The following is a 140914-nucleotide window of genomic DNA, read 5'->3' on the forward strand; positions in this document are numbered from 1 at the left end:
GATTCGTTGATTTTCGTTGTTTAAGTTTGTTTTTAACTTTTGTTATTTGTTGCTTTTGCGTTGCCTCTTGTTATTCTTTAAACCGTTGCTTTAAGTGTTTGCGTTTGCTTTAGATTAGTTGTTGTTCGTTGCTTTCTGCGTTGCATCTTGGTATTTTTAAATGTTGCTTTGTTATAGTCGCTTTTAACTGTTTTTTTTAAGAGTTGTTGTTGCGTTTGTTTTAAATTTGTTTTAGTTATTTTCTGTTGTTTTAAATTTGTTTGTTTTATGTTCAGTCTAATGTAATAATTCTGGAGTTGTTTGGATTTTGTTTATTTCGAAACACTGCAACAAAGTGAAGTAATAAAGACACCTTTTTTTTGTAATGGAAACACAGAAAAAAAAATCATCTTTGAGCATTCCTTCTTTTCCCAGTCCTTATTAAATAGAACCAGGTGATTGATTTTGTCTAATTGAGTCTGAGCTATTGTAGGTCAATACTGACTGGACGTGTCCAGCCGCAACGCAACACTGTCTAATTAGTCGTCAAGATGGCCTCTCCCATTCCACCGAGTAATGTGAGAACTCCAGCAGACGATCCCCGCAGCATGCCGAGAGCGACGTCGACGCCGGACCATGACTTCAGCTACGTGGCAGTACCCAAGGCCAGCTGTGACCCCGCTTCAGATGGCAGGATTTGACCCCGTTCCTGAGCCGACACAGAGACAGGACCAGTTCATTACGCCGAGGCTCGTGGTGTCTCATCAAGTCAAGGGTGTCAATGTCTTCACATCAGGTAAGGGGGGAGTAAAAGTAGAGGATTGGGTGCGTGATATGAAGTATTTCATAGAATCTAAGGGCCCAATGCCACCACAAATGCAGTTCAATGAAATTGTTAGGCACACAGGGGGAAGAGCGCGGGACCTCATTCTGAACTTGGAGCTCCGTGGTGACGAGGAGATGACGCCTGCGCTGGCTTTCCGAGAGCTTCTCGACGAGTACGGGGACCGCGACTGGACGACGTCGCCCATGGCAAGCTTCTATGCCCGAACTCAGCAGGCCAGCGAAACTCCATCCGAGTACGCCGTCGCACTGGAGGCAAAGCTGAGGATCGCACGAGATAAGGGGGACCAAGCGGCGATGGTTGAAAAGCCCGTGCGGGACGCTATGCTTACTACGCAATTCATGTTCGGTTTGAGGGACCAGAAGGTCAAGGCTCGTCTAGCCCCGATGAGGCCGAGAGAGATGACATTTCGAGAACTTAGATGGGAGTTGCACGTAATCGAATCAGAGGAGCGTCTGACCTCGGCCCAGGTATACAGGCAAGATGTGAAGGAGGCGTCGAAGGATGCACAGACGATAGAGCAACTCACTAGGAGTATTCAAGAGCTGGCCGCCACACAGCATCAGCATATGGATCTGTTCCATAGGGTAGTTGAAGACCAGCAGAGGAGGATTGCTGAATTCGAGAGTAAGTTGCAGCAACAATGGATTCCCCGAGGTGGCAGTCGGAGAGGGAGAGGAAGAGGTGGTGGGCAATCACAACATAGCAATGCTTGCTATACCTGTGGACAGCCTGGCCACTATTCACGGACTTGTCCCAATCGACAAAACTCGCAAGGCTTCAGTGGACCTCAGCATCCTTTAAACTAGTTCGACCTGCAGACGAGGCCGTGGGGCAGTCTGTGGGTGCATTCAACAAACGTAGCCCTGGAAGAACTGGATCAAGCTACCAGACGCAGGTAACAACGGGGAATAACACTGGTGAGGAGGAGCTTGTGGTGTCCTAGACCCCTTCCTCAGATGTGAAACAAGCATTAGACATGCCAGTCGATACAGCAGCAGAGCAGACGAAGGATGACTCACCCTTGCATCAGGCGGCAGCCAGCCACAACGTTAATGTTACACCTGCAGAGCAACATGATGATGGCTCATCTACTTTGTTGGCAGGCGTAGATGTGGAAGGGCTTGTACAGCTGCAGGGAGAGGACGTCATTGTCAGCCGAGTCGTCGAGCTCCTTCAAGCCGGAGAGAGACCAGCCTCACGTCAGTTGCGAAAGGAAGCAATCGTTGCTCGCTTGCTGCTTCGACAGTGGGATAGACTGCACGTGTGCGAGAATGGCGTACTGTGGTATAGTAGAAGAGATCGTAGACTACTCGTTCTGCCTAAAGGTCTGAGGAAGCTGGCTCTCCGTAGGGCACATGTTGAAATGGGACATCTTGGGCTTGACAAGACTTTGGCACTCATGCAGGACAGATTCTACTTACCTGGCATGAAGACAATAGTCCAGCAGTACATCCAGAGGTGTCGAAGGTGCACTGTCCGGAAGACGACGGAAGCAAAGTCCAAAGCCCCACTTCAACCCATCAAGTCAAGCAGACCACTTGAACTGGTATGTATCGATTTCCTTAGTTTGGAGACATCACGGGGAGGCATAGAGAATGTCCTGGTGGTCACGGACCACTTTACTCGTCACGCCCAAGCTTTTCCTACTAGAGACCAGTCTGCTCAAACAGTGGCTAGGACTTTGTGGAGCAGGTACATAGTTCACTATGGCATACCTGAACGCATCCATAGTGATCAAGGCAGGTGTTTTGAGGCAGCTCTAGTACGCGAGTTATGTGAACTACTTCACATACAAAAGAGCAGGACAACGCCGTATCACCCACAGGGGAATGGAATGACCGAACGTTTCAATGGTACACTCCTTAATATGCTAGGAACACTGGAGCCATCGCAGAAGCCGAACTGGAAGGAGCACGTTGAGTCTCTCACCCACGCATATAACTGCACCAAACACGCATCAACAGGGTTTTCCCCGTTCTTTTTGATGTTTGGAAGAGAGCCACGTATCCCCCTTGACCTCATCGGCACACCTCCGGAAGATGACGACAAACCCATCCTGAACTATGTCGACGAGCTTCGCCACACTCTCCAAGAGGCTTATCGAAATGCCCACGAAAATGCCGAAAGTGCTCGCGCCAAGCAGAAAGGCACGTATGACAGGAAAGCCAAGGATGCTCCCTTTGAACATGAAGATAAGGTACTCGTAGCACATAGGGCACTGATCGGTCGTCAAAAGCTGGCTGACAAATGGGGTGAGTCTCCTTACACTGTGATACGCAGGCTGCCAGACCAGGATGTCTACACTGTCAGAGAGGACAGTACAGGCAGAGAGCGGACTCTTCACAGGAATATATATGCTGACTGCGTGCACATTTTTGCCGGGTAGCAGTGAAAGTGAAGACGATGCTGATGAAGACAGTACAGATGTATCGAGTGAAGAGGATGGCAGTATTGCTCGTGTGGACCCAAGTTCGAGTCATCCTCCAGGGAAGAAGTGCAGTGAAGTCGATTCAAATCGTCAGCGGCGCTCATCGAGAACACGACGATCTCCCCAAAGATATGGAGGCCCAACCTCTTCCCTCAGGGTGCAACAAATACGACCTCGACTAAATTCAATTTAAATGTTGTTGTTTTCTTATCTACATTGTTGAGGACAACAATGGTTTTAAACGGTGGCGAATGTGAGGGTCACAGTAATATCAGCACTCACCCCTCCCCTTTCCTGTGATGATTACACTCGCTCATTATATTATGTAGTAATGTATGTTTATCTATTTGATTCTCTATCCACACATGTAGGTGCATGATATATCACAGTACTCTAGTTGTATAGTAGAGGTACATACACGGTGGTGTAAGGTCAGGAGGTAATTTACATAATCATGGGAAACACCCCCCCCCCCCATAAGTGGAATCTCCCTGTGAGGGGTAAAGCGTGTCCTAAAGTTATTCAGAAGGGGCACCTCCTTTGATCATTCTTGAGAAGGCGTCCAAGCAGGCAACGTCACTTTAATCAACCTGCTCCTGTGGCTGTAGCATAGTCCCGTCCCTCATCCTTTGTACAAAGAAGACACCAAGACTTTCGTCAAGTGGATGGACCCCAGCGCACTGCACATGCTGTAATGCCAGAGCTTCTGTGGGAAAGGGACACGGACTTGCTGTATTCTGCGTCGGACAGTGTTGCGTTGTTGTAAAGTTGATTTTTAGTTTTATGTTTGCTTTAGATTCGTTGATTTTCGTTGTTTAAGTTTGTTTTTAACTTTTGTTATTTGTTGCTTTTGCGTTGCCTCTTGTTATTCTTTAACCGTTGCTTTAAGTGTTTGCGTTTGCTTTAGATTAGTTGTTGTTCGTTGCTTTCTGCGTTGCATCTTGGTATTTTTAAATGTTGCTTTGTTATAGTCGCTTTTAACTGTTTTTTAAAGAGTTGTTGTTGCGTTTGTTTTAAATTTGTTTTAGTTATTTTCTGTTGTTTTAAATTTGTTTGTTTTATGTTCAGTCTAATGTAATAATTCTGGAGTTGTTTGGATTTTGTTTATTTCGAAACACTGCAACAAAGTGAAGTAATAAAGACACCTTTTTTTTTTTGTAATGGAAACACAGAAAAAAATCATCTTTGAGCAGTCCTTCTTTTCCCAGTCCTTATTAAATAGAACCAGGTGATTGATTTTGTCTAATTGAGTCTGAGATATTGTAGGTCAATACTGACTGGACGTGTCCAGCCGGTCACATAATATATATATATATATATATATATATATATATATATATATATATATATTTATCATTAGTATTATCAATATTATCGATATTATTATTATAATTTTTGCCGTTGTTGTTATCATTATGATCATCATCAATGTATTCATGAAGAGGTGACCGCAAAGCAGGTGAATAAATGCCACTTCTGAACATTTCAAAGCATCTATATAAATCCATCATCAGATGACTTAATATAAAACCTTCAAAGCAAAGCTCACTTGTTACATAACAAGGAACATTCTTGAAGTCTGATTAAAAATATCCAGTATTTTCTTATTTTCTTTGTGTGTAGCAGCTTTTATTGCAAACATATAAAATTGACTAGAAGTTAGTCTACTCGTTTAGCCATTAAACTTTATATATACTGTTCTCTCAGTATCAACACTTGAGAAAGAGCGAATCACTCGAAAATCTGTGTGCACAAAAAAAAAAATGTTGGTGAATACAGCATGAACTTTGTTCCAGTTTTGCTTTCTTATCTTATTAGCACGCCAACACATGGAAAACCTACTCAATATATATATAGAGCAATAGATATACATTGTATAATCATAATCATATATATATGTATATATAAAATCATATATATATATATATATATACTACATAATCATAAACATGTTGAGAATTCACAAATTGGCTCCACAAAGAAACGAAGAAATAAACTGGTAATGCATTTTATTCAATAAAGAATGAGTTTATTCGACTCAAATTGTCACTGTCAAGACTCCTGAAGAAGGCGGAGGCCGCTGAAAATTTGAGTCGAATAAACTCATTCTTTATTGGCTAAAATATATAATCATATACATATACATATATATATATATATATACACATACATTTACATATATACAGACAAGACATTATAAGAAGTACATTGTATATGAATACAACATCTCTACGTGCTGTGTTCAGGGATTAATTAACTCCTTGAATTAAAACCTGCAAAGTGTAATCAGCAACAAGTATTGAGCAATAAGTACTAGTAATGAAAGCAAAGACACATCTTTCCCTTTCAGATATAATTTAAATAAAGAGTTTATTTTGTCTATGCACACAATAATCTGTACACAAATGCATCACATTGCATATGAAATCATTATTTACAGTAATAGCAAAGGTTGCAAGTTCAAAATTCTCTGACGAGTTGAGCAACGGCAGGAAATTTCCAGAATGCTGTAGTGAGCATATTTTTTTTTTCTTTTTCATAATCACACACTTATTTATTCATGAAGCTGAACACACACAAAAAAAAAATAGATATGTATTGCCAGAAAGTACATGTACACTCTAGTCTATTTATCTATTTATTCATTTATTTATTTCTCTATCTATCTATCCATTTATTTATCACTTTTATGTCCAGGTTGCTCCCAGTCCTTCAAAGCCTGTGAGAATACTTGGTACAAGGTGTAGTGCAGTTTTTACCATTACTACACTTGCATCTTTGCTTTACCCATTATTACATGTGGATGTACCAGTGGTTTTAGGGTTGAGATAATGCTGTTCAAACCATTTCTTCTTTGCCAATGTGCTTTACGCAGAGCCAATCAGATGGCTCAAATGAAATCAATAAACCCACTGCAATGATATAAGTGTTGCCATGACACTGATGTGTGATGAACAGATGGAAAACAAAATGCTGAAAGCCAGAGTTGTGCTCTTCAAATTACAGCGACTGTTAAAGACATTAAATTGTCTTCACATAATTACAATGTACATGTATGTTTTGATACAATATCAGTGTGATAAAATGAATATAGATACTTAGTATGACTGCTGATAAGCATAATTTTGCAGAGGGTGAATGGCCAGAGAGGCAGGAAGCCAGTGCATAAGGAAGTACATTGTTCACAAAACACAGTCAATTGTCTAGAAACAAGTGGCCAACAATCGTGACAGCCTTGAGCCATCACACAAGATGGATTGAAAAGATCATGCTTAGACTATTGTTTAGACCACTCCAGCACCTTACCAATCCCCATCCCCTCATGTTTAAAGTTTGCATGTCTGCTCCCTCAGGACAAATGATGAAAAAGTTGTACCCCAGTGCGATTGCGATATTTGCGACATTGCGATAGATACATCAGATGCCTTGCACAACATCACAAAGTGTGTTATATAAAATCCTATTTGTACGATGGAAAGTACAGAAAAAACTCCCCCAGCTGCACAATAATTGCTATGATTTGCATCATCACGGCTGCATTATCACATGACACTATGACCATGCCCCCATTGCATTCATATAAAAGCATACCCCACCATGCCACAAATGGTCAATTGATTTTTCTCATCATTGACTTCAGACAAAAGGGGAGAGATGTTGTAAGCTATTGTGTATCAGAGACTTATGTATGACCAAAAAAACAACATATCATGTATTAAATATAATGCAATTTATTACCAAAGTTACAAGTACTGCAGTGCACTCCCATTGCACTGAAATTTTCATTTAACAATGAAGTAAAAATTCAGAATCCCCAAATTATTTGCATATCTGTGCATACTTAACTGTTAAAAGGCCATACCCTAATTGCGATGTAACACAAGACAACTGCTGGTCCCGAGGACTTTGATATAAGCTGAGGCTGACTCAGGCTACAGCATCTTTCAATTCAAGCACAAAATAACAGAAATAATGGATTTAAATGTTTTTTCTTCATTCTTTTCCTTTTTACTTTGAACAGCAAATCTTCTACTTTGCTATAAATCCGAACTGCAAAATTCCATAACACCAGACAAGAATGCTAGAAACTTCTTTTAAAGTCAAAGATGTATGACCAATAAAAAACACACATTTTCAAGTACTGTGGAGTAATCTCTTAATTAGAAGGCTTTTGAATATCATTTGTAATAATTTCATTCAAAACAGCTTACGACTGTAAATGTTAAATTATGTGAATAAGGTTGAATTCCAAGCTTTGGTTCCAAACTTTCCAATTTGTAGGCAAGACCTTTGATGTACATAATATCATACGCTTAACTGTACAGCAGTCAGGTGGGACATTGCTTCATTCAACAACAACAACAACAAAGTCCCTAAAGAGTAAATGTTTCATCTAATAGAGGGGATTACGTTTTCTAGTGAGTACATGTATTAGGCTGCTCTCAAATACAAACTTAATAACTTAAAGTGACAGAATTATTATCATTTTTTTTTTTTTGTGGAAGCACAGAAACTGAAGCAGTAAGCCTGAGACAAGAAAGAAAGTGCATAATGTTTCAAAAGTTCAAAGGTTAAGGCAGTGCCTGGCATTGTTATCAGCCTGATGGTGTGAGAGGAATGACAAGCTGATGTCACTCTTATCCCACTTAAACACTGTGACCTCCTCACGAACAATGCATTTTAATCCTGAGTTGTGGTGGTATATGAACATATTTTACCATATTCTTAAACCAGACTTTCTTAAAAGTACACATTATTCTGGCTCTTTGTACAAGAACTGGACACCATCATACATGTATGGTGTACACTTGTAATAGGAAAATTCAAAATAAAAATAACCATTTCAAATGCCAGTCTTATAAAGTGCACAATTGTAACAATTCTTTGCTTGTTTTTTCGTTTCTTCGGGGCTTCCTTATCAGTTGCAAATAAAACACCAAGATATCATGTTTAAAAAAAATATCCAGATGAGGTATCATGTAAGTTGTGCATGCAGCAACTGCTCAAAAAACTTTGTTTCAGTTGGAGAGAGCACCGTTCCAAGCAAAATAACTACATTTTAATTGGTGTTTTGCTCTACTAACTTTACCCTGATCCCTTTTAAGAGTCAGAAGACCCTATAGACTTTGTACAGGTACCATTTGGTTTTAAGTACTAGGTATTGGTATAATCAAGGGTTCAGTTTATACACACAAGTAAGATGTCAAGAAGCATAACACAATTGTATGTAACAATATTAGGGGTGGTCCACTTCTGTGAAAGACCACACCCTTCAGTAATACAATGTACCAGCATTTGGAATACTAGTACAAAGGTGTATGAGAAGCACGTACGCTAAATGGCACAGACAGTGGTAGTGACGGCATGGGAAGTTTCTATAAGAGGATCATTCTTATCATTGTTTGTGCGTGGTGACGATTGTTCTAGTAGTGGTAGAACCGGCTGGGCCAATATTCAGTCTTGCTCACTAAAGAGTAGGCACTCCCCTTGTCCTGGTATCATCACTTCCTGGATTACCTTGGTAACCGCCTTCGAGCTGGAAGATGCCTTCACCACCAGTGCCACACCTGTCACATCGAAGACCTCGTCGGCTCTTAGCGACAGCATCCCGTGAGGGGCACAGGTGTACGTCACGGCAATTCGCATGGCAACCAAGACGCTCTTGCTCGATATCTTTCCTTCGATCCGACTGTCAACCTCAATCTGGTGTTGGCTTGCTGCTACGACTGTCGCACGTCCGAAGGGGCGGCGACTCGGATGGCAGAGCACGAATTGCTCCCCGGGTTGAACGGCACTGATGATGAACGCGTAACCATTCGGATGGGTGTCTGACCAGAAGTAGTTTGGGTTGATGTTAGCCAGCGTGCTCTCGAAGGTGAGCCGTTTGCCGTAACCTTGGCCTATGCGGGTCAAAGAGAGGGCTTGACCCCCAAATTGGAAGCGGTCCAGTCGCTTTTGGCTGCGGATTCGGACGCGGTATCTGAAACCTGGCAGTATTCTCTCATCGATTTGTGTTCCTGCAATAAAGATGGTATATGCAATAAAATGAGAATATAATTAATCAATGCTTCACTTCAAATCTCTACTGCTGGAACATGATATGGGAGCTGTTCTACAAATAAATTCATGAATCAATCATGTTGAGGTGCAATAGATATCACACTAGATAATTACTAGCTGTTCTACACATAATGAAAGTGATCTAGTTTTCACATTACAATCATTAATATATTAAGGAAACTTTTGTCTGTCAAGTGGTAAACTTTTTATCACACAATTATTGTACATCATTAAAATATATTTGTAGATCAACATAGAGAATTCTTCAGTGTTAGATGACTTAATGTTGCATGTATGGTACACTGTATATTGGTAGCAAAGATCGACTACGTACTTTACCTGTTTGTTAAATATTATAACAGAATATAACGTTAGAGTCCACACTCTCCTTGATTCACCAACACTATTCAACAGCATTCATACATAATATGTTTCAAGTCAATCGGTGTTGAAATTATTCACCATGTTCACAATTCTTAAAAGAAACAACTTTTTTTTTGTTTTTGGTGATAGGTCTCCTTTCTATATCTCTTCTCCTCACTCTCTCAACTAAATAAACATTAGTGTTTGAACTTATGAAGACTGTTATTGTAATAATTCAAGATTGTGTAGATTCCAACATGTTAGATAGGTGACACCAAAGCTCTTTCTAACGACATTGACGTCTTAATTACTCATCCTTACCAATAACAAGCATTTCGTGAGGCCCAAGATCACTGTCAGCTTGGTTCTCGATCTCAGCTCGATGATGGCTAGGTTTCTGCCTCTTGATAGCTGCATACTTCCGTAAAACCATGTGGGTAAGATCACTCAGCAGACGGTTTTCCCAAGTTGACGAATTGCAGTTCGAGCACCCGTTGTCGAGGAGAAGGTACTTTTCACATCGCCCACCGGGCCGGGCTGCATCGCCAGTGGCGCGGGGTACTGGGAACGCCCTTGCGGAGCTGGTCGTTTGCTGCAGATGTAGCACAGTCTCGAGATTCTGAACATCACTGTCGGAGAGATGAAAGTCAACTGGCGCTGCTTCAAAAACGGTAGAGTTGGCCATGTTTAATAAAGTGAGACGTCAGACTTGCTTTCTGAGAATAATTCTTGTCAACTTCACCCCAAAAAGAGATCCTTTTAACGTTAGATTCTCGGCTTCTTCAGTTGTATGTTAGAGCCTAGACTCTATCAAAATTCACGACTACAAACAAGGCCCCAGAAATGGGGAAGAGAGCAGATGAATGTGAGCGTTACAAAGTATATAATCACAGTATTAGCGGTATGTAGCTCCTCAGTGACCGATAAATGGGAGTAGATTTCCAGATTTGTTTGAAACCCTTAGATTCTAAATCAACTGGCACAAAAGATTAAAAGATGAAAGAAGGACGACGGTTTGATGCGATACGGTGTGAGTGAACAGTGATGCAGACGAGATCCCAGGATCGTTGAATGAAAATTGGCTTGTGTACAAAATTTCTCTCTACTACTCCCGCGCGCATGCACTGCCTAGATGACAAAGTCACCTTCTGGAACGTGGACCCGTACGTAGAGCGGCGATGTTTACCTAGAGTAGGCAAACAGACCCTATTTTGCAGAAGATTAGTCATAGAAAATTACTCACTAATCAGGTTAGATTTCTTCTCTACAAATCTTGATTAACTTCAAACAAAATATTACAACAATCAGAAATACATGTGTAATGGAAAGGAATATGCAAAGAACTTCGAACACAACGTCAATATAGGGGGATGACGACGCACTAGAAAGGATTGAAGCTAAGACTATTTTTGTTTTCCCGCCGTCCTTTTTATGCCGCTGCGCTCACCGTGCACCGTGATATAAACACTCTGAGTAGTGTAATAAAAAATGTACTTGTCATGGTTCGCGGTGGCTTGTTTGTTTACTGAAATAAAGATTCAATCATTTTCATCATCGGTTCTGACCATTGTTTATCATAAAACTACTCCTCGACTTATCGTTTCTTAGATATTTGTGTCCGACCATCTCCATCTCCCGACTTTGTAGTCACTGGAAGTCCAGACTAAGAACAGAATATATCATTTATCTAAAATGTATCATCTCCTCCAAAATACATACGATTGATGTGACGGAGTAGGTGTGGGATAGAGAACTTTCCCACCTCCCTGCACTTTGATGTAAGCGAGCAGGACACCGACGTTAACCTATTGGAAAAAGTTACATAACTTGCATTGTCCAGCGTCACCTCAGGATCCTTGGTACAAACAAGCACGTTCTGAGAGTAGATTAAAGGAATCACGCGTGGAGGGCATGATTGATTATGTATAAACCGGATCTATTCTCTCGCTTGCTCGTTGTGAGTTGCCGATAATGACAAACGAATCTACCATACGGTGTATTAATAATTGTACAAGCTCACAGAATATCCGGGTGGAATAAGTATTTAGCTAACACCTAAATATATACGCTTCTAATCTTTCAACAGAAAGTTTAGTAATTCCCGTAGAGATATTAAATCTCTTTGATTTTTCGTATGATACATGTAGCCTACCTATCTCTACGGCTAGAATAAGGTACAGCACCACATTATATGGGAAATGAGCCTCTCAGAGAATCGGCGTACTAATTCACGTGTAGGTAATGGTCCTACATCTTTGAAGTATCTTTGGTCAATTCAACTTAATAGACAACCAGCAAGTCGTCGATAACATAGTTAATCCATACTAAGTGCAAAAGGGTTAGTGCATATATTCAACAGCAAATACAAAAACAAATACTTATGTAGGATATTGATAAATAGGTGCAAAAGTGGGAAGTAACATTCAAAAGTAGGAACGACAAAGCACTGAAAAATATGCCCTATTCTTTTTCTGTCCCAGTGTAGACGTCATCCTATCATCTTAAATTGATATTGTTTTTCCATTCTATATATAATTTTAGGACAGCGAGCATGGACGAACTCAAGCGCACTTTAATATTTTTGTGTGTGTGTGTGTGTGTGTGTGTGTGAGCAAATCCTGCCAAGATAACCTGGTAACTGAACCATCGCCTCGAACCTGACAGAAATTTTCCCTCCATGCACTCTCCGAAGAGAGAAACAAGGAGAAAGTCCTGAATGACAACAGAGAACCGGCTCGAGAGAGCACCCAATCTCTTTCACGTGTTTTTGTTCGCACGTGGGGAGAACTTCCTTGGAGCATGGTCGTTTTCCTTACGTAGTAAAATCAGTCGCAATGATTGGTTAAAGTAGGACAGAGGGATAGGCCTTATATGGCGGTGGTATAACCTAATATGGAATCCACTGCTTTCCTAGTTATCGCTGATTGGCCAAACCGTGAAGACCATTCTACAGCTGCGTGATACCGGCCTGAACTGAATGAACCTCAATGTTTTGATCGTCGATTCGTTCCCACAGTTAGTCTTTACTACACAAACTTAAGTGAAGATAAAAGACACGTTTTGGGGCCTACAATCAACTCTCTGCTTTATAATGTGCTGATGCATATGGTCTATTAACATTATTCACGATCAAATATATCATTTTGATTACATATGAGACGATTATCGGCAAAATGTTCATGCTTTGCCTCGAAAACTAAGGTAGGTCCCTATTTGATAACATTAACTTTGTTGTCATATTTTCATTGATGAAATTGATTAGTTTTCACGTAGAGTCAATCGACTAAAAAAGAAGAATTTACATATCATAGGCTTATCAACCTGATGATCGCTGTGTACGAATCGAAGGTGTTTTCTCATACTAACGGCTGCAAAGGTGGGTTTGAGATGCAGACTATGCCAACACGTGGGAGCATTTGGCGTTGTTGTTGGTATCTTCTTCCTTTTTCTAACTCTAAAAATAAAGCGAGCCTTTCATCCCAGTACGTGTGTGTGTGTGTGTGTGTGTGTGATATACGCATCGTCAGCGCGCGAGCGAGCTCTGTAGACAGCTAGCTAGCTAGTCTGTAGCTGTCCGTCCGTCCATGATTCACGCTCGATCCTTGTCGTAGTTGTTGTGCCTCGTGTGAATTCGCTCGCCGACGATCGAAGATCGCCAAGTTGCCGACAAGTCGGTTTCGTCGGCCACTGATGTGCATGTGTACTTTTGCTGTACGTGCTACGTGTTATCATCTTCATCATCATCATCATCACCGGGTTTGCCAGCAGTGATTGGAGAGTAAATTCTCACCGCCATATGCCTGCCATCTTTTTTACTTGAGTCTGAGTCTTTCTTGAATCTGTCCAGTTGTCCATCAAGGCCTCACGGGCCGTATTCCAAGCTAAAACAAAAAGGTGAGTCTCATCAGTGCAACATCCCGGGTGAAACTCGTCTCCTGAAGAAGAATCTCGCTTTTGACCATGCATTATTATCATCGTCCAAAATGACCAAATCGATGCCAAACGATCGATGGGCTATAGAGTCTAGGTCTACTCACTCTCAATGTTGAGAAGAGAAAGTGTGGTAGTTCTAGAGTTTCTCTAGTGGTGGTAGTGTGAGCAGGGAGGTGGAAAATGGTTGCAAGTACTTTGTAGCTAGCCTATCACTAATAAAGTAATATTGTCAGCATTTCGACTTGTGTTTATGGTGAAAATACAGCGACAGGGCTGTGTAACCTGAGCTGTGTAGCAAGTGTCTATTAACAATAACATAAACTAATCTATAAGATTCTAACGACAAACGTGAAACCCCGTGATTCAAGAAGAAGAGGATTCAATGTCAATTCAGGTAGTAGTTTGACCGAAAGATCGGTCTGTATCTGTCCGTCGGGGAATGTTCCGCGGAGACTGCGTCTGGCTTCACGGATCCCCTCCGTATACAGACCGAAGTCAATGATTGCGGCTCCTGTGTGGAGCAGTCGCGCACAGATCAAACGTTACGATAAACCAAATTTCTGACAGCTTTTTTACATTCAAACAAGTTTGACATGACATGACACATTATGCAGCAATATTTGGGATAAATTTCTCAATTGTGCAATCGAAATACTCACATAAACTCGGTTATAACGCAGACATTTTATCGATATCGCAACATCGCCGTTCGCAAGCTGTAAGTCGCCATCTTGAATCTGTAAGCCAATCACATGCGAGGTACGTGTTTTAGTAAAACAAACACATAGAAACTACCTCGCATGTGATTGGCTAAGTGATTCATAGTGTATGTTTCTGCAGTTTGAACGTAACGACGCGACAGCCTGTGTTTTACGTTGAAAATTCTACTAAAATTTTGGATTATTCATTGATCTGGTGAGTTTAATGTATTCTTAAAAAGCTAATTTCACTATACAAGCTTAAATTTGCCGATCTAGGGCCGTGAATTAGACGCAATCGAGAAGGGTGAGGTACCTCACCCAATTTTCCATAGAGACAGTGGTTAAGAACATCCACACAGCAATGGGTACTGCAACCTTCCGTCTGTCTACGGAGGACAGCGTTAATGGCAAAATATAAAAAGAGTCCTCCGGACAGACGGATCTTTCTGTCTAGGTAGTAGTAAACACCTCAGGGTCAGCTCAGGAACTGGATGTGGATTTTGTTTGTTTGTTTGTTTTTCTATTGACACTAACACGTTAGATCTAGGCCTACAACATGATTTGAGGCGGGTGCAGGGTGGGGGAGGAGGGTGAGCACAAGGGCAATACCAAGGTTTGCATGTATGCAGGGGCAGATCCAGATCCATGAATTGTGTAAAGCCAAGGCAAGGGGAGGGGGGTGCCTTTGCAAAATTTCTTATTATTTCTTTTGTTTTAAATAACAAAAGAGTAAAGGGTGCATGCATGGTGTGTTTGTTTTTGTTTCTGTTTGTTTGCTGTTTGTTTTTTCTTTTTTTGGGGGGGGGGAGGGGGAGGAGAGATTTAAAAGTGTGTGTGTCTGCATGTACCCTAGGGGTAAAGTTCGAGCGTTCTGAACTTCTAAAGCGAACCAAAGCGAACTGAACTACATTGTAAAGCGTACCATATCATGCCAGTTTTTGAGCGTTCGAGTGCTCTGTTGAGTTAAAGCTTACCTCATGAATTTTTTTTAGAAAAGGTCACACGTAGCAAGAATGTCATCCACCTGGCACTTGAACTACTCACAGCTGTCCCGAACAAAGAGAATGATGTCTTTGCATTGTGATGTATGTGCATGATACGCGCATGCCCTACAGCGAACTTTTGGAATGCTTTTGGTATGGTTTTGGAACACATCGGGAAGCGGGTGGTCCACTTTTGGCTCGGTACAGGACAGTACGGTACATTTTAGGAGCGTTCGAGTGCTCCTCTGGCACGGGTGCGGTTCGCATTTATAGGAGAGCGTTGAATGCACCCAAAGACACAGAGATCAATGTTAACCCTAACTCTAACCCTAACCCTACAATTTGTATTCCTAAACTGAGCAAACCCAATCCTAATCCCATAGCCACCTGGAAATTAATCATGTTACTTAAAGGACAAGTTCACCTTCATAAACATAAGGATTGAGAAAATGCAGCATTATTAGTAGAACACATCAGTGAAAGTTTGAAGAAAATTGGACAATCGATGCAAAAGTTATGAATTTTTAAAATTTTTGTGTTGGAACTGCTGGACAAGGAGACTACTACAGCTTGTGATGTCATATGAGTACAACAGTATAAAGAAAATGTAAAGAAAATTCAACATATTTTCATTTTTTTCGCATAATAAAAGAGCATTTGACTTGCCTCTTTCTAAAGGTAGGGGGAATAATATTACCCATGACATATGTCGGTAACGAGTCAAGGGAATGTGTACTTTTTTCAAAAGATGAAATTTTGTGAAATTCTCTTTATATTTTTCTTATATTGTTGTACGCATGTGACATCGTACACTGCAGTAGTCTTCTCATCCAGCGGCTACTGCACAAAAACTTCAAAAATTCATAACTTTTGAACGGATTGTCCGATTTTCCTCAAACTTTCAATGATGTGTTCTAAAATATTGCTACATTTTCTCAATCCTTATGTTAATGAAGGTGAACTTGTCCTTTAATAACGCATAGCGAGGGGTACCGGTACATACAAATGTACAGCGCATATGGAACTCTTGCCTTTTATCTTGTGAAATACTAGCTAATCCCCTCTACCTCCTGTTTTGCAGGAGTGCCCTCAGCATGCCTTCAAGCCTTCCCGAGTTGGACGTGCAAACTGGGTTGCCCCCTCCCCAGGGGCTGTACAACCCAGACAACGAGAAAGATGCCTGCGGCGTTGGATTCATCGTGAACATCGAGGGCAGGCAGTCACACAAGGTAATGCGAAACATCTTAAAGTATCAGTGTCAGTGTTGGGATAGTTGGAGGCGGCTTCTCAAAGCTCTCGCTTGAATGATAATTCCAAGCCCAGCATTGGTTGATCAACATGTTTTACATGCAGGCAGGGCCTGATACTTAAGGAAGTTGGCTGATTCTCCCTTATTCTGTCGGAAGGTCCCTTCTCTCTATGTCCTGACTTTAATAGAAAAAAAAAAAACTTCCAAAACTGTTGTAAACAAAACAAAACGCAATCCTACCTGGACATTTGATTTACATAGGTTTGTGATGTTCTCCAAATCTTTGCATTTTATAATTTTATAGCCTTGGTACTTGTAACTCGTGGCAAGACTTTGTAGACATTTGGACAGGTGAGAAAGGGGTCTGCGGAGACTACCTACAGACTGTAGCCTTGATATTATGCTGCAGATAATCAAATACATGCTGAGTGTAGCTGGAATGGGATAACTCAAAATCCTTTTCTCATTCCATCAGGGATTGAACGTTTTGACCAAACTTTGACGTATTTCCAATTTCAGAGGATTGTGTACTATATCACAGCATTACAACAAATATCTACACAAAGAAGGCTTGCCCAAGTGGGCATTTATTGGACAAGTGTTCCAATCAAGCACTTTGACAGGTAAATACCCATCCATCTATTATGTACGGGTACTCGACAAGCTATGAGTTTTAGATGCCCACGGATGTGGGCATGGGGATTTGTAGAACCCTGACATAATGTAACTGATTGACAAATTGCCATATCGATGAAAATAAACACTGATTATTCAGCATTTTGTAATAACATCCATGATAAAAATTGTAGGCACACATACTTGGGTGGAATTCAAACCGAAAACCTCCTGATTGCCAGACAGGCATCATATCAACTAGACTACGGAGCTCCAGCCCAATGACGGTGAACTTTTAAATCCCGTAATATGGCAGCGAGTCCTGCTTAGAATTCAAATTTGATGATTCTTAAATTGGGCTGTTTTTGTTTGATGATTCTTAAATTGAGCTGTTTTTATTTGATGATTCTTAAATTGAGCTGTTTTTATTTGATGATTCTTAAATTGAGCTGTTTTTGTTGTGACTGATTGACAAATTGCCCTTCATTGGTATAGATAAACACTGATTATTCAATGTAAAAAAAAAAATTGAATAATTGGTGTTTATTTAGATGATGATGAAGGGCAATTTGTCAATCAGTTGCATAAATATAAAAGTGACTCGACACATGAATTCCACGGTTAGTGTTTCAAAGATTCATTATCATCCTCCCATTAAAAAAAAAAGAATGCATTGAGTTTCTCTCATTCAAGACTTTCCAGAAAAATTATTTCATTTTTCAGGGAATTATTTTCCTGGTATTGCATAGCAATTTGCTATGCATTTTGTTATGACTGCTATACAAAATGTCATTTGCATAGCAGTTTTATTACATAGACATATGTACCATTTTGTTGAAAATGTATGTCCGTCAACAGTAATTGCTATTTAATTTCGAGGTGGAAAATTGTTCCCTGTTTTTGTTGAAATTCTTTCATTTGAAGTACACTCAATTGAAGGTCTGAACCGCACAATGTAATGAGTCGTATTATCTTGGTACTTTCTTCTTCTTCTTTTTTTCAATGATTCCAAGCCAGTTAACTGGATTTTTTTTTTTTTTTTTTTGGGGGGGGGGATGCCATTTCTTTTACTGTTTCTTGACAAATGCTGAACTTCCTGAGTTCAGTGTATACAAGATAAGAAACTTGTCTGGAGCGAGCTCTTTGCTTTGTGCTTTGTCATTGTTCGACTCAAAGTCACCTCAAGAATAACAAACATAATGAAGAACTTACCATGCAGGTAAATATCTTATGTTTTATATGGTGCACTTGCAGTGACCTCTTGTGGGGTTAAAGCAGGTCACACAGCTCTGTACTCTTGTTAGGATAGAAAAACTGATCAATGTCCAATATAGAAAGTCTTCCCTTTAATATTGTATGAACCATATATGATAATAATGTGTTACAGTACATACATTTCATGACCATATAAAAGTCACATGATGGGGGGGGGGGATGGCTGAGTGACACATGATCAATACATGGAAATGCCTCTGATATTCTTCCTTGGCTATTCCATTGTTATGTGATTAAAATTTGGTATAGGCTACATCATATTCACGACCTTGATTGACCTCTCTCTGTTTACCATGGCGCAGAAATGAACCCAAGGTTCAGCAGCTGACTTGAATTCCTTTCTTTTATTTCTTCTTCACCAACAAACAAGTGTCCGATCCTACACTGTAACTCCCACCCTCTATGTTTCTGGCCAATCACAAACTTAAGAGTAGTGCATCTGATCATGCGCTGCACTCATGGACATCTCTTGATCAGCAAAACGGGTGTTTAGCATTGTGTTTTCCTCTTTCTCCTTCTCCCCACATAATTCCGATATCAATCGCTATCTATGCCTGACTATCTAGATAAAAATGTCAATCTAGATAATGTTTTGTTCTCTCTGCTCTGTCTCCCATTAAAAGATACATAAGTAGGTACAATGTACTTATAGTCATAAACTGTAATGGGATGTCAATGCAAAGTATTAAGACAGAAGCACAATTTTGTGGAGAGAGAATTAATGCATAGTTTTATCTCAAGTGTGGTGTCTAGAAGACAACAACATTTTGTTTATTTGGGTTTTGTGTTTTGTTTTGTTTTTTGTTTTTTTGTTTTGTTTTTGTCACTAGAGGACAAACTGTCATATAGAAGTGATCACTATAATCCTATTAGACAATTCTTGGCACAGTTTTACTAATTTTGTTGTTGTTCAGTAGGATCATCCCAAGCTGTTTCATTTATATGCCCACAAAGATATGTTCTCTTTAGCACCCTATACTCTATGCAACATGTGTGGATGGATTATGGATCTGGTGTAGAAAAGGAAAAATGGCTTTGGTAAAAGTAGTCTTTTACCTTTCTGTATTTGCTGCTAGATCACTTTACACACCTTTTCTACCACCCCTCCCCTTCTTGACATGCTTTTCATTGTAGTCTAGCTTTATTATTTCAGTCTGAGTCACATATTTTGTTGTTAAGTTTTGAAATGTGGAAAGTGAAATAACATGTTTATTGGAGATAATACATTGCATAAATGAGGATGCATAGTATGGACATTGGTGCACATACAATTTGTAACCATGGACCTACACAACTCTAGGTCCATGATAAACAAACTGAGGGACTCCTCTTCCCCTGCCCCACCCCCACACACCATATGACCCACACATCAATTCATGGGATGCACAGACCAGTGTATTAAAAGTAAGGGAATACTTTAAAAGAAATTGTGTTGCTCTTGATTTTCAAATACTGGTACACGTAGATGGTTTTCCTGGAAGGATTTTAAACACAAGGTCATGTCAGAGATTCATTTCTTGCAAGCTATATCCCATGACGTACTGTAGTAAAGTCTCTTGACAGGGATTATTAATTGTTCCACGTGTGGTTCTGCTCCCTTGAATTGTTTAGTTTACAACTTCTTTATTGACATGCATGCATGCACACACTTTATTAAAACAAACACACTCATGTGATGTGATCTGCAGACTGTGATCTTTCATTGACTTCTTTGGTCTGCATGCTTTCATGCTCAATGACCCAGTACAGCCTTTGTCTACATCATGTAAACAGATTTTTTCAAGAACAATATTGTGAGATTTTTGCTTTATAAAGGTTGAGTGATAACAGCAACTCCCATTTCACATTCCTAATCGTAATACTGGACTTCCAAAATCATAACAATGTTACAGTTTAAAGTTTGTATTAGAGCTACATATCCAGAATAGGTAGCTAATTCTGAAAAGCATTATGTGGTTGTGTATGAAGAGAATTGCGAAAATGATCATATAAATGATAATCATCCTAATGGATGATGATGAATATCAGTAGTATGTATAAGTGTCAAAGTTTTGACATATTTTAAGCAATGTCATGTTTGAACTTTGATTCAAACACATATTTTCTTTAACCCATTAAAGTCCAATAGTAATTTTGAGCCAGATATTAATTTCTTGTCCTTGATCAAATTGACAGCTGTAGTTCACTCTGTATGCTATGTTCAAGAACAATTTATATGGTCATGGTGGAAACTTATTAAATTTGTAAGAATTATACCACCCCCCCCCCCCCCGAGAAACAAGATCTTTAATCTTCATCAATGAAATGTCAATTTAAGAATTGATTTATTAAAAGATGGATATACAGCTGTACAGAGAGGAATTACAAGGCTTTCAATAGTTCTGCACCCAGTACAAACAAAAGATGCACAACACAGGGTGCACAACAAAGGGTGCAAATGAAAGAGATCAGATGTTTTGGTTTTTTCTGGGAAGAGATTCATTAACAAATCAGTTTGATGCTCTCAATGTACATTTGGCTTTCAGTAAATCCTGATTCATTACAGAGTCAACAAAATTCCATAATTGACTACGTGCAAAATGCCATGCTTGCTTTCAGTGTTAGTATAACCTGATAAAGTGGACCTTTTATCTCCATAATACAAGTTGTAGCTGGAAGATGCCAGGTATGAATTGCAGGCATTCAAGTATGATTCACTAGTATACAAATGATGCACAGGATAGAGTGCGTTAGTGTAGGCGTAGTGCACTCGAGGGTATTTACAATTGTGAAACATGCACGAGGCGAAGCCGAGTGCATGTTGCACTACATTGTAAATACCCGAGAGTGAGCTACGCCTACACTAACGCCACGAAATAATCCTGTGCATCATTTGTTTTATAAAATGGGTCGAAAATTCGAAAACTAACATCATTTTTCAGCGTTTTTCACGTACCTTTGTGGGTCAAGACGTCCGAAGATGTTCGTCCCAAACTTTTACGCACGTCGCACTCGCGGAAGTCCCGCACATACAGTATAAGTATAATGGGGGGTTGGGTTTCCGGACACCCGCATGAAAACTTACTTATTTTACATAGAATATGCACCCTTTACCTTAAAGACTTGATATAGACTCCTCATATAGGCCTACTAGACAACATACTCTGAAAACGGCGTGAGAATTAACCTGCTAAATCGTTGGATTTGCTCTTCAAAGTGACTCCATGTACGCGTCCGGTCCCATAACGCTTGGTCTACTGTACTGTACAAAGTGTACGTATAGTACAGTATACGTACGTACGCCACATATGTTATGCACAAGGGAAGACAGGCCGGCCGGCCGGCAGCCCGAACTAGAAGTTGTTTACAGGATTGACAGCGCGTACGCGTATGCATGCAATTCATCAAAGGAGCCGCCGCGCGCACAGACGATCGGCAATCTACCATAGGATTACAGGCAGTGCAGTTGTACTGAAGTAAAGGAAGGAGGTGTGTCTCATTTCAGCGCTTCCTATTGGCTACATTCTTGAACCCATTTTATAAATAATAATTACCATTATCTGCTTGCCGATGGTTTTTGCTCTTTGATTCACTTGAAATTTAAGCTGAAATGTGACATTTGCTTACTAGGGCTACCAAATGCTGTGACTGAAAGTTGGCATTTTATATGTGAAATTGAGAGAAAGAACTTTCATCATTCTAATGGATTAGGATTGAGCGGTATTAAATGTATGACAGGAACAAATCTAGGACAAAGTGATATGTTGTGGACTGGCTTTTGCATATTTTAATTTCATGCGAGTTGCCTACATTGTATGTGGCATGGAAGCCTTCGGTATTTGACCACTTACAACATATCTTCCACATTCTTTGCACTGATACAAACTGTTTTTTATTATTATCATAAATTGTGTTATTCAAGAGCAGTGTCTGCTACATACAGTGAAAGAAAAGGGGGGTTGCATTGCTCTGTGAGTTCGAGCACCATTTTCAATGAATTTGCTTCATTTCTTGTGAAAATGATTCTTCTGAAATCAAACAAGATGGGAGCAATAAGTACAATGAAAAGTTGAGTACACTATGTGGTCATCGAGTTTCATCATTGCAAAGCCTTTACATAAAATCAGATACCTGCTTGGTTATTCAATGATATGTATTTTTGATCAGCGAAAGCATCAGCACTTGATAACAATTGTAATTAGAATTGACTGTATAATTTATCTGATAAAAAGGAAAAATATTGATTGCTGAAAGTCAAGATGAAACAATGACTTATAATTTCTATCATTTTTCTTTCATCCTTGTCATGATTTCCTGAAGTTGTGGCATTGCATCTACGTTTGAATGTCGTGACTTTAATACCACAGAGTGAATAGCTTTCAGTCTTCTTGTGGTTTTTGTGTACGTTAGATTGTGCAAGATGCGAGGACCATATTGTGCCGAATGAAGCACCGAGGTGCCACAGGATGCGACGACGACACTGGAGACGGGGCTGGCATCATGACCGGCATTCCTCACAAACTATTCCAGCGAGTCCTCCGGTAGGTGCCCTGATACGTTATCACCCACTGCAAGAGGATAGATGAGAGAGTATCATGATTCGTGATGAGTAGGAGAGGGTCATCTCAAGTTCAAAGTTTAAAACCCGAGCAGTGCGGATAATTATAAAGAAGAAATGAAAGCCTTAGAAGCAATAAGAAAATTGTAAAAGGCTGTAAATTGGTAATTATGGATGTATAACTTCTTAAGATCTTGGGTCAGCCTTGAATTTCAGTCAGTCTACGTCATCAGGTTATTTTGACAAAATTATCATATAATCAAATGTTTGATAGCCACCGGTCCCTCATTTTCTTTTCTGTTGTATGAGTTTGGTTCTATCAAATGCCAGAATATTCACAGACATAGTTTATTTAAAGCTCCTTTATTTCCTGAGCTATATCAATAGGGTCCTATATCTACCATCAGAAGTAAAGGTTGCCCATTTTTAGCTCACCTGAGCCAAAGGCTCAAGTGAGCTATTGCGATCGCCCTTCGTCCGGCGTCCGTCGTGCGTCGTGCGTCGTCCGTCGTGCATCGTGCGTCGTCCGTCGTGCGTCGTGCGTCGTCCGTCGTGCGTCGTGCGTCGTGCGTAAACTTTTTACATTTTCATCTTCTTGAAAACCCCAAGACCGATTTTCATCAAACTTGGCAGGTAGCATCCCTAGGGGGTTAGGAACTCAATTTGTTAAAATGGGCACCATGCCCTACCCAGGGGGCCCCCAGGGGGGCCCAAACCCACCAAAATTAAGGAATCTGTAAAAATCTTCTTCTCTAGAACCAGAAGTGACAGAGCTAAGTTAATACTATGAGTTAGTACATTGATGACTGTAGTTTCAAGTTTGTTCATGGCAGAATCAGGGGTGCCCCCCTTGGGACCCAGGGGAGGGGGGTGGGGAGGGGTTCTAATGGGGCCTAAATTGTACATTTTCATCTTCTTCTTAAGAATCCCATGACCCATTTTCACCAAACTTGGCAGCTAGCATCCCTAGGGGGTTAGGAACCCAATTTGTTAAAATGGGCACCATGCCCCACCCAGGGGGCCCCAGGGGGCCCAAACCCCCCAAAATTAAGGAATCTGTAAAAATCTTCTTCTCTAGAACCATAAGTGATAGAGCTAAGTTAATACTATGAGTTTGTACATTAATGACTGTAGTTTCAAGTTTGTTCATGGCAGAATCAGGGGTGCCCCCCTTGGGACCCAGGGGAGGGGGGTGAGGAGGGATCCTAATGGGGCCTAAATTGTACATTTTTATCTTCTTGAGAACCCCATGACCCATTTTCACCAAACTTGGCAGGTAGCATCCCTAAGGGGTTAGGATCTCAATTTGTTAAAATGGGCACCATGCCCCACCCAGGGGGCCCCCGGGGGGCCCACACCCCCAAAATGAAGGAATCTTTTAAAATCTTCTCTAGTATCAGAAGTTATAGAGCTAAGATAATACTATGAGTGAGTACATTAATGACTGTAGTTTCAAGTTTGTTCATAGGAGATCCAGGGGTGCCCCTCGGGAGGGGGGGGGGGGGGGGGTGGTTGGGAAGGTCCAAATGGGGGCCTAAATTGTACATTTTCATATTCTTCCTGAAAACCTCATGATGGATTTTCGTCAAACTTGGCAAGTAGCATCCCTAGGGAATCAGGATCACAATTTATCAAAATGAGCACCATGCCCCACCCAGAGGGCCCCAGGGGGCCCCAATCCCCCCAAATTAAGAAATCTTTAAAAAAATGGGACCTTATTGTACATTTTCATCTTCTACTTGAGAGTGCCTGGTCAAATTTTGGTAGAGCTGTGAATAATTTAGATTAGTGACTGCGTGAAAGGTGAACTTGCGATACTCAGGTGAGCGCTAGACCCGCGGGTCTCTTGTTTTTTTCCTCACTTTGTTGGCTGTAGTGTCAGAAGACAGCAGACATCCAGGTCATTTCTAAAAGAGATTGTGGTGAATTGATCCAGGTTTTCTATTACACCATAAATTCACAAACTCTGCAGCGGTCAAGAATGTAGTGCGCTGTTCTGAAGGACAGTTTCTATTGAAGGACACTCAGGTTCACTTCAGGACAATGAAAACAGAGACATACGTACTAGGACAGTGTACTAATGTACATGGGGCAAGTTAAAGTGTTACAGAAGGAAGGTGGAATGATGCATTGTGCTTGGAGTGTTGCCGTGTGTACAGCTGAAATACAAATGTCCAAGTTGTCTGGTTTCGATCGATCCATCTGTGTGTTTAATATTGAGGTCAAGTGGAAGAGGCCAGTAGTTAAACCACCAAATAAAGCCCTTCAAAGCCCTGTGGCCTATTAGGCATAGGAGTGTGCGCTGCTGGACTGGGATGGAGAAGGGGGCGAGGTCTGGGATAGGGAAGGGAGGAGGGCTGTGGGCAAGCTGGCCAGGGCAGAGGTGACCTGAATGCTTGACCCTCTTAATGGTGACCTATTTCACCAGGTTCCCTGCTGGCATTCCTTTTGTCTGTGTTGCTGTTGTTGTTTCTTAGAATTGACCTACAGTTGTATAATATGGTAGAGTTGGAGCTGTGATGTCCTTGTGAGGTAATATTGATTTTGAGATTAGCGCAATACTGGGTAGACAGGATGAGAATCTGGTGATATAACAGCAAAGCATTGTTCTGTTTTCCTTTATGCAATGTTGGTACTAATACTAATCAGTCACTATGCAAGTGATACATAGGCCTGCCTTATTGTATGTAGGCATGTACAAGGGTGTAGGATATTTATTGGGCCGTAAAAAGGATAACGAGAAATTTGCTGATACATTATAGAAACAGAAAAAAAAAACCCTTGGCATTTATAGAGGCCTACGTTGTATGTTCTTGTTTGTCTGCTTACCATAGGATGTGGGAGCAGGTGTTTTACGGCTGAATGATTTTGAGACTTGAAATTCTGTGAGGTACGTGGTTTTCAAGTCTGTATGATGCATTATGTTTATAGAACGGGGGGGGGGGGGGGGTAGACTATGATGGCATAGCCCAAACCAAATCACATAACAAAGACTGAAAGAAGGCTAAACTCAAGCAGTTGACATGCATCCAAAATGCATGTCGACCAAAAATATTTGGTCTACTGCTCATTTGTGAAAGATTATTTTTAGCTAGAGAAAGTTTGAGATAGTAGCTTGACAATTTTAGCATTCTGTCAGCATCCGTTTGTTTGTTTGGATTGTTTGTTTTTTTTCTTTTTTTTCTCATTGGATGGAGACCATGATATTTAATCATCATCACATGTTGTCCTAGGATTTCAAACTGTTGGTCCTTGTACATGTTGTACTTAAGAATGCTTCTCAGCATTTTATTTCTTCTTTAAGTAGTGTCCATATGGAGAAATCCAAGCATACATTGTACTCCTTTTTTTTCTTCATTGCAAGACGTCTGTGTTGTGATATTAGGAAAATGACTAGAAAAAAGTAAGATGAACGGTGGATAGTTAAGTAGTAAATAGGTGTTTTTTTGTTGTTGTTAGAATTGGCAGTATTAAGTAGCAAATATGAAAAGTTTTACTTCAGAATGTGTATTGAGTACTAAGAAATAGGAGAAAGGGTAATTACAGATTATGAGACGATGGTTTGTGTGTTGCAGCAGTCATCTATTCTGACTTTTTTTCATTGTCCTTTTTCCATTGTACTTTTTCATTGTCCTGTGTTGCTTATAAAATGCCCATATTATGTAATACAGTATGGAATTGGAACAAAAGGACTGGGAATACACCGTCCTTTCAACCCTGGGCAACAAATCAGAGCCATGTGATTTGTGTCACATGATTACCCAGGTATGGCTGAATTCTTTGGCTTAGGGTTTGTTTAAAACCTGTTGAAGTTTAGTGTGCTTCCAGGGCAGGTGTCTATGAGAAATGCATGCTATATAAAGCAATTATATATCAGTTTGTCCTCAGTTGGTTAGAAAGAAATCAAGAATCAAAGTATTTCACTACCGGTACTTGAGTTCTGCTGACATCCTGTTTAAAAAAGAAAGTCCTGAATTTGATAAAAAGAAACAGACAGAACAATACCAATTGTCAAATCATAGATTGAGCTACAGTAAATTTGCTATGTGAACACTGTGGCATATATGCACTATATAGTGCATAAAGACTTATATGACTTTTCAATCTGAGGGGTCCCAAGTATTAGAATCCAATCAAGTGCTTGCGTCCTTGAACGATGATGATTTTTAAAACCATGGAGCTACAACGTTGTAGCTCCATGATTTTCACCACTATATCCCTCAAATGGGTACAGGTCTGGCAACACACTGGTAGGTGGTAGGTTCCAATGGTACTTGGTAGAGCAGTGGCAACACTACAGAGGCTACTCTGGATGAAGAAGACCATATAATTATCAGTATCATTACTATTGGTCCCGACAGTGAGGAACACCAGACAGAACTCCCAGGCCCCGGGCACTACGCCACCGGTCTTCTCTTCCTGGACCCCGCCTCGGCCGGTCAGTGTGAGGCCAAGTTTGAGGAACTGGCCTCTGAATGTCAGCTCAAGGTCAGTGTTGTAAAAAAATAATGCACTTCACATCAATAGTGATCAAATTACACTACAGTGTATTTACAGATTCACTTTTTTTCTTGTTTACTTTTTGTTGTTGCTTCCTTTCTTTTCCTGTAATTGAAGCTGCTAGTTCAAGGTTGTATGTGGAAATGCAATGATGCACTAAGTTACCTTATCTGTAAAGGTCCCAAGCTGAAAGTAGGCAGTAGAAAATAGAGTATGGCTTCTGAGTAATAAATGGGATATTGATACGATATTATTTACTAATAATTTAAGTTCGTCACATGTTGAGAATGACTCCATGTACACATATGTGATTGATATATCATACACACGTGCTAGTCATTCTTGTTGTTAAAGAATATAATATTTCCTTTTCCAGGTAAACTTTGCCTCTCAAATTTGATCAGCAGCATTGATCAATGGGAAAATACTCTACTATACAGTCCTGTGCAAAAAAAACCCTGCTATACATGAGGAATTTTGTGTAGCAATCATATAAAAATGCATAGCAAATTGCGATGCGATACCAGGAAAATTATTCCCCGCTTTTCTGCTTGTTTGTTTTTTTCTTTATGAAACACAAGCTATTGCTGCTTAATATGTTTAAAGGTACAGGTGTACGTCCCGGACAAAGTGTGTGTACAAATGTGAGTTCCAAGGGACAATTTCATTTATTGATGCATTTTACTCCATGACACCATCACCCATTCTGTCCATTGCGTATCCATAGGTACTGGCATGGCGCACTGTGCCCTGCAACAACGAGGTGCTTGGGATCATAGCGAGGGCGAGGGAGCCCCTCATCAGACAGGTGTTCGTCACCGGAGGAGAGGACAAAGAATCCTTCCAACAAAGGGTAAGTTTTGACCCCTCTCCACCCCCTCCACCTCGTGGCTGTGTTTGGTTTTGTTTTCGTCTAGCTATTTTTTCATGTTTCATGTAGGAGGGAGGGGTGAGGGTTTGATGATCCACAATTGAGGGAGGGGGAGGGGTAGAAAGGGAGAAAAGGGGGAAATGGAGGAAGAATTCCCCAAAGCATGGAGGGATGAATGAGAAGGGGAAAGGGTTATGGGGAGGGGGGAAGTAGGAAAGGGGATGGGGAGGAATCGGACAACGAGACAGAAAGAGGAAACAGATTTGTAAATGGGAAAGGGAAGGGGATCGAAGAAGGGGAAGAGGGGGAGGGGATGATTCAGAAAGGGAAGAATTCAGAGGAAGGGAACACAGGTGAATGGGTTGCGGAATGGGAAGGGAGAAGGGAAATTGGTAAAGGGAGCAGGAGGGGTTGAAAGAGTGGAGAGGGGAAGAAGAGAAAATAGAAAGGTGAATGGGAAAGGCATGTGAAAGGATGAAAGGGAAAATGGGGGAGGAGGATGAAAGGGAAGAAAAATGAGGAAGAGAAAATAGATGAATGGAAAGGGAACTACTAGGGGGAAGTGAAGGGGAATGAGGGAGGTGGAGTAAGAGGAGAGGGAATAGAAGGGAGGAAGGGAACATGGAAAGGTGAATGGGAAGGGGTAGTGAAGGGGAGGAAGGGAAAAGGGGGGCAGGGTCGTTAAGTCAATAGTGATCATTCTCAATAATTCTCCAGGCATTAGCATATCCTGTTCGTTGACACAGGAAAGGCTTCCTTCCACGTGGTACTTGGAATTTCTTTGCCTGTTATGGTAACACTGTTCAGTATGGTAACTTTTTGGAAAACAACAACAACAACAAAACGTTGAATCGGTATTTAAAGATTATTTGAGGAGCAAAGGCAGATGAAGTAAAAGCTTTCTTTTGATCAATTGCCGGTCCATGGGATTGTAGTGTACCAAGAGATAGTGGTTTATAACTTATCCAAAGTGCATGTGCAGGTGCATGATGACATTATTGTTTTATGAGTTGTTCACATGATGGAAAGTCTTGAAATTGTTTAAAGATATAGAAAAAGAAAGAATATTGTCCCTTCCCTACTCCTTGCTCAAAACCTTCCAATAAGCAGAGGAAAAGAAGAATGAATAACCCCTTGCCTACCACTTTTATCATGGCTCCCAAAAGAAGCAGAGAAAAATCAAGAATGAACAAATGAATGTATAAAATGAATGGATAGATTGATGGATGTCATGCCTGTAATGGATGAATGGATGGATGGATGGATGAATGGATGGATGGATGGATGGATGGATGGATGGATGGATGAACTAATGAATGCATGATTAGATGTATGAATAAATAGATGAATGGATAAAGAATGAGTGATTAAATGGATGAGTGAAAAAGTAATTAGGGGATGGATGGTTGAATGATATATGAATGGAAGGATATAGGTGGATGAATGGATAGATGGATGGATGGATGAATGGCTTACTGGCTGGATGCCTTAACGGATGATTGGGTGAATGGATGAATGAATAGTAATTGAAAATGTAGTGGAAAAAAGACAACCGGCAATCAATGCAAGCCTTGATGACGTGGTAGATACATAAGTACCTATTACGTGGTACTTTGTGCAGGTGGTTGGTCTGTACTCTGCCCCGAGGTTAGGATGGATATGTTGTAGTTTGTACTCGCACTGCACGAACTTATCACGTGTTTGCCCGTCGTGCACTCAGTGAACTCTGCACGTGCAGCGCAACCAATTAGTGCAATGCAGCAGCAGATAACCCTGGGAGTGTGCAGCCGGTTCGTGTATGGTCATTGATAACCCACTACCTGTTATAGACAGCCTGTATCCTATCTGTTCCGTCTTTGTTTTAGTTGGGATTTTTTTAGTTTGGGATTAATCGTGATACCTTGAGTACAATCAGTCTCTCATAATAGTGGGGAAGGTTCCCTGAATGCTCTCTGGCATTTACTACTAAATAAATATTTGATGTTACACAAGGCACAAGGAAGTTTAGATTGCATAACATCAGCTTAGTCTGAAGTTTGCTATGTGCACAGATTTGAGTTGTGGACTTGTAGTCTGAGTCACAAATTGCAGTGTAGTGGAGGGGGAAATTTGAATGTTAAATAAGTAATGTTCAGATGTGTAGAAGTCATTTCTTTTCCCTCATTTACTTCAAAGATGCTTAAGATTTCCAGGGTGGAGGGAGTGTTAATCTTTTAACAATGTTGGTAAGATTGACAAAATCATAATTGTGAGGAGTAAACAGAGAATCTCTCACTATTTTTACAGTCCTATCCATTATTAAACAATGATGTGCGCTCATGATGTAGATTGGAGGTGGATACCTTCAGCATTTTGTAGCCCCAAATGAAATGCTACTTACTATAGCTTTGAAACAATAAAAGGACTAGCAGTTATCACAAATTTCATGTGTACAGTCTGTGCTGAATAAGGTAGGTGCAAGGTACAGTGAACATCCTGGTCCTAATACATTTTTGTCTCTCACAAAGTGTTACTGAAAAGGCATATATTATGTTTTGTGTGATGTACACGTACTCTCTTTTTTATTAGGATGCCTTCTAAATAGCAGTGTGTGAAGTTTTGTGAGGAAATATTTCTAACTCGCAATTATACATAGTGTTTGTGAGATAACAAGTTATGGGTACAGAATGTTGTTTGCATATTAAATATGTACAATATACATGTCTGACTTTGCCCTTATTTGTTCAAACGCAGAGCTCTACATGTACATGTTGAATTTTATGTGCAGGGAGATTTTCATAGCTGCGAATAAAATTACTACCGGTATTCCTATCTTTTTTAAACAACTTCATAAACTTGCTAGAGAAACCAGTAGCAAACATAATTATGAAAGCTTATCTTATGACCAGATTTTATGGTTCATTGCCTTGGACATACCACGCTATTCAATGCATTAGCTGAAATGTGATTAAAGGCTCAATGGCCATGAATGCTTTCTGCAGTTTTGCAAAGCAAAATTTCTGAAACAGCAAAATGTACTCTCAAAAAATCTGTGTCACCTGTAAAATACACAGTGAGACATTCAAGACATGTAATCCCAGCACAAAACAGAGAAATTCCACAATTCCACCTTGACAAAAGTCCAGTGTTCATGTACAGTAAGCATGCATCAATGTCATGACTGATGATCCCCCCCCCCCAAGGAAAAAACAAAGATGTACAAGGTTAACTTCTCAATGCGAACGCACACAAAGCACAAAGTCATTTTCTAAGCATACTGGATACTGGTGTATACTATCTAGTGACAGTTCCCATTATGTGCATTAGGCGAGGTCATGATGTTTGCACTGCTTATAAGTTTCCCCTAAAAAAATAAACTGTTCCAGTGGAAATTCCCCCCCCCCCCCCCCCCCCCCCCCGCAATTGGCTGGGTAAGGTGGATTTCATGTATTCTTAATTCTGCAGAGCCAGATGAGCAAATAGTGTTACTTACATACAAATTGTAACATGCAAAAAATGATAGATACATATCATGTGCTTGTATTTTTGAACTAGTATCTTGTCATGCAAAATGTGTGAAAAATTCCACTATTCCAGTAATAGTCAGTTTTCATAAATCATTTGTTAACTGTTGTTATCACTGTCAAAAAAAAAGAAAGTGCTAAATCTTGGATTTGGAGTGATTTTGTATATCCTGAGGACGTAATGTCTACTCGTAATCTAAAAGTAATGAAAATAATTAGCAGTATACATAGTACATGTAGATTTTTGAGTACAGTGTATTCTACATCGTGTATGCTGTATGCATATATATTTTACCAGGATGTCATAGAAATGGAAATGTAATTGGACGTGTACCGTGCTGTACGTGTGTATAAATGGAATTAACACATTGTTCATGTGCATTTCTTATTGATCATTATTCTATGTTTGACCTTTGCCTTTCCAGTGTCATTTTGAGTTGAGTTTATTTTATTTATACACGGAAATAAAAGCCTGCTTTCAGCTGGACAGCTGTTTTTCAGCAAGGCCGTGTTTCACATCGAATAACAAAGTATACATACACACGGCAAAAATGCAAACATATGCAATGATATACAATAAATAACAAACACTGAACAAGTTACAAAGAAGATCAATGAGAAAAAAAGAAGAAAAGATTCAGATATTAAAAACAAAAGAGAAAATCGATATACTTCTATGGACACATTAAGGGATTTCCGCTAACTTCATGATCTCTCTCGAGAAACTTTTGATGTCACTAATTCTTCTTAAATGAACAGGAAGGTTATTGAAAGTTTTACATGCAACATATAATGGGCTATTTCGGACAAAATTAGATCGAGGTTTTGGCATCACAATTTGAGTATTTGAGTTTCGTAGAGTGTAATTTTCAAATGATCTGAGTTGAACACTAGCGGACAAAGTTGTTGGAGCAAGGTTATGCAACAGTTTGAATATAAAGATTAAGGCTTGCTTTCCTCTTCTTTCTTTGAGTCGGTCGACCTGAAGAGAAGAATAAAGAGTTTCCCTATTGTAACGGGTGCCAACACCTTGCACCATTCTTAGGCATCTGTTCTGAATAACTTGCAATCGATGTAGTTGACCCGAGTGACCAGTCCTCCAGATTACACTACAGTAGTCCAAATGGACTACTGTAGTTGATTCATACACACCTCCTAAAATAAAACACCTAAGAATATATGTTCATAACATTTGTACACATTAATATCCTTTCGTCAAGGTGTCTCTTCAGGAACTGTTAGCATAAATCTATGTGTGTGTGTGTGTGTGTATATATAACATTCACATTAATGTACCCTTCGCATGAGTAGAATACCAATTCATAATCATACTACTGAAAAGGAGTACATGTCAGTGCTTAAGTGACTTATCATATTATAGTTTTCTACTTTTCTATAATAAAATTTAATTTTCTGTTTTGTTTATGTTTCAGGTGTTTGCTCTAAGGAAGCGAGCCACCCATTGTATCCCTAGGAAGGAATGGCGTTTCTACATCTGCACTTTGTCCACCAAGTCCATTGTGTACAAGGTAGGACAAAGAAAGCAAACTTTGATTCATACGCCATTACCGACTTGCCTATCTTGATATTATTATTGGCAAATCATTGCCCCAAAATCAATATGATTTAAAGGTGCATAGTCCCAGTTGTGTAGAGGGCGCTAATGATGATACTGCCGATCACCGTTAGCATTGATACGAAGATTACCGAAGTTGAGCTGTCATCAAGAGTAAAGTGCGTAGGTGTTGCTAAATAATGTTGCCTTCGTTGTCTTCTCTGCGCATCGCGCAGTCTGTAGTAATGCCAGGGTGAGTGCATATGTGGTTCTTATTATGACATCACAAAAGAAGTTTGCTAAAGCTGTCATCCCCCTCAGCCGAATCACGAGCCGAACTGTGATCGGACTACTAACTACAGTGAATCGGACTTCTTCAGAGTCGGGGAAGTGGGCCACAGCGTAAGCACTAAAGAGGAGACGATAGCGTAGGTCTCTATAGGAAACTTGCGCCGTGCGCCCGCGTACACATTTGACTAAAACACCGGGACCATGCACCTTTAAAGCCAATCAAACTTTTCTTTTGTAATTGATTGTATTTGAGGTTATTTGCTAAACTTTAGTGAAGGGAAGAAGGAAAATGAAAGAAGATGAAGAGGATAAAGGACAGAAAAAGAGCATGGATGTAACCCTAGAAATAGGAGGCACAGTATGTATACAGAGTGATTTCAAACGAAGTGATTTGAGAGGAGACTATTGAAGAGCAATTCTGTAACCAGCTGGTCCTATGACATGGAATTATGATGATAATATTGTGGTTCCTTATGAAAACCAGCTCTACTGATCAGGGTGTTTTACCCCGTGATTGTGGAAATAAAAATTAAAGGGATCGTATAGTTTTGGTTGAGACCTAATTTCAGGTTTCTAACATTTTTTGGTGAGATAATGAGAAACCTCTTATGAAATATGAAAGAGCATGTAATTCTATGAGAAATTCAACGTTTATTTGATGAAAATTGGTTTTGAAATGGCTGAGATATCCAAAAAAGAGCGATTCTGATAATATGTGGGACCCACACTTTATTACGATCGCTTTGTTTTACTTTGCTTTTGGATGTTTCAGTCATTCTAAACCCGATTTTCATCAAATAAACTTTGAATTCCTCTTAAAATGGTATGCTCTGTACTATATCATATTAAAGTGTTCTCTTGGTATCTCACAAAAAGTTAGAAGCCCAATTCTCATCTCCACCAATACTGTACCATCCCTTTAAACTCATTTCAATTATTCAATTTTTTTTTGACAGCTAATAGAGATTAGAGGAAGCAAAGTGCATTTTACAGTCAAATATATCATATCTGATATGGATATCATGTGATTTGAATGCTTACGAGCTCTCAGATGCAGCAATGAAATTATTCCAACAGGATTATGATTGAGGGGTAAATTTGAAGAATAGAAGAGCAAGGAGAGAGAGAGAGAGAGTAAAAGTATTCACTGAATAGTGTAAAGACATCAATGGTGTGAATGGTTCAATGTACTGTATACAAATGGGTTCATGAATAGAATTTTGTCACAGATTCAGCCAAGAGAAAATGCATGAATTTTAATAATGGAAACATACACAGGAAATGAAACGCATCAGTGAAATTGGAATGACATGGTCTGCAAAAGTGTAGAGAAAAAAAGTCGTTCTTAGACTTTGCCCATGAAATCCTACTTCTTCATTAAAAAACGAATGGCAGCTTGTATATCAAGTGTTATTAAAAGTACAGCATCATTAGACAAGAATTTGATGAAAATGAAAGGGTAATAGACACAGTCTGGCTTACTCTGAGTGAAATAGGCACGATTATGGGTCTACAAAATAATATATATTTTTTTCTGTTGGCACTGAACAATAATCCCCAGGCACTGAGCAAGAGCATTGTGTTCAGGAAATGATCATTGAAAGAAATAAAGGGCGAGGAAGGAAAGGGTCATGGAAGAGCAACTGTGTCAATAAGAAGACTCAATCAATTCTTCTGCGCACAAGCTATTTTGGAAGAGCACCTTGTGAGAGTCGACTACTTTGCATGGTCTGCTCTTGACGTCACGGGACGTGGACCCGTCGTGCCCGTGACATCACATGCCTGCTGGGTGGTAATCGAAGCTGGAAATATGCACAAAAAGGGGATTACTCACGTGCTTACGATTTACATGGATGCAGCTGAATAATCCTCACCTCACGTCCTTCGTGTCTCGTGATGCGGAATACATTTGATTTGAGAGGGGTAGCACACATTGCCTAGCAGAACTTTTCAGTAATAATACCATCCAGCGTGTCCCTTCCATCTCCTAGAAATTTTTGAGGACTTCGTGGCAAAATTTGCTGAAATAATTTCTGATTTCATGTCACAATGCTTTTATTTTGACATAAATTGATTGTCTCTAGTGTTGTGTGTGTCCATTTGATATAATACACTGAAGGAACATTGGTGTAAACTCAGTTTTCACTATGCTGAAGGGAAACACGCTACATCTCACCAGTGAAGTTTACATAACCACTGTCTGCACACCAACATGTTTCTTTATTTGTAATATACATTGTAGGTACCGGTACTGTATGTCATGAAACATTACAAAAAGAACAAACCAATTTTTTAACAGCTACTTGAACTGTGAATGAATATGAATGACTTATAGTGCCTTATCAGAAACACAGTAAACAAACTGCTGCAATAAATCATTTTAAAATATGAGTACATGAACCGAACCTGGGATCTTTTTGTTTTCAGTCATAGAAGTGGAGATACAATTTGTACATCATTAATTGGATAGTGCTTTTTTTAAGAGCTTGTAGTCACAATGAATACAAAGTTCAAATCAACTCCCTCCTGACATGACTGAACTCTATACCATCTGGCTGTTGATCTGTTCCAGGAAAGCTTATCTCGTTATGATCATTGTGAACATACGTCAAATGTACTTTAAGTCAGGAGCTCATGTGATTTATCAATTTCCATTCATGCCACCACCAGGCAGTGGTGTGTTGGGTGCACAGTTTTCATCTTGGCTGTTTAAGTGCATTTCTCCAGGCACTCTCATTTGTCACTCAACCACAGTGACTGAGGGACTTATGGTATTTCTGTTCATCTTTGTGCAGTGTTTTGTTTCTTTTATTTTTTTCTAAACCAAAAATACTGCAGGTTTCATAAAAATACTGTTTTTTACCAATCGTATTACTTTATATGTTTTTATAGGAAAGTTAAAAGTACTGGCTTTATTTTTTTTCTTTCTTTTTAAAACCAAAACTCAATCAAGAATGATATGATAACATTCATTTTCTTCCCCTACATGCACAAGACACGACATGTGTATGGTATAAGTTAAGATAATTAAAGCTCATTCGTGAGTGAGAGTCCAGAATAGAAAGTTCTTGTAAAACTGCATTACTTTTAGGTCATATGTAAACTGTGACAAATGAAATTAACTGCTATACTTTTACAAAGCAGATTTATTTCACTGTCTGTGCAAGTAACAGACTAGAGGAAATTGGATTTTATGGTGTATTTTAGAGCAACAATCATATACATGTATGGGCAATATTTTGTGCTGGCTAGAATGATTTGAATGATACTTAAGTTATTTTTTTTTTAGGTGCCTACAATGTGTGTATCTTATGATGTACAGTTCTGTATGTGTAGGGCCTCTGAGAAAAACAGTGACAGAGCTACCCTACTAAAACAAAATAAATAAATGAAATAAAGAATACAAGTTCTACATGTATTTCCAAGGAGATGCTTGAAGGCGTGCATAGCAGCTGAAACTGACCTCAAATGCTAAAACTATCCACGTACACATCTGCAGTTCCTATCTATCATGTGTCCATTAACTTGCTTGATTCACTTGTAGCCATTTCATATTTAAAAAGAAACAAAAAATCTTTTTAAGTGACAATGTCCAATGCATTCTATAGTTAATTCTGATTCTGTGCCATTGAATTATAGCTACAACTTGAGCAATTTATATGTTCTCTCGGGAATTGTACACTAGTGTATCAAATACATGTATAGACAGATTATCAAATAGAGGGTTGGAGATTTTGTGTAGCCTCCTAAAACCACATCCTCCACAGATCCTTGGAGCTGTGTGCCCCTTCATTTGTCATTGTTGACTTTGCACGTCAATTTACTGCTCTGGCGGGGCCAGCAAACTCCCTCTAACTCGATTTCGTTTCATTAAGACTGGATTTACGTCTGGTTCTACGCCCACAAAATACATTATGCATCTAGGTGCTCATTCCCTTAATGGAAAGATGATTGATTGTATACAGTTTGTACATGCAGGTGGGTGGAATAGAGTGCAATAGTGCCTCACACACCACACAAACCATTATTGCTGAAACAAGTACAGCATGTATTTTAGTATTATCTAACTCAGATATGAAAACATTCCTCTATTTTGATTGTTTGAACTAACATCTTCTTTTGATTATGTGACAACAGAGATTTAAAATGTTTGAATTTATTCTCATGTCATCACAAAACCATTCATCCCCCTTTTTTCATTCACTCCGCGAACATTTTAGCAGTGAATGAGCAGTGAATAAGCAAGCAATGCTTTTCCCTAAATATCGCCAACTTTGAAAAATGTACATTTGCATGCATAGACGTTTTTAAAGATTCTATTCTCAGCGGTATCAAAACAGAAAATTGTGCACAAAATCATTCAAAAGTGATTAAGTCATTGAAAATGGTATCATTGGAGAGAGGACAGTGTACAATTGTGGACTACCAAGTACACGACATGTTGCGTTTGGAAACGGCGCCTAGCAGAGCTGCCCATAAATTGTATCAGAAAACCATGCGACCAGGGTAAGCTATAAAAGGACTCAACAATTGATAGGCACTTTAGGGAAACCTGTTGGCAGTAAAGAGGTCCTTCTCATTGCTCATAGCTGACTTCAGCATTTTTTTGAGAGAGAGAGATTATGGTGAAATTGCAATGATTAGTAAATTATGAGGGTTATGGAAGTTCATTTTAGCAAGGGTAAAGGCCAGGTACAGGTGTATTGTATCTTTGCAGGGCTTTTTTTTTTTTAATTACCATGCAAGCCCTCTGATTGTGTTCTCAAAACTGTTTTATATCTCTTGTCCTAAAAATGAACCCAGTTTTTCAGTATGTAAAATGACCCATTATATAGTTCCTAGTTTCTTATCGGTCTAATTGTTCACCTCGTCACAATTAGTGAAAGCATAAAATACATGTAAATCGAAGTTGTATCCAAACCACATGGAGTTCAAATGACTGCAAAAGCATTCTTGTGTATCGTTGCATTTTTAGGTTTTTGACTACATTTTGCTGATGTTGTCTTGCGTGATAATGTACCAGTATACTGTACAATTTGTATGTATGATGAGTCATATTTTAATATAGGACCATGCACCTCCAGTGCAGAAATTCACGGCATTAATTTTACCATGTGATAGCTAGCTATCCTACCCAAAGCCTTCAATAAGGTGGAAAGGGTCATCTCTCGTTAATAAGAGCTGAGCCTCTTGTGGCCCCTGAGGGGTTCTTTTACTTTCGAGAGATTGTAATTGAGAATTTATGACAAAGGGTCTGAGCCCTTTATTTTGTACAGGTACTGCTGAGATCATGTGACGAGTGCGTGCTCTCAATGTTGACACACGATCGCTCGGTGTCACTTCCTGTCTGATAATACTGTACAGTATCACTGGCCGGTCTCCTGAGGGCAGCCTTTTGGAGCTGGTGGCTGATGATGGCTGGAAAATAATCTCTGTGATATTATGTAGAGCATGGATAATAAGATGCCATCTCCAAATTTCTAAATTGCATTACAGTAGTGTTTAGATTGTAAGAGTTGATGCTGGTGGAGCATACGATCATCTTTGACTTGCGCATACAATTTAAATTACTAGCACATCACATCAAATACAGACACATCCAAACCTATCTTTGTAGCATCCACCTGTCTGTAATGGCCACCTTTATCATCTCCCTTGTGTGGCTGCTATAGAGAGGTGTGACTGTATGAATACCTGACTATCGATGCATATGTTTGTCATTTGCCAGAATTTTTAAACAAATCGCCCAATTTGGCATTTTCCTCAAAAATGTCACAAGAAAATATGTAATCAAAGACATTTACAGCTGTATATGGTTTTTAGTGAATGCTTTTGTAACACAGGAAAAGTTATCTCCTCAAACAGCCCCATGAAGAGTCATGTCTGTTAAATAAGATTTTCTATGCAAGGGATGTCAAAGGCAAATGAAGTGTAAAATGACACATTGATGAATATCCAGTTATTTTCAGTGTAGCTTTATCTCGCTCTACAGTGGTCTATTTAAAAAAAAAATGCAATACATCTACAATATTCTTGAGATATAGCAAATTATGTTAATATCTAGATGTCATTTATCTCTGTGGCTGCCAAAAGTCACAAATTAATGTAGATTTGTTGGGTGTGGTCTTATAATACTGTATGTAGTCGTGCTTGAAAATTTGTCTCTCATCATGTTCAACTCTTTCTCTCTGATTCTCTACCATTTTCTTGTTCTATCCTTTCTTGACCTTTCACCTCCAGGGCCTTCTGACCCCCAGCCAACTGTGGAAATATTTCCTTGACCTCAGCGATCCAGACTATGAGAGCCACTTTGCCGTGGTCCACAGTCGCTTTTCCACCAACACGTTCCCAAGCTGGGAGAGGGCACACCCTCACAGGTAAGTGATTGGTACTAAGGTGTGTTGAGTGTATAGTGTGAGTGTTTTCATGTGTTCATATGGTGTAGAGTGTAAGGATGTAGGGTATATGTTTTCATGTGCTCATAAACTGTAGAGTATACAAGGGTGTAGGGTGTATGTTTTATTTGACGTGTTCAAAGACTACAGAGTATAAGGTTATAGGAAGTAATTTGTTTGTTCATAGACTGCAGAGTGTCAGGGTGTAGGGTGTATGTTTTCGTGTGTTGAAAGATTGCACAGTGTAAAGGTGTAAGGTGTATGACCCCTATATTCCTACAACATAGAATGAGAGGGAGTAGGGCGATGGCTTTTAGATGTGGTGTAAGGTGTATGCTTTTGCATGTCTATGTGTAGCAGAGTCTAGGCCCTTAAATCTGTTACAGAATGTTAGATTTTAGGCATACACCCTTGCACCAGTAATCTTCAGTTAGATACAAGCAATATAAAGTGCTTATATTTTACCCCAGTATAGACTGCTGTTCAATTGGTGTAGTACATGTATGTGTCTGTGTAGACTAATTTTTTTTTTTCTGATTTGGTTGAGTGCTGTCTTTGAAAATACTTTGGCCCTTTGTTTTCTTCGATGTCATGATATCCTAGAGAGGAAGCATAATAATACGTGTATACTCGTACACACAATTTTAGAATGGTGTCAAATACATTGAAATTATGCTACAGTGTATTTTGTTGTGCATTTGATTTGTAATATAATGCTACAGATTAATGGTCGGTAGACTTCAAACTGTGTGCTTCACAATAAAATCATGGGCATCACACATTTGTTAATTGCATATCTTAATATCATTCCCATAACAGTTCAATGTCTGTTTTAAGTGAATTTTGTTTTATTGAGATGTTTCTTAAGTGATGGCTTGAGGTTAGTCACCTTGTGAAGATAAAAAACAAATATCACTCGAGATTCAAACTTTGTACTTCACAATAAAGTTATGGGCATCACATATATATGTATTGCATATATCTTGATATCATTCCCCTAACAGTTCAATGTCTGTTACATGCGATGAACTTATTTTATTGAAATGTCTCATGTGATAGCTTGAGGTTTGTCACCTTGTGAAGATATAAGATAAATATCACTCTTAATTTGTTTAATTTTCTGACTCATGTTTGATCGCATCTTTATATGAAACAGGGTCCAGATGTATGTTTGGTGACCTGGTTGAGCACTGTTTTTATTACAGTCATTGATGCCAAGATATCTTACAGAGAGGGAAAGCATAAGATTCAGTGTTAGAATATTAAACTTATCCATAAAATTTTGTGCTTCTCTGTTATGTCCAGTGTAAAAGATTAATGGTCTGTAGAATTCACATTGTGAATCCATATTTCACAATTTTTATGGGCATCACACATTTATTTGATAGGTACCGTAGCTTGATTTTATTTCTCTAACAGTTCAATGTCTGTTAAGCGATGAACTTATCTTATTGAGATGTTTGATAAGTGAGTGATAGCTCGAGGTTAGCGACCTTGTGAAATGGGGTTATAAAATAAATATCTGTCTTGTACAGGTACCTGGCCCACAATGGCGAAATCAACACCATCCGTGGCAACGAGAACCTGATGCGGGCCCGGGAGGGGGTGATGAGGAGCGCCAAATATGGGGAGGAGCTGAAGCAGCTCTACCCGGTGGTGGAGGAGGGGCTGCCAGACTCTGGTCGGGTGGACAACGTCCTCGAATTCCTCATCATGGCTGGTGGCAGATCCCTGCCTGAGGTGCGGGAATCATACTACTCTAATATCAAATTAACTAATGCTTAAAAAATAAATAAACAAACAAACAAAACAGTGCAGAGCATGTTTTAGTTGTAGTTGTTGTTTTGTTGTTGTGGGGGTGGGGGGGGGGGCGCTGCCTCCACCCACTGCACCTCTCTGCTTGAGGTAATATTATATTCAAGCAATCTTTCCTCTATAAATGTCACCAAATGGAAAGGAGCAAAATGAGCAATGTTTGACGGGCTTGTGTTTTGCTGTTTTTGTATGGAACAATTCATGCTAGGATCTGTATAGTAGAATTGTTTGTAAGTGTAAATGTTTCGCCAGACCAGTGAGGAACTTACACAAGCTATTTGCTAACTCTCTTAATTCTAGCCAGTCTGGCATCATTTTCGTGTTATTTTTGGTTTTGATGCCTCATTCCTCATTAACAAAACTTTGAATCACCTTTTCAGAGTGTGCTAATGAAATCAAGAATGTTCTAATGGAATTGTAAGCAGTGTGTGCAGGAGTGATTACTTCATAAATTTGAATTGATCTTTATTATCATTATATTTTTCCCCCATCTATTCATGTTATAACTAAGAGTGAGAAAATAAAGATATGTACCTCTAGGTAAATTTTGAGAATGTCAAAAAGAAGAAGAAGAAGAGAGAAAAAAAAAAACCCAGCATGGGTTGGACACCCGAGTACCATATTATTTGTAGCGTAATTGGGCACTGAAAATAGGTATGTCTGGATTGCCCAAGGTGATAAATGAATGCTTGCTGAAAACATGCCATTTTGCCTGAGATGAGATGATGCTAAAAGAAACTAAATAGTTTGATGCCACCTCCCCTCCTTGCAGGCCGTGATGACAATGGTTCCCGAGGCATGGCACAAGGACCCGCTGATGAGTGATGAGAAGAGGGACTTCTACCGGTGGGCGTCCTTTGCCATGGAGGCCTGGGATGGACCAGGTACCCACAGACCCCTGTGTATTCTCATTTCCTCATGTCCCTCATTAACCTGTTGCTTGTCAAAAAAAAAATCACACTATGTTTCCTCATCTTCTGACATCTGTTAAAACCCCTTTACCTCCATCATGTGGCACTAATAGATCCATGCCATGCCCCAAGAGTTATCACTCTCTGCTTCCCCGTTTAATGACATCCATTATAAACTCACTGCATCTCGGCTCAGTATCTCCAATTTCCCATCCTTTGACCCTAAGTACTCTCATGTATATCAAGCAAATATCACTCTGTATTTTCTCATCTTATGACCTTTTTGTTAGAGTCCCTTTTCCTTATCTTGTGGCACTCATAACTCCGTGCCAAGCCATGGAGCTATGACTTTGTGCTTCCCCTGTTAAATGACCTCCATTCTGCATCTCAGCTGTAAATTTCCTTGTATTTTTCATCTCTTCATACTCATTAGTCCATTATTCCATTCCATTACTGCATTGTGTGTCAAGTAAATATCACTCCATAATCCCCTTCTAATGATGTGCATCAGACCTCACCACATCCCAGATGAATACCACTTTCCATTTTCCATCTTGTCAAACTGAAATGCATCCTCAAATCTGTACACAAGATGAAAGAATACACTGAGAACTGCTTTTATTTGACAAAAACAATGTGTACTCACTGAACCAAAACTAACTGTGATTTTGTTGTTGGCCCAGCTTTGTGAGGCAACACAACAGTTTCTTATGTCTCAGTCCAAGGATATGTCTGTGGAGTTTATGACACTTGAATAAGATTTCTTTACAGATCTGTTTTTCTCTTTCCTCTACAGCTCTGTTCACCTTCTCTGACGGTCGGTACGTGGGCGCCATTTTGGATCGGAACGGTCTGAGGCCGTCGCGCTACTACATCACCAAGTCAGGCTTCATGATCATGGCCAGCGAAGTCGGGGTTTGGGACCTGGAACCTGCTGACATCCAGCAGAAGGTAAGGAACAGACTTTTGCCAAGATTTATGTATTGGCAGAGTAAACAGTCTTCATATATTGCAGATTAAATAGTCTTCATATATTGCAGAGTAAATAATCTTCACATATTGCAGAACAAGTCTCAGCCAAATTCTATTCTGTTGGCCTTCAATCTGTATTGGCACTTTTGTTGTTTTGGTTCTGCTCATATGCAACATTATATGTCAGTAAAAAAAAAAAGTGAAGTTAGCACACCATAAAGCATGTCAAGTATGCAAAGAGAGCACATTACAGGTTAATTTAACCCTTTGCAGGACCATGACATCAAAGTGGCAGAAACAATCTCAACAATGAGATTACATATGGAACTAACAGAGTTAACCCGTTGAGGACGGGCTGATTTTGCTAGAACACGCATTTCCCATAGACCCCTTTCCGAGTATACTTGTGACTCATTCTCAACGGGTTAAATGAGGATCCGCGGTTTTGAAGACGACATTTTAATCAAGACATTTTTTATCATTGCATTGCCATTAAGGACCTTGGGGTGAAAATCATTTAGAATGTTTAAGAATGAATATTTCATCAGATAAAGCCTTTGCCTCACCAGATATCGATTACAAAGACAGGCTGTCTATTCAATTCTTCATAATTATAGAATATGACAAAGACAAAGTTGCTTCTACCTTTTCCTCATCAGAAAATACAAATTTTGTTTATGATGTGTGTCACAGAGTCGACTAAAGCCGGGCAGGATGCTGCTCGTCGACACCGAGGTTGGAGCCGTGATCAAAGACGAAGATCTCAAGCACCAGGTTGCCACCCTGAGACCAGTCAAGCAGTGGCTGGAGACACAGGTATCCCACATCTTTACTTGGTTCCATCCACAGAGTATTTTTAGGGTGTGAGAGGGGTTACCATGGCAATGGCTTACTGATGCAGGCAGTGTCTCTTGATCACACAAGATGCTGTCTGCATTTGTTTGCTCAGCTGCTCATTCTTGTATGAAGTTTCATCTATGCAGATGGGTGATGGCGCTAATACTACAAACTGCACATTGACTTGCTTCCTAGCTTTACAGTAACAACACACATAGAAGTAAACTTCTAACAAAAAAGTAGCTCTTCTGGGAGACTAAAAAATTGACTGATTTCTCCTGTTTGTGATTTCATGGAAATGTTCATTACACATCAGTCAGCTTGCAAAAGCGACATAGTCACTTTTCTGACAAAATGAACAAAGCAGAGGATGCTACGATGATAGAAAATTGGTATACACAGAGTCACCAACATTAGTCTTTGCTGTTGTTTGTCATTTGTGTCCCTCATCGGTGGTATACTAGAAACAGCATTGAGTATCAGTGTAAATGTACTGTCAATAGAGTTGAAGATCTGTCAGTTTTGTGTTTTCCTTTTATTATGCCTCTGCCATGAAGTGGTGCTGGAGGCATTATTTTTCTTTTAATACTGTGTAAGCTTCGCTTTAAACTATCAAATTTGGCAGAAATTTATATATTTATTCTTGATGGCTTGATGTAAGGCTGTTAGGACTTGTAACGATAAGTGTGCTGGTGTAGCTGTGACGATGATGGTTTCCTTAATGTTGATGATTGATGATAATGGTGAGTGTCTGTTTTGTCGTGATAATGATGGGAAACAGTATTTGTGATAATGAGGCAGATTGTGAATATGTTGATGGTACAGCTTATGATTGTCATTATAGATATAACCTTCAGTATTCTATTTTCGAAGAACTTAGAATTGAGCCTAACGTGAAGTGAAGAAAATGTGCATGCATTTCAGTAGTTTAGTTCAAGAGGAAAAGCTTACTAGCAATGATATTGCTATTGATTTGCGCTAGGCAGTTTCATTCATTCTGCAAGTTATTCTTTGGTTTGTGCAAGAAAATGCATGTATACTCTCTTTCCTATGTTTTTGCTTTTGTTTTTCTCTATTTCCTTTCCACTTTCTCTTTTCAGCATGAAATCTGTAATTAACGGCACTGTTCATGTTCCCTCCCCATTTCGCAGGCCATTACTTTAGAGGACCTACACAAGGCCCATCAGCCAGGCAGCACGGAGAGTGCCCCCGCCCCTCTCACTCCCATCCAGGCCGACAGTCGCCTGCCAATGTTCGGCTATAGCGTGGAGCATATCAACATGCTCCTCGTTCCGCTTGTGAAGAACAAGTAAGCTTGTGTGAAGACCCCCCCTTCCAAGTTCTGCCTACCAGATACGAATCCTTGGAAGACCCAGATGATGAAAACAAAATCTGGATTTTGCAAGAAAATACAAGAGGGCATACAGTCGTGATTCTTTTTTCTTTTTTTTTTAAAGATGTTTTTGTTTTGCCTTGCTTCTGCTTGGTATGGAAGAGTTTCAAGTGTGCTGTGTATGCCATTTGTATCAAAGCGTGATTGGTGCTTGATTTACAAGTAGAGGCCATTGACAGACAAGGAAATCAAATGGTATGACCTTGGATAGTAGTGCTTTCTTGCATAATATGGCTCATCTGTTCATCACACAGTAAAATACAGTCTTATGTGAGAGTGTTCTGAAAAAGTCAATTAAATGTCAGTACCACTCAGTGGTTCAAGACAGACCACTGGCTTTTTATTGAGGGAGAAGGAGAGAAACGTATTGGGTTTTACCTGTTTGCTTTGCTTGTTCTGCACTTGGCCTTAATGTTTGGATGTGTTCCGACCGTGCCCGAGTGTCTTCGGTGTGATTGCAGACAGTGTAGAGATGCTATGGATGGTGCTTGATGATGGCATTCCTTTCCCCTTTCGTTCCTGCTCCTTGTCTTGAGAATGACGTCCTGTCTTACACCAAAGACCAGTCCGCCTTGTGGGCGTAAAGAGACAGGGACCTTAGGCAGAGACAAGAGCCGGTGTCTGGTTGCCGGAGATGACCACTTCAAAGATGAGGCACGGCAGTGTCACGAAAGCCGACACCCTAGATCCTCAAGTGTGTCCTCTTCTGGCATAGACTCACGTACATCGTCCAAGAACAGGGTCACAGGAATGCCTGGAGAAGGTGCACTAACCAAATCAGTTTCTCTCTCAGTTATACTTGTTAGTAATCTCCTCGTCTCTGGTTTGCTACCCTCTGATTTTTGCCCCCAGGAAAGAATCTCTAGGCTCGATGGGTAACGACGCACCCCTGGCCTGCCTGTCTCAGCGCAACCCGCTGGTGTTTGAATACTTCAAGCAGCTCTTCGCTCAAGTGACAAACCCTCCCATCGATCCTATCAGAGAGAGCATTGTCATGTCCCTGGTGAGTTTCCCTGCAAGCAGTCCAGGGCAGAGCTGACAAATCTCTCTGACTTTCCAAGAGGCTCCCTGAAAACTTGAATATTTGTTTCATGAACCGACAGTAGAATACAGAGCCTCTGTGATTTAGGAATTATTTTTATGTCTCTGCCACGAAGTGGTGCTGGAGGCATTATGTTTTCGGGTTGTCCGTCCGTCCGTCCTTCCGTCTGTCCTTCTGTCCGTCCGTAATGAATTTTGTGGACAGGGTAACTATCAAAACCTTTTGAGGTATCCTCATGAAACTTGGCATGTATGTGTATTAGGGGGTGAAGTTATGCCTATCAACTTTTGGGTGCACATGCTCAAGGTCAAAGGTCAAAAGGTCGAGGTCAAATGTTTAAAATTTCACTATTTCCCCCATATCTATGCAATGCCTGAAGATATTTTCTTGAAACTTAGTGTATACATGTATTACCCAATTAAGATTCTCTGGCAAAAGTTTGGGGTCATGAGGTCAAAAGGTCAAAGGTCAAAAGGTCAAGTAAAATGTTAAAATTTCACTTTTTTCTCTCTATCTTGGAAATTGTTCAAGGTATCTTTATGGAACAAAGTATATATGCATGTACTGACTGGCAGTGGTTATCTAGGGAATTTGGGGTTTGTGGGGTCAAAGGTCAGGGTCAAAGGTCAAGGGCAATACTTCAAAATTTTACTATCTTCCTTATATTTATGCAATGCCAGCAGGATTATTTTTTTAAAACTTGATGTATGCATGTATAACCCACTAGATATTCTCTGGGATTTTTTTTTCTTTTGCCAAGAAGGTCAAAGGTCCAAAGGTCAAAGATCAAGTGAAAGTGCTGAACTTACTTCTTTCTCCATATCTCTGAAGTGGCTCAAGTTATCTTTAAACTCAGTACATATTTATGTATGTTCTGCCTGACAGTGATTCTCTTATGAATCAAAGGCCAGATGAAAATGATAACAATTTACTGTTCAATACAGAAATTGCACTTTTACTCCATACCTTGAAAATTACTCAAGTGTGTAAACTTATGAAAGGGTCAAAGTCGAAGTTAAAGTTCTTAAATCCCCAAATACATGCTCTCCTATTCATCCAATTAAACATAGGTCAAGGAAGGTGAATATTCGATACATTTGTGACAAACATGTCATTTTAATATTTTGCCAATTTTGTGAAAATGTAATCACACATTGTCCACATGTACTATAGACCTATTAGGAGAATCATGCATTATGGCGGAGGCATACCAGTCGCCATAGCGACATTTCTAGTTGCTTACTTAGATGCAAATAGCATCAGCATTTTCCTGATTCTTATTGAAAATATCCAGATTTCAAGGTTTGCTTGTTGGTAGTCTTTGCCACAGTTGCTTACAGTATGTCATTCCAAATATTTCTGAAGTTATATTATATAAGGAGAAAATTATCCCTCACACACTATAATCTTGGATGATAGTGAAACAAAGGTAGGGGATGTACTGAGTAGAGTTTGACAAGATATAATGGACTGACAATTTAAATGTTGATATGATGATCTAATTTAGCATTGATCCCATCATACAAATTGTAGCTTTGCTACAAACGGCCTGTGATGTCCAAAGAAGAAAGTTTCTTTATGATAGACATGAAAAGTCTTCCTTTCTCCTCCTCTTAAGAAAAAGCCAAACAACAACAATAACAACACAAGACGATATTGCAAGTATTTTTTTTTTTTCAACATCTCAGATGTTGTGTAGGGGATGGAAAACTTTGGTGAGGCTTTATATCATGAGGCATTGTTAACCACCTCCACCTATTTCTGCCCCATTCTCCTTAGGCGTGCCCCATAGGACCAGAAGACAACATCCTGGAGCCCAGTGAGCGCCAGTGTAGCCGCCTCTTCCTGGACTCACCCATCTTGACCCTCCACGACCTGGAGGTCATCAAGGCCACTTCCTTCAGGAATTGGAGGGTCAGTTTTGTTTTTCCTTTTTTGAGAGATGTCAGGCAGTTTTCTGTCCGCTCCAGTTATCGCCTTGTGATGGAATAAATACATACCCATTTTAGAAGCATTGCAACCATACTGTAAAAGTTGAAATTATCATGCATTTTGCATGACATTGAAAAGAAACTGGCACAAAAAATAAAAGCGCACAATGTTCTTTTTTTTTTGCTTGCTATATGTACCACTATGTTATATATTTTGATTCCATAGAATTAGAAACATGAGAAATTCATCTTTCCCCGACAAGTGTAAAAAAAGACTTGGCAAAAGTTTCTGCTTTTACAGCAGTACTTTCGTAGGACATTAATGGAAATGTGATGATTCAAGCAAAAATGCTAACATCTATGAACTAGCAAACTTTAATGGTGGGGGGGGGGGGGGGGGGGGTGCACCTCTTTTTTAAAGTTGATCTTGATTAGTTGATGGTGAAATGTAATGAGACAACAGTGCCAGGTGAGATGGGCCAGAGTCCATCAACAAACACTGTTTCATCACGTCAGGAAAGGAAAGTTTGTAAGCAAACAAATGCAGTGAAAGGATGCAGGGAGTGATAAATTTGTGACAAAATATGTTGCCTTCGTACCGCATTCATGACTACATTATATACTGTGCACAATCTTTTATGGTCTTAGTCTTTTATGGTCTTTAATGTGTGTCACGAATCAAGTGCTGAGGAGAATTCACATTGGCACAAAACAACCATATTTCTTTTTTTCCCTCTACGCTTCATTTAATTTGTATTTTAACATTTTTATTTGATTTATCTGTTTATCCATGTTTAGTCCAAGACGATAGACACCACCTTTCCTGTCACGGATGGATGTAGTGGACTGGTGCCAGCCATTGAGCGTATCTGTGCAGAGTGTTCTGAGGCAGTGGACGAGGGCTATCCCCTCCTGGTCTTGTCTGATAGGGCAGCTGGCCCAGATCGGATCCCTGTCAGGTAAGCTAAAATATATATTTGTTCCACCTTTTGTTTGGATATAATACTGTTGTGAATGATGGAAGTGGCCTCCCTTGTCGAGGAATATACTCAGTGGTATATTTTGCCTCTGTACCTACTGATATGAATTTGGGGTCAGTTTGGATCAATTTGTGTCAAAATCTTCAATACCTAATACAGTTACGTGTATGCATCTTTACCTCTGCCAAGGGAGGAGGTTATGTTTCTTCGGCCTTTGTTTTTTGGTTTGTTTGTTTGTGTGCAAAATAACTGATAACAGATTTGGATGAAACTTACAGGAAAGGTTGAGAATGAAATGAGAATGAAATTTTGGTAGTGATCCAGCAATTAATGATTAAATTTTGGTAGTGATCCAGCAATTACGGATTTTATGAAAGATTTTCGATATTTTGGCAGCTAGGGTCAATGAACCTGGGAGTTCAAGCTGCGCGTATTTGAGGTTTTCATGTGTGCACTAGAGTGCGTGCTCTAGTTTCTTCTAAGGGAAGGCGTGCCGCACAGCTGGAAGTTGATGACGCAACAAAAGACTTCTATATTGGGAAATCGGGCCACTTTCAGCACGCACACTATGGATGGAAATCACTGATCATTATGGAAGAACATGATCAGTGGTGGCACTGAGCGCTGCTTGGCAAAGGTCTGTGCCCTCAGTGCTTCTCTAGTTCATTTTTAAAACAGATAGTTCTTACAGGCTGTATGAGTAAAAGACAAGGTAGAGTGTTTTAGCAGTTGTGTTGATGATGTGTGCTGCCAAGCAACTGTATGTGTGTGGAATATCGTCCTGGTTGTTGGTGGAGTGTGCCCGTGTGTTAATGCATGTGCATCCAATCTTTTGTCTGCTGTTTCATAGTTCGCTCCTTGCGCTCGGCGCTGTGCACCACCATCTCATCAAGACCAGGCAGCGGCTGCTGGTGGGTCTCATCGTAGAGACGGGCGAGGCTCGTGAGATGCACCATCTGTGCGTGCTGCTGGGGTACGGGGCCGACGCCATCTGTCCCTACCTCGTCTATGAGAGCCTGATCAGCCTCCGAGAGCAGAACCTGTTGGGTGTGGACATCGGGCCCGAGGAGATCCAGAGGCGGGTCCTGGCGGCCACCGAGAAGGGCATCTCCAAGGTGATGGCCAAGATGGGCATCTCTCTCCTCCAGAGCTACAAGGTTTGTTCATATGAATGACATACATTAAAGTCCATCTTGCCTTCCTCTCATCCAATACTTCATGTGTTTAATCCATCCTCCTTTCCTTCATCTTTAATTCTTTTCCCCTCTTATCGCTCTGCCATTATCTCCATCCACCATCAGGCCAATCTCACTTGCCCTCTGATAGCACTTTTTCTGTACTACTGTAAATGTCAATGTTTTTGTGCTGAGTGTCTCAAAAACATACTCGCGACCAGTTCTTGATTTTACACTGCACAATAGTCAAAACCCTTTCAAAATATGCAGAGAAAATAGTAACGATATTTTCTTGGGATTTAGAATTCACACTAGCCAAAAGTAGTGCAAAAAATCCACAAAAATTAATGACCACAGAAACTTCCGCGTTTACACTGTAGATGAAAAAAACTTTGATGGATCGCATACAAACGACAAGATTCATGGTAGAGTGTCCTATGCCTTGAATGTTATCTTGGCAAAGCACATTTTTATACAATGGCATTCTATTTTCAATATCATCAACAGCAAAGCTACTGTAAAACATGATATATTCGTGGCACGAAATTTTCACGAATTGGAGCTGACGGCCTTTTTCGTGGCAATAAATTTTCGCTAATCGCCACTTGCATTCAATGCATATAATGTAGATAAGAAATTTCTCGTGCATTTTAATTTCACGAATCTTGGCGCTCGCGAAATTGCGAAATAAAAATGCATGCGAACATTCCTCGTTTTACAGTATATCATGTTTGGCTACTATGATGCTATCTAGACCAATCATTGAACAGGATTTTATTACTGAGGGATGTAATGGTTATTATCCCGCATATGCTTAAGTCGCCACATACAATCGGCATCCATGTAACCAATATTACTTCTTGTATAAGAAATGACTATACCCTGTGTCGTGGCTAGTGATTCTGACGAGATTCCTCTCTTTCCTTGTTCCCAGGGTGCTCAGATCTTTGAGGCAGTGGGTCTTGCTCAGGAGGTCATCGACCGCTGCTTCGTAGGCACGGCGTCAAGGCTGGAGGGAGCAACATTTGACATCTTGGCTGAAGAGGTAAATCACTTTGACAGAGACTCCAACCCTCAAACATCTCTTAAACTGGAGATTCTCCTCCCTAGACCCTGAGGATCTACGATCCAAGGCACCCACTTTGGAGTTATAGATGCTCTCTGGTGCTGTTGTAGCCCTATTTTTGAACACTGTAAATAAAGTTGGGTGGGAGAAGACTAAAATCTATATGGGATAAGATGTATCTTGAGTGGGAAACAAGCATCGAGAGTGGGAGAAGTTCAAACTCAAGCACAAGAGTGGGCGATTTTTATGCCTCCGCAACGAAGTGGCCGGAGGCATTATGTTTTCGGGTCGTCCGTCCGTCCGTCCGTCCGTCCGTCCGTCCGTCCGTCCGTCCGTACGTCCGTCCGTCCCGTTTTGTTTTTGTCGATATCTCAAGAACCGTGTGGTGGTTTTACATTAAACTTGGTATGAGGGTATATCCTTGGGGGATGATACTTTGTGTGGATGCATAAACTTATAAAAGGGTCAAAAGTCAAGTAAAAATCATCAGTTCCCCAAATACCTGCACTCTGACATTTTAATCATTCATCCAATTGAACCTAGTTCTAGGAAAGTGAACATTCAGCACATTTGTGTCAAACCTGTCATTTTAATATTTTGCCAATTGTGTGAAACTGTCATCACACATTGTCAAGACATTGTACTATACACCTATTAGGAGAACCATGCATTATGGTGGAGGCATATCAGTCGCCGTAGCGATATATCTAGTTTAGAAATAGCCTCTAAGTGGGAGATCTTCTGCTGAAAGTTGGAAAATAAGAGTCTCTGCTTTTACAATATCTAGCCTTTTATTTTACTGTGTTGTGACAGGCAGATCATCTGATATTTCATGTGTGCTTAGTCTTTGCCTGAGCTCAGGGCGAGATAGTGAGCATGATTCTTTTGATGAAGCGTCATTGACATTGAGTCACTGAAATAATTGATTATTCAGACATTCTTAGAATCAGCTGTATCCAACGATCAATGTATTTCTCAAACAGTGAATTCAACACCCATGTGCAAACCCATACTGGTACCTTACAGCGTCTAAAAAAAGTACATATGTTTTGAGGGAGAAAAGATTGGAGACTTTTACCCAGTATTCCAAAGGCTTTGATCATGTAACGCAGCTATCGAGCTTAAAAATGAGCCATTAACAGGGGTCTTTGAAAAGATCAGCAGAGTACAGCTGTCATCTCATCTTGTTCAGGTTTTCCATCAAAATGTCTTTTGGGGATTTGCGAGACAATTGTACACTGGAAGTTCTTTGTGGACTGTGTGGTGCCCTTCTGATTCAAAGTGACATCAAAGCCTCTAGTTCTGAGTTGTAGCCTTTTATAACCTGCACCCACCTTTCGCAATACCAAGGATCAAGGATTAGATGCATTCAAGCTTCTTGATGGCCCCAGACATCTTTTGAAGAATTTTTAAAAAAGTCTTTACAAATGAGAGATGTTCTTGACTGGTTAATCTTGTGGGAAGATTGTCTCTGAAATGGCCAGCAGTTACCCCATATCAAATCTTCAAAGTACACCCTATTGGTCGAGCCTTTGTCTGGTTGTGCTCACTGAAACTTGCATGAGGTCATCGCTGATGAGGATTAGAGTGAGGATTAGTAGTAAAGCAAACTAGCAGTAGACTAATTAAACCCTTGCAACACACTTCACTGATCAGCACCCCCACTGGTGTGCTTTGTTTAGTGGCTTGAATTCAATGGGCTCTGTCAGTGAAAAGGGATTATTGTAATCTCTGTTGTAGCTCATTTGGCCCAGTTGGCATTGTTGCTTGAGAATGGGGATACCCACCTTTTCTTGTGGTCAGGTCTGAAGATAGTTTTGGGTATTTACAAGAATCCAGTAATGGCCTTACAAACTGTATAGCTAGGTTAGTGTACACTGTCTATGCACAGGCACATGAAGGATAGGAGAAGAGCGATGTAAAGCCGTTGAGGACAAGTCCCAAGTACATGAAAACTCGGGCAAGGGTCTATGAGAAATGCATGTTGTGGCAAAATCAGTCCATCTTCAATGGGTTAAGATGTATGATGATAATGGTAATCCACACCATTTGTATCTAGCGCCATATATCTTTTGTAGAAACATTCAAAGGTGCAGACTCCTCCGAGAGAGTTAGCAATTGAATGCCTGGTGAAAAGTGTGAGTCCTGAGTGAGGCTTTGAAGATATATAAGATAAGAGATATGAGAGTGTGAATATTTAATCTCCAATACAAGAGATGGGGCAACTGTGAAGTTCTCCATAAACTCAATCACATCCTCCCCCAAATGATTTGTATGTTGTTTGTTCCTTTTTTATTCTTACTCTTCATTATTTATGTTTCATACGGTAGATTTTTAAAGAGCAAAAATAAAAAATAATTAAAATTTTTGAAGCCATTTGGTGTTTATGGATGATTTTATGTCATGGTTTAGAGAATTTTCAGAAGCCTTCTGATTGCTAGACTTATGACTGTATCTTAAATTTGGAACTTTTTTGTTTCTTTTCTCAAAGTGGCAATTTTTAAAAAATCTGTTTCACAAGTAACTTTCTGAAAAGTTTGCAGCCAGACTACCTCAGTCAGACTCCCCAAAGTATGCCAAGCAAAATAACGGGCAGCAAAACTGCACGTGGTTTCCCATTGTATGACCGTGGCTAATATATTTCCATATTCTTGTATTGTTATTTTTTTTCCAAAAATATTTTGACTTTTTTCCCAGGCTTTTACAAGGCATGCCATGGCCTTCACCAGTCAACAAGGTGATATGTCAAACAACCTGGAAAGTGGACTGTACCACTGGCGTGACGGGGGTGAGAAGCATGTGAACGACCCAGTTAGCATTGCCAACCTACAGGACGCTGCCAAGAACAAGAACCAGACGGCCTACCAGAAGTATTCTGAATCTCAGCGGGAATCGGTTAGAAAGCATGATACTCACTAATACCTACATGTCTTACTGCTTTCATGGTTGTCATCAATTGATACAACCTTTTTGTTGCCATCTTTTGATTTGAATAAACAATTGTTAAGTTTACTACTTTCAATCATTTGATTTTAATTTATACCTCACGTTTATGTTTGTAGTTTTTGCATGTATACTTAACTATCACTATGTGTACTTTGAAATGTGTTAAACACCTTTTCACTCTCCAATTGCTAATCCCTCGTATGAGTAACACACTCTTTCTTCCTTCGTTTATCTGTTCTCAAAATATGAAGATTGAGAAAAAGTTCTTTTATAAATTGTGACATCATCATCAAAGCCGTATAATGTTCAGAATTTTCTCTTTTTTTTAATCTTTGGTAGATATGAATTCATCAGATGCTAATCTTTAGATTGATATCTAATTTGCCCTACAGCTTAACAAGGAAAGTATTTCTAAAAAGAGTTACAAGTTAGAACACTATAAGTATTATACTGCCAAGGTTGGCTTTACACATATATTTCTTCCTTTTATGATCTCCAACTTTATACGGGTAATGTGACAATGCCCCGCAAGTGTACTTTTCCACCATGTCATGATGCTCAAAGCACCATACAGCATACCACTGTCCCTGCCTCGAAAGCCTCTTGCTTAGGGCAGGGGGCAAGCAAAATTAAGAGAAATGTGAATGAAGGCAGGCAATCAAGATGTGTATTATTGAAATTTTGAGCCACATGTTACAGATGCCAGCACTTCATTGAGGGGGTGTAGTTGAGATGGTTACAAAAGCTCTGGTGGTTAAACTAAACCCTCCTTTGAACCCCGGACAGGTTCGGATGTGCACCCTGAGAGGTCAGCTGGAGGTACGGAAGAGCCCCGACCCCGTGGACATCTCGCTGGTGGAGGAGGCGGCTTCCATTGTCAAACGATTCAACACAGGCGCCATGAGCTTTGGCAGCCTCTCCATCGAGGCTCACACCACCCTGGCCAAGGCCATGAACAGGTGGGGGTTAATTGTGGCACTGTGTTCAATCTCTGTCTCACATAATTCTGTTATGAATGTTGCTCACATATGGCATCAATGCTAGTTCATTTGAACATTGATGGTATATATTTTGTATTGTATTTCTATTCAGAAGTACCTGATGTTTTGTGCTGCCTTGAAAACAAGGTATACGGAAACCTTGCACTTGCTTGAGAAGTACACTGTACCTGGTATAAACAGTGGTGTGAAAATTGTGTGTTTCTTCAATATCAATAATGAGAAGAGCTCTACTGGAAAAATATGTAAAATTTCGGTCAGGTTTGATCTTGCTCACTTTTTGATACAGAAATCCCCTCCTCTGCGGTGAGTCAGAGAAATTATTTCCATATATTTTCATCTGGCATACATATATAGATCCGTTCTATCAAAATGTTGCTACTTTGTTGCAGTTCTTGTGGTTATTGAAAACAAGTCCCAGAATCAAATAGTGTGGAGAGGAAGTATTTGTCGTTTTGGTAATCTCCAAAAATGGGCAACAAGTGCCGATTCAAAGATTTGAAGTTCAGTTTGACAAGCAATACTGCAAGACTGCCAGAATCATTCATGCTTTTTTCGGGATGGGGTTGTATTTCCAGGATCGGAGCCAAAAGTAACACAGGAGAAGGAGGAGAGAATGAAGACAGGTACCTCAGTTCGGACCCGATGAACAACACACGCTCCTCCATCAAACAGGTGGCTTCGGGCAGGTTTGGGGTCACCAGCTCCTACCTGGCTCACTCCGATGACCTCCAGATCAAGATGGCTCAGGGGGCCAAACCAGGGGAGGGGGGTGAGCTACCCGGATACAAGGTGAGTTTTTTTTTTTTTTCTATGTAGCGCGATACTCTCAGAGCTGTTGTAATGTCATGCATCATTTAAAGACCTTTTATTTATTGCTTTATTGCTTATTCAGTAAGTCCTGCCCAGTGACATAAATACAGACCTCCCAACCATACTGGATTTGGAGGAAAGAATCTGAATTTTGACCATTCCCAGCTCTTGTTTCAACAGAAGTTCCCTGTTTTTTCTGGATAATTTTACTATACACTCCTGTGGGAACTGCTCTTTCTTTCCTACTTTTGAGCCAAATCATCCCTTTTTTCAGTCAGAAAAGTTGGGAGGTCTGTATCATGTGTAAATTTGGCTATAAGATGCTTTCTTTTGTAACTTCAATTGACAAGTGTGCCAATATTCTTATGATTTAGATTGAGTTTGAGTAGGGTAATGATACACCTTGTATGCTGATATTGGATAGATATATAGGTAGTATCAAGGTATCTTTATGCATGTAACTCTAATACCAACTTTACTACTACATTCTATAACCTTTCACAAATTACGAGATAAACTTGCTTTCGTAATACCTAAAATTCAGGTGACCGAGCACATAGCCATGACGCGCTACTCCATCCCTGGGGTGGGGCTGGTGTCCCCTCCCCCTCACCACGACATCTACTCCATTGAGGATCTGGCGGAGCTCATCTACAACCTGAAGTGTGCCAACCCCGAGGCCCGGATCAGCGTCAAACTGGTGTCAGAGGTCGGAGTTGGTGTCGTCGCGGCGGGAGTGGCTAAGGTAAGATGTGTGTGGTTTGTGTTTGATCCAACCAAGGTGGGAGTGGCTAAGGTAAGATATGTGTGGTGAGTGGTTAAACCAACCAAGGTAGATGTGGCTAAGATAAGATTTTGAAGTGTCTTTTAATTGCTGAGTAATTGTAAACATACTTTCTTTGCTGGTTGGAAGTCAAGCAAATATTCTGGAACACCTAAAAGCTCCCCCCCCCCAAAAAAAAAAGGACAAAAATGGATATCGATCGAGCATGGTTTCACTTTCATTTAACAGTTATATGGTAAGGGAGCCAAATAATGCAACTAGGATCTGATTTGAAACCGAAAATTGCATTAGGGTTACAACTCAGACAATCAAGTCAGTGACATAGATGCATTTCTTTTACAGAGTTGCCGAGCCCCTCTCATTCTGCAGGAGGCGCTTCCTGAAAACTTTCAATATCTCCTCATGTCTAGGTATTACAAGAGAATATAAAAATCTCCCTGATTAAGGAACATTTTTTTTGCTGATTAAGATTGATGCGACAAACAAGTATTTCCCTAAATGCTGTTTGGAATCGCCCTGAATTTGGCCTGTGAATGTTGGCAGCCCCACTATTCTTTATTCAACTGACCGTGTCGAATAACTCACACCTGTGCAGGGCAAGGCTGAACACATCACCATCTCAGGTCACGACGGGGGCACGGGGGCCAGCACGTGGACCGGGATCAAACACGCCGGGTTGCCGTGGGAACTGGGCCTGGCGGAGACTCACCAGACCCTGGTCCTAAACAACCTGAGGTCAAGGGTTGTCCTGCAGACAGATGGTCAGCTCAGGACAGGTCAGCCATTATTGGTCGGTTGGATTTTGCGTGCATCTGTTTGGACCTCTTGAACAATACCTTCTTAAGCAAATCATCGCAGCTTTCTTTTAGTGCATCTTTATTTTTCTAGTCAGAATATGCATAATACTGCAGATGTGGTGCCACTTTCAAATAGATGTTACAACTTTGTGCAGTAGACACATATATTTTATACATTGTAGTACACACTTTCTATAAAAATGAAGATTTAGCTGAGCCACATGAGGAATGGGATCTAATGGACAATGTGCATGAATTATCTATTTTAGGAAATACCGCTTGTGTTTTTGCTGGCACAACTCAGTTGTGTGTGTTGTTTTACCTTAATATCCATGCTCCATATTTCCCTACACTAGATTTTGTATTAGAGCCTACAACTTAAAAACGTGCTTTAATGAAGGTCCCATCATAATTTTCCTTCTTTGAAACATTATAATCACCAATATGACTGTAAATTTGCCATTACATTTATTGTCTTATCTAGATAGTGTTACACAGTCAGGTGAATATTTCTTCTGATTTGTATTTTTTAACTTTTGTATTTGTAGAAATATATTCATTGTCTGTATGTTATTCTCTGGACAAAAATTGGAATTGGAAGTGAGTATTAAAGTAATCATCTTGATGTGAAGACATACAAACTGGATGTTGAATGAGAGCAAAAGGTTAACCCTTGGTTTTTGTGCTGCTCTACTGCAGGCCACGACGTGGTGACAGCTGCCCTGCTGGGGGCGGACGAGTTTGCCTTCTCCACAGCTCCCCTCATTGCTATGGGCTGTACCATGATGAGGAAGTGTCATCTCAACACTTGTCCTGTCGGTATCGCCACCCAGGTCAGTCTTCTTCCAGTCCCTGACGGACATCAAGCCCAAGTCAGAGTACAACATTCTCAGAATTAAAACAGGAGTGCTTTGCATAGCACCTTTCCAGCAATTTGTGGTGTTCAAAGCACTTTACAGCTCATCACAACCTTGATGCTATAAGCTGCTTTTTACCCCACCTTCATCGTAAAAAATGTGGTTCGTACAGTTTCTCTTAAAAGTGGATGAGTAAGTTGGCAACGGATCTTAACTCCTCTCGCTACAGAATTCTGAATAAACAAATGATGAATAAATAACCTTATTCATTGAAACCGAGGTATGATAGTAATGGCCTAATTGGAAGTCTTTAGGTATATATTTTGCACCTTAGCAAATGTGTATGCATGTATACATGTAGCCTTAAATATTTACTCATGGATGTATGTGAATCCAAACTGTAGATGAATCAATTGACTCATACCTGACAGAATTTATTTTTTGAATTCATTACTCTATACTGTAAAGTTGAACAATTTCCTCCATTTCTCTTAATTGTGTAGGATCCCGAATTGCGGAAGAAGTTTGAGGGGCAGCCTGAGCATGTGGTCAACTTCTTCTTCATGCTGGCCGAGGAGATTCGGTCCCTGATGGCCCAAATGGGATTCAGGACTTTCCAGGTACCCCAGTTGGTGTCTCTCTCTCTCTCTCTCTCTCTCTCTCTCCCTCTCCCTCTCATTTTCTCTCTGTGATTACATATCCCTGATAGAAACACCCTCTGTTGTCACACTCACAGAACTTCTTGTATATTCCTGGTGGACAAACATTGCTTGTAGATATCTTGGCATTTTGCTTTTTTCCTAATCCTATGACTACAAAATTTGACAATTACCAAGTGAATACAGTTGATATACATGTAAGGAACACCGCTTCCTGTGTGCAAAGGCTTTGATTCAAGACTTCAATTCTTGTGTGGTATTATAACAAAGACAAGCTAGAACTTAAATAAAAGTGTTAATTTTTACAGATGCCAGGTGTGTCACTTTCAAATTTTTTGAAACATAAAGCAAGATAGACAAGATTTCTATTCTTTAAGCATGCTGCCAATGATTACAATGCTGTGGAAATGGTGCCATCTCTTGAAACCTTTTGCCTCTGACCTGATTCTGATGTACGCACACAGGAGATGATTGGAAGGTGCGACATGCTTCAGCCGGTGCAGGATTGCACCAACAGCAAGAGCAAGCTGCTGAACTTTGACCTGGTCCTGACCCGGGCCAGCGACCTACGACCCGACGCCCAACTGGTTGGCGGCACCACCAAGCAGTACTTTGCCCTGGAGAAGCGGCAGGACGTGGGTCTCATCGAGGCCGCACGGGACGTTCTGAACGGCGCCACCACGTATGTCAAGATCGACATGCCCATCACCAACGAGTGCAGAGCCTTCGGCACAACCCTCAGCTTCTACATATCGAGGTACGGGAAGTTCCCACATAATTGATATCTCAGATAGTCATGTATATTTTCTAATTCACTGAAAATCTTCCTGATTCTGCTTGAATATGACTTTATCAGTTTCATGCCTTAGCAGCAAGAATGCCAGATATATTTTACTGCTTTCATTAATTTGAAAGATTTGATGTGAAAGGTAAAGTCTCCTACTGCATGGTGACTTCAGCATAATCTCCTACCCAACTTCACACAAGTGTTGCAAACGAGTGACACATTAACAGCGAGGAGTAATGAGAATAGTGATAGTGTGACGTATGAATTTTTGTTGTGATTATGATACATCAAATTCTGTATAATCTCATGCAATATCTCTTGGATGGTAATATGTTAAAGTTGATACATTTTCATGTATTTTACTTTTATGATGGTATCTTGAATCTGATGTATTTTGCTTCTCATGTATTACTGGTATGATATGTATAAAGCTCTTATATTTGTACCTCATTCATTTTTGTTTTGCCAAATCCATAATGTTTATATGCAATACTCTTGTGTTATGACATATCAAATCTTATGTTTTCATGCAATTTTTGTGTTTTGATGCAAACTCTGCTATATTCTCGTGTGATTCTCTTAAACTTTGATATTCTAAATCTCATTTATTCTCATGTTTTGTGATATATTGCATCTGTCATATTTTTGTGCAACTCTCCTATAATATATGTTGTTTGAAGGTTTGCATGGTGAAGTAAATCAGGAAGAAAGATTTGCGGTGACACCATGTGTATGTAGTCCTTAACCGGATCGTTGTTTGGCAGAAGAGCCTAGAAAGAGGAGAAACGAAGAGGGAAGCGACATATGGGGGTTGTGAGGAGGGCAAAAAGTGAAGAGTGGGAGACAGTAATGGGCTAGAGGTTGAAGTTGCACTAGTGGAGACGGTAGAGAAAGGAACACAGAGAGTGGTAAGGAAGAATAGTGTGAGAATCAAGTAGGATGTTCGGACATCGTTAGAAGGGGAAAGATGAAATGGAAGGGAAGAGGAAGAGGAAGGAGTTGAATGTTGGAGAATCATGGAGATAGGGGAGAGCAGTAAAGATTCATGAAACCAATATAACCAATAATCTCCTATAATATGGTGATATATTGACTCCATCATATCTTCATGCCTTTTTCTTATAGGAAGTATCGTGAGACAGGTCTCCCAGAGAAGTCCATTGAGGTCAGTCTGAAGGGGTCAGCTGGTCAGAGCTTCTGCGCCTTCTTGGCCAAGGGTGTACACGTGGAGCTGGAGGGAGACTCCAACGACTACGTGGGCAAGGTGAGGATGGGGTGTTTACTGTATACGCCACATATTTTGTGAGTCCAAATTTTTGCGAATCGGGAATTCCCGATGATATCGTGAGTGGTAGAATTCGTGGTCGTGGAGTCCTGTACTGAAGGGAGAAGTGTACACGCGTACGTCACATTCACAGCGGGATCAGCATCAATATTTTCGCGTGTCTTTTTGTTCCTCTAGTGCCAATTGGCATAGCCTCTTAGACACTGTCATATGTCCCTGAACGCTTACAAAGTGCAGCAATATACACCTAAGTAATTAATTGATTTTTACTTACCACTTGTTGTTCAGAGTTGTAAAGCTAAGCTTATGAAGGGGCTGGATGTTTCTTTTATACAGTGGTGTCTTGTTACCAACAAGCTAAAAATTATTCATTGTTTATCCTTTGCTGTTTTCCTTCAGGGCCTCTCTGGTGGCACGGTCATCGTCTTCCCGCCACGGGATGCATCGGAAGACTTTGAGTCCGACATGAACATCATCGTGGGCAATGTGTGCCTCTACGGCGCCACGAGCGGCACAGCGTATTTCAGGGGGCAGGCGGCCGAACGCTTCTGTGTCCGAAACTCTGGTGCCATTGCTGTGTGCGAGGTAATACTCTTTAATTTGCCATTATAACACCATTACTACACACTTACTCAGTCATCTTACCGAGTCATTCAAATTCAAAAGAAATTGTTGCCAGTATGTGCCGTATTCTTGGCATTGTTAAGTTTTTGACATTTCGAGTTTGAGATGTTGGCTCAGTTTAACACAAATTGGAAAATGCTTTCAATTCTTGACAGATCTTTTAAAGTGCTTGTAATTTAGCATGTTTTGCAGTGCATTTGAATAGTTTGGGTTTTAGTGCAGACAACAAGAGGACAGCAGGATGAGCACAAATAAATGACAAAATTCATAAAATTCTTACATTAATCAAACATTTTTAGCTACATGCATTGTATGCACTTGTATGCTGAGTCAAATGTTGAAGTGATATGTTGTACATACTAGCCATTTGATGGACTTTGGGGTAGACGCTTCTCTCAAGTGCCATTTATTCTATGCCATTGACAGGGTGTCGGTGACCATGGATGTGAGTACATGACTGGAGGTCGAGCCATCGTCCTCGGCGCGACGGGTCGAAACTTTGCCGCTGGAATGTCTGGAGGCGTTGCCTACGTCTACAATGTGTAAGGAATCCCTGCCTTTAGTCTCCAGCGTTCTCCTACTTTCTTTGACTGATGCATACAGTTGATTGGTCCATATGAGGTCAGAGGTCAATTAAAATTGGCTGTAGTCGGTCCCGGCAAGCTTGATAGCCATTTTTTCCAAAGTTTGTGGAAGGGTCACGTTTTAAAGTTTTCCTTGATATGCCTCAAGTATGATCTGCTTGCCTCCCCTTAACTTACTGTTCATTATTTATATGTACTTTTTTCCACTTTTTAATTTTATCTTCTCTTTTGTTTTGTTAATTTTTGTATTGAAATGGCACAAACACTGTGTGTGTATGGCATGGACTTCTAAATCCAAAAGATATCTTTTAACACTTACATTCTGAAATGTGTTATTTACTGTAGAAATTGTTATCAACTGGTCATTTGAGTTTACAAACAGTTTTCTGTGCTTTGTACAGTAATATACTTTCAATTTCTCAGTTTTCTGTATTTTGTGAATGCCATATAATATAAATTTCAATGTAAAATGAAATGAATACCCTTGATGTAATTTTGAAATTAGTACAGAGAAAGGTAAAAAAAAGTCAGGCTTTCATTCCTAGCTGAACTGTAACCCAGTATTGATAGTTTACTCAATTTAAGTATTTTTGTAATGTAATTAACCCTATGTAGTACAACCATAGATTTGAGGAAGTTTTCTTTTTGCGTTTGGATTTATCGTGTTTACTTTGCATATGTGTTGTCTGTAGTCGAGGGGACTTTGACATGAAGTGCAACCAGGAATCCGTTGCCCTGGAGCCGGTCGTCAAGGCGATCGACGTCGACTTCATCAAGGAGCAACTGGGACAGTTTGTCTCCTACACGGGGTCAAAGGTCGCAGCGTTCGTCCTCGAGAACTGGGAGACGGAGAGGCAGAGGTTCCTGAAGGTGAGCAAAGGTCGAGGCAGCTGTTTGTGGGGTCAAAGGTGATCCGCAACAGAGATGATGAGGGATACAGCAGTATGGTGATACAGTCAAACCTGTCTATAGCGGCCACCGAAGGGATGGAAAAAGTGGCCATTGTAGACAGATGGCTGCTATAGACAGGGTCTTTTACATGGCTTTTCTCTCAGGGGAATTTCAAGAGTAGTTGAATTAACAATCAAGAACCATAGTGACAAAATAAAATTGGTTTATGTTGACACGTTGACATGTGGCCTTCTCTGTGATTGCAAGAGCATCTTATGTGGAATTCTAATGGAATAAAAGGGGCCTGTTTCATAAAGATTTATGAGTGATCCTATGCTCGATTTATTGAGCATAACTCAGCAAAACGAGCATAAAATCAATACTGATCATAAGTCTGTTTCATGCAGATACTTATGCTTGATTTAGAGCACAGGTGTAATAGCAGCTAGAGCATAACATTTTTGAATGGCATCATAAGATCAATCTTATGAACAATCTTTATGAAACAGGCCCCAGGTATTACAAGTTAACCCGTTGAAGACTAGTCCAGAGAAAACTTGGGCAGGTGTCTATGGGAAATGTGTGTTGTAGCAAAATCAGCCCGTCCTCAACGGGTTAATACTGTAGGCGCTCTGTCACTCGATAGTTTTGTGAAATGAGTGGAATCTCTCTTGATGAGTGACAAATTGATGCTTTGCTTCTCCAATAGGTCTTCCCCCATGAGTACAGGAGGGCCCTGCGGGATTCCAAAGCTAAGGCAGAGGCCTTGGAGAAGGCCAAGAAAGAGGCGGAGCTTGTCAATGGACTGCCCAATGGGGTGAATGGCCATGCCCAGAATGGCGAACTGATCAATGGCATAAATGGATGCGGGGATGGAGTGCACGTCACCAAGGAGCCCAAAGTGATTGACATCGAGTCCACTATCCCCGATGTGGAGATACAGCAGAGAACAGTTGAAAGAGTCTTGGACAAGACTAGGTACAAGTTACACTATGTTTTTTTTTTCCCAGGTGCATCCAGTGTAGTATGATTGTGCCTAGCATTTCTTACTGTATGAAGTTAAGCCTGAAAGGAGTGAATTTCATATTTTATTGCCTCTGGAGCATGCAAATTCTTTTGCCCCCATGAAATTCCGGTATCTTTTTTTTTCTCTTTTATTAAGTCTTGAAATAGATCTAAATTTCAATTCTTTTCTTCCTTGAAATGAAACCGTTTTGTAACATGTTATGAATGTAAATGTATGTTGTGGAAGATAGCACACTTTGAAATTAGGAATTATCTTTTCTGTAATGATCATGCTGAGTCAGAGGTGCTTGTACGCAAACAAAACTAAAAAGAGCATATTTTCTTGAATATGTTTGCAACTTAGAAATTATGACTTTGGCTCTGAATTGCCTGTAAGAGTGTTTTGGAATAAGTTAAATGTACTTAGTACAACATTTCTCAGCTATTGATTTCATCTTTGTGTGGTCTTTGTGTTGTGCTTTTGTCTGTGACAGGGGCTTTGTGAAGTATGGACGGAACAACGACCAGTATCGCAATGTGGGGGTGAGGATGAAGGACTGGGGTGAGATCTACAACCACAAGGGGGTGAAGAAACAGCTCAAGACTCAAGCTGCCAGGTAACAGTGGTCTCATTGGTAGCATGGGTGGTAATGGGAAGTGGAAATGAAGACAGTAGTATTGGGGGAAGTGGTAATGGGTGATGGTAACAAGGCTAATGGTTACAAGAGGCGGTTACAAGGTCAATGGTAACGAGAGACAGTTACAGGGAGGCGGTAATGGGGGAGATTGTAACGGGGAGGTGGTAATGGGGGAGATTGTAATGGGGAGGTGATAATGGGGGAGATTGTAACGGGGAGGTGATAATGGGGAGATTGTAACAGGAAGGTGATAATGGGGAGATTGTAACGGGGAGGTGGAAATGGGGGAGATTGTAACGGGTAGGTGATTATGGGGGAGATTGTAACGGGGAGGTGGTAATGGGGGAGATTGTAACGGGGAGGTGGTAATGGGGGGCATGGTAATGGGGATGTGGTAATAGGGGGTGATGGTAATAGGGTAATGGTATGAGCTAGGGCAAGTGGTAACAAAGCCATTGCTTACATGGCAATGGTAACAGGAGGGCATGGTATTTGGAGATGCTTATAGGGATGTGGTAACCGTGGGCATGGCGGAAACAGAAGAGGTCAGTGGTAACACTTTTGGTGGTAATAGGGTGTGATGGCAATGGGGTTGATTGCAGCAGGGGAGGTGATAACAAAGACAGAAGGAAGAGGGATAATGGTGACAGGGGAACATGGTAACAGATGGTGGTAACGGGGAGGTGGTAACAGGAGAGGTGGTAATGGAAGAGGTTTTAATGGGGTGTGATGGTTACAGGGGAGATGGTAAGAAAGACAGTACTAACAGGAGCAATTTATAGTAACAGATGGTGGTAACTGGACAGTAGTAATTGGGAGGTACTACACAGAGAATGGTTGCACCAGGGGTGGTGGTAACTGGGCCAGTGGTTGGGGAAGTGGTAGGTGGTACAAGGGGGAAAAGTTACAGGGGTGATAATTCAAGAGTGGTGATATGTATTTTCCCAAAATATTTGCCTGTTTTTATTTCATTGTATTTTTATATGCAGGTCTTCAATCTATCACAGTATACATGAGAAAGATTCCATCTTTGAAATATTCCATTTGTGCATTGTGTACTGCCTGAATGTTAATGAAAGTTCTCTCTGACTCCACCCATCATCCCCCATCCCTTCCCCCTCACTCTCCCCTCACACAGGTGCATGGACTGTGGCACGCCCTTCTGTCAGGGTCACACAGGCTGCCCCCTCGGCAACATCATCCCGTCTTGGAACGATCTCATCTTCCGCGACAGGTGGCAGGAGGCCCTCGAGCGGCTGTTGGTCACAAACAACTTCCCAGAATTCACCGGCCGCTGCTGCCCGGCTCCGTGTGAGGTGTGGTAGAATTGAGCAACAGCTTTCTTCACACACTTTGTCTGAAAGAAGTTCATGAAATATGCAAAAAAACAACAACAAACAAACAGTAGTGTCAGTCGAAAGTTCATCAAACAAGCAAAAACATAAACAAACAAAAACAATGATAAAGAAACAAGAGATGTGTGAAGTGCAGTTTGTGTGTGTGCACTGTCACTCAATTGTCAAACCTATTTGCAACTGCATACACCTATTATACCACCAGGAGAGCCACTTTTATGATAAGATTCACCTTAAAGTCCTGTGTATGACTATAAAGTATCATACTGACCAATTTAAACATGACAAAAATCATTCAAATGGAAATAATTGTGATCTAGAACATAAGACAAATTCATTTCTCTCTTCATCTCCCAGGGAGCATGTGTCCTTGGTATTAACGCCCCCGCCGTCACCATCAAGAACATTGAGTGTGCCATCATTGACCATGCCTTCGAGCAGGGCTGGATCCAGGCCCAGCCTCCGGCACGTCGGACGGGGAAGAAGGTGGCTGTGGTAGGGAGCGGGCCCTCTGGCCTGGCTGCAGCCGCCCAGCTGAATAAGGCTGGCCACCTGGTGACCGTCTACGAGAGGAATGACCGCTGCGGGGGTCTGCTCATGTACGGCATTCCAACGATGAAAATGGACAAGCATGTAAGAGTTCTTTCCTTTTTCTGCCACTATGCTTATACCACTCTCTAGCTTTAAACATTCACAGGTAGTTTAAAGTACTCACTGCAATACTCTCTTTGGCATTTTATGACAATTATGAAGTTTCACCAATTTTGCCACATAATTCTTGATGAGCTGATATGGATATGCATACATGTACATTGTATACATGATATATATGCAGTTTGTGCTTATTGTGTACCAAACACGGATAAAAATTAAGTTTTTCTGCTATCAAAGTGTAAAACATGTTATTCCCGGCTGAATAACTTTTAAATAAAGATTAGTCAGATATATAAGGATTTGAGACTGGAGCATAATTGCATTCAAACAAAGAAACAGGAATGTTCAAGATTTGGTCACAGACTATGACACATTGCAAATTGCAAGGCGATGACATCATCAACTCACTCATTTGCATAGTTTACATGTCAATCGTTCCAAAGCTATTTGGCAAATATTGGCAGAATTTTGCAATTTGACAATTTACCTACTTTGAATCCAATTTTATTACCTGAATTACCTGAATTACCCACGATGACTCACAGTAAGTTGAAAACTTGTAGAAGGCCATTCAAAGGATTCAATCCTGAGCCTGAGGAGATCCATGTGATGTATCCACAGGATTATCAGTTTGATCAATTTTTTACTCTTGCATTTTGGGTTTTTTTTTTAAAAACTAACTTTTAGCTGGTCTGGAACCTCCCTTTAAATATGTGAGGGGATTACATTTGACTTGAACCATTGGTCTTTTTTTTTTGTCAAGCTCTGTCACATTTTGTACTGTAAATATTCAGTTGTTATGATTACCAGTAAACTGAATTTAATTGAATTGAGAAGATTACTATATTGATGACTATAATATGGATGAAGAGTGAATTGTTTTTCTCTCCCCTTGTCAGGCCGTGGAGCGTCGCTTGAGGTTGATGGAGGAAGAAGGGGTGACGTTTGTTACCAATGCCGCCGTCGGGAAGAATATCAATGGATGGGACCTCCTCAATAACAATGATGCAGTCGTTCTGTGTATGGGATCCACCAGGCCAAGGGACCTGCCCATACCAGGTGTGTGTGTATGTCTGTGTGTGTCTGCGGATGTGTTACTGTGTGTAGTGTTCTCTATTTTGTATGTGTGTTTGTATGTTGTGTGTCACAAAAGTGTGTGTATGTGGAATTGTTTTATTGTGTTATCTATATATCACTGTAAGTGTGTGCGTGTTTGTGTGTGAACGAGAAGATAACAGTCTTGTGGTCTTCCCATGTTTTGAAGGTTTTCTTAACATACAATTGTACCTTCAAAGCAGTATTCACACTGTTTGTGATACCACTCTGTAGAACCCCTCCTTATTTGAGTATCCAAATACAGAGCTAGCAACTAGCATGTTTTCACATTTTTTTAAATGTCTTTCTATTTTGGAAGAGTAAAAAAAAGGAATATTTCTTCAATGAAAAATACACACTTTTTTTGTGATATTTCGTTTAGCATTGGAGACGCATTGTTGTGGAAATTAAATAGTGCCACTGCCATTTGAATTTTTACTGTCATATGCGATAGGGAGAATTCCCTGTAGCTTACTGTGTTTCTTCACCTTCTCCTGTTTCACAATGTGCCTTGGAATACTTTTGCTACAATGTATGAGATCAGCAGCCCAGCAAGTACACTTCTACACCCACAATGAGCTTGAAATTATTTTTAACTGTTGTTGTGATAATTCTGAAGCACCAGCTTCCAATATAGCATATCCAGTACCAGGGGAAATTTGTGAATTAATGAAGTAATATTCAATTGAAATTGTCAAATAATGAGTAATACTTTCTGGATTTGCTGCTTCCATCAGGTCGAAACCTGAATGGAATCAAGTACGCCATGCAGTTCCTGGAACCCTGGCAGAAGAGGCAGATGGGGAACCAGTCTGATTACGTCGACGCCAAGGGCAAGGACATCATCATCATTGGCGGAGGTGACACCGGGGTGGACTGCATCGGGACATCGCTTAGGATGGTGAGCCGTGGCAAAATTGATCTTGAGTCCAAAACAGGATGTGATTTGATGGACTTGGATATAAACTTATTCCCTTTGATGTGTGTGATTCTGTATTTTGTATTTTTTTTTAAATACATTCATGTGGGTTGTTCAAGATGTCAGTTAAAGAAAATGTGAGATGCAGAAGTTGTGGAATGTGTAGAACAAACAAGTTGCCATACATTGTGTGCAACCATTCTCTTTTTTTTTTCTACACCATTTTAAGGAGCAGATTAGTGATACAACCTTCCATCTTTTCTCTCTCTATATCTATCTATCTACAACTAGTGTATCTATCTATCTATCTATCTATCTATCTATCTATCTATCTATCTATCTATCTCTATCTATCTATCTATCTATCTATCTATCTATCTACTGTATCTGTCTCTTTCTATCTATCTATTTATCTATCTATCTATCTATCTATCTATCTTTCTACTGTATCTGTCTCTTTCTATCTATCTATCTGTCTATCTAATATATCTATCTATCTATCTATCTTTCTATCAAATATACATATATACATATCTATCTATCTATCTATCTATCAATCTATCTATCTATCTATCTATCTATCTCTATCTAAATCTATCTAAATCTATCTGTTGCTGTTATTCGCATGTTATCATATTCTGACTTGAAGATGTGTTGACTTCTGTTTGAAGGAAATGTATTGCTGAAGAAGATGGAAAACTGACACATGACTCTCTTCAAGAGAACTATTACAAGAAGTATTGCAATATGGCATACTGTCAGAGAATGTCTGTATTTCTCTATGTGAACGTTTTATTAATTTGTCTTAGTTGTATTTAGGGTGCTCAGAGTGTCAATCAAACATTAGAGCAGAGACTCCAACCCCAAGCACCTTCTGATCTGGAGATTCTTCCGCCTGAAACCCCTAGCAAACGGGAGACTCCAACTTGCGCACATCCACGAGCGCAAAGTCCTTTGCGGTCTAGGGTTCTAGATGCTCTCTCGTGCTATTTAAGGCTTATTTTTCAACATACAATGAAATTAAGTAAGAAATCATTTCAAGCGGGAGGAATTTAATCTCAAGCGGGATAATGGGAGATTCTGCAAAAATGGGCTTTCGGCGGGAGATCTCCCATCGAAAGCGGGAGAGTTGGAGTCTCTGTTAGAGTTTGACTAAAACCTGTGATTGTGTGGTATTGATCACATTTAGGGAATATCAATACAACTTGTACTTCTCAGACTCTCCCTCATAATGTTTTGTTTTGTTTCTGTGTTATTCTTATAAAGGATGCTAAGAGCATTACAACATTTGAGATTCTGACAGCACCACCACCAAGCAGAGCCGGCAACAACCCCTGGCCCACGTGGCCTCGCATCATGAGGGTGGACTACGGCCACGCTGAGGTCAAGCTCAAACACGGAAATGACCCTAGGCACTTTGAGATACTCAGTGAGGTAAGACAATCCTGTTTACTCCTGTTGTATTTTTTGGTTATGTCAGAGCTACATTGTATACCTTTCTGTTGCAATTGAATGACAAATTTCCCTCCATTGATAGAAATAAGCATGAATCATTCAGTGTTTTTTTTAGGAGCCATGCTAAAAAAAAAATCATACTCTGGTTTTGCAAAACTGAGTATATATGCCCATGATTTTGCTATGGCTACTACTAAAACACTGAATAATTGATACTTAATTACATGTATGTCGATGAAGGGCAATTTGTCACATCTGTTGCAATAAAAACAACTTGAAGCAAGAATTCATTAATTTGACCTATACTCTTACGTAATATTAACTGTTCAGCTTCAGACGCTTCACGTACATACATTCTCCATCCTCATGGTAGGGTTACACCTTCCTAGATTAAATCTTTGTATGGTGCACGCATTACGCAATGGCATTCACACGCCATGACCGTGTGCATGTAACAGGAGCGGTGGCGAATCCACACATTTACAAATCACGTTTTCATTGTGGTTGATTTGTCTTTATCATTGGTGACCCTTTTGAAGGCAGAAAATTGCTAGTGCTGGCAAGGGTCACGCTTCCTGTTTGTTTTGCTTTTACAAGACATGCATATGTTGCTTTGTTCGATGGTGCTAATTAAATTAAAACAAATAAACAAACAAACACGACTCGTTAGTTTGGTGTGAACTTGACGTGTAGTACATGTACACCATATGTGTAATTATCGTATTCGCCATCTTGAAAGACGTACTGGTAAACAAACCCGAGCGAAACGCATTGTTTTTCGGCTCCATATGCTGAGCTCCGAGGAAGGTGCCCGGGAAATTTGACTCTCTCAGTGAGCCAATAAGAAGGCGATGTGGTTGCTAGAGGCGGAGCTTAACATCAATTGGCACCATCGTACGGATGGGTGATTCTCCCCTCGCATCGCCGCTCGGACATTGTCTTTGAAAAAGAGGTGAAACTTCCAAGCCTGTTTTCTCGCAATTTTTTCAGGCTAACAACTTAAAAAGTGTATTTTATTTCTCTTTCTATGCCCACTTATGATGCAGAAGAATACAAGTGTTTTATATCAATGCATAGCTTAGGAAATGGGCAATGTGATTCAGTGAAAAAATGAATTTTCAAAATTCCCGACTTTTGCCTGAAACTGTTGTCGCCGGTCACAATTGAGTGGTAATTAACGGGGGTTACTATTGCTGGAATTTGTTCATATTGTGCTGTGCAGGAGTTCTTGGACGATGGAGCTGGCAATGTGACTGGAATCCGAACTGTGGAGATCAAGTGGACCAAGGACGCCACGGGACGATTCAAGATGGACAAGATCCCAGGCACAGAGAAGACTTTCAAGGCAGACCTGGTCCTATTGGCCATGGGCTTCCTTGGGCCAGAGCAGGACCTGATAGATGAACTTGGTCTAGACCAGGACCCAAGGTCCAACATTCAGACACCAAGTGGGAAGTACCAGACCAGCCTGAAGAAGGTGTACGCAGCAGGAGGTCAGTGTTTTTGTTTGTTTGTGCATTTGTTATTTCGGTGATGTCTATGATGGTGATGGTGATGATGTGATGATGGTGATGGTGATGGTGATGGTGATGGTGATGGTGATGGTGATGGTGATGGTGATGGTGATGGTGATGGTCATCATGAAGATGATAATGAAGATGATGATATGAGTGATATTAGTACTGATAATGCTGATATTGGTCTTAGTGACACTTTGCATTGTTATCAGTAATGTGATGATGGCGATGAATGTTTTTGATGTAACGATGTCCAGTAACTTTGCAGTAATGATTATAATGATAATGGAAAAGAACTGACAGTGGTGCTGACAAACATAGATAGCTCAGTACTTTTGACAAAAGTGATAATGTTGATGAAGATGAGTTTGAGGCTTCCTATTGGTCTTATTGTGTTACCATGATAACATATCAAAAGATGTTGCTCACCAGAGTTGCAGCAAAGTATGTTCGTTGATTTGATACTTTAAATTAATGTTTGCAGGATCATCAAGGGACATCTCTCTAATCTTTAAATCTCTTTCTCTCCCAATCTTGCTTTATCTTTCTCTTTGGTTTTTATCTCTTCTACTCTTCCTCTTCAGACTGTCGCCGTGGCCAGTCTCTCGTGGTCCACGCCATCAACGAGGGTCGCCAGGCGGCCAGGCAGGTGGATCTTGACCTCATGGGCAGCACCAGCCTAGCCGGCCCCGGAGGCGTGGTGCACACCCCCGGAAACAAGGTGTACAACCCCACGGACAAGCTGTATAAGCCCATCATCGAGGCAATGGCATGAGACTGTTCCACTCTTCCAGGGGGGTGAATTAAATGCACGGAAGGTGGCTGTCACCCTCGGATGTCACTCATTAGTGCTGCAGCTTGAGGAATGAGGTGCGGTCTAATTATTGATACCCCCTTCTACCATCCCTTGGGGGAGAACACATATCCTCCTTTCCATACAGGTGCTGAATTGTTTCAAATAGAGTGAAGTGGATGGTCGCACTTTCGGAGCTACTACATTGTATGTCTACCTGATTCTGCAAGAAGCTACCCCGAAAGTGTGAGCATCGCTTCATGTGTCCTTCACCGACAAGAGAATATTGAAAGCATCCATGATTTTGGTATTCATATCTTTCTGCTGATTTCAATGTGCATAACATGCAAACATCTCCCTATTGACTCTTTGGAACCGCCACTATATTGGACATGGGATCGTTGGAAGTCCTGCGTTTGATACAATGAGGTTGAGTCAACTCGGCTGAGGCTCTACCTACACACAACCAGATGGCAAACAAGGGGGGACTTGATGGTCTGGAAAAATCTTTTACACCCAGTCATTGGTTTGTGTGTGGTCTTGAGACACTGCTTGTTTTCCTTATACATGTGAGGTCATGTATGGTTGTCATGGTAGGAACATTTATTATATGCTCATTCTATGCTGTGAGGTGCTCACTGTGTAAGATTTCTTCTTCACCTTTTGATTCTGGGTTCACAATTACAGGAATTGTGTAAATTTATTTTCATTCTATGCTGTGAGGTGCTCACTGTATAAGATTTCTTCTTTGCCTTTTTTTTTTAATGTTCTGGGTGCACATTGGCAGAAATTGCCATGGACAGTGCAAGTATATAATGAGTTTTTACATTTGTGCAGTTTGTTCTTTGACATTCTAGTTTTATCGGAGTTCAGATAGTAAGGCTTTATTTGCTATTACACTACCAACATTATTTGGTGAGTGTTGGTCACATTAGACACAACAATCACCAAAATCATTTTCATAAATGCTGTTTGCAAGCAATTCTGACATCATTAATCATGTTCTTGCCGAGCCAGTAAACTTCTGGTAATTAGAAAAGTGTATTCTGGAAAAATAAAAAATGGACATTTTGATTTAGATATTGCTTTCTCCTTCATTCAATAACTCTGAATGGATTTGCTTTTCAAAGCATTTTATATCTTAAAAGATCTATGTGAATGTTTGTAAGATTTACAGAATACTTTTGAAAGAAAGATTTGTTCTGTGTCAAGTACTTTTTTGGGTTTTTTTTCATAAGAGATTATGAAGGGTATATATATATATATATATATATATATCCGTGCTCACCTATGAGTTTTGTACATTTTGTATATTCTTTTAATTGCGAGTGTAGAGTGTTAACACAGTGTAAGTCTTTTATTATGCTTCTCAAGATGTATTTCCATGCGATCCATATGACCACTCGGTAGTTGCATATGATGGATGTACGGGTCACAAGGACCAATTTATGAGATTACCTATCAGTGGCTATGTTTGTTGAGTCAAGAGTGCTACAGGGTGGAAAGATTTTGGAATGAGGTTTGCGGGGATGATTGCAAGCAGGGTCAATATGCAGGACGAATTTTCTGCCGTACACTGGACATTTTTCTCATTGCTGGATGGTGAGTCTTTGGTTCTGGCAATTAACACAGGCAGCGTCTTCACAGCAGGCGGTTAAGCACACAGACCCATGAGAGATTCGGGAGAGTTGGTTCAAAAAGCGCAAGAAGACGTATTTAATTTCAATTGTCTCACATTGTAAATACTGGATTGTATATTCATGCTTAAATGTTGTAAAGGTCAAGACAAATACGTGTATGGGCAAGTATGTCTGAAAAATACCCAGCAGCAAGATATAGGTTGGTCTGGATATTGGAATATAATTTGTAATATGTCATGAAGATGACAGCACTGGTTACTGAAATCCTGATATTTCAGAGGAAGGGATTTTTCTTCATCAAGTTACAAAGAAGTTTGTAAAGACTTCAAGGAAACGATGTGTTTTAAAACAAAAGGAAAAAAAGACAAATAAATGTAACTAGTTAAATTGTGTAAAGTGATGTACATTTTGTAAATGTCTTTTATGTGCCTGTTGTGCATGCATAAATCAAGTCCAGTATTTCATGATATTCTTTTTGTGTCAAAATTGATAGGATATTAGAGCCAGATACATGGACATGTGTGTGCCCATCACAGCAATACTGCACAAAGCCAAATGAGGAGTTTTGGATGTCTATTATGCACTTTCTGCAAGTGATGAAGTGTAATGAGTTTACCCAGTCTAATTGCATTTTGTGTAAAAGGCAGTAAATTTTTGCAGGGAACAGAACTCTGTGATTCATCAAAACTGGCAATAATCCATAATTACTGTTGTCGCAGTATTATGTTTCGTCTATTGAGAAGTACAATGCATTAAGTCCATATTCTACATAAAACATAACAGCATTAAATTTACAGTATTGCTTGTGAAAGTGCTCAGGTCTTGACTGGTTTGACTGTAAACTTACAAGGAAAAAAAAGTGTCAGTGTCAAGTAGCCCAGGGTTCTGGCATATATTGGAATACTTTGATGACCACTTATTTTATGACCGTCTGCTGCTGAGAGGAGGATGATGACTTGCATCCCTTTGCGGATTCCTCCTTTACAATGTATGTGCTTTCATGATATGTATCCATGGTAGGGTTGATGTCAGGAGTCAAGCCCATGTGATTACATGTACTGTTGACAAATACTGACAGTTGAAGATGAACGAAGAACTGAATTTTAGGCATTGTTTCAGTAAAGAGTAATTGAAACAATGAATAGCTATTTGTATACTTCGAAACATGCACATGAGTCATCATTTTTTTTTTGGGGGGGGTCCTTTTTTGTGATGTCCATGAAAGTAATTTTTCTGAAAGGTACTAGTAAATCTATAGATAATCAAAATGTTGTAAAGAAGCGATCTTTTCAGTGAAATTTCCATAAAAACAGTGAATAGCTATGTTTTGAAACTTTCTCATACGAGCCATCATTATCAGCACTTGTTATGCCTCCGTCCCCATAATGGTGCCAGCAGCACCACTTGGTGCGATGTTAATGATGCAACATTTGTGAGAACTGTGGCAGCATGTCATCTGTGCCTTGTCCATAAGTTATTTTCAAGCCTTATTTCAGCGAAGCAGCCATCAAATGGTGAAATGCTCACTTGTTTTGGAGCATGCTGGTGTTGGAGACATTATATTAAATGATGTTTAAATCAGTTAATGTTTGTTAGAGCTATGGAGGATCATCATTATCTTATAAAGTCACATGACTTACAAATTTTGTTCCATTATGTATTGAATTCAGTGGTAATTTGCATTTTTAAGAGCGTGCAAAGAGTAAGCTTTTTGACTGTACAAAATGTATGCATCAGGGTCTCTTAACCCTTCACAGCACCAACTGAGAACTACACTGTAAGACATTTCTTCTGGAGCTGTATGAAGGGATTTTGTCTTCAGATCTGTCAATCAAAATGAAGGAATGTCTAAATGATAGCATCAGAGGAGTGTCAGGGTTGCCCCTTCAAACAGTTTGTTGTGGGAGTCGCTGCTATCTTCATTCACAGGTTGTAGAGTTCAATGTTACAAATTGACACGACTGATGATGGGACTGCAGTGCTTTGAGGCTGGGAGGATGCACGAACAAGCAAACGTAAACTTGAGTGGAATGAGAAAAATGTGGATGATGAATTAGAGTGGTGCAAAAGTGGCAGTTATAAAATGATATTTGTGCTTTGATATGCAGCATTAAAATTCATAATAAGGAAGCATTTTTTTTAATGATAACTTTTCCGCATTCTTTTTGTTGTGAAATCCTATCCATGGTAATGATTTAACAAGTTCAGCGTCATGTCTTTTATGTCCCAACAAATGCGCATTTTCTGACTTACTACATATTGATTGATATTTCTGTATGCCTTGGTGTCTTCTGTGTACAGTTCATTTTATTAATCTATTGAGAATCTTTGTTCATGCATGTCCACCAGAGGTTAACAGAAATGGCAGCCCTGAGATTTTAAACTCAGTTGGTGGTAAGGAATACTTTGAAATGAATTCAGAAACATGCTTGTCTTGTTTTTTTTTTTCTTCCATGGTTACTTTTCAGACATTCTTTTCATTTTTGTAAAAAATCTTCCCATGGTTGTGATATTCTTAAACATTTCCTAATTGTCCTTTACAGTTCTTCTGCTTTTCATTTCCTTGACTGATGAAGTATTAAATCGTCTCCTAATCATCATCTTAAATTGCACAGTATGCATGGAAAGGTACCTTATTATTTTTAGTGTCTCAGTACCTACATTGTACACATGATGGCATGTCTGTAAGTTTAGAATATGAATTGTTGTTTAAAAGTAGCACGAAGTGTGGATATTATTATGCAGCTTTTTTTTAATTTTCTCAGCTGCAAGTTGTGTTGACCATCAAAACTTAATTGCCCTCTGTGATAGGATGAGAATGTCTACACTGTACAATAAACACAAGTTTTGTGTTCAGCTTATGGTATGAATTCAATCATTCAGTTGTAAATGGTGATGTTTGTAAAACGCATCCAAGGGTCTGTCGGTTTGAAGATGTTTTATGAAATGATATACTTGTGTCATGTGACAGTATACATGTATATTTATCTGTGGGTCAGTTGCAGTTGTACCCCAGTTCAAAATCCTGCCCTATTTATCGAATGTACTCCAAACAGTGAAGTGTACACCGGTACGATCATACCCTACACCCCACCTTGAATATGCTACAATTGTACCTTCTAGCAATGTCATTATCCATACGGTGCTACATGTATGGTGGTGTCTACTTGTATTTTTTTAGTACACTAACTTTGCTGGGTTAGTCAGATCACCGTAGCTGATGGATTCAGATCACTCCTTTCCCCTTGTGAGGTGCATTTTGTCACATTTTGTCTCAGTGCTAGAACTGAACATAAAGTTGTGAAACATTTTGAAGTTTGTGAAAAGAGTATTATTTAACCATTCATAATACATGTATATCTGCCATTGTATTATCTTGTGCTTACCTGTATGTGTTTGGTAACTAGATGAAAATTTGAGCTATTTAAGGGATGGGGAAGGGATGGGGAAGGGGTGGGGAAGGGGTGGGGAAGGGGTGGGGAAGGGGTGGGGAAGTGGTGAGGAAAGAATGTTTGGGTGCTAATGTAGAAATGCAGTATCTTTGGTCAGTTATTTTTTTTTTCTAATGTCAGATTAAAAGGTCAAAACAGAGTCATGAAAGTCACTTGGTGCCAGTATTACCACTTTTCTATTTTCATTTTTTGTTTGTGAGTATTTTGAAATAAGTGCAGCAGTTATCATTTGAAGCATTGATATCTAGAAACTGTTGTGATAGGGATAATAATATGTTGCAAAGAATAAAGGAAATCATTGGTTTTTATTGCTGCAACAAATATAGATCATCATTTAGAGACAAAAGGAAAGTCAACTACATATCTGTTGGGAGTGTTGGTCCTACTTTAACTTCTTCATGCATGTGGAATTCCTACAAAGATTCATCTCCGAAGAATCACCATGTAAGGCTGTCTTTTTCAGGAAAATGGTGGGTTTTTGCTGGATTTGTTGCGGAATATTGAATAGCATTTTGAATTATATTTGACAAAGGCTGTCTTGAAATAGATGTCTTGGTTTTATCATGTTTTGAATGTACTCATTTCCCTATCTGTAATACATTTTAAATTGTTTACTCCCTGTGTAGTCACTATTGATAACATTCTTCTTTTTCTTTTTTTAATTCAAATTTTACGTGATATTTCACCTTGCATTGGTCATAAAAAGTATCATTTATGTATTGTGTGTTGAATTAATTGTGTGGGTAAAGTAACACTGTGCAGGTACCTACAAAATGATTGCAATAAATCATGCATTGTGCTGTTTATTCATCATAGATGTGACTTCAAGATGAATTTCTAATTTATCAGTGTGTGTCCAATGTTGGCAAGTGTTTGACAGGATATTGTAGACTGTTGCATGAGGATTAACTTACTGTATATGTCATTCATTTTGCGGGATCTGGTGCTGTTTGTGTATTTCAAACATGTGAAAATATCAACTCCGATCTGGACATGAATGACGCATGCACACATACAATGTACACTTCTCTGTCTATTCTTTACTCCATGATTGCGAATGTAAAGGACAAATTCACCTTCATATACATGTTGATTGAGTGAATGCAGCAATACACTATGTCAGTAGATCACACATCAGTAGAAGTTTGAGGAAAGTGAGACAATCTGTTCAAAAGTTATAAATTTTTTTAAGTTTCAGTGTCACCATCAATTGGATGAAAAGACTAGGACCCTACAATTTGTACTACAGTTTCTGATTTCAGATGCATAGAACAATGTAAAGAAAGCAATAACACAATTAAAAGAAAATGTATCTTATTTTTTCACTTTTCTTGCATAGTAAAGTAGCGCTGGACCTGCCTGTTTCAGAAGGCAGAGGTAAAAATATTATCCTTACCATATGTCATGGTAATAAGTCGAGGGAATGTGTTGTACTTTGTACTTTTCAAAAAATGGAAATGTTGTTCAATTTTCTTATTTTCTTTATCATTTCACACATGTGACATCACAAACTGTAGCAGTCTTCTCATCCAGCAATGGTGCCACTGAAACTTCACAAATTCATAACTTTTGAACAGATTGCCTGATTTTCCTCAAACTTCCATGGATGTCTGCTACTGATATTGTTGCATTTACTCAATTCACATGTATATGAAGGTGAGAAGGTGAACTTTATGTCCTTTAATTACTCACAAAATTGTTAGGAAGTCCCCATTTCGAAAAAAAAAAAAAGAATCAATACTCCCTAAATATATTAGTACACAGTACTCAATGCTCTGTTTAGCACTAAGCTAAAAAAAGGCTACATTGCATGGTGTAGCAACTGTATGATGTTTTCTGCATTGCAAACCCTGCTTGTTGAGTGTTATGTGGGTTACCAGTATATATTTCATTTTGTTGTGGTCTTTTTGTGATTTTGAGTGTTTGGCTCGTCAAGTGATAACAGATCACAGGGAAATCCCGTTACGAGGAGCTTGCTTACAAGGTACCCGTTGAGGATGAGTCCCGAATATACTCGGGCAGGAGTCTTTGATGGGAAATGCATGTTGTAGCAAAATCAGTCCGTCCTCAATGGGATAACAAGGTGAATTCAGTGGTCCTAATTTTCTATCGCTCCGTTTAGCTAGTCTCTTATTAAGTATGTGCATGAGGGACTGGTTAAAATGAGGTAACATCGGTGGGTCCGGCAACCTCGTTTAAACAGGGTTTCCCTGTGTAGAATTGCAATCAGTCATTCCTCAAATATGACACTGACAAATATGCTCCAATCTATGTAAGAAAGTTCACACAGTGAGTGCTGTGTATTATACTAGAATCAACTCGGCACTTTATTTACACTTTCATACATTCACATTGCATAGAAGTGCATCCTGAAAATAAATACAGTTGACTCAAAAGCTTCCAAACAGGATAGAAAATGGGATTTAATTCTCTATCAAGCCAAGTGAATTAAGGTGAAATTCTCATCTTCTTCATTGCTTAAAACAATGACCTGTATTCTGTCTTGTCCCTGAATACACAGGTATAACTTCTAATATCAATCACCCGTTTGACATGTATTGTCAATAAGTCCTGCACAGTAATTCTGGCTTCACTCAACAGTCTAAGGGAAATTTGTCATCATGCTACAAAAAATCCATGAATACTGCTATAGTTTCTTGATTCCTGTATTGGTCCTGGTTTACAGGAATCGGCGTGCATCTAGCTCGGTTTTGTTTTGTTTTTTTCCTTGAGCAATGTGTTGCCAAACCCTTTAAAGAAGATAACTTTAGGAAGGCACGGATGAATAAAGCAACTAATATGATTTCACATACATTGTAATATCCACATATTACCATCTTTGGAAAGAGATAAATTGATGACACCGCATTTGCTGCTGGACGGAAATTGATATCTACTAGTAAGAACATGAAACTCTATCTCTTTACACTCGACACCAAACTGTACAGAGTCCTGCATCATTGCTCTATGCACAGAGGATCAAATTTTTAAAAAAGAATACAGAATATTTACAATATATACGTATTTTATGTACTGCACATAGGTTAGATACAATAAGCTGTAGATATGTACATCAGTTTTTGTCACAGCAAAGTTGCATCAGCTGATGGGAGAATCTTTGGAGCAGAAGAAAAAGGGTCTGATCATACATCAAGCATCCTACATGCAGGGAAAAGTAGATTGGGACCAAAAGTAATTCTCCTTGCACTCTAGCCCTCCTTCTCCCAACTTCATCACCATGAGTCATGTGACAAGGTCATGCGGCGAGTCATGTGATGTTATTTGGGCATCGCGATTGGTCCGCTCTCGTCACTGGGCCAGCGTGTCGTCAATGCTGTGTTGCATCTCTGAAACAAGTGAAACGAGAGCAAGAGAGAGAAAATATCTAATTCCAAATTATACTACAGATTGGTGCAAACTTTGGTTTGCATGCATCTTGCATCTATTTGCATCTATTTTCAGTGACCCATTACCTTTAGTTCAAGTGTAGCATCAACAAGGGCAGAGTTTTTAATGCATATACCGCCGCCAGGGAAAGTCTGTTTTTGCCAGTGTTGGTTGGCTTGTCAGTTTGTTTGTTTGTCTGTCTTGTTTGCTAAATAACTTAACAAGTTATGGATGTATTTGGATGAAATTTTCTACGGAGAGTTGATAATGACACAAGGAATAGATGATTAAAGTTTGGTAGTGGTCTGGACCACTGCCTGGATCCAGGAATTATTGTTTTTATTTTGTTTTTGTTTTTTTTTAAATCAAGATATGGGTGGAGATGAGCTGCTTGGAAGAGGTCTGTGCTCTCTGAGTGCTATTCTAGTTCACAGAATGTTCTACCTTGCGAGATTATTTCTGAATGATACTGAATTAACTAATCAGTAGTTTTCTTCTACTCCTCCTCCTCCTCTCCTTCTCTCCTTCTTCTCTCCTCCTCCATCTCTTTCATCCTTTTGGTTTTGTAAACTAAACAAGGTTTCATACAATTTTACATCTTTGGAGGCTTTTAGTGGACAAGAAATATTTCTGGCAAAGAATCTAAGCCAAATGATACTAGCAAAGCCATAAATAAGAAACAAACAAACAGATATATCATAGGCAATGAGTGTGCTTAGAAACATCCGTATTAAGCGCCTTATAAATGTATTGTACTATTATTATTATTGTATTATCATCATTATTATTATAATGACATAACACCATCCTCACCTTGGGGGATTTCCCTGCGGGGGCGAAGGATGCCCTCTCTTGACGGTGGCCTGGTAGCAATCAGCCGCACCCCTGCTGCCGACTTCGGCTGGAAGCCAGCATGGGTCTTGTCATCGTACTCCGTCGCTGTCAGGATATGTGCACAGGGAGTTAAGGGATAAAACCATGGGTCTTGTCTTCCAAGGTTAGCACGGGGAAGAACAGTGACAGTTGGAGATTTGCAGAGAGAGAATTTCACTGTAAATTCCCCAAATGATGGTTATGCGATGTAGCAAAGACCAGATACATTGTACTAGTATCATATTTCCTTTCATTTCATGCTTTAACACAGACACCTACTCAACATTTCACTCCTTATATGTGACCCGCTACAACAAAAAGGTCCTAAAGTCGCGCACGGTCAAAGCCGTGAAAATCGAGTTTGAAGTCAGAGCATCAAAATCGGTCAAAACTTACGATTTTCTGAATTTGACATATTATTAGAGTCTGACATGTCAACTATCATCTGTCGAAATTTTGAAGCAAAATGATGAAAGGAAAGACCAAAAAATAGCGTTTTTCTGGGACATGTTTTTTGGCGTTTCAACGAAGCAGAAACTGGTTCGAACATTTGGATTGAGCGCCACAGATAGGCTCCGCCCCTAACAACGACCAGAGTGATCTCATTGGTCAGTTTGCTGCTTGCCGCTAACCGAAGCGTGAAGCTCGCACACTCCCCAGTCGACTGGTGGGTGCTGGCGGGGTGCGCTATGCCCAGCCGCTTCTCCTGGCATCCTGGTCACTGATTGGTCGGTGAGGAGACCGCCGACACTGTGTTTGAATGAGCATTGCGGGGTTGCTAGGGCTTACCTTCTATTGTCCGGAGGTGAATACTGATTTGCGTGTCCCTTGATCGTGATTGCATCGCAAGGAGAACTTTTAGGGCGCTTTTCTCGAAACAGTGATTTCCCAGACGTCTCGACATGCTCTCTTTTAAACATCGATATCTCCGCAGCCGATTATTTTTATAAGATGTGTTATATATCAATTTAAAGCAGAAAGATAAGGGAATTGTGTCATGCAATTTTCAAATAATCGACCTCGCCCGACTTTAGGATCATTTTGATGTGGCGGGTCACATATGATCATAATTTTTTATGGTAGGACTAGCCTGGAGATGTTTTAATATCTTTCTGACTGGAAGTTTTCTTTAGGGTTCTATTTTGTCAGCTATGCCTGTGGAATGGTCAAAGAATTAGTTGCAGATTCACCATCCTTCAAACAACTCGATTTGGCTTCCCTCCCCACCCCCTTGGGGGAAAAAAAATGTAACAACTGTGTAAAGTCAGTCTAAGTCCCATAAATGTAATTCAACCACTAAAAGGACTCCAATAATCATAACACTATGCTTGAAAGTAGCTGTCTTCTCCAAATTTTATATCATTTTTATATGGATTTTCAATGTACAAACCACTAACTGAAATAGACTAAGCATATAACATGAGAAATAAGAACGGTTGACTAGAAACTTTTTGATAGAGTAACTGCTTGAAAGTACTGTACGAGCTGAAATTTTCGCGTACAGATATTTTCGCGAATTGCTACAAGGAGGACATTTTCGCGTGTTGTAATTTCGCAGTTGGGAGGGTCTAACTGAACTGAAGATTCGCGCGTTGTTATTTTCGCGGTTCAAAGGCGATTCGCAAAATTCGCGAAAATAAAACCACCGCGAAAATTTCAGCTCGTACAGTAACACAAATTGAATTTATCACTTTTCTTGGTTTATTACTGCATTATCATTATGATCATGCTTTACTGAGTAGCCAGTTACACACGATTCCTTGTAGATGTTGTTGTTTTATTTTTGAAAGGATATCAGCCGAGACAGGAAGATAGAGGACCTCCATCTCCGTGGTGATCTCCAGGTGGTGGTCGATGGTGCCCCGCCCGCTTTCTCCCTCCACGCCCACGGCGATGGCATAGAGAACCAGCTCCAGCTTGGCTTTCATGCCCGCTGCCACCTAGAGACAAGAAACAAGTTTTGCAGATTCATTGCTGTCATTTGTGACATGGTGGTCCTGAGACTTTCTTTGAATTTTAGTAATTTGTTTTCTTATACTTTCTGTAGCTGACACAGTGTTACATTTTTGTGAGAGAACTGACAACACAGTAGTTGACATCCTGTAATATCAGAAACGTTTGCGGCCCGAAACCTTCGTGATTTGGAGCCGTTGGCCTTTTCTGCGGCATGAAACTTTTGCGAATTGCAGACCATGAAAAATTACCATCATACTACTTGTACTGGTAATACAGGGAGTTGTTGAAACACACACTGCTGGTCATTATAAAACACACAACAAAACTGAATGTGCACTATCAAACATGTGCAGTTTGAAGGGGGAAAAAATATGAATGTGCACTCCAAGTACGAGTTCAAGTACTTGAATGGCGTACAGCATTGTACTGACATTGAATGCACTGTGTAGACGTAAACTTTTGTGCGCATTTTTCTTTTGCGAATCTTGGCTCCTCGCAAAATTCATGAAAGTTTTGCGCACATGAAAAATTATGTTTTTTACAGTATATTTTTTAGCACACTCTTTTACGATATAACGAGCATCTGATACTTAGTCATGCACTCTTATATAAAACCTTAAACTGCAGGAATGAAGCAGAATTCATCTAGTCCCTGTTACTCACTGGTCCCGGAGTGTAGACCACCTGTAGTCCCGTTCCCGGGGGCGGCTGCTTGATCTTGTAGCGACAGCTGTCGACACCGACGTTCTTGAGGTGGACCTGGAAGGCATATGTGCACCCTTCCCGCAGCGTGCCAAAGTTGACCTCCCCCGGCACGAGTTCGAAGCCTCTCATGCGCGACAGGTCGGCCGTCCCCTTGACCTTTGCCCCAGCGATGGAAGAGGTGAAGACTTTCCGGCGCACAGGGTCTTCCAGCTCATCAAACTACAAGAGAGAGAAAAGAGGACAAAAATAGAAAGCAATGTCATACTTTAAAATTATCTTACCATCTTTTTACCTGTAAGACATAACAATTTGTTCTAATGAGATGGTTGAGCTGACATGAAATAATTAGTAAAACAGACAATTTTTGGTCACAGCCATCCTGCCCTGCATTCAAATTTAACAACTGGAAATCAGGACATTCTTTTACTGTATACGCTGTTATTTTCGCGAATGAGGAGGTCATAGACATTTTTGCAAGATGTTGTTTTCGCGAACTGACGCCAACGCTAACGTAAATGAGCTATTACCCTAGCGCATGGAGACATTTTCGCTCACTGTTAAATTCGCGATCCAACTGAGATTCATGAAATTTGCGAAAATTAAACCCTCGCGAAAATAACAGCTTATACAGTAGGGCAAAGCGACTACTCAGTGCTCAAGTGGCAGCACCCTCTAAACATTCAGCATGACATTAATATGAAGAAACAAAGGGAGACCAAGCTTTGTAAAATGTGGAAAAATGTGAACTGTAAGACTTAAACAAAGTGATTGGATCGGTACTAGAATTGTAGAGAAAAATATCATTCATGTCATATCTCTTCCCCCCAGGTTTGGGAGCTTACTGTAAAACAAGGAATGTTTGCTTGTATTTGGATTTTGAGAATTTCGCGAGAGCCAAGATTCGCAAAAATTCTTGTCTACAATACACTGAATGTTACAAACAACTCACGAAAATTTCATGCTGTGATAAAGGCCAGCGGCTCCAATTTGCGAAAATTTTATGCCACAAAAATATCTCGTTTTACAGTACTGCTCTGTTCCATTATCAAAATCTCATCAAATTATAATGAGAGAGTGGACGTAGCTGACCACACAATTCGCTCTCTTCACTCACCCTGTCATTGGGCAGCGCTCCAGGTTTCTGGCCCAGTATGGCCGCGGGCAGCCTGACCGTGTCCTGGCGCGGCTCACCGTTCACATCCACCACGAGACTCTTGGTCAGAACGATCTCGCTGCCGGCCGACGGGATGATGTTCGGCCGGGACTCCATGGGCACCTCACTGAAGCGGGCCTGGGTGGTAGGTTTGGCCACGCCCGGTGTGATGCTTCCTGTGGGAGGGGGAAAGGCACCACAATATGCATCATGAGCTGTTTGCTGCCTTGCAAACCTTGAGTGCTTGTTTTGTTAATATCTCCTGAGCTCTGTCCCTTACAGATTCATATTCCCACAAATCCAATCTGTTGCTGTTGTTGTTGTTGTTGTTGTTGTTGTTGTTGTTGTTGTTGTTGTTGCTGTTGCTGCTGCTGCTGCTGCTGCTGTTGTTGTTGTTGTTGTTGTTGTTGACGACTGAGTACACTTAACCCTGTCGATCACAAAAATGCCACCAGCATCATCACTTCTAGTCTGGTGTAAATGATAGCCAGTGTATCATGAAAATTCAAATCTTAAATGAACCAATTAGATGATATACCACTAACACCAACTGGATGTTATGTTCTTAAAAGAGCATTTTTAGCTTTGTGTAACAACTTCTGCATACCAAGTTACAATGTATCTATAAAAAAAAGTGCATACAATATTCTAGTGTACATGACACCCTGTTGTAAAGAATTTGTGATAGCTCACTTGAGCCCGCGAGCATGGTATGGATGCCATTTCAAACAGAAAACACTGTTATATAGCATAAAAACTACAGGTTGTATGATACCCAAGACATGGAGAAATGAGGCAATTCAATACACTTTATTGTAACCAACTGGAATACACCACACAATGCATTGGTTGGCTCTTTCACCACACTGTGTACAGTGTATATTCTGATCTAATTCAGAGCTAAATGTGATGGCCACCTTTTTTGGCTTGATAAGCCCACTCACCAATGAAGTCGGATCTTCCCGTTGGGGGCCCCTCCTCCACCTGTTCTGGGATGGTGGAGGGGTGCATGGGGAAGGAGGTGTGGCTGGATGGGGTCTCACTGGGGAGGTTGGGGTGGGCGTGGCTGCCCTGGTCTGAGGCCCCTTGGGGAGTTGGGTTAACTGAGGTGTTTAGAGAACAATGCAACAATGAACATGAACACAGGTAAGAAAAAAAACAAAACATATTAGTGAAATGAATATTAACTTATACTAAATATATTCATGCAAGCATTAGTAATGGGATTATTCATGTGCAAGGTAATTGGCACATACATTTGACATACATTAAACCATAGAATTTTTAATAGTGAACAATTACAAAAGCAACTTTTAAGTCATTTTTCAAGGAATAACTTCCATTTAACACGAGATCTAACAATAGATTCAACAAGAACTATAATTTTTGAAATCATGCAGCATAATTCCAGCAAATTGCTTGCTAAATCATTGAAAAAACAAAACAAAACAAAAATATTCAAAACGAACTTTTCAACAGAACCAACATTCTTTATTAGATCAAAGAAGTTATGGAACTTCGAAACAACATGAGAATATAAAACAACGTAGAAAAAAAAAGCACACACACACTGTTGGGTGGAAAAAAAAGGAAGTTAAAGTTCATGAATATTAACTTATACTAAATACATTCATAGGACTCTTACCTGGTCTTGTGGGTCCATGTGGCTGAGAGGCGTGGGCTGGAGTGGGGTTGGTGGGTCTCAGTGGGGTCGGTGTCCCCTGCCCTGTGGCATGCCCTGGGGTAGGGTTGGTGGGTCTGATGTCAGATGGACTAGCAGATGCCATTCCCCCTGATCCAATGAAATAGATAGGTAAGCCTTTAGCAATCTTTTGGTCATAGATTTCCACAAGAATTGCTATAAAAGAGATTGAACAATGTTCAACTGAATTGGGTGCTAAATACATGTAGATGAAAATCTAAGTGTTGAAATGGATAAGTGTACATTTAACTTCAGGTTTGACTCTTATTTTTCAAATACCCGTAAAACATCAGATACCATACGTACGTAGTGAAAGTCACGATCTATGATCATTCATTGATTTCAGAGAAGCCTATCAGATTACGCATCCCACAGGCAAGTACAGTGCAAATATAAAAGTGGTAAAATGATAAAATTGCAATATACCAGTAGTCTTATGATGATGGCTCATATTGGATGCAGCTCTAAAGGACAGCTCACTGTAATCTTTGACAATAAATACACCTCCCTTACAAAGTAAAAAAGACTTATATACTTTTGAAACACACTGTATTTTTAAATTTTCGTGGATATCTTGATTACAAGTTATGATTTAAAAAAAATGAAATAACATTGCAAACATTGCTCTTTCAATACCATCTGTAACTGGGTCAATCATTACAGAATCCTTATCTATAAAACATGAGAGTAAATGAAAACAACATCATTGCCACACCCACCCTGATGAGCGGGAGTGGTGGATAGGTCCCTGGGAGCATTGGGTCCGGTCACTGCCTTCATGGGCGACACACTCTCGGACGGATCGCTTGGCTGGGAAGACGAGGCTGTTTGACCTGAAATTGATGGACACACCCAAGACACTCATTATTTGCAGCCTATAACTTGGGAATGTAACAGGGAAGGTAGTGCATGTAAAAACACAGAACAAGGACAACTGAACTTAGTTCTGTCCCTTGTTTGAAGGGGAGACGGATTGTCTTACTTCTACCTTGCAAATATTTATGTGGATATCTTGAGGGTAAAAATTCATAAAACAAGACTGATTTTCAGTCATACAAGTTTCCTGTCTCTGGTGGTTATAATTGATTGATTACTATTTGATTGATGATTGATTGCATACTCTGGAAGGAAGTGATGCTGCGCTGTACTGTGTGTAAATGTTGGAGTGTAAGCTGTACATGCTATGTGTTGTACATTGTAAAACCAGAAATATTCGTAACATGAAACTTTCGCAAATTGGGGCCGACAGCCTTTTTCGCAGCATGAAACTTTCGCGAGTTGTCACTGGCATTCAATGCATGGTGTAGACAAAACCTTAGCATGCATTCTACTTTCCCAAATCGTGGCTCCCTCACTGAATTTGCGATAGCTTCATGCTTGCAAAATTTCTGGTTTTACAGTATCATATTCAAATCAAATACACGGGGGATTAATTACAAAAATGATATAAGTAAAGCTGAGCCTGGTGCCTACCTGGCTGGGCGGACGGGGCGGCCGGAGAGTCCGAAGGGGTGCTGGGCAGACTCATGGCGGTGTTGACCCCCGGACGGGCAGTGGTGGTTGGGGGCAGGTCTTTGGTCAGTGCGTCCATGTCCGGGGCTGGCTCCCCACTGGCCGCGGCCTCCTCGGCCCGGAGGAAGGCCCTCCCCCAGTCGCTGCTGAAGTAGGGCGGGACGGTGCGGTTGATCAGCGCCTGGCGACAGGCTTCCTCCTCCCTCTTTTCTCTCCTACAGTGGTGAATGGAAGCATGGAAGATAGACTGGACTCAATTCTCAAGAATCACCGATGGAAAAAGACATACATATCATTACTGAGGCTTCCACATGCGAAGAAGTGAGCAAGCATCCTCAGAGACCAGGACGACAAGCACAAACATGCAATATGCTGGGAACAGTGTATATTGACAGTATAAACATGGTACAGCAAGTGCAAAGACCAAGAGAGTCCAGTCTGATTCTGTGACTATCATCAACAGATTTCATTGTTCCAAATATTGGGTAAAATAGCACCCTTGTGATTTTGATTTTAAACATTTTACTGAAAATGAAAATAATGTAGAATTAACCCTAACTAGGCCGGGCTATTTAGGTAGTTGATAGAGCCGGGGGGGGGGGGCCTCCCAGGCCCCCCCTCCAGATCTCGGCCGTCGACCGCACGATCGCGACGAAAATTGAAATTGAAATTGAAAAAAAATTGTGATATCAGAAAAAATTCTTAAGTATTTTATTGTTTTTTTAAATTTCTTATGTATTTCCTTGTTTTTTCGACTTTATGTTTTTCATTGTTTTTTCAATGAAATTTGTCCGCGACATCGCTCCAAACAAGAAAATATGTTATTCATTGATTTTAATCCATAAAACACCAAAATAATCATGCTTTTAAAGAAATTTGCCAGTAAGCACAGTTTGCATTGAAATTGTACACGAATTTACGTTTTTGAGCAATTTTTGGTCTGACATGCATGTACATATTTATGCGTAACTTCGGAACCGCGCGCCCAGGCATCGCAAATTTGGTGTCAAAAGATGCGGGAGACTTGAAAGAAAAAAGTCATGAAACGTCGCGGCGATAGCTTTTTGCGATTGCGATACATCGCGCGGAACGTCGAGGGGGGGGCCTCGGAGGCCCCCCCCCCCCGGCCTAGTTAGGGTTAACATCACAATGTAGAGGAGATGGAGCTCTTCAATGTGATACCAATATTTCAATACCCCTCCCCCCCAAAAAAAAAAAAAAAAAAAAGGAAAAAGAAAAATTGCAATAACGCCCTTCTGGTTCTCAGCCGATAATTTGTCTCAGGGTACACACCTGACCCTCTCCCAGTCCTCTTGGGAGTACTTGTTCTTGGGTCTCATGGTGGGAGGTAACGGGGGCGGGGCTGTGGAGGTCTCGTAGAGCTCCTTGGCATTCCCCGCTGCCTGGATGTCCACTGGTTTGACGGGCTCCAGGGTGGCTGCTATGCCGGCGGATGGGGCTCCATCAGCAGCGGCAGTTGTGGTCTGCTCGCCGCCTTTGGACCGAGAGCTATCTTCATCAACCTGCCAATATCAACACCAATGTACACGGCTTAGGTAAAGACATTGATCATCCCGGACCAGATTTGGATCAAATTAAAAGCAGAGCAGAGCACAAAGTAAACAGACCTTATGAACATAAACACACATGTTGAAAAAACAAAGAAATAGCAAATCAAAACAAAAAGGACCACAATGAAATATTATTGCAACATGTTAATAAACATGGGTATTCAGATCCTATGGAACACACACATACACATATGAATTCATGAATCTCAGTTTTGTAATTTGAGCTTAGAAATATATGTGATCAAATGTCTGAGGGCAAAAGTGAGTCCAGACAAGAAAATACAAGGAAGACAAGAACTAGAGCAGAAATGCATTGCAGGACTACGAGAGAACATGACATTATAAAACACAAGGCTTACTGACAGATTGACAGATATGAAATGAAAATGCAGTTTGATATTGTATAAGCTGTTAAATTTGCGAGGGTTTGATTTTTGCAAATTTCACTTCTCACTGTTGGACTGCCAAATTTAGCAACACGTGGAAATATCTCCAACTGACAGGCATAAGTGCACTTTTGATAGCCTCAATGTCAAAATCGCGGAAACAACGTCTTGCAAAAATTTCCGTGGCCTCCTCATTCTCTAACATATCCGTACGTGAAAATAACAGTTCATGCAGTAGCAAAGATTGGAAAGGGGAGTCAGACCTATTATTGGTAATTAAAGCATGAGTGGTAAAGATATCCAATCTCACCTGAGCCAGGATGTGAGCCAAGAGGTCGCCAGATTTGACCCTCTCCTGGTGGTGCCGTGGCTCCTTGATGGCCTTCTCTCTCAGCTCTCTCTCCTTCTCCTTCATCTCCTTGGCGTAGGCCTCCAGCCCCTCCCTCATCTTGGTCCGCAGCTCCCGGTCCGTGGGCTTGTACTCCACGAACTGCCTCAGCTGGAGCTGCTTCGGGCACTTCGGCACCGGTCCCCTCTGGGGCGGCTGCGGCGCCGATTTCACCGCGACGCCCCGGCCGACTTTGGTCCCGAATCGGGGGCCCGGCGTCTTCTGCTCAACGGCGGGGATCTTGGCGAAGTCCCGCGATCGGAGGTTGCGAGGGATGATGTTGGCCTCCTCGAACGGCATCAGCCACCTGTCACTGATGGTGGAGGAATAGGGCTGCATGACGGTGACTCCGTGGATCTCCGGGTGGTCTGGGATCGCGTCACGGAGGACGGCCACATTGGGGTCCAGCCCCGCCTGGTGGATGAATGGGAAGATGTCACGCTGGCGGAGCAGCTCGGTACCACTTCCGTCCGGATGGAGGATGAAGAAGCGAGGCATGAAAGCCATATTGGGAGGTTTCTCCTCTTCCTCCTCTTCTCCTACTCCTCCTCCAACAAATTTCTCCGCATCATTGGGAACTATGGAAGCGTCGACGTCACCATTCCACTTCACGCAGAACTGGTTCCCATCGATGTCGCACGTCTCCACGGCGATTCGCTCCCGGTGTTTCATTGTGTAGGCCCCCACCACGCTCGGCTCCCCGCTCTCGCCCTCTTTGGGGGTGTAGCGCGCCGTCCCGTCCACGCCCACGGCGAGCCTGGATCCTTCGCAGTGCAGAATCTCATAGGAGCCATCGGGGATGGCGACGATCTCCGAGCCATTTCCGAAGATGGTGGTGGCGATGCTATCCTCGCAGTTGAAGATGATGGTGGCGTAGCCAGCACACTCCACCTTCACATGCTTCACCTCTCGCGTGCCCGCAACTGGGGATTCTCCTGATGATCAAAAGAGTCACAAGTTACTTTTTTATAACACAGAGGAAAAGTAAATCCTAACCACAGTGATTACATGCAGTGAGACCATGCAATAAGAGTTTTCCACTGGATCTTTGCAGGCTTTCAAACTCACTGTCTTTAGCAATGAAAGGAATTCAGATGGCAATTAATTATCTGTTGGACCATTGGGGCTTCTAACACATTCTCTGGGCCTGCATTGTACGAAAATACTAAATTCAAACCGACTTGAAATTATTGAAACTACCAGAAAATCAGTTCTTATCTTCTCAGATATTTACATAAATTTGGACGGAATTTCAATTGCTTGAAATAAATGTGACAGTAAACAGCTCAATTTCGTATACTGTAAAACATGATATTTTCATAGCATGAAATTTTCGCGAATTGGAGCCGACAGCCTTCTTTGTGGCATGAAATTTTTGCGAGTTGCCTTTGGCATTCAATGCGTATAGTGTAGACAAGAACTTTCATGTGCATTTTAATTTCACGAATCTTGGCTCTCGCGAAATTTGTGAAAATTAAAATACATAAGGACATTCCTCATTTTACAGTATATAATGCAAAGAGTTTGGTGGTTGATCTCTCACCATAAGGCGCTCTATCACAAAATGTTGAAATCTGGTACAAGAATTTTACCTACTGCACATCAAATTCTAACTTCTAGACATATCAACAGCATGCAGTTGTATATTTAGTTTTGTTTTCTCACGATGTCATGAATTTCTAAGCCTTGAAGAATTACTTTCCAGTCTATGTCATCTGCATCACTTGCAACATCATTTATTTTGTGAACTGAATACAGGAACTACAGCTGTAAACAAACCAGTGACTCTTGATATTAAAGTGTATACCGCCCTCAATAAAGGAGAGTCGACATCCAAGCTCACCCGTTTCATTTGCCTCATCACAGCCCTGCCTGAAGAGAACCTTCTTGTAGTAGGTGGTGATGCGGGTGCCCTCGCTGTGGTCCACGACACGCACGCCGTTCGGCCGCTCCACGGTGATGGTGCGGTCTTCTCGCGTGGTCAGAACCTGGCGTGGGGAGGAGAATTTTTAAGAGAGGATAACATACTCCAATATCCATCATTTTTTATGCTAGCATCAGAAATAGCATTTGAAATGAATTTGATCGATCGATCGATTGATCAATCTATCTGTCTATCTACATGTATCTATCAATCTGTATATCAGATCTAAACAAGTGGCTAGGCAGACTGATGAAAAGGGTGGAAGATTAATACTAACAGTGTGTGAATTAGAAAGTGTGAGACAGATAGAGAATAAATATCTCACCTCTTCAGAGACAGGGTCAGTGGCGCTGTACAACATGCACTCTTTAGGCTGGAAGGTGGAGCCGTCGGGCCTGGTGCCAATCTTCTGGCCACTGGGCGTGGTCGTGACCCACTCCTGGCTGGGGAACGAGGAGGACGAAGTCAGTTCTGGAATGGCCTGGTCCTGGTCGAGCGGCTCAAGCAGCTTGCTGCCGGGTCCTTTGGATGCACCTTGTGGGAGAGGGCAAAGAGCTTGCTAGTTTTAACTCTCACAGAATGTTTTTAACCCTTACTGTGTTTTGTTCGCCGATTGATGCATACAGTGGATTGCTTTCATCAACACTTGGCACAGATATCTGGAAACTAGTTGTCAACAAACGGAAATTATATGATACCCCTAACCCCTCTTGTGTCATCATTACTTTCCTGTTAGACTGGAGCAAATTGCTACACCCGATTAGGTGTGCCAATCTACAACTAGGTCAACTTTGGATGGATTACTAAATGATGATTAAAAAGCTTGCTAAGTTAAGCTAAAGGCATGCACACATGAAGGGATCGCAACCATAAAGATAATATGGGGCATAAAGGAAGATTGTCACAAAGATTGAAAGAAGAAATGACACAGTTAGACACACATAAGTACAATAATCCTCGGGATAAAACCAATCCTCATGCATAATTTTTCTTTCCACAAAGCCATTAAGAGGAACTTGCTGTTGATTTCTCATGCAATAGGATATGTAATCACACAGATGCCACTTTGCTATTTCATGAATATCAAAGCTGACACGACACATGTTTATGGATAGAACAACACACAGAGAGAATGCAAATTAGATATTTTCATATCTATTATAATTATATTTGGATGGGGAGGGAAGAGATTCTATTAATCAAGGATAAATGCACTCTAAATTTTGTAAAGGTCAAGCTAGAACCGTCAATCAGTGGATTTTATCATGTCTGGACCCTGTTGCATAAAAACATGCAATCAAACGTAAGTCATAAAATCTCACATAAGTCAGCTATCACAATCAGAATTGAGTATTCAAAGATTTATGTTTGATTTTCTGACTTATGTTAACTTGACTTTTATGCAACAGGGCCCAGGTTTTCTGGAATATCTCTATCAAATAATGTGAATCATATGAGAAGTTATTCTTTTCTTTTTTTCTTTTCCTTGTGTGTGTGTGTTTTTTGTTTTGTTTTGCAAGACCCTTTTCAAAATAGAACCAGAATATTTGATCTGGTAAAGGAAAGAAGTGACAGATTGTGATGAACATATAGATTATGTGAGAATGAAAAGAAGTAAATGAATGGAGGATGGTACAGTATTAAGACAGAAACAAAAGAATGAATGAAAGAAGGAAGGAAGAAAAGAATGAGTAATGTAAGGAACTCACTCTTCTTGGAGGGACTATCACTCCTCTGACTGACAGCACTATTCCCCCTGGGGACCTGTGGGGAGGGCTCCCTAGGGCTGGGGCTTGAGGGGTGGGGAGCGGCAGACGGGGTGGTGGGGCTGTAGCTTACGGCTCCATCAGCAAACAGCACCTGGGATAGTTAGCAACCATGGTTGTATGTTAACAATGTGAGGCATTTCTACTGATTCGCACGGAATACAAGTCTTTGTCCTAAAATACCTTCCTCCTGTATTGCAAGCCAGTTGAATTTGTAGCAAACTTTGATCTTTATTGGACAAAATTTTAAGAAAGAACAGAGGGCCGAAAAAACAAATGTCACAATGGTTTCCATTGTTTTCCTATCATTATATTGGGTTGGACTAGAAATGCAATGGAACAAGCCAGTGTCTTTCATGTTCCTAAAATTTTCATCTTCTAACTTTATTTTTTGTTACCAACAAAAACAATCAACGTTGTTATCCTCATTTTCATTTCATTCAGCGCTACTCTTGCTCTAAGTCTTCATCTTTATATCATTAACAGCAAAATCATCTTGTATGGCCTCACGGCCACGATCAAAACCATTTTCTGATGTGTCATTAGCCGCAGGATCACATCAATGTTATGAAACCCTGCTAACACTGTATGCATATTGGCAGAAGTGCACCATTATCATCGTTATCATCATCATCTTCATCATAACACCACCACCATCATCTTCATCTGCATCATCATGAAGAGCGCATCATCACCACCTCGGTAGTCCAAAGTCATTTTCTCACATACAACAACTCTTTGTGCTTTTAATACCTGTGTGGTGCCATCCTTCATCAGTTTGATGACACTGCCCTCACTTGTCACGAGACGGGAGAGCTCCTGCATGGCCGGGTTCTGCCTGGGGGCCTCGCAGGGCTGCTGGCTGCTGGTCTTGGTCAAGTAACTCTGTCTGATCAGCAGTCGTCCCGGGATATTGGGGTCTCTTGCCGCTTCATCTTGCGTCAAAGTGTTCACAGGAAAATGTCATGGTTATATATCTTTCTCTGTTTATCTGAGATAATGTAAGTTTAGAACCATTTAATGTTAATGCAGTTCTCATTTTCAACAGACAGCTATCATAGCATAATGTCACCACAATGCCCTTAAAATTTTTAGACTTTACAATAACATACACCAATAACAAGCATTTTTAGAAGTATGGTATGCTGAACTGAGACATTCCATTGAGTACTTAGCTTTTTTATTTGGTAAAATCATCTTTGAGGGACCTGGCAATAGCGTGGTTTAGGAACTTGCATATGAGCATACATGTCCATGTGAAATGAACAAACAAGCAATAGAGATTGCTTTAAAACATTCACTCAATTTGTTAAAATAGAGTGTTGTATACGAAGTTATCTGTGAAGGCCATCAGCATCGTATCTCAAGTTATGTGGAACTCGTTGTATGTGTACCGGCATCACATTCTATTATCATTATCATCTAGCTACATATGTACTTTGAGATGAAAAGTTGATGTCAACTGATGAACGCTGCAGTACATTCACATTATTAAACTCTACCTGAAGATGAAAAAAATATATATATACATTTCTATTTCAAATCTTTGCTAAGCTCTATAAAGCTGTGCTGCAATGAGCCAATCATATGAATTCATATTCATCAAGAATACTATAATTTATTTGCATAAAAATATCATCAATCAAAAATGCAGATCGCAAGGACACTCTTGCTGGCACCAACCTTCTGTGGGTTCCAGTAGGTAGGTGACGTGGAGTCCGTCAGGGCAGGAGACAAAGAGCTGCTGGAAGGGCGGTATCTCTGGCTCCTCCTCCGCTTCCTCCGCCTCCTTCAGCTTCCTCAACCTCTCTTCCTCCTGGGGGTGGAGATTGATGAGATGGTGAATCATAGAGGTTACATTACTCACTATACCTCTAGAAGGCAGGCCATGGAAAATTTCTGTGATCACAAGGAGCGCTGTCAACCATTACTGAGAGGGGCAATTAGATCACTGGGCAACATTGACGGGATACAAAGTAAGTGTATAACCTCTTTGACGAAACCAAAGTTTGCCAGATGCAGATGTGCATGCAGAAAAGACTGAATAATGCATTAATACAACGCTTGTTCACCCAGAGCTCTGACAATTGTATGTAACTTCTTTGTACCCCTCTTAGCAATGGCGGGCCTTTCATTCATTTCATTTATTCACCTTCATCTCCAACAAAAATGTAAGTACAATATCACATGTACACAGTCACACATTTATATATTACGACACTGTAATAAAGGAAAATATCATGCTGTGACTTTTAAGACTGTTCCGAAACAGAGTTGTTAAAAATGGAGGGGCTCCTCGCAATCAAAGATGTACGGCTTATTGCAAGTCAGCACTCTAGTGCCTCCCACCATATGTAATCTCTTTGGTTTGAACTCATTTAAGCCATCCAGTCCAAGAAACAACTCGTCTGTGGTTTGGTGTCTTTGCTTTTTATCATAATTCTTGTTTTCTTTATGGATGGCTAACATTTCATAGGGTGATGTGAAAACTTCTATTATACTGGAGCCCTTTATCATTCATATATAGCATTGATTTGTTTTAGATGCAGAATTTTCAAATGAATCTTAACTGCTTAACATAACTCCTCTTTAAATTGGCAACATATTTTAGAATATTAAAGTCAATGTTTCCAGTTGTTTGAAATGAGCCAACTCTTGTCTAACTCTAGTTTCAGTTTGCTTGTTTATTTGCTTTTTCAGCTCATATCGATTGGGACTCCGAGATACAATGTATCCTCCATCCCCCCCCCCCCCAAAAAAAAAGCAGCTGAGTTGTCCACACACCTCTCTCTGCTGTTGCTCGGCCAGGAGTTGTGCCTGTCTCTCAGCCTCTGCCTGCTGCTGCTGCTGCTGCTGGTTCTTCTTACCCTTCTTACCGGAGCCCCCGCGGCCCCCCTTGGGTGAGGGGGCAGCAGGGGGCGGGGTTGGGGTGGGTGCTGGCGGGATGACGACCTCAATGACAGGTTTCTCAGCTGTGGTGGGTTACAGTGTTGAGTCAGAATTAGATTTTGACGAAATTTAAGGAATCTTTGGGAAGCATGAAAAAAGCAGCATCCATTGAGAAGGGAGTTTATACTGTAATCTGGCATTTCCCCCAGTTTTCCTCTGTTTCGAAGGAGAATATAGCAATAAGTGACAATGCCGGTTTGATATAATCACATTTACATTACAAGAGAAAGAAAAATATTCACTATCCTATTGTGACATCTGCAGAGGAGCTTACATTGAATCTATTTCAATCATAACTGGAGTCAGTAATCGTTATAATTGCATTAGGGTGTCATGAACTTCTTTTGTCAGCTGAAAATCAGATTGACAGGAACACAGTTAGTGCCCTTCTGGTTCTACAGCAATGGCTCATTCCCTTGCTTTTTTTTTTTTCAACAAATATTGCCATCTGTCTAAGGAACATAATGCACGTTGTATTCACAAGAGATTTAGGCTCTAGACCTCTGAATAAATTTTATGTCTCTGCATCTCTGCTCCCATCTTTATTTCACACACATCCATGTGCATCTTAATAGAATTGCAGTCTGTGGCTTTTAGCATTTGCACCAAGGTCGATGATGGTGTGTACGCAATAAAATCAGGACCACCACCCCTTCTTGCCCTCCCCCACCCCCAGCGAAGACACTGATGACATGTTGAGTTGGTCCTGACCTGCTTTCTTGGTGATCCCCTCTGACCCATAGTTGCTGAAGGAGAGGGTCATCCCATCGTTCAAGTTGGCCGTGAAGGATCCAAAGCTGGAGAGCGGCTTGTCCTTCTTCTTCTTCTTTGGCTCCTTCTCTCCCTCTACACCACCTGAGAATCAGATGAAGCAGACAAATTGTTACTAATCACCACCATCATCACCATCATCATCATTCTGATCATCACTGTCATTGTTATCACCATCACTATTATCATCATCATCAATATCATCATCACTATCATCATCATCATCATCATTACTATCATCACTGTCATTGTTATCATCATCACTATCACCATCACAATCATCATCATCACTATCATCATCATCGTCATCATCGTCATCACTATCATCATCATCATCATCATCGTCATCATCGTCATCATCATATACAATCACCAATTATCAACATGCTCATTCCCCCATCATCAACATCATCATCATCATCATCACAGTCACCACCACCAGCATTTAAAAAGAAATGCCCTGACAAATCATTCCATTACTATTCACATCTGTTTGATTTACTGGAAGAGCCTGTCTTCCTCTCATTGTCAACTACGACCTCTGAAACTCATGTTTGTTTGATTGTGTCAAAGCTCTCAATGGTCAACATCATCTCACCCTCTTCTTTCTGATCTTTCTCCTGCTTCTCTTCGTCTGCCTTCTCCTTTACATTCTCCTCCTTGTTGGTCTCCATGGTAACGGGCGTGGCATCTGCAGCACCATCCCCCTCAACCTCTTCCTTGTCCCTTGGGTCCATGATGTGGATCACAAAGACGTGGCCGTCCTTCAGCACAGAGGTCTTCACAAACTTTGCACCTGGGTGACACGACATAGAAGAGAATACTCGATCATCACAACCTGTGCCATCAATAGCATGCACATGATCACATTATTTTGTTCATGCATCTGTCCATTTATTTACAATTTATTCATTCATTCATTCAGGTGTATGTTTGTGTGGTTGTCATTTTGCCTCTGACTGACAAAGATTCTGCTGGGATCGAAAGCTCACGCCCCTTTTGACTCAATTCAATTATTCATTTATTCATTCATTCATCCATTCGTCCATTCATTCATTCATGCATTCATTCATCCATCCATCCATTCATACATTCACTCATTCATTCATCCATGCATTCATCCATTCATTCATTCATTCATTCATTCATTCATCCATGCATTCATTAATTCATTCATGCATTCATCCATGCATTCATTCATTCAGTCATTCATTCATCCATGCATTCATTCATTCATCCATGCATTCATTCATTCATTCATTCATTCATTTATCCATGCATTCATTCATTCATTCACTTATTTATTCATTCGTTCATTCATTCATTCATTCATTCATTCATTCATTCATTTATTCATTCATTCATTCATTCATTCATTCATTCATTTATTCATTTATTCATTCATTCATTCATTCATTCATTCATATATCAATTCATCTATTCCGTCTTTTCAACAGCCAATGAAGGATTCAAAGCTTTTGCAAGTGTGTCACTTGATATTTCAAGATACATGGCAGAGCTGGCATTGGAGCATATTTGGCTGCATTATCCTGAGACTATCACAAACAAGATGACAGCGGTTTCACATGTTAGCCATAAATGGCGTTCCTTGTCATGGATATGACTACCGCTCACAAAGAGCATGCTGGCTTGCACACTTTTTCACTCCACATCATCTTGGTCTCATAGTTTTGATATTTGTCATAAAAAGAATTACTATAACCTGTGAAGAAAAAAGACCAGTGATAGACAGGGGGATATGGGCATGAAGGTCTTGATAAGTATAAGCAAGAAAAAACAACGGCAAAAAAAAAAAAAAATCCCCCCACAAAAAAACCCCTAACAAATCAAACAAACAAACAAACAAATAAACAAACACAGACACAGACACACAAACATATCAACTCCAAATAATAACAGAGAGACTGGTAGTCAAGCTAGACACGTAACAAAAAGGAAATATAATACAAAACCTAATAACACACACAGAGACACACACATAAAGTGAGAGACTCACCATTGATAAACTGGGTGTGCTCTGTTCGTATCTGTCCTCCATCGTTGGGGAAGAGAGTGGTGGTGTTTCCTTGGGCTTGGATGATATTATTTCCCATGTCGTATCCAACAAACTGGTAAAAAACAAAAACCCCAGATCATAACAAACATATATTCCAAATATCACAAATCACAAACATATTCCCTTCCACTGAAAAGTCATCTATTGGATCTACTCTTGTTTGCTACGAGAGTCTTCATGAACAATTGCAACCATTTCGCACACAGTTTTTGGAATGAAGGAAACACACACAGATAATTTGCCTTGTATGAGGAATGCCTTGTTGGAATAAATACATACATACAAAAGTATTAAAGTTGCAGATATCATGGTATATCACAGTGTCAAGATATGTACTGTTGATTATTGCAGCAAATTTCAAACACCTACAAATTTGTTTCCTACTATTAAATATCAAATACTAGGTTTCACAGTCTGGGATAATACAAGAAATGCTGGAGGCTACATAGTGTAACTCTATGGGCATGACTCCAGATCTAACAGTCTAACTCTGTTGGCCCGTATTCATGAAGGTGGTCTTAACCAAAACCATGGTATGAATTTAATCAATGGACTAAAATAAGTGTGAGATCTATGCATACCTTTTATATGCGCGTTTCGATGCTCAGTTATTATTGGACATCTATTGGCATACACAATCTGTCACATGCATTCACATAGCAGAAATTTACATAAACCATGGACTAAATCTAAACCACCTTCATGAATACGGGCCTATTGGTGTGAGTCCAGATTAGTCTAAAGCCTGCCACACACTATAGACCTTCAGTCACACAACTAAAAGCAACTTTGGATCTGAAATAAACAAGCATGTTTATTCTGAGGCTATTTGTTATCTATTTCAGATCCCAAATCTGTCAGTCGTACAGCGTCCTATAGTGTGTGGCGGGCTTAACTCTGTGGGTACAATTGAAGTTTAGTTTACATTCTGTAAGTCTATGGGTGAAACTCACCGGGTAGACCTTCTCCGGTTCCTTGGGCTCCTCTGGCTGTGATGCCTCGGTAGCTGGCTCCGGTGTCCCTGACCCATCCTTCTTGTCCTTGTCCCCCTTCCTGCTGCCACGCCCGCTCCCATCCTTACCGGGAGATCCGGGTTTCTTGCCCTTCTTCTCATCACTGTCCGTCTACGGTGGTGGAAGATTGGGAGAAGGAGAGATAGGAGGTATTAGTCTATTTGGTAGATGGGAGGGATTATTGGTTTGAAGTAAAAAGGATGGTGTATTTTTTGTTGAGACGGGGATTCAGATTCTAACTTCAATTAGAAACCACTTATGAAACATTAAAGAGCATACAATTCTAAGAGGTATTTCAAGGTTTATTTGATGAAGATAGGTTTTGAAATGGCTGAGATATCAAAAATCAAAGTAAAACAAAGTGGTCCTAAATAAAGACCCACATTTTATCAGGACCTCTTCGTTTCTGGATATCTCAGCCATATCAAACCCAATTTTCATCAGTACCTCTTACAATTGTATGCTCTTTCATATTTCATAACAGGTTTCTAATTATTTCAGCAAAAAAAGTTAGAAACCTGAAGCCCCATCTCAACTAAAACTATACCATTCCTTTAATCTGCAAAGTATAATTCACAGGCATTCTCACTTTTCTAGTCCCCTTCACTCTGTTCATTCTCTTTATCATTTCGATTATACAGACATGTATTCCATGGACTTCGTTCATTATTGTATTTCATGTTTGCTACAATGAGCCTCTAGTCAATACCTTGTTTCATCATCTGAGAGATAGTAAACTAGCATACAGTGAACAATTTAATGCAGAAAGGAATTCATCTGTCGCACACTTAAGTATGCATAACTATCTTTGCCAATAACCTGCAATGATGAATTCTTGATCTCTACAACAACCCATGCCAATCACATCACTTCAATCACTATTTTGTCATTTCTCTGACAACACTTTCCATCTGTGTCTCTCTTTGGACTGTAAATAAGTGCAAGTGTTAATAAGTCTAAAAATGGAAGACTCCATCAACCAAACATTTCTAAATTTGATATGACAATAAAGGGATTAAATAGCAAGACTGTACTGATTAACCCGTTGAGTATAGGCAGATATTGCTACAACACGCATTTACGCATTTCCCATAGACACAAGCCCGAGTACACTCGGGGACTTGTCTTCAACAGGTTAATACAAATCATGAATTACATTTATAGTGTCAAAGTTTGGAATAATTTCGTGGCTAAATGAAGATTGCTGACAATAAGCTGCAACCAAGCTGCCAACAGCCCCTTAGTTGGGCACCCGTCTCATGATACCTTCTTGGGCGAGGCCGACCGGGACCGGGACCGGGCGGACTTGCGCCCCTTCTTGTCCTTCTCTGCCCGCTTCTTCTCCTCCTCCTCCCTCAGCTTGTCCTGCTCCACCTTCCACGCCTTCATGGAGTTGGGCCGCATGAACTGCTTGCTGTTCGGGTCCAGGTGGTCCACGACGGGCTGGGCCGGACTGGCGCTTCGACGGCCTGTAAACGAGGGTGGAGTGAGGGGGGGGGGAACATCATGACATCAATCTCACTTTATCCACAAGATTTCTCTTAGTTCCATATGAGGGGGGATGTTAGAATATCACTTCCATTATTTTCGCTTGTACCTTCAGCTTCTCAATTCTCTTTTATTGAAAATCAAGGAGGACAAATAACTGGTTATCCTTTCTTGATATTTGTTCCATGCTCATCCATTCATACAACAGACATATTTCTATTTTTGTCAATTTTGTCAATCAGTTGCAAATATATTTTTGCATTAAATTAAAAAAAAACTAGAATTATCACTGAAGGTGATTAATACCCCCGCCCCTAGTGTCGCTTTATAGTATGTGATGTCATGAGGGTAATGACATTAATACCAAGTTTGTGCACTTGTCGAATTGGAAACAGAATAATTTTTAGCTTACTGTACAATTACAGAGTTGACACTGAGTTCCACAAGGTTTGGGTAAAAAGTGTGGTTACCATGGCAATGCATTGTCTGATACAAACACAAGGGACATTTTGCATAACTACACTTAAAGACTATCATACACACCAAATTTGACCTTCATAGCTTGAATGGTTTATTTTGATGCAAAAATGAGTGGTTACCATGGCAACACATTTCCCTTAAACTAACACATTGGTGTCTTGCAAAATTACACTTGTAGATCATGATACATACTAAATTTGACTTTAATTGCTTGAATGATGGAAAAGTTATTCGATCTGCAAGGTTTTGGTAAAATTGTGGTTACCATGGCAACGGTTTGTGTGACAAACACAAAAATATGTCTTGCACATCTTCCCACCAAGACTATTGTGTGTGCCACATTTCATAAGCTTTTGTCAAAAACTGAGGAAGTAGTTCAATCCACAAGATCTTTCCTTGATCTTCCGCCATTAATATGCCGTTACCATGGCAACGCAGCTTCCGACACGTCCAAAAAATATGCCTTGCACATCTTCCCACCAAGACCAATGTGTGTGCCACATTTCATGAGCTTCAGTCGAATACAGAGGAAGTAGTTCAATCCGCAAGATCTTTCCTTGATCTTCTGCCATTTATATGCCGTTACCATGGCAACGCAGCTTCCGACACGTCCGAAAAATATGTCTTCCACATCTTCCCACCAAGATCAAGGTGTGTGCCACATTTCATAAGCTTTGGTCAAAAAACTGAGGAAGTAGTTAAATCCGCAAGATCTTTCCTTGATCTTCTGCCATTAATATGCCGTTACCATGGCAACGTACTTTCGGGTATTGTCGAAAAATGCATCTTGCACATCTACAACCAAAGGCACACATCTGTACCAAGTTTCATGGAAATTGGGCAAAAACTGAGGAAGTAGTTTGCAACACAAAATTTTCCATCATTTTGGCTCATAATATGTGAGCTGTTACCATGGCAACATACTTTTTGTCACTGTCAAGAAATGTGTCATGCTGACCTATATCCTAAGACAAACATTCAATATGAATTCCATGAGAATTGGAAGAACACTGATGAAGCAGTTTTGCCATGAAGCATTTTGCCCTATATTTTACCAATAACATGCCGTTACCATGGCAACGCACTTTTTGCCACTGCGGAAATATGTGTCTTGCACATTAACATATTCAGATGAACATCTGTACCTAATTTCATAAAAATTGATCAAAAACTGGGAGGAGTTCGCGACGCAAGATTTGTACCCATTTTTGCCCATAATATGCCGTTACCATGGCAACGTACTTTTGGGTACTGTCAAAAAATATGTCTTGCACATCTACAACCCAAGGCAAACATCTGTGCCAAGTTTTATGGGAATCGGTTGAAAACTGAGGAAGTAGTTCGCGACGCAAGATTTGCAACGGACCGATCGCCCGACCGACCGCCCGACCGCCCGACCGCCCGACCGCCCGACCGCCCGACCGCCCGACCGCCCGACCGTCCGCTGATTCCTACAAACATACCCCCTTCAAACTTCGTTTGGCGGGGGTATAAAAACTCTGAAGGTTACATGATGAAAACAATACTACTCAATGACTGGAGATGATAAATAATACATATTAAATGACAAAAAAACAAACAAACAAACCAAATTTGACTATAGAAACTTGTAGGGTGGTAGCTCGCACAAAAGATGGTCAATATCTGTTGTTCTCTTTCTCTTCTAAGCTGCATGTTGCCACGACAGATAATGCCATTCCATTTCTCCACAGTCTCTCCCTATTGCAGCACAAATTCTTCCATCTTAAGCAATCTGTAGAATTCACGAATACAACAAGATGTACTGTAGGCCCCCTGACTGTTTGTGAAAATGTTAAAGACTCTTGGTTACCTTTTGGCGACTTGGACCTGGACTTCTTTGGTGACCCGGACCTGCGTCCCTTGGAGGAGGCCGGTCTGGACTGGGCGGCCGATGAGGCCCGGGACAGCGCCAACTCTCGCTGTCGGATCAGCTCTTTCTCTCGCATCTCGGCCTGGTACTTGGCCTCCTCGACCTCGGTAAACTCTCTGATGTTGTCTGCAACGTGTTCCATATAGTTTCTAGAAGTATGATGCAAAACATATTGGTCTTATCATTTTTTTTTTTATACCACAGCATATTCATCAGTCTCCTACATTGGCTTCATATAAACCCTCTCTGAACACTATCCATTTGTAAGGTAAGCTTCTTTTTTTATAAACGTTACATTAATGTATACAGCATACATGTATGTTGTGTGCTGCATATTCAATATACTATATCTTCATAATTATACTGTTTCTTTATTGTTATTTGAATGTATATAATTTGTCAATATGTCTTTGTGTTAATAAGTGTGTATGTAAAATAGATAATAGTAAACACATAGGGAACATTGATTTGCTATATATGTGGTATAGAAGCTCACCTATCATCATTTGTCATTAGCATTTCAAACTTATTTGTTTTGTCTTTAAAACAGTGTAATATGAAATTTAATGCTCATGATGCTTTAAAAGCCATCTTCAGTCATTTCTTAAAGAACTGCATGAGATGAATATTCAGCCACAACTGGTCTCTCTTTTAGACTGTAGTGATTCTCTGGTGTTGTGTTTTCGTACACAGTGGTGTTACGGTGTATCTACATGAGTCAATAGTTGGCAGTAGAGTCAATATGTACGTGTATAGAGTAGATGTTTTACACTGATGAATGCTTTGGTGTCAGTGTTATAGTTGTATGTATTTATAACACCATGCCTCACCTGAAGCCCACATCTGAGTGTAGTTTGGCGTCCCACGGTTGGGTGTTCTGCAGGTTGGGCCCCACTGGGTTGTGCATGACCACCAGTAGGGTGTGGTCCCTCTTGTGGTAGTAGGTGTCCATAAAGGGGTACATCTCACGCGCCTCATCAAGGATCTATAGTAAAAAGAAGAATTCAAATATCTTTCTGAGAAACTTCCTGCATTACACTCATGGCATCTATTCATTAAGTATAAAGAGAGAGGCAAGTTCAACTTTACTTTAAGACTAAAAGCAAATTTGCGAACACAACATCACAATGGGTGATCATAACCCATGATTCTCAGACGATTTCTTCACCATGGATAATGTCCTTTTTTTTTCAACCATGAAGGTGTAGATTTTTCACTCTCATACCCAGTAGATGCTCAAAGATCATATTTCACGTTTAAATGGCAGGATTGTTGAAATGCATGTTGCGTTTGCTGCCATATATTTCACACATGATACATACATCAACGATACAGCAAGGCAGAGTTAAGCACAGGCTTGTTCAGGATCAGGATACATTCCAAAAGACCACTGGGTTCGGTTCATGTGACTTCTCTTCATTCCAATGCAATTTACATCTTTCTCAATATCTGCCCGTACAGAAATGTGCAATTATCTTTTTGCCTTCAGCACTACAATGATGAACTCTAGTACACCTGTAAAACCAGAAATGTCTGCGTGCGTGAAAGTTTCGAAAACTTTGTGAGGAGCCAAGATTTACACAAGTAAATGACATGTGAAGGTACAATGCTGTACACCATACAAGTACTCGCACCAGTACGCTTACTAGTCATGAGCATTTTAATTGTTCAGTTTTTTGAACTGTGTATCATAGTAGTATGCATTCAGTTTTGTTGTGTGTTTTATATTGATCAGCAGTGTGTGTTCAACAAACCCCTGTATACCTAGAACATCATTAACATGTAGTACACTTGTAATTTTTTCATGGTTGGCATATCGCAAATGTTGCATGCTGCGAATGTGTCTGGTTTTTGCCCCTGACCTGGATGAGAACATGAGGGTCAAAGTGTTCCGCATAGCACCACTCGTCGAGGTTCCTCAGCTTCCTGTCACCGATAAAGTCGTGCACACTGATGTTGCTCCGGCTGGACCCCGGTCTGGCGTCCTTCGCATCTTCCGTCTCCTTGTCCTTCTCCCCCTGGGTCGGGTGGGCGGGGTCCGAGGATGGAGGCTGGTCCTTTGCGGGGAAAATGGGCTGCCCTGTGGCATCTTTCTCAAAGTGAACTGAGACGCACCAGAAAAAAAAAGATATATATATAAAGGTCACAGTTAGATGAGAGCTGTTCAATTTCTGATGCATGGTACAGAAAACAAGGCTTGTTCAAAGCCAACTTGGTCCCCATATATTGGTAACTTGGATTTACTGTATCTGCATCTTTCACATCCAAAAAAGATTCTGCACATGAAATTGAGAAGTCTACCAGCTTGTTATCATGGAGAGGGAGTGTGTATGGCTTTAAGCCATACACACTCCCTCTCCATGATTATTTTGAGAGTACACAATATATACATTGTATTTCACAAACTTATAAGACAATTTTGCAGATGATTGAATCAGTGATTATGAACTGCAGTGATAGAATGAGAAATTAGAATTATCCCACCTCTAGAATAAAAGTTAATTATTGCAGAAAAATACTGTGCATACAACATGCTGCTCAAGTCTGGAATCATCTGTGTGTACTTGCATATCATATTAAGATATCTTGAAAACATGTACCTCAGTAGAACGATGACAATATGCCTAGTGTCCTCTCTTTCAACAAGCAGAAGAATGAATAAATTGAGCACGAACTTTTGAAAGGCTGAAGTCGTTCTTAATTGCATCTTTACATGGCTAAAATATGTTTTCAGAATATGTAACATGCTGATTATCACTGAAAGAAAGAAAAATAAGAATAATTCTTCCATAACTTTTACCATTTTTGCAATGCACCATGTGAGGTGGTTGCAATGGTTTTTATACACAAAGGTACAAGTCAGTACTCCCACTACACCAGAGCTACAACACGGTTATGCTATTCAGATAACATAAATACAGCACTTTTGAAGCTGAATGCACAATACCGGCAAGCACAAAATAGCCAACAAACACAGGAACAAGAATATCCATGATAAGACCTTTACACATATTCAAGATTGTAAACAAAGAGCAATTCACAGTTGTTGTTTTTTTTTCTACTGCTTGTAGGACATAGGTATCCTGATTAACCCTCAGATTCTCAGATACTACATGTGTAATTTCCAATAGACTTGAAACTTTGTACAATAGTCTCCTGTAAGAAACAGGTTAACATGTATCTATGCATATACCATTTGTGACATCTACATTTATCTTTCAACCTCCACTGACTAAAAAAAGGGGGCCACATCTCTATTTATGCACAAATTTATGAACAAAATGTAAGTATGCTAAACAGGGCTTTCTACAACATCATTTGTAACAAATTCAACAACTCAAACTAAACATTCCTAAACACATACAAATCAAAATTTCTTTGCTTTTATGGTATCCTTTCTCAATCTTCAGACACTAAATGCAAAGTCTGTTCCAGTCAATGAAACCCAGCACAGATTTTGTGAAGGTTTCACAGATCATTACCACTGAACACATCCATGTGTACCTGCTAGCATAATTTCTGCTTGTACAGTACACTCCCATTACAATGAACACAGTTATAAAGAAATTCTGGTTACAACGAAGTAAAAATTCAGGCCCCAACATTATCTGCTCTATGTTCTTCATTGTATATTAGTTCGGATATAACAAAATTTTGATATAGAAAAATGCCAGTCCTGAGAACTTTGTTATAATGGGTGTCGACTTATCAGTCGACTGTAACATATATTGCAATCGGGATTCCCATGTGTAAGGAGTACCACAGCAGCAGACAAGGCATATTACAAATATACATACTAATAGTATATTCATATTTACCACATATACATGTCATGCAAAACATTGACATTACTGTCAGATTGGATCTGAATGGCTTCCTTTACACCATGGATTACAGTCACCATTTGATCCTCAAGCATTTTACATTCAACGGAAAACAAATATCCACTACGGATGGATGGGTACAGTAGATCATTACAGGAGCATGCGAGAGAAGAATGAAACATTGACCAGCACTAGCTCTTGCTTCTACGACTACAGAATGCTTTAGACACATATACATAGTGGGGGGATGTACAGGGTTGGTACTGAGCTGTACCACGTGACATATATTTTTGTACCTTCATCTGCAGGTTTCACTTGGTGAACTGAACAAGAATGAAGAAATGAACATGAACGGAAAAAAATAAATGGTAAATGTCAGTCTGCAGATGTTATGAATTTTTTCCTCTGCACAGTCCTCCTGGCCGACTTTTGTTAGTACTTCTAAAGTATTTCCATCAAATATTTGGTCTGGCACTGATTTCCTCATTATCTCATTCAAATAGACAGCAAATTACACGTGTACATCAAGCTGATTCCCCTTCCCCCCACAACCACCAATAAGTCTCCATGTTTCCGGTAGTTTCGAATGTTGAGACAAAAATGAACACAGTTCAATGTTGCCTTGAGTAGAATCAGTGATCTATAGACATGTTTAAAGTCAAAAGAATCAGTCAAGCTTTTTCATGAGCTCTGACAGTGAACAAGAAAGAAAATCGCCAAAAGAAGGTAAGTTATTCAAGGTGGTGCCACATAAGCGACTTTTTTTTCTTTTTTCTTTTTTTTTTAGTGTGTGTGTGTTGTCACGTTACTGTGATACTGGTCAGAACACATTGGACTCTCTTTGAATTATAGTCCACAGGTGTCTTACTCCTAATTTAAAATGACTGTGGTCTCCTGCAATAACCATCGGTCGCAAAGCCAGAAAATGGAAATGAACAAAATAGCATGTTCTCTTCTAGCCCTAACACCTATACAGTTTTGAAAAATGCCAAGGAAGGTGAATCTCGTCTCTAAGAGGTTTACTCACCTGAGCTCTTTGCAGATCGCAGGCTACTGGCAGATCCTTGCCTGGATTTCTTGCCCTCCACTTTCAGGATGCCAGCATTGTTGGGTTGGGCAAGTAGCCCCGCCTCATTGGCTGCCTTGGCCTCCAGTTCTTCTGTAGATGACAGTCAGAGAAAGGTTAAGTTAGAAAGTGGTAAGGTACAGTAACAGCTTGTCATGTTTTGTCATACATATTTATTTTGCCTTTGTTCAATGCAATTATTATCATTTTTTTTTTTGTGGGGGAGTCACAATGTACATCATTTGAATCATTATTTATGCAAAAATATGCAGGTGTTTCACCAACTTGATGTGATTTAAAAGGAGAAAAAAAGCTGCAAATATATGTATTCAACATTTCCTCTTTTCAAACTGCAAATGTTCTATGATTTCTATACAATAGCATACACTTTTGGCAGCAGTTGTGAACTGACTTTTCTAGAGGGTTTGTCATATTAGAATATTGCATTTGAGAATATCTACATTTGAACAGTAACTTTTCTTAAACAGCAGATAATAAGAGTTCACTGTTACAGTAAGTGCATAGTTTCCTGCAGTAGTTATTATTATTATTATTATTATTATTATTATTATTATTATTATTATTATTATTGTCATTATTATTATTATTATTATTATTATTATTATTATTATTATTGTTATTGTTATTATAATAATTATTATTATTATTATTATCATTATTATTATTGTTATTATAATTATTATTATTATTATTGTTATCATTATTATTATTGTTATTATAATTATTATTATTATTATTATTATTATTATTATTATTATTATCATTATTATTATTATTATTATCATTATTATTATTATTATTATTATTATTAGTAGTAGTAGTAGTAGTAGTAGTAGTATTGTTATCATCACAATTATTATCATTTTTTGCATTTTGGCATTCTAATATCGGGGGTCTATAATGCTAGAATAGAACCAGGATGAGTTGTAAAAAAAAAAATCATCATGTCTGCTATGACACTGCAATAAAAAAAAAAGAGTGGAAAAACCCATTGGAATGCTATCAACACAATCACTAACGTAATATTAATGATTCTTACATCAAGTTGTTTTTCATAATAACTGATTGACAAATTGCCCTTCATCAATGTATATAAACACTGATTATATTCAGCATTTGAGAAATAGCCATGATAAAAATCATTGGCATACATTCTCAGTATTATGTCGTATTCTAGTGGTTATGACCATGAATAGCTACGTCATGTATACCTGCATCAAAAGTAGAAAAGTATGGAAGATGTGAGTAGTCATTACCTTCAACTTTCTGGAGATTCTCCGTCGTCAGTTCCGTTATTCCTTCAGTCTGCTTTTCTGCATTCTTCTCCTCCTCCTTCTCCTTCTCCCCCTCCTCCACCCCCTTCTCCCTCTTGGCAAAGAGCGGGTAGGGGTCGTCCCAGACGATGCCCTCCGAGATGACCTCGGGGGCGACTCGCCCGTCCTCCCCGGTACCCCTCAGGGCCAGGCTCTCGAAGACAAACTGCTTGAAGGCGCGGTCTACCTCGGCCTGGTCCAGAACGCCGTTGCCGCAGTGGTGGAGGAGCTCCTGGAGACGGGCAGCACGCTGCTTGACGACGCCCGAGGAGGGGCGGGGGAACTCACGCAGCTTGGCGACGGGGATGTAGTCCATCATCGCGAGCTCCGCCTCCACGGCGTTGAAGCCGTGCAAGCTCTTGAGGTGCTTGAGGCGGAGGGAGATGTTGTCCCCGTACTGGAGGAACTCTGGCTTGGTGAGGGAGAGCTTGTTGGATGGGGACCCACCTTCCAGCTGATCTTGTGATGCCTGCTTGAAAAGAAATGGGAGCATGGATTAGATTAGATATACATACCAGTACATAACTAGAAATGTCGCTATGGCGACTGATGCCTCCGCCATAATGCATGATTCTCCCAATAGGCGTACAGTACAATGTCTTCACATGTGTGATCCATGACAGTTTCACATAACTGGCAAAATATTGATATGACAGGTTTGTCAGAAATGACTTGAATATTCACTTTCCTTGAACTGGGTTTGCTATAATTGTCGAAGAGTGCAGGTGCACATATTTGGGGAATTGAGAATTTTTACTTGAATTCTGACAGACCCTATAAGTTTATGCATTGAGTAATTTCCAAGGTATGAAGAAAGAGTTAATTACAGTACAAAATAGATTTTTTTTTTTTTTTTTTGGGGGGGGGGGACGCATGGAAACCTGGCCTTTGACCCTTAACCTCTGACCTTTGACATTCTGGCTGGAAATTTCCTGGAGAATCTCCATTAGGTAATGCATATGTATATATTAAGTTTGAAAACTAATAATGCAAGCATTTCATATATTAGTGTATGAGGGAAACAGTAAAATATTGAGGAGTTGACCTTGACCTTTGACCCCATGACTATTGACCTACGACCCCTAAATTCCCTAGATAATCTCTGCCAGTCAGTACATGTGTATGTACCAAGTTCTATGAAGATACATTGAACCATTTGTGAGAAAAGTGATATTACAACATTTTCACCTAACCTTCGACCTTTTGACCTTTGACCTTATGACATGAAACTCTCTCTGGAGAATCTATATGCAGTAGTACATGTCTGCACCAAGTTTCAAGAAAATACCTTAGGGCATTGCATAGATATTGGGGAAATAGCAACATTTTTAGCATTTGACCTTGACCTTTTGACCTTTGACCTCTTGCCAATGTCACTAAAATCTACTCAACTAATTGTCCCATCATACATCATCCTTGGACCAAGTTTGGTGAAAGCTGCTTCATCCAGTTTTGAGTTATCACGTAAACAGATAAATTTCAGGATTTGACCTTGATCTTTGACCTTTGACCTCAGTCCGATTTCACTAAAAAACTAATCAAGTAATTGTCCCATCATACATCATCCTCCGACAAAGTTTGGTGAAATTTGCTCGATCCAGTCTTGAGTTATCGCGTAAACAGATACAATTTCATGATTTGACCTTGACCTTTGACCTTTGACCTTTGGCGGATTTCACCCAAAATCTAATCAACTAATTGCCCCATCATACTTTATACTTGGACCAAGTTTGGTAGAATTCAAGTCAATATTACTCAAGTTATCGCGTAAACGAAAGCGGACGGACGTACGGACGTACGGACGTACGGACGTACGGACGTACGGACGTACAGACGTACGGACGTACGGACGGACGGACAACCCGAAAACATAATGCCTCCGGCACCACTTCGTGGCGGAGGCATAAAAATGTTCAACTTATTTCTATGTACAGGAATAAAATCACTCTATACATCATGTAATTGAATCATGAATCAGAATGTCATCAGACTTTAATAGCAACAAAAACACAAGGAATGCCGTGTAATTCCTAAACATATCTTTGAATTCTTAAATTTTGAAATGATGACAGTACTTTGGGATGAAATCTTAAAACAATTACTTAAACAAGCTTTTGTATGCAGTTGTATTTTGAGGTGTGCGGTAAAAGCTGAATATTTTCTGGGATACTGTAAATGTTATTTTTGCGCTACCAAATTTTCACGCTGAACAAGAGTGGCTCAAAAAACATATTTGCGGGTTCTTAAATTCGTACTGTGCAATTTCTTATCCATATATTTCCTACCAATGCACAGAGAAGATAAAACTGTATTGAATATTTCCATGTGTGAAAATCTTGTCATTTGCATTAATACAAAATGTATTATCATATTACCATACCAGACTTCCCCACAATTATCACAGCATTGATGACCACCTAATCCAACAGTCAGTGGTCTTTGTCAAGATAAATACTACTGTAAGGCAAGATAATTTTGCAACATAAAATTTTTGTGAATTGGAGCCAACAAGCTTTTCCCTAGCATGAAATATTCACAAATTGCCTCTGGCATTCAATGCATATAGTGTAGACAAGAAATTTTTTTTGTGTGTTTTAATGTCGCAAATCTTGGCTCTTGTGAAATATGCAAAATCAAAATGCATGCAAACAGTCTTCATATTACAGTAACTAACCCCTCCGTCTCCTTCCTTGGAGCTGATGTGCAGTTTGTCGGCCATCTTGTTGATGTGGGCCGCCAGGCTGTGCTCCAGCCCGTCCTCTCGGGGGATCTTGGTCCAGTCGCTGGGAGGGCCGCGGTCCTCGGACGTGGCCACGATCTAAGGGAAAATGCAACAACATCAACAAATTTCACAGACCATAAAAAATCTATTCATGGTAAGAGGACTGCAAGAAAAATGGAAGTAATTTTCTTCATTCCTTTTGTTACATTCATATCTTCCTCTGTCACTTTCTCTCAATATCTCTCTCTGTAGATTGATAGATACAAGTCCAGCAGCTACAATTGTACAGGTAAAAGACATAAGTGTATGGATAAATATATGCATGCATACAAAAATGTATACATACGTATTCTCACATATCATACAGTCACTTGCTCACACATTACTATATAATACTTTACTTACATATTACATACTGTACTTTCTTCAATACATTTTACATACATAATACAGTTTGTATATACAGATTGTACACATATAGGTTAGCATAAGTGTTTACATTACTTGAATGTAACTGAAAGTGTTTACATTACTCGGATGTAACTCAAAGTTTGATTTCATAGATAAATCAACACAGTGGTATCATACACACAAGATGTGGCTATGGACTCTCTTTTTCATGAATTCTTGAATAAATTGTGAGTTTCTGTGACTGCGTACCTGTTCCAGCATGCAATGCATGATGAGGGGAACGCTGACACTCTCCTGTGGTATGCTGTCCATCAGCTCAGTGTAGTAGCGCGTGTCCACGTCGGCGGACACCACGATGGGTTTCAGCTCGGGCGGGGCAGCCGCATCGGTTGGGGGCTGCTGCTGGCCGGCAGCTTGGGCGGCAGCTGCCTGGGCGGTGACCGGCGCATTGGCAGAGATCATGGACTGGGTGTCACCAACTAAAGGGAGAATGGGGAAGGGCAAAGAAAAACTTTGATTACTGTTCAAAACAAAAAGGACTTCGTTATTCTGATGAACTCAGCTACAATTTTGACTTTGCAAACCACGTATCAAAAAAGAAAAATTCCTAACCCGCTGTGTGCTTGTAAATATCTGTAGTAAATAAACCGTATTATAATGTAAATAACACAGTCTGCAAGAATCCTATAGAAGGAGGCAGACTTAATCAGAAGAAGAAGAAGAAGAAGAGGACAAGATGATTTTGCTACAACACACATTTCCAATAGACACCTGCCTGAGTACTCAGGACTGGTCTTCAACAGTTCACGTAACTGTGAGTTGTTTGAATCATTAATGCTATATTCAAGCTCCCCTGGTTTTACAGAGTTTGTACATTCTAGACCTTCCAATGCTGACATTTACTAAAAATAAATGAATGGGAGAAGATATTGCACAAATGTGAGGCTTCATTCTTCTCCCATACATCCCTATTAACTGGTTTTCACAATAACAGGAATACAATGTTGAATTTTACTTGTTCCCTGATTAAAACAGAGGGTACTCCTATTACACAGGAATGGTTGGCAGGTTGTGATATTCTTGTGAAAACAGCAATCTCCCTTACGCTACCAATAGTATTTACATTACAATCATTTCTAAGCCATCGATATTTCATCGTAATTTTTTTTTTTTGTGGATACATTGCAATTTGATGTCAGCACAATCTTCCTTCTACAGTAACATTATCTGGTATGACCGACAGAAGGTACCGACCTTGTGAAGCGTCTTGGACCATAGGGATCTGGATGAGCTTCATGTTGGCCAAGAAGTTGCGGTACTGCCTCTCAGCATCCAGGAGGTCGTACATCATACAGGCCACGTCCTCAAACATGTCTGTCCCAAACTGGGTCTGGCAACGGGAATGAAATGATATAATTATTATGGTCGGATTTATATGATATGATAGTCGGATAAATGAGATATTGTGATAGGATACATAGAATAAATGGTTGGATATATAAGATTTAATGGATATACAAGATATAACGGTCAGAAACGCATATGATATAGTTCACACAGCGGACATGTGGTTTAATGAGGGATCGGGAGTACCAAAGCAATAGTAGGGAGCTTTAGATTTTAGACGCGCGGACGTTCAAAGGGGAAAAAACATGGCCTGAGCGTGCGCAGTAACTTGACGTGCGCTACTGCGCACGCTCAGATCATGTTTTTTTCCCTTTGAACGTCCGCGCGTCTAAAATCTAAAGCTTCCTAATATCACGGGTTAATGAAAACACATACGGTATTCACATGTATCTATATTTACAGGCTATGCCATATACTCCAACTCAAGATTTGTCCATGGTTGATACTACTTCAAATCATAAGCCCATGTGATGACATGGACACACCATGCCTAATCTTCTTGAAGATAGATGATATATCTATGTGACATGAAGACACAATACATGTTAGAAGTTGTACCTGCATTTACTCTTCAAGTATTGATCGTATGTTAAATTTGAACAATCCTCATCTACATTGTATATTCAAGAATGTGAACTCTCATTTATTCCTGATAAAATCTTGGCTGCCATAGACACTCACTCTCTTCTCATTGTCCTTCATGTCGTCCGGAACGATGTGATTCTTGACAAGGTATGTGAGCCGAGCGATGTCCTGGAGCTTGGATCCCTTGGGGGCGCTCTTCAGGAGAGGTTCGTGCTGGAGCCAGAACTTCTCCAGGCTCGCCTTCTGTTTCTCCTTCTTCTTCTTCTCCTCCTCAATGACTAGTAACAGTGATAAAATATGAAAAGAGGAAAAATTGTAAGTATACATGATAGATCAGTTTAGTTTCAGTTTAGTTTATTTGCATCAAACATTAAAAATATACAGAACACACAATAAAACAAGAAGGTAGAAGATGGAATACAATATACAAAGTTTTTAAATCATACCACATACAAGTCAAAGTAATGCTACAGTATGAAAATAAGCAAAGACATTTGTGGGGCAACTGCGAGAAAGGAAAAAGCACTTGTGAGTAGCTGATCCATGTGCTACAAGATCAATTCAGAATAACTGTGCTATGCCTTACTGGTATCATAATTGAATCTAGATCAAAGCCACATAGTTCTTTATCTTTTCAAATGTCTTGATAACAATTCCCACAACATCTTCTCATCACCTCATACAAAATCAGACCTCTGGACTTTACTCTCTCCTCCTCATATCCACAATTGACTACCAACATCATCGATCCTTCCCATGACGAAGGCCAGACATCTGCCACACACTCTTGTCACATGACTGCATCCAGCGAAGCAGCGATGCTGGTCAGATGAGCCCCACTTAAGTGCTGCCCATCATACATCCATCCTCTTCTGACACTTAGACCTGAGACATGAAACCCCCTTGCCAGCATGCTTTTCTACCAGTGACCCGGAGGCCCCGCCCTACCTACCTTCCGGTGGCCTGTCATCCTCGTCCATCTCCTCCTCCTCCTCCCTGCGACGCTTCTCGAAGAGGGAGTAGTCCTCCGCCTGCAGCCGGATGATGCAGTTGATGTGGATGCCGAGGTCGACCAGGAAGGAGAGCAGGGGCGCCTGGTCAAAGCCCTCGATTATCACGTAGTGCTGGGGTCCATCATCGGGTTCATCGTCTGGGCAAGATTTAGTGAAAGCATCATTAGGAAATAATCTCATGAAAGTTATCTGTCAGCACACAAATGCAATAAAGACGTAACTAAGAAGGGCAAAAACTTGAACACTTGAGTTTAGCTTTTTGCCTGTGCAGAAAATTTCATATTGCTACAAAGACAAATGAACATCATTTAATATGTATCACTGCATACAAGCCTAAACATATCAAAGGCATACTTGACTCAGGGGTCGCACTTAACTTTTTTTTAACTAGCCAGGCGGACTACTTAGAATCAATTTTGACACTGAAGCAATATTTTGGCTAGACAGACGGACTAGTAACTACAGAATTTTACGATTTTTAGCTAGTCCGACATGATTTCGGGTGGCCAATGGCCAGCGGACCATCGCCAATTTCGAACCCTGTTGACTCCTGTTCCCGTTTTATATTACATCATTTAAATGTTACATAATCTGGCACTTATCAATGATAATGCTAAAAAGCAAGACAAATTACTGATTTTTCTGGAGTAAAACGTGCAAGCAGGTAAACTTTATTCCGCTTTTGACATTTGTAGAGCAAAGATCCATCTCAAGAGTGAATGCAGGGGACAATGAAAGTATATCGTCGCTGGGGTGACAAGACCTTGTATCTGCAATGTTGGTGAAAATGACTTTTTTGGATTAATGGTCAAATAATGGGTTAAGTAATGTCCTGTCCAAATCCCAACTGTCTTACTCCAAAAATGAAGCCACCACGGCATGTCAAAGGAAAGGCTACCCCATTCGCCACAGTGCTTTGGCCGCCATGTTTTTTGGCTCTCTTGAACATTTGACATTTTGTAGATACGAGGTCTTGTCCCCCAGCGATGATATCACATTCAATTCAACCCTCTTCATGCCCAGGCACTCAATAACATACAACACTGTGTAACTTGCCAAGCTTTTGTCATCAGCATTCAGTGACCAAGCATCCAAACTTGACCTAGCTGTCAAGTTTATAGGGAAGCCAACTCAGGTGTACCAATGTTCATCAGTCAATCATGAATGGCCATGGTGACATAATCGAGATTACATAAATCTCTACTCAATGACAATTAGTTTCCAGACATCTGTGCCAAACGACATACCCTTACAAAAAATAACCATGAAATTTAAGGTATTACCATGGTAAAACCTCAATTACCATAGTAAAACCATGGTATCGATGGTATTACTACGAGTACCACAGAAAAACCATGGTGATGCATGGTGATACCACAGAAAAACCATGGTAAAACCTCAATTGCCGTAGTAAAACCATGGTATCGATGGTATTACTATGAGTACCACAGAAAAACCATGGTGATGCATGGTGATACCACAGAAAAACCATGGTAAACTATCATTACCATGACACAACCATGTTACTGATACGTATAGGCCTACCATAGAATAACCGTGAAGTCTATGGTATTTCCATGGTCTTACCATAGGCGCCACAAAATAACCATAGTAATAGTATGTTATAATTTTTATACCATAGCACTACCATGGTATTACTACCAGTACCATGGAAAAACCATGCCATCTACTGTACTTGCCTGGTATAACTATACAGGTACAATAAAATAACTATGGTGATGCCGGGTTATGGCCATCATACCATGGCGTCACCACGGTATTACCACTTGTACCATGAAATAACCATGGTATATAGGGCATTTCCTCAGTATCGCTGCACTAATTAACCATGGATATACCATGTAATAACCATCATACCATAGCACGGTTATGGCACTACTAGGCCTACTTGTACCATAGAATAACCATGGAGATACCATATAATAACCATCATACCATGTACTACAACCACAGGGTCTTTAATTGTACCGCAGCATATATAACCATAGTCTTTATGTTATCTTCTGTATTTCTAAAGGTACACAAAATACCCATGGTGATACCGTGGTTCAACAACAAAATATCAATTATGATATTCTTATAGCTGAAAGGGATTGTACAGTAGGTACTGGTTGAGATGAGGATTCAGATTTATAACTTTTTTTTTCATTCAGATGATAAACCTCTTATGAAATATGAAAGAGCATGTACAGCTGTAATTTCAAGAAGGATTCAACGTTTTGAAGAAAATTCGTCTTGAAATGGCTGAGATTACCAATCCCTTCCCCCCCCCCCAAAAAAAAATCAAAATGAAATTGACAGGCCCCATCTTTCACTAGGAGCTCTTTGTTTTAATTTGTTTTTAGATATCTCAGTCATTTCTCAGCCTGTTTTCATTAAATAAACGTTTGAGTCCTCTTCTGCTCTTTACCATTTCAAAGAGTGGTTTCTAAATATCTCGCAAAACGTTACAAGCTGAATCCTCATCTCGTCCAGTATTGTATACTCCCTTTAAATGTCAAATAATGACAAAAAAGGTACATTCTCTACTGGTATCACAAGGAAAAAATGGTCCCATTATAGCTATCCGTTTGACCCAACTTGTTCAAATAGTTGCAAACTGGAAGTAGGCCGATACTCGTTCACATTACCATGGTGTGAATTACCATACAGTTAAAGATGAAAATTAATACCAACTCACACCATTCCAGCTGACACTAAATTGAATGAGCTGGCACACTCTGAAAAACACCAATCAATTCCAGCTGAATATATGGCCTGGCTCTAAATCATTGATTATGAAGTTTTATTTGTACCAACTGGAAAACATGCCGCTCAACTGGCAGATTCACTAGTTGACTCCACTTACACAAGTTGACTCCAAACTAACATTTCATTCCAACTGACAGACTGAAACAAATGAAATAAACTGCGCAATTGTCTACCAATTAGAATTTATTGACATAACCTACAGATTCACCACTGGATTCCAATTGCAAGAAACGGAATAAAGTGTCATACTGAAATATCAACTACCCGATTCCTGTATAGATACAGCTGGACATAAACGGGCCCTTAATAATTGTATTGAAATTGACTATAAGACACAACTGGCAGATTTACCAGTTGATTCCACTTGAAAGCGATGGAATGGACTGGTACACTGAGAAAACATAGCTGACTCCAGTTTGAACAAATGGATCAAACTGTGATGAGTGAGTTAATAATAACACACGTAATAGTAGTAGCATATTAGTACTGGTGATAATAATAATGGTGATGATAATAATAATAATAATAATAATAATAATAATAATAATAATAATAATAATAATAATAATAATAATGTCTTATCCAGGAGAGCCTCTCCACTGTTGCCACTGCTCTACTATACCACAGGGCCCTGCCATACCACTAACAGTTGAACTGTTCTAATGAAAATGACAGATTAAAAAAATAAGATCTATTGTGTGAACTGGAATATTAAAGCCTATTGGTTGATTCCAGTAGGAAGAGATAGACCAAAGTATGTCCTTTGACAAAGTGGGATCAACTGGACACAACAAGCAGATTTTTCAGTAGATGATCCACTTGAAAGAAATTGTGTGAAATGGCATACAACAACCAGTTGATTCCAGTAGAAACAATGAGTGCACATTCGAGTTCAACACCCACAAATCATACAGCCAACAAATCAAACAACCCATAAATTTGACGCCTAGCGAACAAGGCCTATATGACTGCGACACTAGGTAAATAAGGCCCACGACACTTTTACAATAACGTAAGCCCCATGATGCAATGTCGAGCTTGTGGGCCTTATGACTTGTGGGATGACCCCGAAAAATTGGACCAATTTGGTGCAGGTTTAATCGACTGGACACAACTGGCAGATTTACCAGTAAAAACTGGCATACTAAAACATCAACTCCATGATTCCAGCAGATTCAGCTTTTTTGAACCAGGCTCTTGTATTCCTGTTGCAAATGACTTGACACAACTGATAGATTTATTCAACTTGAAAGCAATGCAGATTTAACCTACATGCACTTTGATAAAGTTTAGGTCGTAACAGTTAGTAGAACCAAGCCGGGATAAATGGACCAAACTGGCATGACTGGGGAAGTTCATACCAGTTCATCAAATCTGGCAGTTTTACCAGTTGATTCCACTTTTTAAACGATTATAAACGTACCAATACATTACAGTCAAAACTATTGGACCATTATGAGTATACTTGCAACAAATGGGAAAAATCAAAATATATATCAACTGATTCTAAAGGTAAACCCCTTAAACTCTAAGGGACGTGGCAGGAGAGGGAAGGGCGGAATCCACCCTCGACGTTTCGAGTCTGCGATGGAAGAGACCCTGTCATGAGACATTTTGACTTTTTTTTTCAAGTTTAACTTCAAATTCATTGTTGTTTTTTCCACAGCAAAATAATATATTTGGTGAACATAAATCTCGCTTTCTTCAATGAAAGTATAATGCATGTAATTTGTACAGAGAAAGCAATAATTGAAAACCTAAAGTAGGGGTACAATGCAATGGTTGCTGAGGTAACAAAAGTGAAATAAATGAAATATGCATTGTATGAAAAAAGGAGGGACCCACTAAAAAGACAAAGCTTGTGAAGTGCGGTCCCTTCTCCGATTGAAAAAAAAAATCGATGCAAAGATTGATTGAAAACAGCAACAAAGAAACTCTTGAAAAATCTGACTATTCTTTAGCGGAGCGGATCCAGGAATTCCGTAAATGGGGGGGGGGGGAGGGATCTGTCATGGTGCCACTTCCGAAATTAAAGGGGGCACACACGCCCATTTTCATTTTGTTTTCTTGTTATTTATTTATTTATTTTTATCTTATCAAAAATTAAAGAAGGGGCCCCCTGGAGCTATCACTGCTGTAACATTAATCACTGCGATTGATTGATCTTATGCTAATTATGGTATAAAAGTGGTCAATGAGAATCTCCAATAAGAAAACAAAGGAAAAAGTTAAAAAACAAAGAAATACATTTGAAACTCCAAAAACAATTATATACATTAAAAAAATGGCTTTTGGAAGTCCTTTAATGTGTGATGCATACAGTCTTTAAACATGTAAAAACAGACTTACAAATAATTAAGAAATAGACTCTTAATGCTTTTAATTGGGCTAAAATAAGATGTTGAGCCTAATTTTCACAAATAACTAATTGATGAATTAAAATTAGAAATTGACAATCAAAAAAAAATCTTAAGATATATAAGACATAATTTTGTAGATTACAATGTGGTTGTAACACGTGCCAAATTTCGCTATAACGATCGTAATACTAAAGGTCAAGATCTTGTGGGGGGGGGGGGGGTGGTGAGGCAAAATTCCCTCCCAAAATGCAAATTTTAGCATTTATAGCCAAATAAGCCCGGCCCGTTAAAAATAAGCAAACTAATTAATTCTGTATATATAACAGTTCATTTGTTTTGGAACTAATTCACATTGTGTGTTATCTCATACAAATTCGAAGTACGACCCAAAATATTAAACCGGTACGTTCATGTAATAAATGTACAGCCTGTATTTAGTATATGTGTGAATGTGTGTATGTGTGTATGTGTGTGCTTGTGTGTGTGTGGGTGTGGGTGAGTGCAAACACCCGGTTAGTACTAATATATCCACGAACACAACTGACTTCTTCCCATGCAGTTTAAACCTCATCTACCCAACTGGAAAATGTAACACAAGTTGATTCAAGTTGCACGATCCTTGTTTTGACTTGGTTTCTGTATCGCTCATGAATATTCATGAGAGAGCATCTAACATGCAAAAGGAGAGAAAATTGATAAAAGACATAAAAACCCAAAGTATATAGTCTGGGTTTAAACTTTGAAGTATGTTGGGAAATTTCTCTTTTGTTACCAACTATTTTAACTTGTGTTATAACAATGCATATTCATATTTTGATAGGACTAATATTATGTATGACATGTAGTTAGTAACCATGCCTTAAACCTTTTCAGATATCAGCCCATATATAACAGAACTGATACACTAGCAATGTATCTAGGAATAGGAAGTATACTCTAGGTATACAAATAGGTAGACCTGTGTAGAGTAGGATGTAGGTCTTGTACAATAGTGTAGAAACAGGTGTATGCGATTCGAGGCCATGTTCAGTAGGTACCATACTAGTACTGCATGTTGGAAATACACAATCATTAATGTTATTTTTCTTTTCAAATTGTAATATCATGGTAATTTTACCATGGTAATACCATGGTAATACCATGGTCAAATCACCACAGTACATGGTAAATTCACCTCAGAAATACCATGGTATTGTACCATGGTACCGGTACCATGGTATTTGGTAAGCACAGTAATACCATGGTAATATACCATGGTAGGCCCTACATGGTAAGAGCAGTAATACCATGGTATTTTGCCATGGTAATACCATGGTAATGTACCATGGTTTTACTAGGGCAAAATTACCAGGTTTCCATGGTTCATTACCATACCATGGTATTACCATGGTAAAGCCATGGTACTTTTTTGTAAGGGTAGCAAGCACTCCAGCGTGCAAGTCAATCAGCAAACAAAGCGCAGAAAGGGTCAATGACCTGTCGACACGTCTCACCTATGTACTTGTTGTCATCGTCCTCCTCTCCCCTCTTCTTCAGCTTGGACTCCTTCTTGGGCGACGGCACCTCCGGGGACTTCTTGCCCTTCCCCTTGGCGGGAGACTTGCTCCGGGCTCGCTTTCCTCCGCCCGTTTCCTTTCCCTTCTTGCCGTCCTTGGCGCTGCCGTCAGCAGCCTGGGAAAAGGGGATCAACATACACAGTCACCTCTAACAATCCTTACATATTTTTCCCTATCAAGCATTCCTTTTGCCAGGCTCCATTTGTGGAAGGATGGGTTTGGTCTCTTTCTACTTATGTCCACCTTCAGGTCAACTATTTTCTATTCAATTCATGCATTCATTGTATCTCCACTTCTTTTAATCTCCAAAGCCACTTTTTTTTTTCAGCCTAAAATTAGTCTGATAATTCTGAGCTGCAACCAGTTACTTTATATATTACTAATCAACCCTTGAATGATGAAAGGATTTTTTTTTTTCATTACTTCAAGATGCATAAGGGTTGTAAAACAATTTTATTACATGGGATTACTTTATTACATCTTGCTACCGGGTAATAGTTCTTCACACATTACATTGCAACATTTCCTACATGTGTATGCTTCACGTAGACAGTCATGTTAAAGATACACAATACCACATGTAATCTGAAAACACACTCTCACTGAAAGAATAAGTCTTATTGCATCCCAGTGATAAATCTAAGCCTTAATTTTGGGCTAACTAGTGTCCCAAGTGTCTAGCTAGCATGGCAAATTAAATAGGATACATGACTAAATGATGCGTTTCCACTCATTTTTCAATGTAAATTGTTCTTTTATAGAGTCAACAATACCGAGATAAGAGTTTCGTATCTCAATCTAAGTCAGGGAGGTTACAAATGTAGGAGAAAAAAAAAACACAAACAAACAAATGATGATTTTATTTGTTCCACTTTGTGTCTACCTGACACAATTCCTCTCACAAATGACATCACACAAAAAGACACCATTTGCCCACCTTCTTCTCATCCTCTCTCCTCTTCAGGTCAGCTTCCTTGATGGCCAGCAGCTTCCACTTGAGGAGTTTGGCCAGGAGCGGCTGGGGGATCTCCTCCCCCTTGTCCAGGTACTCTGCCTTCACCGTCTCACAGATTTCAGAGAACTGCGGCACATCCTTTGGCTTCTTAACTTTGGCATTCCCAAGTTCGATGACCTTTAAAGGCAGAAAAGGGCATGAAGTTATTGCAGGGTTTTTTCTTTTCTTCAATATGTGCCTCTGAAATTGTTCAGAGATTAGCTCTGACTGTATGCACTGCCATCTTGTTATTCCACGAATGGTTCACACTACAGGGGTGGAAACTATTGTGCAATAATTCTATTCATACATTTCTTATTCTATTTTTATTTATTCATTTGTTTATTTATTTTTTTATTATCATTTTTTTTTTTGGCACAGGGCAAATTTCAGTGTGCTGCACCCGTCGATAATTTGATGAAAAAGGATGTTTTTGCATATAATCTAACACCTGTCCACATAATTTTTGCATGTCATAATTTTTGCAATAGTTCTGCATGCAAAATTCATGAAAATTTCCCCACAACAAAATGCACATATCTCTGTTATAATTTCAGCTTCTGATGTTAACAGGTAAACAGAGATTCCCAACAGCATGTGAAAAAATATTTTACACAAATTGAACTATTAATTATTGATTAGATATAAAAAAAAATACATCACAAATAACAGATAAGGGTTTAGCTTTAAAAATTGTTTAACCTTTAAAATTAATCCTAAAGAGTTTGTCTTTATTCAAAAGTCACAGAGCTCAGTTTATGACAAAAGGGCTTACCTCCTCTATCAGGGTTTCTCTGTAGATGACACTAAAGAGTCTTCTCAGCTTCGAGTTGACAGCACTGGAGAGGATACCAGCGTACTCCTTATCATCAAGCTGGTTTCCTATGACAAACGAGATGCAGGCCTTCCAGCTCTCCTGCAGACCAAGAGATGATTGTCGAGACAGGAATAATTAAACAAAACAAATAAAGTGAGGATTCAGAATAAGCCCCATCCCAATAATGGCCAAATGATCACAGAAAATCCTGAGTAAATTACAGGAAACAATTCATTCAGAAACCTGCAGCCACCTGCTGGACCTCCGTTACTGCAAATCAAACTGAGCAGCCTTGTTTTCACTTGCACCTTTCACTTTTTATTGTAAATATTCCCAAACGTCACTGTCGGCCATAGACGGCACATACATGCACCCCATCCCAGTTTAGCTTCCAGAATGAGCTGCAAAAGAGATTACTTCTAGACTTCTAGATCTATTTGTCTCTCTGTCATTCGTGTTCTGTTTCCGTGCTTGTACTCGAGTCTATTATTACTACTAGACTAGTATACAAATATACTTGGCCTTGAGAGTTTCTTGTTAAAACTATGGGCCTCGGTGACTCCAAACTAGTCCTATTCACTGAGGGGCGCAGCCCCAAAGTGAATAGGACTAGTTTGGAGTCACCGAGGCCCATAGTTTTAACAAGAAACTCGAAACTAGGCAAAGTTTATTTGTTTTATATTTTGGATCAAAAATTTGAATAAAAAGTGAATATCATTATAGACCGTCTATAGGCTTAGCCGCACTGCGGCGGCAGCGCAGCGCCTGCAATACGCAACAGTGCGAGAGATCGGAAATTGAAAAACGTAGTAGCCGTGGCACCGCCAGAGTTGCCCGTCGCATGTATCCAAGCGCTCGTATGGCCGCTGCAAACCTGAACACTAGAATTCGGGACCGGACGCGGACGGGTACACTTGATTGTAAAGAAGGGTGATTGCAACATCATTTTGCAAATAGTATACTATTTGCAAAATGTCGTCATAAAAGTGACGTCATTTTGCAAATAGTACGTCATGGAGTGTCAAACACACCAACACTCTAAAATAGTTCAAAATACCTAATATCACGTGAAGCTCTTTTAACCAATTAATGGAAGACAAATTTTTGATCCAAAATATAATAAATCTTAGAATGGGTTAGCGTTAACTTAGATCTATGACAGTATGACTAGATCTATTGATCTGTTAGTTGAGTTAAATTTAAATTCTTGAATCTTTGGCTATGTCGTTATGTACGGTACTAGATTCTAACGGTTAACTGTTAACATTTTAGATAGATCCAGAAAAAAAGGTAGACACGTGACTCAAGGAAGACAAAGGCAACATGTATATTATATTATCAACATAATAGCCGTAGTGGAACCAGCGCAGTTTACAAAGTAATATTACAGATTTGCCACGCTGGGCATACGAGTCTTCCAATTTTACTTGCAGCTTGCAGCTGCTTCACAACACAATGGGCATAACACCAGCCAGCCGGCCCGGTCGGTCGCGGGCAGGCCGGGCGAAGGCCAGCATCTTCCTGCAGATCAGTGACTGCCGCCGCTGAGCTGCGCTAATAAATTTCATCCACTTGGACTTACCTCCTCAAAAGGAGTCGCTAGGAGGCCAGATTCCCACCTCGACACTCCTGCCGATCCTGCACCACTCTTTGCTCGTTTCTTTGACATTGTTGAAGGTGAATTTATCACTCCATTTCAGAAATATTGCGAATATTTAATCACTTTTTCTACGTGATTTATGTCTTGATCGTCGACTGTCGTTGCCAAGGTACACACTGCATGCGAGTGCGTCACATGAGGGCGACATTTCAAATGTGTGTGCTTAAAGGACAAGTTCACCTTCATAAACATAAGGATTGAGAAAATGCAACAATATTAGTAGAACACATCAGTGAAAGTTTGAGGAAAATTGGACAATCGATGCAAAAGTTATGAATTTTTCAAATTTTTGTGTTGGAACCGCTGGGTGAGGAGACTACTACAGCTTGTGAGTCATATGCGTACAACAGTATAAAGAAAATGTAAAAGAAAATTCAACATATTTTCACTTTTTTCGCATAATAAAAGAGCACTTGACTTGCCTCTTTCTAAAGGCAGGGGGAATAATATTACCCATAACATTTGTCGGTAACGAGTCAGGGGAATGTGTCCTTTTTTCAAAAGATGGAATTTTGTTAAATTCTCTTTATATTTTCCTTATATTGTTGTACGCATGTGACATCTAAGTTACTCATACACTGCAGTAGTCTTCTCATCCAGCGGGTACTGCACAAAACTTCAAAAATGCATAACTTTGGAACGGATTGTCTGATTTTCCTCAAACTTTCAATGATGTGTTCTACTAATATTGCTACATTCTATCAATCCTTATGTTAATGAAGGTGAACTTGTCCTTTAAACCTTGTCAAAGAAAGAATAGTATTTGAGAGCCTGCGAACAAATCAATGCAATGGTTGCGACAGTAAAGCCCTTCCTAAAAATGTCTCTGAAAATACAACCGCAACATACGGTAAATTTCTTATAAAGGGAAAGCCCCTTACGCATTTTCATCTCAAGTTTGCAGTAGTTTAAGATGGTTCTCATTCTTAAGCCTATGCAACTGTTAAAAAGGAAATCCACCCCAAAAATAAATTAATATACTCCTAAAGAAAGAGAAAAAAAAAAAGGTTCCAAAAATGACACAAATCGGGTAAAGAAGTAAGGAACATATATTATGATATTTTGAAATTTCACATTTTTTTTTTTAAACATTGCTTGACCAGTCCTTATGAATAATGAGCGTGTTGGTGATGTTGCACCCTCACTTATTTTTTTCATGCATAATTCATTATATGAAATTCGGAAATATTGTTATTTTCAGCTGATAGGGCCTATAGGTAAAAGGATATACCCATGCCAAAATACATCACAGGTAACATTTGTTATTTTTAACTCTTAGTCCAGTCAAAATACGACAAAAAGTGGGTGAACCCACAACTAATTGCAACAGAAACGATTCCACTTGCATTTGACCCGGAAGAGCTATTAAAATAACGTATTAAAAGTTCCCTAAAATTCGAGTGGTGGATCAGTGTCTAATTTGCATAAATTCAAAATGGCCGCCATACAACCTGTTTATGCCTACGTAGTATATCTCGGGATACGTAACCAATAGAAAGTAAATTCCGGTTTCTAAACCTATGTTTTTTAGGTCAAGGAATACAATTATGTTATCTGTAGCAACTTTCAAGCATCCCTTTATATAGTTTTTGCATATATTTGCATATAATTATATGCAAAATGGCCGCCATATTGCCTGTGCAAACCCGTATCTTCGTATACCATTAATGAAGTACACTCAGGAATAAGTCGCTATATATTATCTGGACATAAAACCCACAAAAAATATATTCTGGTGTCTAAACCTATGTTTTTTTTTAGGTCAGGGAATACAATATAGCAGTAACTTTCAAGCTTCCCTTTATACATTTCTTGCATATATTTGCATTTAGTAAATGCAAAATTGCCGCCATAATTCCTCTACAGGCTTATATCTCTATCTGTAAAAGGTACCCAGTGGTGGTGTCTATGGTCTTAATTTTACTGCTGAAAGTCACTGTTGTAGAAAACGTTCCAATCAGGAATAATTACCTATATTTCACTAAAAATTTGTATATATTTATACATAAATCTATTCAAATTAAGAGTAGCTTATATCCATAAGCTACTCTACAAAAGTTTCATGTGTTTGGACATTTGTTTAGAGAATGTTCTTGTCATATCAGGGTACCATGTCACTCACTAATTGCACTTTCTGAATAAAAGACCCAGGGGTCCAGCCCTCACTGAGTATCTCAAGTTCACCTTCCATCCATTCTTACAGACTATTACATGGGAGAGAGGAAATTGGAAGACTTTGGGAACCTCTAGGGCCATATCTACAAGCCTTTAGGGACCTCCATGGTCCAGGGTGGCATGATGTTCATATATTCATGACACTAGCAATAAATGCACCTACAGTACTAAGTTTGTTGAAAATTTGACCATGTTTTCAAAAAGAGGATCAAAAATCAAAAGTGGCCCCCAATAATTTGGTCCCAGCCCCAAGGCGTCCGCACCTATCTAGGTATTATTTAAGGTGCCTTTGGACATCCTGTGGCCTGGGGTGGAGGGAGGGGGGGGGGGGGGGGTTGGGGTATATATATATATATATATATATATATATATATATATATACATAATAGATGACGAAGTATGGTGGTAATGCATTTCAGTTCAACAGTGCTATTAATTCAGACCAAATTTTCGACGGATACATTCGTCTTCCTCAGGATCGACAAAGACAATTGTGAAGAAAGTCGAAAATTTGGTCTGACTAAATAGCACTGTTGGACTGAAATGCATTACCACCCTAATTCGTCATCCTTTCTGTACTGGTACCAACACATGGATTACAAGTATCATATATATACATATATATATATATATATATATATATATATATATATGAGTCCAAACATGTTGCGAATTCACGTATTGGCTCCAATTTAACGAAGAATAAACCGGTAATGCAATATTTCGCCAATATAGAGTTTATTGAGCAACTCAAATTTTCGGTGGCTTCCATCCACCTTCTTCAGGAGTCTCGAGACTCCTGAAGAAGGTGGATGGAAGCCACCGAAAATTTGAGTTGCTCAATAAACTCTATATTGGCGAAATATTGCATTACCGGTTTATTCTTCGTTATATATATGTATGTATATATACAATGTGTAATATTTCGAAAACAAGTTAAACTGCGAAAGTAAACTTAAATCTATATATGCAATCTCCAAGATATTCAACTTTGTACATTATACCTAGCTCTGTTACACTTGGTTCTACTTTTGTGTGTGTGTGTGCGTGTGTGTGTGTGAGGGTGTATGTGTGTGAGGGGAGTTTTTTTTTATAATAGATTCCTTAATTTCGGGGTTCTGGGACCTTTTGGACATGGTGTCTATTTGAACACCTTGAAAGTCTATCATCCTTAGGATGCTACTTGCCTAGTTTGTTGAAAATCTGTCATTACATGGGTTTTTTAAAGAGAACCTGGAAATGGTTTTTGAAAATGTATGCATGACCGACGACCGGACAGTACAGAATATAAATGATGGCTATTTTCAATATTAGCTTGAACCTTTTTTGCTGTCTTGAACCTTTGGCTAAGATGAGTTTAAAATCTAATGAATCAAAGTCAATTGATTTCAAGAAAACTTTCTTTCGTTTCCTGTACATTATTTTCATTTTCTAGCTTGTGATAATACAGATACTAAGGTATGTAATGTGATATCTCAAAATAGAGATCAATGATAAAAGTGAAAAACGAGTATAGCTTACACTCACAGTGTTTTATGTGTTTACCACAAATTCTGGACTAGGATGGTGTGAAATTGCAGTTGATTAATTTAAAGCAAACAGGATCTCGGCTCCATTTCATACTGAAGCGTGGGAAGTCTCACGTTTGTTGCAAATCTGTTTGCCCTGCAACTATACACTGCCAGTTGCTAACATCCTGTCTTGCAGTTGCATCAGACTTTCTTCAGGAGTTCCTTGATAGCTGCAGCTTTGTCTGTAGTAATCAGAACATATTTGATTTTTTGATTAAACATCTTCCTCAAATCGTCCCAATTCCAATGATTGTATGTCATTTCCCTTCCACTGTTTAACATGAAGAAAAGCTGCTACCGAGGTGGAGGGAAGGGACCTTTTGGAAGGGTTAGGAACAGAAAATGATGTTATGTATTTTCTTTTTTATCTGACTTAAGACTGCTTTTTCGCCAGCCAAATTGAATTCAGCCTTCATGCTGCTCGCATTTCTAAAAAACAACAACTGTGTGTTGGTGAAAATGTTATTAGTGCGAAGCCTCAATGCAATAGGAAACATTTCTTTTAATAAAGCTGCAGATACAACACGAAAAATGGTAAAAATAAGACTTATAAGAATTTATATGTGTTGTATGAGCTTGAAGCCAATGAGAAGGATGCTGTTTGTATTGATCGACTGATGAATCAAGAGTACTAGTAATAGAAATGTTAAGGCATTTCCTTTTTTTCTTTTTCTTTGTATCTGGCTGTAAATCACAATGTTTTACATTTTCAGTGAGTCACTGGGTGAAACCGTGCAAGAATATGACAAAATCCACTTCCATACAAATTATCACGGTCATGTGTTGCTCATTGATAAACATGCCTTTACCAAAAGTTTTGCAACAAAGGACACAAGTATCAACTAAACATGGGTGTAAATCATCACAGGTAAGAAAAAAGATGTTTGAAAAAAAACAAACCCTGCTGAATGATTTAAGACCAATTTTTGTGTACCGTAAGCACACTTTGAAAGCTATATGAGATATGTCCAAACTCATGAAACTTTTGTAGAGTAGCTTATGGATAATCATGAACTTGATGATATGCCCCCCCCCCTTTGGCAAAAAAAACAAAGAGAGAAAAAATAAAGAATTGCAACATAGACACAAGTAATAAGCAGTAAACATGAGGGCAAATTACAAAACATAATACATTAAATATCATGCAATCATGAAATATTTTAACGATTCCTACTACATAATTTCAGACTTTAATATTTGTGCATACCTATTGAGCACACTTTGGAAGATAAGTTGAATTTACAGTTAAATAAAGGTATGTTCTATTCGATGCTACTTACAGTTGTTTTCTGTTTTGAGGCTGTATCTCAAGAAAATGTGAGTACAATGTAATACAATACTTTTGATAAATGCAAGAATATACACACTAGGAGTAGGATAATCATTAAGGTTTTAAATGGTATTTTAACAATTTCCCCTTGATATCTTGGATGAGACATTACAGTACAATTAACGTTCTGCAGCTTGTATTCGTATATCTGAAATCATATTCACGGTAGTAATTTGAATAGATTTATGTATAAATATATGCAAATTTTTAGTGAAATATAGGTAATTATTCCTGAGTGGAACGTATTCTACATCAGTGATTCTCAGCAGTAAAATTAAGACCACAGACACCATTACTAGGTACCTTTTACAGATAGAAATACAAGCCTGTAGTGGCACTACGGCGGTCATTTTGCATTTAATTGAATGCAAATATATGCAAAAACTGTATAAAGGGAAGTTTGAAAGTTACTGCTTATATCATAATTGTATTCCCTGACCTAAAAACAGCTATAGGTTTAGACACCAGAATCTATTTTCTGGGTTTTATGTCCAGATAGCGACTTATTCCTGAGTGTACATTAATGATATACGAAGATACGGGCTTGCGCAGGCAATATGGCGGCCATTTTGCATGTAATTATATGCAAATATTTGCTAAAGCTATATAAAAGGATGTTTGAAAGTTGCTATACATAACATAATTGTATTCCTTGACCTAAAAAACATAGAATTAGACACCGGAATTTACTTTCTGTGGGTTATATATCCCCAGATATAGGCATAAATAGGTTGTATGGCGGTCATTTTGAATTTATGCAAATTAGACACTGATCCACCACTCGAATTTTAAGGAACTTTTAATATGTTATTTTGATAGCTCTTCCGGGTCAAATGCAAGTGGAATCGTTTCTGTTGCAATTAGTTGTGGGTCATTTCATATTTTGACTGGACTATTTGGGTAGTTTTAAAGCAAGCTCTATATTTTTACAGCCGATATATGAGATTTTTGTTATTTGTGTATAATGATTTTAATAAGAAATAATGTGAGAGCAAGACATCATCAACTTACTGATTTTAATATTCATATAATGACTGATCATGAAGGTAAGTGTTTTTCTAAAAATCTTCTAAAAATGCTGCAATTTCAGAATGACATGACTATTTCTTATCCGATTGATAATTTTTGCACTGTTCTGCAGGGATTTTTTCCTCTGTTATGAAATTGATGCCATTTTGGATTGATATCTTCTTTAACCCTTAGGCCTAATGTCAGAGAAATTCATTGCGACAACCAAAGGTACGCACAACATTAGCCCTGAACTCATTCCACGTAAAATCCCCCAAATTATGGAATGCTCTCCCGGAAGACATAAAGCATAGTTCTACCTTATCATGATTTCAAGAGCTTGTCATTCAACATCGATGCTCCTCTCGAGGGAAAGTTGACAAATCTATTGTTATCATGCTCACATCACTTTGTATTCACATGATGAATGGATCACTGCTTGCAAGCACTATGTTTCAAATACAACTCTCGCGTATATACTCTCACCTTTCCTATACTCACCTTGTTTTCTACTCTTTTCTCATCTCTCCATGATTTCCTTCGATGTTTGCCAAGTTATATATCTATACATGCATATATCTATATAACATATATAAATTTATCTCTCCCTGATTTCCTTTGTTTGCCAAGTTATATGTACCCTCAGCATAAAAAGTAAGTTCCCCCCTAACATTTTTGGATGTATCTCAAAAAGTATTTGACGGATTTTGATAATTCAAACGGGTTTGGATAGGGAATTTCATTACTCAGAACATGAATGGCATATCATTGCCACCGGATATTTTAATTGGTGTAAAAAACGCATTTTATGTAAAAAAGCATGGGGAAAAAAAGTTGCACTTCAGGCTATAATAATGAAGCATATTGTATACATTTCCTATGTAAGTTAGCAAATGACCTTTTTAAATTGTGCAATTCTCAGGAATTTCTTCAGGTACAATGTGCTTCCCTATTAAACAGATGTTATGCATACTTTTTAAACAATAGCCTTTTCAATATGAAAATGTTGGTAGAAGCCATGTGATTTGTAATTCCAATCTGGGTTGATCACATTAATGTGCCTATGGCCATTTTGCAGCATGCGCTCAAGTTGTAGATCAGTTTGTTGAGGGAAATGGCATCGAACGTATGGAGTGGCCTGCAAGATAGTCTGACTGTACAAAAGAGAATCTTTGGGATATCATTAAGCGGAAAGCGAGCAAGAAGGTGAAAGATGACACTTCACTGCAAAAATTTAAGCGCATCTTGCAGAGAGCATGGGCCAACATTGAGCAGTGCCAAGTAAACTTTAGTTAACAGTATGAGGAAGAGATGCCGGCTGGTCAGTGAAGCGGATGGTGAACATATCAATTATCAAATACTTCACTGTATGCTCATGAAAAGAAAGAGATAGAGAAATATGAAATCAACCATGCTTAAATGTTCAGAATCATAAGTGATTGTTTGATTATTTGTGTAAAAGTCATTGCAAATCACTAAAGTGCAACTTTTTTTCCCATGCATTTTGACATAAAATGCATTTTTTCACACCAATAATGAAATCTGGTGGCAATGATTTGCCACTCATGTTATGACTAATAAAATTCCTTATCCATTTCCGTTTGAATTATGAAAATCTGTCAAAAATACTTTTTGAGATATATCCAAAAATGCTAGGGGGAACTTACTTTTTTTGCTGAGTGTGTATATATATATATATATATATATATATATATATATATATATCCGTTGGGTATATATCCGTCAGGATTCTAAGAAGGAGTGGCATGTGCAACCTCTGCCTCGATGAGAAGGCCATCATCATCAGAAACAAAAAAGCACTCAACAAAAGGTCCGAACTTATATCCAAATGCAGACACCGGAAAAGAAAAACCATCCATGCGTCAAACCGATCCACCGCGCCACATGAGCACAGAAACACACCACTCTGTCAGTCTGCCTGAAGATCGCGACAGCGTGAAACCGCCGGTAGCAGACAAGGCACCAAAACACAGGTACGCCTATATATATATATATATATATATATATATATATATATATACATTAGTTTCTCTCTCTCTTTCCCACCAAACCATATGAATTTTACTGAATTCTTAGGCCAGTGTAACCCCAACTCTATTTTTTTAACTCTAACAAATAGATATGAGATTATCGATATTGTATCCTCTTTAAAAAACAAACGTAGCTCCGGTTATGATGATATAGATAATTGTATCCTTAAGGGTGATATATCATCAGTCGCAGATCCCTTGGCTCACATTTTTAATCTGTCAATTTCTAATGGTATGTTTCCTGATAAACTGAAATTGGCTAAAGTAATTCCAATATTTAAAAAAGGTAATAATCTGGATGTCAATAATTATCCTCCAATTTCTTTATTATCTTCATTATCGAAAGTTTTAGAAAAAATAATATACACCAGAATTACCAAATGTTTAAATGTGCGCAAAATATTCACAAATTCCCAGTTTGGTTTCCGAGAAAAACATAGTGCCATCCATGCAGTTCTTCATTTTATTGATAAAGTTGTTAATGCAACTGACAATCATTCTCATTTAATTAGTATATTCTTGGACTTCTCCAAGGCCTTCGATACAATTAATCACAACATTTTACTCCACAAGTTATCGCACTACGGAATACGTGGGAAGGCCTTGGAGTGGTTCAAGACTTATTTAGCTGACAGAAAACAGTTAGTTTCAATTAAAGATAATAATTCAGTTGTAAGAGATGTAAAGTGTGGTGTTCCACAGGGAAGTATTTTAGGGCCGCTGCTATTCATAATATATATCATTGATTTTTCCTCTGTTTCAGAGGTACTTTCCTTTATACACTATGCTGATGACACCAGTGTTTTTCTTGCCCATAACGATATCGATGTTCTTGTTCAACATCCAAGCTAATACAGAATTGAAAAAAGTGACCAACTGGGTCAGAGCTAGCAAGTTGTCATTGAATGTTCAAAAAACAAAATATATGCTTTTCAGCAATACTGTTGATTCTTTGAATTCAGAAATAGTTCTGGATGATTGTAATTTAGAAAGTGTGTCATATTTCAAATTTCTTGGTATTTTTGTAGATAATAAACTTTCTTGGAAAATACATATCGATCATATTTGCAAAATCATCTCTCGAAATATAGGTGTTATGAACAGACTAAAATTTTATATTCCTGAAAAGACATTACTTGTGTTATACTCCTCTTTGATACTCCCTTACCTTCATTATGGAATTTTAGTTTGGGACAATATACATCAGACGCTGCTGATAGAGTGTTATTATTGCAAAAGAAAGCCCTCCGTATCATTTCCAATTCTCCCACTCGTTCACATACAAATGTATTATTTAACTGTAATAAGCTACTAAAAATTAACGAATTATTTTTATACAACTTAGGCCAATTTATGTATATGTATGGTAACAGTTTACTGCCACCTATCTTTGGTTCTATGTTCCAAAAAATCCATCATTCCATAATTACCCCACCCGACGCTCTAACGAGTTTCATTTACCACTTCTTCGAACGATTCTAGCAAAGAATACACTTCTTTACACTTGACCTAATTATTGGAATTCCCTGAACCACGATATAAAATCTACTCCCTCTATATAATCCTTTAAAAGGAGATTGAAGATTTTTCTTTTGCAATCCTATAATGACGACCCCCTGAATCAGATTAGTTCATAGGTTTATTTTGTTTCCCGTCCGCAAAATCTTTATTGCCGTTTTTTTTTATTATTGTTACTTTTGCCTTAGCTTTGATTATGATAAGATCTTCTTTAACTTATGTCTCGCAGTTGAAAGGTTTGTTGTATATTCTTCTTTTCTTCTTCTTCTCTTTCTTCCTCTAACCTCCGAGGATCGTTGTCTCTGTTGCTTACTCCTGTCTATTTTGTTACCTCTTCGTCGATCTGTAGTCTTGTTTCTTGTCGTGTCGTCAAGTCAGTTTTCTTCCCTATAAGTAGTCTTGTTGCTGTCCCAGTCTTGTCTTATGCTCATTGTTTCGTTTGTTATTGTTTTGTGTGTAACTGTTTGTCCGTCTGTCTCTTAGTGGGCTGCTAAACTTTTTATGCCAAACTTTTCGTGCTGCTTTGTTGCTATATTTAGTCAAATTTTGCATCGAGTTTTTAATACAAGAGGGGCCCACACTCTACAAGCATTGTCTTTTTAGTGGGTCCCTCCGTTTTTTCACACAGTGCATATTGACAATTCTTTCATTTTGGTTACTTCTGCAACAATTGCAATGTATTGATACTATTAGTTTTTCTCATTATTGTTGGTTTCTTTGTACGTATTTACATACATTGTTTCTGTCACTCAAGAAAGTGAGATTTATGTCTGTATGATTTCATTGTTGAAAAACGAATAAATTCGAACTTGAACTTGAACTTGAATAGACAAACTTGAAATGCATATTGATTATTTTGTTTGTTTGTTTTACGTGTATATCATTCAACATTTAAGCATTTTTATATTAAGGCCCCTATCTATAAACCCGGTTTCTCCTGGGGTTCCCATCATCAAGTTTGATAGTTTTGTTTTGTCTATGTTTACTTTGTATATAATTATGTATGTTTGTGCGTCTTTTTATTGTATACTCCTGATGATGGATAAATAATGGTGAATAAAAGTGAACTTAACTGAACTGAATGTGCCCTTTAGCCCCACCCTAAAAAAAAAAACAACAAGCACATTGTCAAAGAGAGAGAGAGAGAAAAAAAAGAAGCAAAAAAGCTAATCAAAAACTCGCTGCGTCATGGGTAAAGAAAAGGAAACCGACGGCTCGAAGTGATCTTTATTTATATTACCTAATTTTGCTGTCCTTGAACATGTTTGAACCAGACCATTTTTATCAATAAGACAAGCCGGAAGGAAAAAACAAAACTTTTTGGTCTCCGAAAAGACCTTTGATGTTTATGATTCAGATGATAAGTTCATGTATTAGTAAAACGTGTCTTTTTCACAGATGACACCATTAAGGATTATAATGTGATAATCAACCCATTTGGGTCAGTGGAGAGGGAGAGGGAGCTGTTCGTATTTCTGCTTTATTTATTTCAAAAGGGAGGAGATTACGATCGGAATTTTCTTTTGTATTCATGTTCTATTCCTTTCTAACCATCAGTAGATCTAATATCTATAATATCCATTCATCCATCTATCCGTCTGTCTGTCTATCTATCTATCTTTCTATCTATATCTAGATTATCTATCTATCTATCTATCTATCCATCTATATATCTATCTATCTATCTGTCTATCTGTATTATGAAGAGCTTGCTTCCAAAAGGTGTTAAATCCATTTAAAAATGATGGATGTAGCGCCTTTTGGAAGCAATCTCTTCATATATCTATCTTTTCACCCATAATATCTATCCATTTATCCATCCATCTATCCATCTATCTATCTATCTATCTATCTATCTATCTATCTATCTATATCTATCTATCTATCTTACTATCTATCTATCTATCTATCTATCTATCTATCTATCTATCTATCTATCTATATCTATCTATCTATCTATGTATCTATCTATATCTATCTATCTTACTATCTA

The 140914-nt window shown here is 39.6% G+C and overlaps 3 protein-coding genes across 3 annotated transcripts; 1 reads left to right on the forward strand and 2 right to left on the reverse strand.

Moving 5' to 3' along the window:
* Positions 1-8708: 8708 nt before the first annotated feature.
* LOC139712104 (uncharacterized) lies at positions 8709-10362 on the reverse strand. The gene is made up of 2 exons (XM_071623940.1): positions 9999-10362; positions 8709-9271 (listed from the first exon to the last, which is right to left on the reverse strand). Exons 1-2 carry the CDS (start codon positions 10360-10362, stop codon positions 8709-8711), a joined length of 927 nt encoding a protein of 308 aa, XP_071480041.1.
* Positions 10363-13448: 3086 nt separating this feature from the next.
* Positions 13449-74231, forward strand: LOC139712127 (uncharacterized). The gene is made up of 38 exons (XM_071623961.1): positions 13449-13571; positions 16376-16523; positions 22823-22953; positions 27332-27458; positions 28198-28323; positions 33278-33373; positions 39931-40067; positions 41621-41825; positions 42673-42784; positions 43608-43762; positions 44477-44599; positions 45772-45929; positions 46866-47016; positions 48835-48969; positions 49785-49945; positions 50817-51123; positions 52076-52186; positions 54905-55102; positions 55940-56112; positions 56730-56943; positions 57509-57709; positions 58344-58524; positions 59245-59378; positions 59906-60022; positions 60526-60818; positions 61974-62112; positions 62533-62718; positions 63184-63299; positions 64034-64211; positions 64942-65210; positions 65732-65854; positions 67014-67191; positions 67588-67863; positions 68784-68943; positions 69717-69880; positions 71165-71332; positions 72576-72846; positions 73455-74231. The coding sequence occupies exons 2-38, from the start codon at positions 16389-16391 to the stop codon at positions 73643-73645; spliced, it is 6300 nt and encodes a 2099-aa protein (XP_071480062.1). The 5' UTR covers positions 13449-13571; positions 16376-16388; the 3' UTR covers positions 73646-74231.
* A 7833-nt stretch (positions 74232-82064) lies between these two features.
* Positions 82065-129617, reverse strand: LOC139712105 (sperm-associated antigen 17-like). Its single transcript, XM_071623941.1, has 36 exons — positions 129191-129617; positions 127567-127707; positions 126735-126929; positions 125735-125912; positions 119049-119246; positions 118193-118374; positions 117359-117494; positions 116354-116583; positions 115646-115789; positions 112915-113443; positions 111599-111730; positions 108610-108851; positions 107578-107732; positions 106688-106896; positions 104155-104357; positions 102829-102999; positions 101816-101927; positions 100397-100594; positions 99739-99867; positions 98863-99050; positions 97762-97894; positions 96832-97013; positions 96022-96172; positions 94638-94834; positions 94232-94376; positions 92311-93323; positions 91337-91566; positions 90005-90258; positions 89251-89364; positions 88475-88621; positions 87774-87932; positions 86791-87005; positions 85635-85895; positions 84811-84955; positions 82956-83093; positions 82065-82102 (listed from the first exon to the last, which is right to left on the reverse strand). The coding sequence occupies exons 1-36, from the start codon at positions 129275-129277 to the stop codon at positions 82065-82067; spliced, it is 7281 nt and encodes a 2426-aa protein (XP_071480042.1). The 5' UTR covers positions 129278-129617.
* Positions 129618-140914: the final 11297 nt, after the last annotated feature.

Source organism: Diadema antillarum, unplaced genomic scaffold, assembly GCF_040938485.1.
Source record: "Diadema antillarum isolate AM-2024a unplaced genomic scaffold, OU_Dant_1.0 seq00001760_RagTag, whole genome shotgun sequence".
NCBI lineage: Eukaryota > Metazoa > Echinodermata > Echinoidea > Diadematoida > Diadematidae > Diadema > Diadema antillarum.

Coding starts and splice junctions, on each gene's coding strand:
- LOC139712127 (XM_071623961.1), top strand. CDS start 16,389: ATGCCTTCAAGCCTTCCCGAGTTGGACGTGCAAACTGGGTTGCCCCCT. Junction 33,374..39,930: donor CCAAGTCCATTGTGTACAAG/GTAGGACAAAGA, acceptor TTTCACCTCCAG/GGCCTTCTGACCCCCAGCCA. Junction 42,785..43,607: donor GGAGGCCTGGGATGGACCAG/GTACCCACAGAC, acceptor TTTCCTCTACAG/CTCTGTTCACCTTCTCTGAC.
- LOC139712104 (XM_071623940.1), bottom strand. CDS start 10,362: ATGGCCAACTCTACCGTTTTTGAAGCAGCGCCAGTTGACTTTCATCTC. Junction 9,272..9,998: donor TCACGAAATGCTTGTTATTG/GTAAGGATGAGT, acceptor TCTTTATTGCAG/GAACACAAATCGATGAGAGA.
- LOC139712105 (XM_071623941.1), bottom strand. CDS start 129,277: ATGTCAAAGAAACGAGCAAAGAGTGGTGCAGGATCGGCAGGAGTGTCG. Junction 107,733..108,609: donor ACCCTCATGTTCTCATCCAG/GTCAGGGGCAAA, acceptor TTTTTACTATAG/ATCCTTGATGAGGCGCGTGA. Junction 91,567..92,310: donor TGGCTCACATCCTGGCTCAG/GTGAGATTGGAT, acceptor TGATATTGGCAG/GTTGATGAAGATAGCTCTCG.